This window comes from Lytechinus pictus, chromosome 7, assembly GCF_037042905.1.
Source record: "Lytechinus pictus isolate F3 Inbred chromosome 7, Lp3.0, whole genome shotgun sequence".
Classification (NCBI taxonomy): domain Eukaryota; kingdom Metazoa; phylum Echinodermata; class Echinoidea; order Temnopleuroida; family Toxopneustidae; genus Lytechinus; species Lytechinus pictus.
Genome location: NC_087251.1, coordinates 9180422 through 9321996, shown reverse-complemented (window position 1 = coordinate 9321996; position 141575 = coordinate 9180422). Strand labels below are relative to the sequence as shown.

The following is a 141575-nucleotide window of genomic DNA, read 5'->3' as shown; positions in this document are numbered from 1 at the left end:
AAAGATCACAAAATATACTTTCTTTATCAATTTCGTTTCTGTTTCATCAATTTATGTCACCTATAATATTCACTACAGTGTCAACTGGGCTGAAATTAAAATTGTGTAAAATTTTGTCATCATTGATTTGCTATTTTTTTGTTTTGTTTTTCTTTTTTTACAAATTTTCAGTCCTGAGTTAAATTATAAGTTTTCACTTCAGACTCTACACCCATTATTGTATTTAAAAGGCTAACCATTTTGCCTAAACTGGTCATTCTGTTCAATTCCAGGTAATTTTCCATTCTACATTTCCTGATTAAGTTTTACACTCGTTTCCAGTGATTAAAATACAGTGGACCTGCGACAATGAATGAACTTATATGATTTTTCCTTCTTGAGGGAAAAAAAAAAAAAAAATCATTTGATATATGGCATATATATATATGGTCCTGCCCCCCTAAATTTGATTAGGGGGGATGATCCCCCCCTAAATTTTTTGTTGATAACCTTTTTTTTTTTTTTTTTTTTTTTTTTTTTGCTTGTCAATTTTGTTTCCTGCATCCCCCTAAATTCAGGTGGACCCCCCCCTGAAATTTGTGTAGTCCCCCCCTAAAATTTTGGTTGATAATCTTTTTTTTTTTTTTTGGCTTGGCAAATTTTTTACCTGTGTCCATCCCAAAATTTCAGGTGGACCCCCCTAAATTTTTTGGCTTCCACCTCCAATGATATTATGTACACTACAAAATGCAAAACATTGTATCAGTGATATTGCCATATTTACATTTATTTTCCCATAAATTTAACTTTATGATGAAAGCTGATAAGGAGCTTTAATCACATCAAAGATGAAATGATTTGTTTTCTTTCACTTAACCTCTTGTGTATAATTCTACTATAACAATTCACAGATACAATGGAAAACTAGAATTTTAATTCGTCATGAGGACGAATTAGGTGATCTGTCTCTGATTTCATGATCAGGAAGACAATCAGCATGTTTATTGAGATCAATATGATCATCATGATGAAAACTGAACTTCTCTTACGAAAAGAATGTGTTGAATACTCTTGAAAAGAAAGAAATGAGAAACTTTGGAAAATAGGTGTAAATGATATACATGGTACATGTACATGTTATATTAAAAGGATTTTTAAAACTATTTTATTGCACAATGTTTTAACTTATATACCTTGTAACGGTCATGAAGGACCATTTGTGAAATGTTGAAAAGAAAAAAAAAAAAAAAAAAAATGTTCACCCCGAGGTTCCAACCCTCGACCTTAGGATTGCAAGTCTGATGCCTTATCAACTGAGCTACACTATTTCCCATAGACTTTTACACATAAGCACTATTTCCCATAGACTTTACACATAGCAAATTGAGAGGATCTCAAATCCAATTTTGCAAGTGAAATACGGGCATGATCTCAGCATCTGATTGGAAAATGGAGACCACACTTGCAATAGCTTACAATCTCAGCTACAACATACTCCAAGCTCAGAGAAAACTGACAAAAAGAAATGGAGATATGGCTCACGAAATAGAAGAATGTAAAATCCAGTTTTGAGAAAAAGTCATTTCCCATAGAGATTGCACACAAAATGAGCGAAAATGACATGCCTCTATAACTTGCCATTTTTCAGGATGATCCATTCCTTTAAAAGAAAATAAAGCCATCAAATTAAAAAGAGTATGTCCTCAGCTACAATATATTGAAAACTGAGCGAAAATTGGCCAATATTTGAGGAGTTAGTGTCAAATTTGCATAACTATGATGACATCATAGGTAGCAAAGTGGTAATTTTGAGTTTCGACGCCACTTTGATGACGTCATGATAAAATTAAGGGTCAAATGTGACATGAAATCATATCTCCCATCTATACAATATTGGAATATGAAAAAAAAATCGGGGGTCAACGGATTATCTAAAGAGCTATAATGAATTTTGTATAGGCATATTTTTGCACATATATTGTCTATGGTTAGTGCGCGCGCACGTGCGTGCTGTAAACTTTGATGGAGGCTTATTCCGTTATTACTTGTCGTAAAAGGTTGATCAAGGTATCAAATTACTCAGAATTATATAATCAATGCATTGATATTAAAAAAAATGCCGATCCTATGTTGTATAGTGCCGTTACGCGCGAGAACGCGCGCGTAAATGTGCGTGCGCGCAAATTATTGAAATGCTAAAAATGACCTGATTAGTACTCAACTTTGGTAAAAAAGTGACTTTGAGCATTTTAAAATTTTGACGCGCGCGTACGCGCACGTCGTGACCTTTACATGACCTTTAATGACATGGACAGTTGACCCTTGACCTGAAGTTAATGTGATGTAAATATTGTTAATTTTTTATAATTGATAATGAAGATATGATTGATAATGTGATTTTACAAAATGGCGTCTAGATGACGTCATGATGACCTTTTGACCTTGAACTTGTCTTATACACATCACATGATAGGTCCCCATATCTGATGATATTCTGAAGATAATTGATGATGTAGATTTTGAGATTTTGTGCTAACAAGAAAAGGGTGGAAAATAAAAATAAATAATAAATAAATAAATAAAAAAGAAAATTTGTACGAAATTAATAGTTGATCTGTCGATTGACAGATCACCTAATTATACTGTCTCCTGTGAATAATTGACCTTACTCAGATCATGCATATATGGAATTTTTCAATCCCAAGTTTTTCTCAGATTATTTTATGTTTTTCTGGAATTATTCACTGTATATTCAATATTCAATTTTTGATTTGATATATGTCAAGAGACTATCATATTTTCTGTTTTTATACTTATGGGTGATTCCAAGCAAAGATGGATATTTTCCGAAGTCTTTGGCTTTATTTCATACATATATGAAAATTTGAGATTGAAACTCATATGGAAGTTCATAAATGCAAGGGGAGATCATAATCAGCCTAAAAAAAATCTGTCTTACTCACCTTCTTATATGAGAATCCGAACCAGACAAAAATGGGACTTCATATACTTTTATTTACTTCTTTTCAATTTAACAGAAAACTATTGTTTGTGTTGTCAAATTTTCAGTTGGATAAGACAACATGTTTTATCATTGATTTAGAATGATAATGAGACCCAGGGGAAAGAAGTTAGTTTTCATGCCCTAGGGGAGAAAAGAGAGACCTTAAAAAACCATGAAGATATATTACATCACCTCATTTATGGGGGAGGGGTTCTCCCCTGATTTCATATTACTCCCAAGGGATAGGTAATGAGAACAATAGGAAGGAAGGATGAATAAAGAGTAGATAGGAAGATTAAAGAACAAGGAGGAGGGATAATTGGCTACAGAGAAAGGCAGTAACCATAGGGCCGTCTGCACCAGCCCGAGTTTTCAAATAAGCACGCTATTTTTGATCCGGCAAATTATCCCGATCTGAACAATCTCAAGATTATTTGTAATGGAGATGCAATCATTGGGATATTTTGCTGGAATAATCTCGAGATTGCAATCCCAAGTCAACTTAGGATTAGCATGCTATTTTGCGAATTATCCCGCTAATTCGCAGGTGCAGACGCACTCTGGATTATTTATTCATGGCGTCACACCATAATGCATCAAGCCTTTAACATTCCAAGATATAGCTAAGGTCGAAAAATCAATTAGCAAATTATCCATTTAAAACTTAATTTCAGACATCACTTGGGTGTCTTTAACATCATTTTATTTTGATTAATCAAATTTCTTAAAGGCCTAGTCAACTCCATTAGTTTAGGAGTTCATTGATGTCATGGCATATGCATGTATGTATTGCACTTGCACACATGGAAAAAAGTATTTGAAAAAAAACCCATAGTTATGATATTCCACAGTACTTATAGTCAAGGTTACCTTACCATCTGGAGCTGATGGAGAGTTACATGTACATGATGGGTTATGATATTCTGCTATGAATTCATTATTAGGTTAAATACAAACTATGTCCCCTCCCCCATCTATGAAAATCAGATATCACTTTTATATTAATTTCCTATCAGTATCAAATTATCCAAAGAATTGCACTAGTTCTGCTATTACTGACCTATATATCTCCCCTCAAATAAGACACCTGCATTTTTTTCTTTAGTTTACCATGTACAGGTGGGGAAAGTAATATTATTCCTTCTTGATATTTTTTGTGCATATGTTTCCTTTGAATTTATTTATTTTTTATTAAATTGTAAGTGGTTGAACTGACATAATTATGATTAAAACCAACTGTGTCTCCCATTACTTTCAATTTTAATGACTTTACTTTACAAGAACCTTTCAAATTGTCTTTGAACCTTTCATATTGTCTTTAGATTCATATTCGTATTACAATATGTAATACATGAGCATGAATGTCAGACTCATGAAAATGTGTCTAGTAAATTGTATTTTTTTATGATCTCAGCGAAAGCTATGGTCACATCATGTTTTTATACGCCCGTCTCTCCGTCCGTCCGTTAACTTTTCCTTGTAAACGCGATAACTTCAGTTTAACTTAACCTAGGCTCATATAATTTGGTATGTACAATACTAGCATAGATCCTGGGAGGCCTATTGAATTTGAGGTCAAAAGGTCAAAGGTCAAGGTCACAATAACCTATTTTCATCATACCCTTCTGCAGTCCTTGTAAACGCGATAACTTAAGTTGAACTTAACCTAGGCTCATATAATTTGGTGTGTATGATACTAGCATGGATCCCAGGAAGCCTATTGATTTTGAGGTCAAAAGGTCAAGGTCACAGTGACCTATTTTCATCGTACCCTTCTGCAGTTACTTGTAAACGCGATAACTTCAGTTGAACTTAAGTTAGGCTCATATAATTTGATGTGTATGATACTAGCATGGATCCCAGGAAGCCTATTGATTTTGAGGTCAAAGGTCAAGGTCACAGTGACATATTTTCATCGTAACCTTCTGCAGTCCTTGTAAACGCGATAACTTCAGTTTAACTTAACCTAGGCTCATATAATTTGGTGTGTATGATACTAGCGTGGATCCCAGGAAGCCTATTGATTTTGAGGTCAAAAGGTCAAGGTCACAGTGACATGTTTTCACCTTTCCCTGCTGCAGTCCTTGTAAACGTGATAACTTCAGTTTAACTTAACCTTTAGGCTCATATAATTTGGTTTGTATGATACTAGCATAGATCTCAGGAATTCTATTGATATTGAGGTCAGACAGTCAAAGGTGAAGTCGCCACCTTCCACTTTTGTTGCTTGAACGATGTCTCCATTTTCCGCTTTACAGGCGGGCGTATTATGTGCTCGCCTTAGCAACACTCTTGTTTTTCATACTGGCAAGGCTGCAAGTTTCTGGCCATTGTTGACTGTTGACATTACTGAACTTTTAGTGCAGTTTTAATTTTCACCACTTTTTCTCTCTGCTCAAAATACTTCCAATGCCTTTGCCGTCACCACCTGATCAGCCACTGGCATAATTGCGTGGGTACTCCTGAGTAATTTGTTTTACAAATCAAAGTAATAGAAATTGCTAATTGGTCAAAAATCTTTTTAATCGAACAGATATCAATGAAGATAATATATTTTTCTTACATATTATTACTGACTTCAAATCTTTTGGAAAAAACAGAATTTCATTCTAAGGTCTACAGAAAAGTGATATTAATGAATATAAGTCTAAATCTTAAGATAATTGAATAATTAAACTATATGAGCCATTTGAAATAGTCTACACAATGTGCATCACAAATCAAATTGGGCTTGAAGAGTATCTTGGTGTTGATCTAATACACCTTTCATATTGCGCTTTTCACCGGCGAAGGGGAAAGTGTCCAGTATGAAAGGTACACAGGAGAAATTCACCGGTGAAGTTCGCCGGCGAAACTGTTTCACCGGCGAAGGTGAAAAGGCCAGTATGAAAGCAAACCGGAGAACTTCTCCTCTTTAATGACGTCAGAGGTCAATTTTTTTCTCTCCCGAAGTCCCCTGTACCGAGATTCCGCGCGCGATAGTTGCAAGCTCAGCTGAATGCTATGGCCAAGTAGATACCATCGAACATAATTTTTTTTGTATACTAACAATATTTATTAAAAAGCACTTTTTACATGTATAAAATGCACTAAAATATGAAAACAAAGTGATATTGTTTGTTTTTCTAGTAATACTTCCAAAATATGTTGTAATTAATTTTTTTTTACCTTTTTGTAATAGGTAAGAAGTAATGTTTACAATTTTCTTTCATTTGTTCTGCACGTGCCGAGCACTGACTAAATCAAGGGAATACTGACACTGTTTACTAGATCTAGCCGTCATCTTGACAACTTTACTAACAAGTTAGATCTACACAATTAAAGGAAATAAATAATCGTTGTGCCGCGGAAATGCCAAATGAGGCCAATCGCCCGTTGACTTTTGCCGGAGAAGAAATGTCAGTGCGAAAGGTACATTTTTTTCTTCGCCGGGGAAGTGAGGAATGCGAGGCAGAGAAGTTCGCCAGCGAAGTTCGCCAGCGAAGTTCGCCGGTGAAAAATGAAGAGGGCAGTATGAAAGGGATATAATTTACTCAGAAATGTTCATACCCTCATTATAAGACCCGTGTCTTTATGAATCAGCATTAGAGCTTTACTTTTTTAAGTTCTTGTAAATAGGGCACCCAATATCAATATCCTTATTCCAATGCATTATTATATTATTTGTGTTTGTATATCCCCAAAATATTTATGATGTGGTGGTTATAAAATAAGTAAAAATGTGTTTTTTTTATTGGAAAGAGTTTGCAATTTTAAATGAAAGTTTATTTTGATGCACCCTATTTGAATAATATACCTGCTTGTTCTTTTGTGTTTTTGTGTTTGTTTTTTAAAATCTAAAGCCAGTTCTCAAATATAGCTGATAATTTTAGTATATTATTCTTGTAGCTTTTTTATATTCACTGAATAAACTTTTAAGATAAGTGTTTAAATTACCCATTTTATAAGGATTAAAAAAATCTGATTCTAATTTTCACTGAATCAATGGATGAAAAATGGCAAAAGGGTACTACACCTTTGCGAGATTGGTATGAAGGTATTTACATTATTAACCCTCTACCAAAGCTTTGCACAGGGATTTCTCATTTTAAAAAGCTAAGAGAATCTTGGCTATTATGAAATAATAAATAACTTGACATTTACTGAAAGATTGTTTTACATTATTATTGTAAATTTCAGCATCCATGATACCCACCATCTTAACCCCGCCCCTCCCAAAAAAATTGAAAAGGAAGAAAGTGGAAGCAGAAAGTATGAAAGAGAAACAGAAACGTAAAGATATTTTGTAAATGCTTTTTAAAATTTGATTGAACTGTAAGAAAGTACCTGTAGATATATTCAAAGAAGTCAGTCAAAACTGTAACTTATATAAATTTGTTTCAAATCCTGTTTGATTGACAGATTTAAGTTGCTAAAACTACTAAATCCAGGTATGAATATATAAATAAATCAAGGAATCCAGATATGAATCAATGATTGATTTGACCCATTATGAGAAATTATAACAGAAGCTTTTTTTTTTTTCATTCCAAAGGTCAAGAAGATGTTATGAAACTAACCTGGAAAATTTTTTCCCAGATTTGTTAATTGTGAAAACCAAAAGAAAATTTGAAGAATTTGGTATTTCACAGATTGGAACAATTCTGTATCCCTTCAAATGGGTGGATAAAATTGCCAGAAGTAAATAGTCCATGCCATGAAAATTAATATCATATTTTGATCGATGCCATTGGACTTTTATTCTTTACAGTTATGTTAAATGTTACATTGCCTTTTAGATGTTAGAATATCTCTGTATTCTTATTGTATATATTTGGAAAATAGTAATCTCCAAATGGAGGGACCATTTAGCAAAATGCCTCAATTTTTGCTAATGCTTTTAGTTATGTTCATAAGAAGGAGTTGATTTGTTCTTGGGTAGATGCATGTGATGAGCAGATATTCCCTTGAGAGTTGTTGAAACTCTTGGAGGGGGATATATGTAGTTTAGTATATTAGTCAAGAGAATAGTTTACTCATGACCACTTTCTTAAAGTTTGGCCATAATTATTCTCTTGAGGGGAACTTGAGATTAAGTTTAAGGAAAGGGACAGGAATATTATCAAGGGCAATTAAGCCTAAATGGGTACAAGTTCTTGCCATGCTTGATATTCCAATTCTATGCGCCAGCACACTTGAAGAGAGAAATAAATTGCAGAGATAGATAGAGGGAAAGGAAGGAGATAGAGAGGGGGAGGAGTTTTGGAGAGAGTCAAGGAGAAAGAAATTGGAGAAGGTAAGAAAAAGAGGAAGGATGCAGAAGATAGGCAAGAGAAGGGGTGGAAAATTGCTGAAGGAGTTTAATGGGCTGATAACTCAAGTGCCAATTACATCAGCCTATATTTTCATATTATCCAGCTTTCTCTGAATCAGCATACTATCCGAGTCAGAACAATCTCAAATTATTAATAATGAAGGTTAAGACACAATAATCAGACAATTTTTTTAAACTTTGTTTCATGATTATAATCTGGAGTCAAGCAGATTAGCATGTGATTTGATGAATTATCCAGCAATTGTAAAGCAATATTCACTTCGGTTAATTATCTTGGGATAATTTGATACCATACCATTGTTTGCTATGCAAATGTGAAGAAGCCCATCATGCTTGTGCTTTTATAATATAGCCCAGATCATTCCCCCAGTTATCCAGATGGAAATGAGTTTTTTTTAATTAAGCTATAGAGTCAAAATTCAGGTTAGAAACTCAAGACATCCTGTGTAAGAAAACAAATTGTACTGCTTTGTTACAGATGTTCCCTTTTTATTAGAAAATCTGATAACTTGCAGAAAGGAGGATCCATACTTAATTGTCTGTTGTCTGGTTGCAAAGGGAAAGGACTGTGACTTTGATTTTGTGACATCATGTACGAGTAGCTACGCCATAATTTAATATAAAATGCATAAATTTCTTTCCTTTTTTTGATAGTTCATGCTGACTATATTTCTTTTCTTTTCAGGAGCAGATGTTAAATAATTTGTCTGTTGATATATTGAAAGTACAATAAAAAATTTCAATCATTTGAGAAAATAACATCGTATTGGTTTTATAATTACACGATATATGGGAAAGCTGCTCACATATGACGTCACAAATCAAAAAATCAATATTCCAATAACTTTTTTTGTTATTTTTGATGAATTTTCCTCAAACCTTCACCAATATTGTTTCTGCTATTTTTACAATAATATTTTTGTCAGGATGAACTTCCCCTTTCAGTTCTGTAGACCTTGCAGCATTGAAACGTTCCCCTTTCAGTTCTGTAGACCTTGCAGCATTGAAACGTTCCCCTTTCAGTTCTGTAGACCTTGCAGCATTGAAACGTTCCCCTTTCAGTTCTGTAGACCTTGCAGCATTGAAACGTTCCCCTTTCAGTTCTGTAGACCTTGCAGCATTGAAACGTTCCCCTTTCAGTTCTGTAGACCTTGCAGCATTGAAACGTTCCCCTTTCAGTTCTGTAGACCTTGCAGCATTGAAACGTTCCCCTTTCAGTTCTGTAGACCTTGCAGCATTGAAACGTTCCCCTTTCAGTTCTGTAGACCTTGCAGCATTGAAACGTTCCCCTTTCAGTTCTGTAGACCTTGCAGCATTGAAACGTTCCCCTTTCAGTTCTGTAGACCTTGCAGCATTGAAACGTTCCCCTTTCAGTTCAGTAGACCTTGCAGCATTGAAACCTTCCCCTTTCAGTTCTGTAGACCTTGCAGCATTGAAACGTTCCCCTTTCAGTTCTGTAGACCTTGCAGCATTGAAACGTTCCCCTTTCAGTTCTGTAGACCTTGCAGCATTGAAACGTTCCCCTTTCAGTTCAGTAGACCTTGCAGCATTGAAACGTTCCCCTTTCAGTTCTGTAGACCTTGCAGCATTGAAACGTTCCCCTTTCAGTTCTGTAGACCTTGCAGCATTGAAACGTTCCCCTTTCAGTTCTGTAGACCTTGCAGCATTGAAACGTTCCCCTTTCAGTTCTGTAGACCTTGCAGCATTGAAACGTTCCCCTTTCAGTTCTGTAGACCTTGCAGCATTGAAACGTTCCCCTTTCAGTTCAGTAGACCTTGCAGCATTGAAACCTTCCCCTTTCAGTTCTGTAGACCTTGCAGCATTGAAACGTTCCCCTTTCAGTTCAGTAGACCTTGCAGCATTGAAACGTTCCCCTTTCAGTTCTGTAGACCTTGCAGCATTGAAACGTTCCCCTTTCAGTTCAGTAGACCTTGCAGCATTGAAACCTTCCCCTTTCAGTTCTGTAGACCTTGCAGCATTGAAACGTTCCCCTTTCAGTTCTGTAGACCTTGCAGCATTGAAACGTTCCCCTTTCAGTTCTGTAGACCTTGCAGCATTGAAACGTTCCCCTTTCAGTTCTGTAGACCTTGCAGCATTGAAACGTTCCCCTTTCAGTTCTGTAGACCTTGCAGCATTGAAACGTTCCCCTTTCAGTTCTGTAGACCTTGCAGCATTGAAACGTTCCCCTTTCAGTTCTGTAGACCTTGCAGCATTGAAACGTTCCCCTTTCAGTTCAGTAGACCTTGCAGCATTGAAACCTTCCCCTTTCAGTTCTGTAGACCTTGCAGCATTGAAACGTTCCCCTTTCAGTTCTGTAGACCTTGCAGCATTGAAACCTTCCCCTTTCAGTTCTGTAGACCTTGCAGCATTGAAATGTTCCCCTTTCAGTTCTGTAGACCTTGCAGCATTGAAACGTTCCCCTTTCAGTTCTGTAGACCTTGCAGCATTGAAACGTTCCCCTTTCAGTTCTGTAGACCTTGCAGCATTGAAACGTTCCCCTTTCAGTTCTGTAGACCTTGCAGCATTGAAACGTTCCCCTTTCAGTTCAGTAGACCTTGCAGCATTGAAACCTTCCCCTTTCAGTTCAGTAGACCTTGCAGCATTGAAACCTTCCCCTTTCAGTTCAGTAGACCTTGCAGCATTGAAACGTTTTAGATTTTTATGAACTTCCCCTTTCAGTTCTGTAGACCTTGCAGCATTGAAACGTTTCAGATTTTTATGAACTTCCCCTTTCAGTTCTGTAGACCTTGCAGCATTGAAACGTTTTAGATTTTTATGAACTTCCCCTTTCAGTTCTGTAGACCTTGCAGCATTGAAACGTTTTAGATTTTTATGAACTTCCCCTTTCAGTTCTGTAGACCTTGCAGCATTGAAACGTTTTAGATTTTTATGAACTTCCCCTTTCAGTTCTGTAGACCTTGCAGCATTGAAACGTTTTAGATTTTTATGAACTTCCCCTTTCAGTTCTGTAGACCTTGCAGCATTGAAACGTTTTAGATTTTTATGAACTTCCCCTTTCAGTTCTGTAGACCTTGCAGCATTGAAACGTTTTAGATTTTTATGAACTTCCCCTTTCAGTTCTGTAGACCTTGCAGCATTGAAACGTTTTAGATTTTTATGAACTTCCCCTTTCAGTTCTGTAGACCTTGCAGCATTGAAACGTTTTAGATTTTTATGAACTTCCCCTTTCAGTTCTGTAGACCTTGCAGCATTGAAACGTTCCCCTTTCAGTTCTGTAGACCTTGCAGCATTGAAACCTTCCCCTTTCAGTTCTGTAGACCTTGCAGCATTGAAACCTTCCCCTTTCAGTTCTGTAGACCTTGCAGCATTGAAACCTTCCCCTTTCAGTTCTGTAGACCTTGCAGCATTGAAACCTTCCCCTTTCAGTTCTGTAGACCTTGCAGCATTGAAACCTTCCCCTTTCAGTTCTGTAGACCTTGCAGCATTGAAACCTAAACCTTTCAGTTATGTAGACCTTGCAGCATTGAAACGTTTTAGATTTTTATTAAATTGACTTCAGCTTTAAAGTGATACTAAATTTGTTGGAACAGCCCCCTTGGTTTTAAAAATAATGAGGATTAACTTTACTAATAAAACCAAAACTTGTAGCAGCATGACCATTTTTAGCTGTCAACCTATTGACACATGACCATAACAAATATTACAAGAAAAAGATTATTTTTGTACAAAGACTTGAAAAAAGATCAGAAATTAAACATATATTAACAGTTGTGTTCATATTCTGTTATTTCTTTGTTATTTCTATATCAGATGTGTAGATACAATAGATCCTGTACCCGTCCTGATTGTAAGTTCCAACACTCCCATGTAACATCTAGGTCAGCAATGAAATGGACTAAAGATCAACATATCAGGTGAGTTAATCACTTATTTCCTTTTCTGATCATTAAGTTGATTTTTGTCTCACCTAGCAGAGTGAGACTATTATAGGCGCTGCTTTTCTGATGGCGGCGGCGTCAACACCAAATTTTAACTGAAGGTTAAGTTATAGAATCACATGACCAAGGTCAAAGGTCATTTAGGGTCAATGAACTTAGACCATGTTGGGGGAATCAACATCAAAATCTTAACCTAAGGTTAAGTTTTTGAAATGTCATGATAACTTAGAAAATATGTGGACCAAGTTCATGAAACTTGGCGATAAGGGTAATCATTACTGGTTATTATTTAGATGTAGGGTTTTAGAGGTGCAGATATTTTTTGACGTCTTACAAGGTTGTTTCAAAGAGACATAATATTAAAACTGATTTTTAACGTGTATGCCTATGAAAACCATGGACGAAATGAATTAACAACATTTTACAACAAATGCATGTACTATCAGTATCAATTTATTATTTAATTTAATTTATATCGTGATATAAGTGTATTTAAGATGTAGAATTTGTGTAAATTCAGTTGTTCTTTGTTTGATATTGATTGTATTTTTTATGTAAATGATTGTAAAGGGTAATGCAATTCGGCTTTTCAGCCGCTATAGACACCCTTGTTGAATTAAACCGTTTTAAATAAATAAATTAAAAAAAAAATATTTTGCCCCGTCCACAAGATTATCATTGGTTAATACATGATTGTGTGCATGAAGCTATTGTTACGTCACAATAAAATTGCATTCTGTATTGGTTGCCAGGAGGTGTGGCAAAGGAACGAGATTGCGTCAGTTTATTGAACTCAAATGTGCTTGCACTATACGTTAGCGCACTCTACAGAGATTTCTTTTTAGAAAAATGGCAATACTCAGTCGCCATGCTCATTACAGGATTTACATAAAATGGTAAATAAAATCTTCTTTTTTTTTGCTTTATTAATTTATGTTTAGCTTTGTGGGTATCTAAATAATGATAATGATAATCGCTAGAAGGTATTCATTTGTCTCGCAATCTACTATGGTCAACAAGGAAATTTGTGATCACTCTCGCAAAAAGTGAAACGCCCGACCAATCACACAACGGATCAGTGCCTACCTATTATTCCCGCGTTCGTGCGTACGGTCCTGGGGATTGATATAAATAGACTACGTTATCAGATAATTTTCGTCACTTGATAAAGAGTTGCAGCGGCACTTGAAAGCTCGTGAACTTGTAAGCTAGTGAACACTTTTTGCGAGAGTGATCACAAATTTCCTAGAAAGCTAGTGAACACTTTTTGCGAGATTGATCACGAATTTCCTTGTTGACCATAGTAGATTGCGAGACAAATGAATACCCTCTAGCGATTATTTCAGTCCGCAATAATGAACCTATTTAGTGTTAATGATAATAATATTGGATGACAAATTTTCGTGGGATGCGTAGAAATATTTTTACTCGCTGAAAAACAATATTGGATTTGTCTCCGACTCATCCAATATTGTTCTTCAGCTCATACAATATTTCTACGCATCCCACTCAAGGCCATCCAATATTCCCTAAACATCCTGCCTGAGTTTCAGGTCACATAATCAAGGTCACAGGTCATGTAAAGTCAATGAACTTTGGCCAAGTTGGGTGTATTTGTTGAATTACCATCATAACTTTGAATGCTTTTTTGGTCTAGTTCATAAAACTTGGACATAAGACTAATCAAGTATTACTGAATGAACGTCCTGTGCGAGTTCCAGGTCACATGACCAAGTTCAAAGGTCATTTAAGGTCAATGAACTTTGGCTATGTTAGGGGTATTTGTTGAATTACCATCATAACTCTGTAAGTGTATTGGTCAAGTTCATAAAACTTGGACATAAGAGTAATCAAGTATCACTGAACATCCTGTGCGAGGTCAGGTCACATGACAAAGGTCATTAAGGTTAATGAACTTTGGCCATGTTGGGGGTATTTGTTGAATTACCATCATGACTTTGAAAGTTTATGGATCTGATTCATAAAACTTGGACACAAAAGTAATCAAGTATCACTGAACATCCTGTGCAAGTTTCAGGTCACATGACTAAGGTCAAAGGTCAACGAACTTTGGCCATGTTGAGGGTATTTGTTGAATTACCATCATAATTCTGTAATTGTATTGGTCTAGTTCATAAAACTTGGACATAAGAGTTATCAAGTACCACATGGTGAATAACCATCATAACTCCAAAAGTGTATGGATCTTGTTCATAAATCTTGGACATTCTCATGCGAGTTTCAGGTCACATGACCAACGTCAATGGTCATATAATGTCAATGAACTTTGGCCATTTTGGAGGTAATTATTGGATTGCTGTCATAACATTCAAAGTTTATAGATATAGTTTATAAAATGTGGATAAAGGGGTAATCAAGTATCACTGACAAGTCTTGGGTCGCATGATCAAGTTCAAATGTCTTTTATTGTCAATGAACATAGTATTGTATCATTATATGAATTGTGTTTTTTGTGAATGATTATAGTAGTTTTCAAAGTCAGCACTGCTGCTAGATTGAATTGCGTGATATAGGTGAGACTGCCAGAGGCACTCCTTTTGTTTTCTTGATGCTCTGAAGTGGGATTATCTTCCAAAGTGGTCAATTTCATGGTAGTTTCATCTAATGTAGACTCATGCACTATAGTCTTAAGAAGTGTTCGGAAGAAGGAGTTGATTTGTTCTCGGGTAGATGCATGTGAGCAGTAGAAACTCCCTTGAGAGTTGTTGAAACTCTTGGAGAGGGATATATGTAGTTTAGTATATTAGTCAAGAGAATAGTATACTCTTGACCACTTTCTTGAAGTTTGGCCATAATTATACTCTGGAGGGGAACTTGAGATTATATAGTTTAAGGAAAGGCACAGGAATATTATCAAGGGCAATTAAGCCTAAATGGGTACAAGTTCTTGCCACGCTTGATATTGCAATTCTATGCACCAGCACACTTGAAGAAAGAAAGGAATTGCAGAGATAGATAGGGGGAAAGAGAGGGGGAAGAGTTTTGGAGAGAGTCAAGGAGAAAGAAATTGGAGAAGGTAAGAAAAAGAGGAAGGATGCAGAAGATAGGCAAGAGAAGGGGTGGAAAATTGCTGAAGGAGTTTAATGGGCTGATAACTCAAGTGCCAATTACATCAGCCTATATTTTCATATTATCCTGCTTTCTCTGAATCAGCATACTATCCCAGTCAGAACAATCTCAAATGATTAACAATGAAGGTTAAGACACAATAATCAGACAATTTTTTTTTTACTTTGTTTCATGATTATAATCTGGAGTCAAGCAGATTAGCATGTGATTTGATGAATTATCCAGCAATTGTAAGGCAATATTCACTTTGGTTTTATCTTGGGATAATTTGATACCATACCATTGTTTGCTATGCAAATGTGAAGCCCATCATGCTTGTGCTTTTATATTAAATATAGCCCAGATCATTCCCCCAGTTATCCAGATGGAAATGAGTTTTTTTTAATTAAGCTATAGAGTCAAGATTCAGGTTAGAAACTCAAGAGAAGTCAATATGAATAGAGCACACTTAGTTTCTATAAAAATCCCTGTCATGCTTTACAGCAATTATTACACAATTTAAATTTGTACTGTAAAAGACCAAAGTGAATGTTAAAGGCTGACATAGTTTCACAATGACACATAGGTATACAAGAAAACTGATAAATCGAAAAGTGGAAGTTGACTAATGACTATACCTTGTAAGAAAACAAATGTTACTGTTTTACTGATTTAAAGTGATATCATAGCAATTTGTGGATTAATCAGGAGAACTATATGTGAGATCCCAATAAAACATAAATATTTGGGTGGGTTTTTTTTGGTAATCAGTGCCTCCACAATTCCTACTGGAAAAGGCCTAGTGATGCCCCTGGCAATTAGCACTCATGAATTAATTTTAAAAAAAAATTGTTGATCTGAAGTAGATTTTTCTCCCATCCCATGGCTTGCAAGAAACCAGAATTTCGTATGGTGAAACTAGAAATAAATAAATAATATTTGATGCCATTTTGATTCATAGGGCGATAGTACATAAAATGTACATGTAAAAATGAAAATTGTAAAAGTGCCTTTTTTCTGATGCTCTGAAGTGGGATTGTCTTCCAAAGAAGTCAGTTTCATGGTGTTTTCATCCACATGTACATGTAATGTAGCCTCATGCACTATGAAGTTTGGTATAAATTACAAAAGCCATTTTATTTGAGCTTTATCAACATTTTGAAATGTTTGGAGCGGAGCGATATTTTTGCCTTATATTAAAATATTTGTGATATGAATGTTTCAAGAATGAATTTGTTATCTTTCTATTGAGTATTATAAGACTGCAATCTGGATAAGACATCAGAAACCTCTGATATGATATACGGTCTAGTAAAGAATAATGAATGCTAACCCCCCCCCCCCCCCGAAAAAAAAAAAGATATATATATATATATATATATATACACATGTATATATATATATATATATATATATATATATTTATAAAATTTTCTAGCATTGATTGAATAACCTTGCAACAGTGCAAATTTACTTTGAGGCAGGTGTTGAGGAATGAAGAACTTTAAAAGTCTTGTTCAAGTTCATTTATATCCATGAGTCAATACAAAGAAGATAGATAGCTGTCATTAATGATATGTAAAAGGCTTACCTTGGAATGATGAGATGCGGAAATAAGAGCAATAATCATCACCATTGCGGATTGTTATTTCCCTGATATCCATGATTGCATCAGGATGCCTAATTAATTTGAAAGTTAGACAAAAAGTCTTAATGTGTCAATTCCAAGATAGCTTCTTTTGATGAGATTTTTTTGTCTCTTTATTTTTCTGCACACATTGGAGAGTGCTGTTCATTTTGAGCAGTCATCTTCATTGCTTTGTTACAAAGGTTTTGAAGCCTGCATCAAGACTAACTTAAAAAAAAATGATAAAATATTTTTAATTTGCCATCAAACCCTCAGGAAATATCCATTGTAAGGGAAAAGAGGATGTAGAAGAGCAATTTAAAGTTCTATTAAAATCTGTTATGAAATGAGAAAATTAGGAAAGATTGAAAAATCTCAATGTACTTTCTTTGGCAATCTTCATATTTGATTTACAAATTTTTGTAAATCAGCAAAAATTTCTTCCATTATCCCTATAAATGCTGTTTGTCTTTTTGTGAACATTCTCATTCCAATTTTTACAATGAAATTACTCTGTCAATTTAATTTTCCCATAAGTAATACCCATTAATAAATACATGTAATATACTGCACAATAGAAAATCCTTGAAAAAATGAAAAAGTAATAAGCCCGTCATTGTGTGTTTATTGAGTAAATTTATGAAATCCATAGTATAAAACCAATGTTTGGGATGTTCATTTGCAAAAATCATGTCGCACATCATTTTCTGAAATTGGAGGAAAAATATCCTTTATGTTTAAAAAATCAAAAGATTGTAGGGTTGCAAATACCTACACAAAAAATATATTTGTGGGGGTGTCGTGGTCTAGTGGTTATGACTCTTGTCTTTCAATCTTAGGGACATTGGTTTGATTCCCAGCCATAGCGTATTTTCCTTCAGCAAGAAATTTACCCTCATTGTGCTGCACTCAACCCAGGTGAGGTGAATGGGTACCCGGTAGGAAGAAATTCCTTGAATGTGTGAGCGCCTATATAGACAGTGCAGCTAAAGCCGGAGTAATAATAACAGCGCTTTGTATCCTCAGACAGAAAGGGCTGTATAAATCTAGCTATTATTATTATCATTATTATATTTCATGGTGCAGGTGTGTGACCTATTTGATGATTAGGGAATGTGGCTAATGTATCATGAAGAAAAAAAATTGTTGATGTATTATGACTGTCTATTTTTATAATTGAGAATTTGTTTATCTTTTTTACCTGCAGTATGAGCATTGGATCTCACCTTTCTTAGAAACACATGCTCAGTTCAGAAATATGAATGTTTTCCACATCATTGAATGATCTTTGGCAGATCTCAAGTGGATTGATAACATGAAACTTAATCTGTGTATCCTTAAAGCCTGTATCGAGTTTTGTTTAATCTAAATTTTATTCTTTTTCAAGCATGGAATGGGAGAAAATTTAAAATTTACTATTTTATACAGCTTTTTCAAATATTCTACCTAAATGTAAAAAAAGAAGTATTCAAAAAGCCTTTATTTAGACAAAAAATTGTAACAATTCTGAGAGAGGCCACTAAATCTGAATAACAGCAAAAATCAGATTTTCAAAAAGAACCATTGAATGAAAATGTTCAGTATAATTTAACATCTAATAGGATTGGAACATTTGGAATGATTGTTTTGTCATTATTCAAAGCTTTGGACAAGCTTTTACTTCAAAGAGTATTATGGTTTGGTTTTAAATATGTGCCCTACTTGTAGTACTAACATTTTGAGTTAACAACCTCAGAAGATTGCTTTGACAGCCTCAAATCCCCTATGAATATTTAACTGTATTAATCAAGGGTCTTCAGTGAAAGGCTGATGAGATTGTGCAATGTTCAGCAAGGAATGATCTAGGGCTGCATCCAATCATGGACCCAAGTAGGATCCATGATCCAATCATCTAATCCTTTTCAAAGTGTAGGTCTCAACTGACATACCCTGTTCACATTTGCTTTTATGAACTGCTTCCTACTGAATTGATTCAGCGAACAAGTTAGATGAGGCTTTTTTTAGCATCCCCAGTCACTCCATCAGCATGCTCGATAAACACCTTCCTACCAGGCCATGATGGGTTCAGACATATGTTCATGATTAGAAAGCATATCTCTGTCATGGATATTTCCTACAAAATAATTCTTCAAGGTGAAGCTATTCTCCTTGATTAGTGCCATTCACAGTCATTTGTGCCCCAGTTTATGAAGCAATGCAATCTTGAAACTACATGACAAAGTAGTTTGGTAACCAGAGACCAAGTTTGTCTATTTGCTTGAAAACTTTGAGCATTCACAATCAAGCTGAACCGTTTCTTAAAGCTGGTTCACAAGAGTGAACAGGGTCTTAGTTGTGATAGAGAAGCCACTTCCAAAATAAAATGCTTAAGAGGGTAAGAGGACTGTTAAATGTGTAGATAGTATGAATTATTGTAAAGAGATTTCAGTCAACACCTTGTCACTTTAGAGAATGCAACTTTACAAAGTTTTTATTTTTTAAGCACTTTGTTAAAATAGAGAGTTCATGGAAATTATGATTGATAGTAATTATCTTCTATAATTTACGTAGGTCTTATGATCACTCATAGAAATAATGGATATTGATACCTGCTCACATTCACTGTTATATTGTGTTTGCAGAATTCTGTGGATTTCCTGAACATAAACATTGAACGAGGCTGTATATCGTCGCCTTCCCGCAGAAAGGCCATTAACGTATTTTGGCGCCAAAAAAAAATCGAATTTTGTTTTATTGCTGAAATGGAAAAAGCATATCATGAACTTTCTTCTGGTACCATTCTCAAACCTAAATGTGACGTCATTATGACATAATAAGCAAGAACATTCCCACATGCTTTAGCACATAGATGAGTCCTTAGTCAGGGAACAAGACGCTTCTCGTTTAACGTGCGTGTGCGCATAGACCGATTCGCGCTAGCGGTCATTGGATCAGCGGATTGCGTATTTTTCTTCCCGGAAAAGGGCGTTAGGTATTCCTTCTTAAGATTAGAAAGCATTTAGAGTGTTTAAATTAAAAAAACAAAATATCAATGAAAAAAACATCTTGCTTTGTCAGAAAGTATGAGAATTCGGACAGAAAATAATACACTAGCTGCTAAAAGCACAAAAATAAGGTCAAAACATCATTTGTGTTTTCTCAAAAATATATGTTTTGCGCATGTGCACGTTAACGGCCTTTCTGAAAGCAAGTCATGAACTTTCTTCTGGTACCATTCTCGAACCTAAATGTGATGTCATTATAATGACATAATAAGCAAAAACATTCCCACATGCTTTAGCACATAGACGCGTCCTTAGTCTGGGGTATTTCTCCTTAAGATTAGAAAGCGTTTAGAGTGTTTTGAATAAAACAAACAAAATATCAATGAAGGAAAACATCTTGCTTTCTCAGAAAGTATGAGAATTAGGACAGAAAATAATACACTAGCTGCTAAAAGCACAAAAATAAGGTCAAAAGATAATCTGCATTTTCTCGAAAATATACTTTTTGCGCATGTGCGCGTTAACAGCCTTTCTGTGGGAAGGCGACAATATAATGTAACTTTTTTACTGTCGCAAGTATGACTTGCTTGACTTGCCCCATCATTTTTTATATGTATATAGTAATTAAATTGTAATCCATACTTCAAATTACTGTATAGGCCTAAATGCCGCCTAATCCTATTAAACCTTTTAGAGTAATTGATATTTATGGTTTTATGGTTCCGTTCACTGTCAAAGTTTGCTGGAGGCATTATGATTGGGGTCATCCCAGATTTTCTTTTGTTCTTATGAGAACTTAAAAACCATGAAGTAATTCAACTTCAAACTTGGTCCAAGTATAGGAGTCATGATCCTTAATAATAAACTCATTATCAATTGTGAATACTGAGTATAACCTAATTGTGTGATATTTTGAAACTCTGGATAGAAGTTAAGATAACAACTTTGAAGTCTTTGACCTTGACAGCTTGGGTGATGTTCTGTATATCACTACATTGACCAGAAGGAGATGAGCACTATTTAGTATTCTACCAATTGAGCACTCTTAAAAATACCTAGTCAATTGACCAAAAAAAAATCGTCAAAACATGGTCTTATTTGACAAACTTTGAATTTGTCAAATAAATTTGTCATGCAAGCAGATTTCCTTGACAAATTGAATTCGTCAAGCATTTATGGAAAAAGATTTGTCATTAGACAAATTTGAATTCGTAATGAAAAGTGGTCTTATTTGACGAATTTTCATTTTGATTCGTCATGCTAAAATATCAGTTTGTCATGCATGGAAATTAATTTGTAATGTATGAAAATTAATTTGTCATGTAGCACTGCACGGAAAACCACTGCATGACGAATCGTTCATGTCGCTGACAACAGAGTTGTCATGGCATGCACAACTTATTGTCACACAAATATTGACAGTTACACTAGAGCTGTATAAACCTAACTGTTGCATATGTAAGTTAGAACTCTAGATCTAGATTACTTAATAATGTGTGTGATCCGAAATGCAAGACTAGATTCTAACTTATCTAGATCTAACCTAGAATTCTAGACTCTATCAAAAAAAAAAAAAAGATAGAGATCTAGATCTAGATCTAGGCCTACACTCCACACAGACTAGGACCTAGCCTAACTCTAGTCTTAGGTATAGACCTCTAGTTACGAATACGAGTGGGTAACTAATGAAGTGGAACTTTAAGTTTTAACTAGTAGATCTACGTTAGATTCTATTAGATCTAAGTTAGATTTTAATGTTAGGTCTAACGTTAGATCTAGTAGATCTACATCACTAAGTTAGAGTTCTAATTATGTAGACTAGTCTAACGCTAGACCTAAAGTTAGATATAGATCTAAAATGTTAGATAGGAGTCTAACGTTAGATCTAGTCTACATAGAAAAAGATGAAGCTAGACTAGGCCTAACTGTTGTTAGTCTGACGGCATCAGACCACGATAGAAAGGGGTCAGACTCAGAACATCAAACTTCCTTGCATACTAACGTTAGATCTAGAGCTAGGCCTATTTACAATTAAAAAAAAAACCTGTGTGTATTGCTATTGCATACAGTGGTTAGAGCCTAACGTTAGTGCTACCGGTACCGGTAGGCCTATGCTATGGCTATATGCCGGCCTGGCTACAGACCGTAAGCGGCCAGCGCCAGGCGATAGAGAACTTACAGCCTAGTACAGTCTACATGTGCAACAGTTAGGTCTATACAGCTCTGTATTTGTGTGACAATTAAAAATTAAGTTGTGCACACAGATGTTCTACGTCGATGTCACTGCAGGTAGGATCTGAAGTGCCGGGCCTGGAGACTGTGCAGTGAGGGAAGCGAGAGTTTGCGATCGAATGGCGATACCAAAAAAATTGCTCTCGATCTCCAGGGCGCATGCGCACGATGTGAATTTTGACAAATCTTTTAAGATAAGGAAACCCGTTTTAAATTTGTCAAAAACTTTCCTTCCAAAATTCGTATTGTATGTCTAAATTCGTCCCTCAATTTGTCAAGTCTGATAAGATTTGTCGTGTACAATCGGACTGACAATATCCATTTGTCAATTCGTGCTTGTTGGATTCGTCAGTTAAAGTAGTTTGTCAAAGCAGGATTTACATTCGTAACGTAGAGACGTAAATTAGTGTTTCCTGATTTTTTAATTTGTCAAACTATAAAATGATTTGTCAATTGGCATAAAGTGATCGTCATAATGGCGTGACGAATTTTTACTGCCAAATTACTGACAAATCTTTGCCCCCGCTTGACTAATAAAAACTAAGAGTATTTGGGATACAATATTTGAATTTGCAATTCATGCACTCTTTTGTGTTAATCCTGAGAGATTGGTCTAATTAATACAGTGTACTCAACACCATACATTAATCTCAATGTTTCACTTCCAAAGTGATTACAAACCACTTTCCTGGAATCTCACTTACAAGTAGTACTACTGATTAATCTTTCTTCCTTGCATTTAAAGTTCATCATTCAGTGAAATGTTTCTTATTTTATACAAGTCTCACTCACTGCGTTTGCTTTAGGACTAGAGGAAACGTTGGTATCACATGTATTATGAAATGCACTTATTACAAAGCCTTTGTAAAATGACTCTCTATACAAGACCTTGTCAAAATTATGATAAAACAAGGCCTGAAATACAAAGAGTGTTTTTTTTTTAATTGAATTCCCAGGGTATTTGTTACAATCAAGAATTACATACAACAAAGTTCCATGTGAGTTTTTTGGTACAATTGCTTGATGTTGATAAAGACTGTCAATTATGTTTGATATTTCTTTTTTTTTTAACAGTGAAAGAAAGTTTGCCAGCAAGTTACCAGCCTCATCAAGCCTACCTTCATGATTCAGTGATCAATGTCATCATAATCAACTTATCTCAAGGGCACAGTTCTCAATTTCTGATTGCTGTAATAGGGTAATGTTCTGAAGCAGTACATGACATATATTGCAAACTCACCTGTGACATTGCCAATCTCTAGCCAACGTCTAAAGGCCACCGCACACCTTACGACTGTTCGCGACCCGATTTTGGAACAAATCGCATTTTGCTTATTTTCTGAAAATGTGAATGGAACATATCATTTTATTTGAGGTTGAAATCAATTGAAAGAATACTAATATAACCATTTTGAAAGATTGCAAGCTTTTATTTTTTAGTAAAGGCCAAATTAGTTTCAAATCGAAGTCAATCGTACGACTTCTATGACGTAATTACGACTAGATATTGAATTCGCTTTTATTCTAAGGAGGATGATAGCATAGTCACAGATTTGAACATAGGTATTCGTACGATGATTTAGAACATTACACAGTAAGATATTCCAAGTCTCAATATTGGCATCAAATGCTACTACATTTTATTCTGAAATCGAGTCGCCGACCAGTCGTAAGGTGTGCGGTGGCCTTTAAGGATTTCTGTTTTTGTACATGAGTCAAGATGTGATGGAAGCCATGGCTTAGGCAAATACAAAGCTAGCAGTCTTATCCCTTGGCATTGGATATGTGCAACATCACATGCCTTTGCATGCAATATATTAAATAGAGGATGGGGGCTTAAGTGTCGGGATCAATTTATAAATGGAAAGATGTTGTGATGCTGCTCTTCAAACCTTAAATTGCTATTCTTAGGAGAGCACATGAGCTGTAAAAGATTCATGTCATTTTTTTCCTCTTAAAATTTATGTCTTCTCTGTCGACCAGACCTAGAATTTGTATCAAACTTCAACATTGTGTCTCCTTTCTTAAGCAACCATACCATGATCATGTAACGACCCGGATATCAAATGGAATCAGGCAATTGATCTCCACATCAAATGGGAATATATGTAATGTTCTAATAGAATTTGAACAGAAGAAATCTAGCAACCTTCAGCCATACATACCAATGATTTCTATTTTAAATCAAATTATCCTACCCTCCCACAAAGTGCACAAATCAACAGTTTTCTTCTCACCATTATTTATGGATGTACTTTTTCTTCATCTTTGATATTATTTTGGAACATCTTGGGAAGGTATTTATGATTTCTATATGAAGGAAAATTGGTTCCCATATCAATGATATTTTGATACCTGGAATATTAATGTATTTGAAGAGATAAATCTTAATACGATGTTGTTTTAAGTAGTTGAAGAATAACAAGAATTACATTTGACTGGAAAATATCAGAGATTTGAAACAATACCACGGTCCTTATGATTTCCATGCTCGCTAAAATATTCAAAGTTAGATTTACATACTGATTGATGATTTTTCTCTCCAGATTTGATAATAATAATTGGTTTCTTTAATAGAAAAAAAAAGTTTATTCTAATGTATGCAGAACTTTAAAGTACCATAATCTTTAAATTTTCAACTCAAATTTTTGTTGAAAGTAAACTGTTTGACTCACTGTGAGAAATCATTCAAATGAATAATACCTACTGTTGTAACCTGTCTGGACGATTCTTCAATTCCCTATCCTTGGGTCATATATTTTCATGAATTTGCCTGAGGGTTTTAAAGGTAAATGTATTAGAAGTTTTGATTAGCAGATAAATGTTATCAAAGATGCTACCCTGAAGTTTGCAGAGAGCACTTTTACTGCAACCTATTGAATGTTATGTTTCAATTGAAATTTAACATGTAAGTGTAAGGATTTTGGCTTGATTTTGACTTGCTGAGATGGTATGAAAGTGGAGTATAGAATTGATAAATGAAATTCTCTGCCAAGCAAAACACTTTTATATATTCTGAGCGTTGAATTCAACACTTTAATTCATTGATTGTGCCAAGGTTAGAAAATTCAGCACCTTTTTGTGCAAGGTCCTTTCACAATTTTCCCAGCTTAAATTTTTGTTTGATATTCAGCAGCTCAGGCAGAGTTAGGATGAAGGTGAATTTATATTCCAGACGTGGTGAGGAATCAATTTAGAAAGTTGTGTCTGACTTAATTACTAATTGAATAAATGCTTGTGGAGTTTACCATGCCATCAGAGTGTTGGCTCTGGCTGGTGTTTAATTTCTCTTCTGGTTCTCTCAAACATATTTTTTCCTGCTTAAAGAGCTTCTTGGAGATTTCAAATGTTGTAATATTACCTCAAATACACCAAACTCATCATTTTCACAAAAAAATGCCTCTAAATTTCTCTTTAATGTATATTGAGGCCTATGAGATGTTTCATTTCACTTTCAAAATAACCATAATGGTTCTTTTCTGTTAAATGTTTTTGAGTGACAGTGAGAAACTTACTAAGAGTCGGACATCCTCTTTTTACCACAAAAAATGAGTAAAAAAAAATCAAGTAACTGAGGTCAGTAATATTGTGGTTACATTCTTATTCAAAAAGATATAGACATGTGTCTAGCAGAAAATTGAACTCTCAATTTTATGAAGTAAATAATTAATTTGTGTTTATTGGGTCAAACTAATAGGTACAAGATGCGAAGCATGAAATATGAGGTAACAGTCTTTGTGAATTTTCCAGACTGTGCTTTAGGATTTTATAATTTCATAAAGAATAAAAAGAAGTGACCCTTCAATCTCATCAAGAAAACGCAATCCTTAGTCTGGTAGTCTTGGATGATTTACTATACTGTCTTCAATCAAGTGCTTTGAGACTCCATTTCCATACAAAATATTCTATATCCCCCTCCCCCTTAAGAGAGTCAAGTAGGTTTACAAGTACAACTTGATATAATTCATCCCTATAAAATCCAATACTTTGTCTTTCAAAGTTTTTATTATTGTATTAGAGAAGGACCCATTAAAAATTAATCACTAAAATACATTTTGATTAAAACCTAAAATTAAAAATCTTAAAGTTTAGGGGGATTGTCTGTTGTAATTGCAGTTTTTTATTTAAAAAATATCTTTGCCTTGAAAATCTTGAGATTAAGATGTTGAGTTTGTTTGTTGCACTGTTTTTTTCAACAATACTATATGTGAAGGAAAAACAGGGATTATAAAATGTTTTTTATAATAGCAAGAAGCTGCATAAAAGAGCGAAATGTGGTGGTTCATCCTATAATCAAGTCTTGTTTTATTAAATCAGCAAATACGTTCATACATTGAGAATGAAAACAAAATAAAATACACCCTTTTTTCATAAGTCTTCTCAAAAGATCAGCCTCGTTCAGACGTAGGCCGTTTTGGTCGGTGGAAAGGTCGGGGCAGTGCCCGTGTTGGAAACCTGTTCAGACGTGGGTTCGTAGTCGGAGTAAAATTCTATTGAGCATGGATTGGAATTCCAATGATATTCATCTTATCACGACCCAAGCAATCACAAGACAAACTCCGACATGTAAAAAAAATGATAATGTATATGAAATAAAATTTTACTCTGACCAAGAACCCATGTCTGAACGAGACGGTTGTCTTAATAATCATTGGATTTGCTATCATTTCTTTTACGATTGAAAAGAAAAATGAATATTGAGGTCATTAAATTAAAATCCTAGTATTATAATTTTGTTATTTTTAAATGTCTATATTTTAATTGTCAGAATATCACGTAAAAGTTATGTCAAATTGTGTGTATTCTGAAGATTTTCTCATGCACATTTAAAGACAGCTGTGGCTTAATATGTGTATACATTAAATGTTAATACAAAACTTAGTTAATTTATTATTGGTCTGTTTTTTAGTTCATTTTGGGTTGAATAATGTGTGTACAGTGTATATATTATTATCGCATGTCTTATGAACACTGCAAAAAATCCAGTGTTGATTTACCAGCCCGGAATCTATGTCCACACCAGAGAATTACTGAAACAACACCAGTTTGGAATCAAACCGATGCTATTTTAATACTAATTGGTGTTGTATAAATACCTATCTGGTGTTAGACCAAACCAAACTGGTGTTTAACACTTCTCTGGTGTGGACATAATACATTCCGGGCTAGTGGTAAATCAACACCGGAGTTTTTGCAGTGAAGTGGGAAGTGGGGATCTTGCAGTGGTTTGAATTTTGCAAATATGAGAATAATTATTTGCTGATATGTGAGGAAAGCAACCAAAAAATGTTTTAATTGTCATGCGGTAGCTTTTCTTCCGTTCACTCAGTGGTCTATATATAAATTTTCATGTCAGAAATATAGCTCTCATCGATCTAAATCCCTGGCTGCTTCCATGACAATTTTGCCTCATTGGGTCAATAAAAGAGGAAAAAATCTGTTAAAATGGAAAGGGAAAGGTTGCACATGATTGGCTACGACAGGCAAGCTGCAAGTAATTAAAGAAAATGATTAAAAGGAACAATCCGGGGGCTTTCGGGCCGTCTTTGAAAAAAGTTTGAATACACCACCCATCCCTATTTTAACACACGTTTATAAACTGTGAGTTCCGAAATTTTGACGCTCCTTTTACTTAAACAATAAAGTTTTAAACCGAAAAAATTATCCTCCTGATCTCCTTAGTCACTTCAACAGAAACTCGTTCGACAAATTGATTTTTGCCCATGTTTTACCATTTCCATAAATAATGACCATAAGGAATTTAGTAAAGAACGCGCTGTAATCATAAACGAGCTCGCCAATGGCACAATGAGATACATGCATGTCATTTTCAAGAAGATGAAATGGCGCTTAAAATATCCTGTTTTGTTGACAATATATATTTCTGCTTGACTTTTGACCTTTCAGTATTTAGTGAAAAGGGATCCTGTTCGTGACTATAAAAAGTGCTTGAAATATCTCGTTTGTAGGTCTGAATTTCAAAATCTTCCATTCTTATATAGGCTTATTTCATTAAAGATATCGTTTTCATGATTTCCTACAAATGTCCCTTTTCATGTCACTATATTGAAATTTTCGACTCGCGTTTGCATTCATTGTTAAAGGGCGAGTCCACCCCAACGAAATGTTGATTTGAATAATAAAAAAAAAATCCAATAAGCATAACACTAAAAATTTTATTATAATCGGATGTAAAATAAGACAGTTATGACATTTTAAAGTCTCACTTAATTTCACAAAACAGTTATATGCACATCCTGGTCGGTATGCAAACGAGGAGACTGATGACGTCATCCACTTACTATTTCTTTTGTATTTTATTATATGAAATATGAAACATTCTCATTTTCTCGTAATTTTCAAGTGAAACAATTAATTCCACCCTGAACATGTGGAATTAGCATTGTTTATATTGTTCACTCAACTTGGTCCTTATTGTAAAATTTGTAAAAAAAAGAAAAACGAAAAACAAAAGAAATGGTGAGTGAGGGACATCATCGTCTGTCTCATTTGCATGTTACTGAGTTGTGCATATCACTGTTTTGTGATAAATAAACGAGAATTTAAAATGTCACAACTTTCTTATTTTACATCCGATTTTGATGATTTTTCAGCACTAGGCTAGTTTGATTTTCTCTATTTTATTAAAATCAACATTGTGCTGGGGTGGACTTTACCTTTAAGTTAGATAGTAGAAAAGAGATCTTGCCGTTGAAGGACATTTGGCCACCTGCATTACCACCAAAGTCCTTCGTTGATTAAAGGACAAGTCCACCCCAACAAAAAGTTGAGTCGAATAAAAAGAGAAAAATCCAAATAGCATAACACTGAAAATTTCATCAAAACCGGATGTAAAATAAGAAAGTTATGACATTTTAAAGTTTCGCTTAATTTCACAAAACAGTTTCACATCCTTGTCGGTATGCAAATGAGGAGACTGATGACATCACTCACTATCTTTATTTTGTATTTTATTATGTGAACTATGAAATATTCCAAATTTCTTCCTGTTGTTTTATGAAACAACGATTAATTCCTCCCTGGACATGTAAATGAGTATTGTTTAATACTATATGGTTCAATCAAGTTGGTCCTCATTGTAAAATCTGTAAAAAAAATTAAATATTGTATAATTCAAACAATAAAAAACAAAAGAAATAGTGAGTGAGGGATATCATCGACTGTCTCATTTGCATGTCACTGAGTTGTGAATATCACTGTTTTGTGAAAAATAAGCGAAACTTTAAAATGTCATAACTTCCTTATTTTACATCCGATTTTGATGAAATTTTCAGCATAATGCTTGTTGGATTTTTCTCTTTTTATTCAAATCAACTCTTTGTTGGAGTGGACTTGACCTTTAAATAAAGAAACCTCAACTGCTAAGCAATATCACAAGAAAACTAATGAGAGCAAAGTAATCTTGAGAGTCATTGAAATCGTGTTTGAACTACCAATGTCTCTAGGATGATGCAAAGACATCAATTATAAAGATTTGTCAATCGGATGAAACCTTCAATTTACCATAAGCACGAATACACCCTTTCACAAACAAAAAGACTAAATCCCTATAGCTATAGATGCTGCATGCATTGATATTTATTTGAAGTATTTTTAATGATATAAATCGCAACCCCCGTCATCAAATTAATTATTTCCTTTTATTATTTTCTTGTAAATCCAATCTCCTCTATTCTATCGGTAATCCATTTTCGGTAATCCCGGCAGAAGAAGTTTCACGTCGTCATTATTACTCCACGTTAGATATTGGAATCCTTCAACACGAGAGTAAACGCCTCTCGGTGGCAAAGTTTGGCCGCGAATGGGTACACACAGTCACGCGACACAGACATACACCACTGACAACGGCCTTCATCCGGGCATTCATCAATCATGCATTATTCATCATGAATGCTTGAAAGAGAGATAAATGATAATGATACAAGGGGTGTCCTACAACTGGAAACCGTTTATCATGCTGAACCTGTCATAAATCGTGCCTTAGAACAGTTATATTTTAATAAATGCGTTAAATAAAATCAATTTTGGGGGCCGAGGTTGATTAATTCTTGAAGGACAAAATTTGAGTAAACATAATTTCTTATAAGAAAATAAAGAAGAACAAGTGGGGATATGACATCATTAATTGCTCATTGAATATCCATGGACACATGCATACATTTTTTCACCGAAATGACATAAAATTTATAAAGTAATTACTTCTTTATTCATTGTACGATTTTGATCAATTTTTTTAGATTTGTTTGTTTGATTTTTCTCAAGTCCTATTATTTTCAGCCCGAATTAACTGAATTAGCCTGAATTAGCTTGTCTTTAACTTTGGTAAAGGATGAATAATGCGAATTATAATCGATTATCTAAAATTTCAATCTGAAAAACTGTTAGTTGCCTTTTAATCCTTTTCTTTTGAACCACCGATTCTTTAAAAATAATAATATTCGAATCAAACAGAATTATTTAGTGCCCCAGGCTATCGGGGATTTTTATATTAGCGTTTGAAAAGGGCCCTTATTCCCTAGAACATTTATCCTACAATTTTAGGGATTGGATATCCAAGCTACAAACAAATATTATATCCTGAAATTTTCAGATCCCTGTATGATATCTTTCAAGAGATGAAAAAAAAAAGACAAACAGATGAGAGAGAGAGAGTGTGTTAAAAAAGGAAAAACGGGGATTATGAAAAGAGGGTGCATCATGTAATTAAAGCGTACACCATTTCGTTATTCATCCTTTTTTTTTTATATATATCTAACTTGCTTAAACTGATTTATAAACTAATCGATAAACTAATTTATGTCATCTCACCCGACAGGAGCAGGGATAGAAGTAGAAATAGCAGCAGCAGCATAGGAGTAGTATAGCAGCAGCAGCATTACAGTAGTAGCAGAAGCAGCAGCTGCAATAGTAGTAGTAGTAGTAGAAGTAGTGGTGGTAGTAGTGTTAGTAGTAGCAGTAGTAAAAGCAGTAGTAGTAGTAGTAGTAGTGGTAGTAGTGGTGGTAGTAGTGTTAGTAGTAGTAGTAGTAGTAGTAGTAGTAGTATAGTAGTAGTAGTAGTAGTGGTAGTAGTGGTGGTAGTAGTGTTAGTAGTAGTAGTAGTAGTAGTAGTAGTAGTAGTATAGTAGTAGTAGTATAGTAGTATATTAGTAGGCCTAGTCTATAATAATAGTAGTACGTGTAGTTGTAGCAGCAGTCGTGGTAATCATGATAATAGAGTGGTAGGAAAAAGAAAGGGGTGCACAGGACATACATAAAATTATGTGAAAAGTGTAGGGTAGGACGATAAAAGTGAACGATAATAAGTTTATAATTCTTGACTTCAATACGAATCGACACAATCTAGACAGACATTGAGCGGTGAGTTAGAACACCCTCATACGACAAAGCACCAACCCATGAGAAAGGTAATTCACGCAGATGTGACACGTGGATCTTGTTCTCATTTCACAATCTTAGCTTTTGAAGGGATTACGATTTCGCAAAATATTATGGTCTGTTTATATTCATAGCGATTATGAGATACACTCCTACACAGTTTTTCGATGAAGGATTTCGCTTCACCGTACATGGGTTCAACGAATCCTTGGACAACAAATACATATCCCTGAGACGACAATTGCCAAGAAGACGTCATCAAAGCGATTCACTGTGATCCTATTGAAGAAAGGGCGATGATTATAAAATAATTGTTTCACCTCCGATAATTTTAAACAAATTCGCGAAAGATAACCCCTGCTAAATAAAGTTTTTATTAATCTGTTATTTGGTAGTTGAAAGGGATAGAAAGGAGTTGTAAGGACGTAGTTCAAATTTTGCTCAGCTATTATGCTATTCCCTTTTACACAAAGATTTCTGTTTTCTTGGAGCAAGTTTAAAACGATAAAGAAACAAAAGTATTAATTAAAGAACAAGAAACTTCGATAATGGCTCATCTTTAAACACGCATGTACGTACAAACTCGCATCCTCATCTTTACAGCTATAATTTTCCTTCACTCCTCAACTGTCTCTCTCTCTCTCCCATTCTCTCTGCCCCTCTCTCTGCCTCCCCAATCTCCCTCCCTCTTTCTCTCTCCCCTACCATTTTTCTTTTGCTTTCTCATTCTGAGTATTATATTGATACTGAGTGTATTCTTTTGTTTTGTTGTGATGATTCTTCTAATAATTTTTTCTTTCTTCGTGTTATAAATCATATCTTTAATATATTGTGTATGGAGATAATAATGCAGAGCCCTGTGGAAGACCAATTATTTTTTAATCAACATTTTGATTGTACATATTTACGCAATATATCTATTTTTTGTATTGAACTGAACATGCTACTCTGGATAAAGATTTGCAATAAATGAATAAATAGATAGATAAATAAATAAATGCATAAATAAATAAATAAATAAATAAATGAATAAATAAATAAAGCTAGCTTACCACTCTCTCCTTCAAACGTGCACAGGCACCCCACACGCGTGCGTTAATTTGTTTGAAACTTAATTTTTACTCTATAATGGCGATGATTGCAGACCAGAGAAGCATTTCATCAACATTTTGTCTGACAACTTTTCTTTGTTTTGATTGGCTGAGAAGCACTGTTACTATGGTAACTGTCGGGTAAAGTCCTTTCATGAAACACTCCCCAGAGGATCCACACCCACACCTCTCATCCTGTTAAATCCACTCCCTTATAATATCTCTGAGGAACCATCTAGGCCAAGGACAGTGTAATCCAATAATAGATGCTTATTTAGGGCATAATATTCGCCAGAATCTCTATGCGCTATACCAGAGATTTAATCTTTGATCTGTCGTAGATGTGAACATTTAACCAAAACTCTCCGTTTACGATAAACAAGCGTCAATCCACTTTTGTTCCTTCTGAAAACTACGTAGTCTTAAATTTAAATTACACTCTTTAAATTATCATCACAAATATTACTCCTTGGGCGGTGATAACCCTGGTTAGAAATCTTAATTGTTTGTTCGTTCTTCACGTTTATCGATAAACAATTAGAAATTAAGAATTCTCCGAGTTGCTGCATATTTCTGTTTATTTAATTGTACAATAATAAAATATCTAATTTATTTTTAAGTAAAATTAAGAGACTCTAGACTATCCAAATACGGTTGGGGCTACGTGGGACGAGGGTGTGAAACATTTGAATACTGAGGAGGGGGGGGGGGCGGAAAGAAATCATATAATTGCAAAACATATATTTCTTGGCATTTTTCTAAACAGAAAAATGCCTTCATCTGTTCGTCATCTTGCCTCCCTCTTTCTAAATATGCTGATGCCGCCCCTGTACACAAAGTAATGGTGTGTCGTTATTCAGTGCTTCCAAGAAATCACGTGAGAAAGTCGTGAAAAAGGTTGCCTGAAATCCTTTGAATATTAAGCTTTTTTTAAAGCGATCATCATTCTGTCTCATCATTGAGTGAATGTTAATTCTAAGATTATAATTTATTTATTTCATGTTACAAGTTTATCTCTTTGGTTTGGTTGTCATCAATGTGTTTTTTCCCAAACATGGTTCCAAATAATTGAGCATGCACAATGATGTTAAACTATAATCAAATCAACATGAGCTCTATCAATACTCAAATAATTATTCCCCTTTTCACTATCTACCTTTTACTCCCATCATTTCGCTCGTAAAAATCCCTATTTGCATGTTTTAATGCTACGTCTTCAAGCCTCCTAAAAGACTTCTAATTTGAAGTATTCTTAATTAAGCATGATTATAGGGCAGTCGGTTAGAGAAGCAAACAGCCAATCACCAATACTCACCAACAATACCTGCAAAGAAGAGTGAGAAACGTGGGAAAGAGGGAGGGGCCGTATTATGGTTCCAATATCAAAGCAATGGGAGAATGGCGAACACAGAGGAAGATAGATAGAGAAAAGAAAGGGGGAGAGAAAGAACAAAAAATAGAGGCGATATTTACTGTCTTGGATATAAAAAAAAATCAATCACAAAACAGCAAACCGATAACAAGATCAGTCCCATGTGGATTTAGTTCTTGATTGAAGTGAAATGGGTGCAAAGTGATGTGACTGTCGATGCTTTGCCCCTAAGCGACAACACAGTCATTTAATATAGCAACAGATCGTCGCATCTCGCTTATCACGGCTTAGCTCACACACTCACTTACACACTCATTCTGTGCTTCGAGGGCAGTCATAATGCACATGGTTTGCTGATCGATCAGATGCTTTGACCTAAGATGTTGTTTTCTTCAAAGTAATATAAAATCCCTGAATTCTTCTTCGGAGATCATCATGATGTATTTTGGCTCTCCATTAGCCTTCGTGATTATATCTTACCATGGTTTAACACAGGCGTACTCTTTTACCATGAACTTGCACAACACAAACATCTGCCCGATATAAAGTGAAACTGAATCCAACTTGAAAGCTTTATCTACCGGTACCTTTCACCAAAGAGTCATCACTAGCCCACTTTCTTGTTATCACAATCTTCGCTAGAATACACATTCGTCATTTACTCTGGAATCAACGCTGTTCTGTTTTGGTAAGTACCTTGCTAAAAGCAAGTCAAAAGTTGTATTTTCACTTGACAGCCGGGAGTACTGTTGCTTGTGTCAAATCAAGTGCTAGTAAAAAATTAAACTCAATATCAGTTGTTTATACAAAGAATCCGAATTCGAATTAAGTTGATTCCGGAAGAGCGCGAATTCAAGAGTGTTAGAGTACCAGGCGCGGATCCAGGAGGGGGCCGAGCCGGCCCCGGCCCCCCCTATTTTTTGACAACCTGCAAAAAAAGTGTACTCTTTAACTTGATAGAAACTATGAAAAACAGAAAGAAAAGTAAGAAAGAGGTATCATACCCATGATGTGTAATTTACAGCCTCGTAACGGCCGGCCCGACCCCGAAAGGAAACCAAAAAAAAGGTGAGGGGAAGAATGGGAAAATAGACTTTATATACAAATTTTCGCTCGCGCTTCGCGCTCGCATTGCCTGTGTAATGAATCCCATTCAAGAGGATTAAATGGCACTTATATATCCAGTTCTGAAATCAATTTGCAAACAATATTTTAGCTCGCACATCAAGCTTTCATTATTTTGTTTGATTTACACAAATTGTTTATATATATCAAAATGTTCAGCTCGCGCTGCGCGCTCGCATTGTTTGATTTGTGAGCTACCTATCCTCTTTGGAAATTCTTACCAAAATTTGTCAAAATGCTTCTTTATCATGTCAGTATATCAAAAAATTAAGCTCGTGCTTCGAACTCGCATTTTTGTTTGAGACACACAGCTTGTTCTTTATTTAAATAAAAACGCGCTTAGACTGTCCAGTTTTCAGGTCGGAATATCAGAATATTGAGCTCGCGCTTCGCACTCTCATTATTTAATGGGTGATACTTGTATCCTCTTCATTAATCACTAAAAAAACAGTCCTAATTGAGTCCCTTTTCACGTTACTATAATATAATTTCGGCTCGAGCTTCGCGCTCGCATTGTTTAGTTGGATACTTATTTTTTTTTCATGATTATACAATCTCCTCAGAATTTTCAGGTCTAAGGACATAAAATATCAAAGAATTTGAGCTCGCGCTTCGCGCTCGCATTATATAAAGCCCACATGAGATACCTTATCTTGTTTATAACAATTAAAACAAATATATACTTAAAACTTCAGTCTTTAGTTAGGACTACCCCCCGAAAAACAAAAAAAATCACATTATAGCGGCCAATCGAGAAAAATGTTGATGAAAATATTTTTTCGGCCCCCCCTATTGGCGAAAGCTGGATCCGCCCCTGAGTACATCTTGATGAGTTTGCATCAACCCTTGTTTCGTTTGCCGGTGGCATTGTTTGGTTTGGCGCTAGCGTTGACATAAAATCTTTTTAAGATGAAATTGTGTACATGACATCCTTTGGATAAATATAAACATTTTTTTCCATTCATACTCGATACATAACGCAATCTATATTTTTGTCTAACGCCCCATCTTAATTGATGGTCTGATCGGGTCATTGATTGATTGATTGATTGATTTATCGATTGATTGATAATTTCACTAATATTTAGGTTATCAATATCGAAATATTTACAGATGATTATTCATTGAAATGGAAATAGTACTAATATATTAATAAGTTTATTCTAAAAAAGGCGATATAATTTGCCAGACCATTACGCTTGGCACTGGAGTATGTTTTCCCCCTTCTCCCGGGAGGTACGCAGTTCATGCCATGACACAAAGTTTAAGCATTGTGATACAAATGCCTACTATTGTTATAAAAAATACATTCTCCAAAATATATGGCAAAATACAATGTTTAATGAAAAAAGATAAGAACTTACATCAAGATTTGTTTCACTGTATTCCCTACAGTATAGTTTTAATTCGACTGACTGGTACTTCCCATTCTGAAAAAAAAGAGTGTCAAATTATAACTTGTAAAAGTGAAATTGTTCTGGAGTTATTCCCTACAATAAAGGATACTTCAATTTTGTCGCGTTTCCCATTATTTTCTGGGGTAGGGGGGTACACTATAGGGGATGGTTGATTTCCTGAAGAAATTATGATACCGCTATTTCATGTGGAATTATTTTGTTATAATAAAAGCAAAAAAATTGATCATATTTCACAATTAATTAGTACTAAGAGAATCTATATCATTATTTATGAAAATTATGATTATAAAAATAATCTCTGTTGCATTATTGATATGATAATGTAATAAAGTATATTAAAACATAAATAATTGACATTTTATTTTATGCATTACACGAGCCTGTACTTGTTTTCTGATAAAACTATACAACAACTAACTTAAGTGTTTCATGTTTGTTGCTTTCCGTTTTTGTGACAAATAAGGGCAAATAAAAATATTGCGTGCTTGTAGGAATTCAATATTTCTATGTCGATATAGCAACCCAATCACATACAAATAAATATGTGACATATCAGAAACGAAAACAGAATAAAAGAAATAGATAATACAAAGAAATATGCTTGATTAAAATACCTACAAATCATTTCAATCAATTCTGCACATGCATTGTTTTAAATCAAGCCCAACTATCCAAAGTTACATTTCATCAATTTTCCAATAAAATTGCATTTTGATGGAAGTATGAATCTTTGCGTATTAAAAGACAACTTACGTAGTTATGTCTTATTGTATGGATTTCGCTTTTCCAACTCGTCATGCATAAAAATTCATCAATATCAACATGGAATTACATTACAGCCAATCATGCCTCTGAAATGTTATCATATTCAGAGTGATTACCTGACAAAAAGCAGGACGTGAGCTCGCAAACTCTTATAGTTTTCATCTGGTTCTATTCCATCATAAATACATGTCGGATATAAAGCATATTGTTTAACATATCATATTAAGCAAAACCATTTCTTGTGTTCTTTGTCATTTATCCCCTGACCTCTGCACACTTACGTCATCATGCTAATCATGAATGTGTAAATTCGGCTTTATTTGTAAACACTAATTAAACAGGTAATATAGAAGAAAATGCTTGGACCTTATCCAAATAATAAGGCAGATTCGTTAACAATACATTGAAGTATCATTGTTGTTATAAGCTTATCAGCAGGCTCATCTATGCAAGGCTTAATGATATTGTCTCCATCATGTTTATTATATATTTGTGTGATATGTACCTAAAATGAAACATTATCTATTATCTACGAACACTTTGCTTCTAAGGGTTTCTTCCAATTTTCCATTTCATGCACTTCATGCATAGCTTATCAATTTTTAATGCTTGTTACTTATATTTCATATTTATCATGTTTGTAAATTCTGTTCAAAATTAATATCATATCAATGTTTTTCAACGTTACAGAATTTGGGAAATAAAACTTAAATGAAAAATAAAATAAATAATGTTTATTATGCTATATTAGACCTTTCGAATAATTTCGGGGAGGGGGTAATTTACAAAATTACCTTAATTAATTTGTTGGATCGTTCGTTCCTTCATTAATTTTAGAAGTACATACACATTGTTATCTTACACCTTGTGTAATGGTTAATTCTCACCTCAGGTTGTGTCTTCTTACTTTTCAATGTTCTCTACTTTTCATTAATGTTCTTGCAGGTTCTTAGTTTTCTATTAAATTAAAATACTTTTCATTTCGTAAAAGTTTCACAATAAATAAAACACAAATAACGATGATGATAAAACAACGACAGAGATCATTATTTACGATTCTAATTAATCATCATTACTTTGGGGAAAACAAAACCTAAACGAACATAGAAATTCCCTTTAAGAGTTAGGGAAAAATAAATGTAGGGGCTTTTGATAAAATAATCAAAGATTTTGTGCGAGGCATTTTGTGCGAGGCACAAAAATTATCTATTTTTCTCATTAATTATCAATTTATCTATTTATGTATTCATTATTTGTTTATATATATTTGAAATAAAATATTATTTCGAAAATTAAATTTATGAAATAATGTTTAAAAACAAATTATCTTCCAATAAAAATCCAGAAGTCAGTGTTCACAGCGAAGTGTTTTTCATGATCTAATTGCAATTTCCTTTTGGGGTAGAAATTAATGCAACCTATAATGTATAGGGAATTGATGGGGATAGATTTCATGGGATTTAAGTGATTACTTCAAGCATCATTATAGAGGAGTATCAACATGATATAGTTGCTACCTTGGTAAGATGAACTAATGTGATTTAGGAATAGTCGGTATCTCTCTAGCTACTGCTTATGTTTTCTCTGCCCCTTTTCTGGTATTTACATTTTGATACAACAACCAGACTAAGTTCAAAAATTCACATCAAGGGTAGATGTGGAATTGTCAGGAATTAAATCCATACCTCAGTTGTACATTAATAATAGGTGGCTAATGCAAGCACATTTTATAGTGTGAGTTAATCAAAACAATTTACCCGAGTTACATAAGCTGTATTTCAGATATTCCAAATCAGATATTCCAATTATTGTTAACATTGTTGTTTGTGTTCTGCGCCTTTCCCACAATCACCCATAAACTGCTGGCGCACTTGGGGTCGGACTTATCCCTAATATATTACATAAAGGTATTTTCACGGGAAATTCATTAAGTTTTCAGCTAATGTGTATGAGAATTCTTTAATTGCAAAATATATGATAAAATCTTAGCCCATTAATTATTCTTTTTTAATGATGATTAGTTTCACCTTGTACCTTTTTTTAAATTGAATACTGTCTCCAAACTCAGTCTGTTCACCAATTTAGCTCATTAATACCACGAATTTCAAAGATCCTTCGAGTAAAAAAAAGAAACTGCAGATAAAAACTGTACTACTTTGGTTAATGAATACTTAACACAGTACGGTCTTCTTTGCATGCATCATTGTGCATTGATTTCAATTGAAAAGATATTTTTCCATGGCATTCATTTTAAGTAATCTTCATGTATAATAGTTACGATTATGTTCCTATATTTTGAAAGGTAACAATTTTTCATACACAATGCAGCATACTTATTACTTGAGGTATGCATTTTTATTTTCAATGAGAAGGTAGTCAATTAATGTTTAAAAAAATCGCTCCAAATTAATTCACTCAAACCTTTCGCGCTAAATATTTAGCTATTTAGAAATGAGGATTTTATCTTATTGAGTTTACATAGTATAAGCGTGAATTGCACATAATCCTGGTATTTAAACTTGCTTCGAATTTTGAGTGAATTACAAAACGATATAAAAGAAGCAAAATACATAGTAACTGAATTGATCAATGCAGGTAAACACAATAAAACACATAAAACACCCATATGGTTACTCTTTGCCATGATCATGCTATTCCCGCTAATTCATCAATACTTCAACTATATACCCACGTTCTCGTTCTGTTATGGTCATATAGATTTTATATTTAGAAAAACAACAACATTTTTAATTATTGCTAAAGCGCTATCATTCTAGTGTATTCTACAGTCATTCTCTTCTAAAAGTGTCTTCGTCTGACGCAGCATTATGAGCCTGAGGCTTCAAACTCCTTATCCAGGGGTCCGTTGCATAAAGATTTGCGATGAAACTTAACCCCACCGAATCATACTTATCTTCATCTTCAAGCAAATCAATAGCGCCCCTTTCATAAAAACTATCCATTATTCATCCCTGTCAAGTCGGTTTGCACTTAACCATTTCAGTGCTCTTTTTGCGATCATGTTGTCTTAGTGTATTTGCGCCATGCACTTCAGATTATATTTCGCTGCTTTTACTCAAGTAATTTTTTTATTCAATTTCTTTACTCAACACTATATAGGTGCGAACAAATTGGCAGAATGATTGTGTTCCACTAATGCCATCTTGTCATTTGCATTCTATTCTAGCTATCACTTTTTTTAGATTAAAAAAGATAACTTTAATATCGTTTTTATTGTTTCTTGTATTTTTTTCGGGATGTACTTTGGATTTTTCTTAATGACGTGGTGATTGTCAAAAAGTAATGAAATAAATTGACCCTTTCATTTATATTTTTATCAATACCTAATTCTTCTTAAATCAGAAACGCTTAAAACTAATTCAGATAGGTTATTGATATTGCAGAAAAACCCTTACAAAATGTTTTAGATAGTAGAACACTGTTCCAAATCATGATTATATGGCTCATAAAAAAACCATGGAGAATGCATGAGGGCGCTGTACTACGGCGACCTGTTACATGGTATTTTGTCTCTGTTTTTGTCGCTTATTTTCCGGATTTTGTGATTTGTCTTTGAAGTTATGTTTATGTCATCATGTTCGTCAAATCCATCTCGTGCATCTGGGTATGTTTTGTGCTACTTTTCGTAATCGTTCTACCACAAAATAGTCATGTATATGCATCACCCGGACAAACTACTACTATCAAGTATTCGCGAGAATACTTATATTACCTAGCCGACTACACAACGTCCAAGTCTAGCCCATTGAATCTCCCAGAGTGGACACCGACCCGCGAGGATGATAATGGCATACCTCAGCAAAAGCGGAGAGGGAAACGCGGAGGGATCCGCAACAGAGTTCGGAAAAGGGGAAACAGACCCCCATTACCTGCAATTACACTAAGCAATGTTCGTTCACTGTACAATAAACTGGATGAGATTCAAGCTCTAACAAGGTACATTAATGATTTCCGGAATTCGAGTATAATATGTTTTACAGAGACATGGCTAAACCCTGACATTAATGACGATTGTATACGAATAGATGGTTTTAATGTAGCGAGATTGGATCGTTCATTTCAACAAACCAAGAAAAGACGCGGTGGTGGGATATGTCTCTATGTAAATGATAGATGGTGTACGAACTTTACAATTAAAAATTCTACATGCAACGAAAATCTGGAAATGCTATGTGTGTCACTTCGCCCGTTCTACTTGCCCAGAGAATTTCCCCAAGTTCATTTATTTCTGGTCTACATTGCTCCCGATGCTAATCAAAATGAAGCAGAACAGCTTATTCAAAATAAAGTTAGGGAGATGGAAGCTGAATCACCGGACTCCCCCAAAATTGTACTCGGTGATTTTAATAACTGTAGACTGGAAGCTATGTTGCCGAACTATTGTCAAGTAATTGACAAGCCGACACGAGAAGGGAATATATTGGATAGATGTTATTGTTCTGTTAAAGATTCCTATAAGACCGTAATTCGACCTGGAATAGGACTTTCGGATCATAGCGTAATACACTTGCTACCAAAATATCGGCAGAAACTTAAAACGCAAAAAGTACAGAAACGAGTGGTACAAGTGTGGAATAATGAAACAATTGACAACCTCAAAACATGCTTTCAAATAACTGATTGGAATGTGTTCTTTGAAGCTTCGGACGACATAAACGAAATTACAAGTGCAGTTAATGATTACATCGTCTTTTGTCAGGATTTACATATACAAAGTAAAACGATTAAGGTGTACCCAAATATTAAACCCTGGATTACTAAAGATATTAAAGGAATCATCAAAGCAAGAAAGGAAGCATTCGATGCCGGTGATCGACTAACCGTAAAGTCGTTTCACACAAGACTGCGTCAGGAAATAAACAGAGCGAAACGAGACTACCGAAGAAAGCTCGAAAATCACTTTCAAAATAATAATCCGCGAGCAGCGTGGCAGTGTTTGCAATCAATGACCGACTATGTTCCCAAAAGAGATCAATCACTCGCGAATGTTGATGACCCTTTTAAGATTGCAAATGAACTTAATAGGTTCTACGGACGGTTTGATACCCATGACTTCAGTGATATAATAGACGGACAGATAGCTGAATTAACTGACTCTCGAGATGATACTATTAAGATTAAAGAAAGAGATGTATTAGCCCAATTCAATAGAATCAATCCAAGGAAGGCATCCGGGCCCGATCTAATTACCGGAAAGGTACTACGTAATTGCTCGAGAGAACTGGCATTGCCGTTTTGCGTTTTGTTCCAAATGTCGTTAGATAAACAAGTGATACCCCTTTGCTGGAAGTCTTCTATTGTTATCCCTGTAGCCAAAAAGCCCCGCCCCTCTGAACATAACGACTATCGTCCAGTAGCATTGACTTCAATAGCGATGAAGTGCCTAGAACGAATTATACTGAAGTATATTCTCCAACCCATAAAGCACCTGGTTGACCCCCATCAGTACGCCTATCAGCCAAAGAAGTCCGTTCAAGATGCGATCCTTTATTTGACACATCTTCTCTGCAAGCACACAGATGAAAAGAAATCGTACGCTCGCACTTTGTTTGTTGACTTTTCGTCCGCATTTAACACTATTCAACCCCATCGACTTGTCGAGAAGCTGAAATGTCTGGATGTGAAACCGTCCCTAATTTTATGGCTAACTGACTTTCTTCGGAATAGAATCCAGCGCGTGCGCGTCCAAGATGCTTTGAGCAATCCCATGGTAACAAATACAGGTTCACCCCAGGGCTGTGTGCTCTCTGCAATCCTATTTGTTCTATATACCAATGACTGTCGTTACCTTTCTCAAAATGTCTCTATTCTCAAATACGCAGATGACACAGTTATAGTTGGTCTAATTAAGGAATGTGAACTTGAGTATCTAAACTGTGTAAAATGGTTTACCGACTGGTGTAATGACAATTTCTTAGATCTCAATGCAACAAAAACCAAAGAAATGATATTTGACTTTAGAAATAATAAACAAGTAGAACCAAGTGATTGTCGTGTTAGAATCAATGAAGAGGAAATTGAAATAGTTCATAAGTTCAAATACTTAGGTACCATTATTGACGATGGATTAAAATGGGGAGATCAATGCAATTCAATTTACAAGAAGGCAATACAACGGATGTATTTCATAAGAAAATTGAAGTCATTCCATGTTGACCGCACCATAATGGTTTTATTCTATAGATCACTTATTGAAAGCATCATCATGTTTGATTGTGTGGTTTGGTTCACAAGCTGTCGCAAAAAAGATCTGAATATACTAAGTAGAATGGTCAGACAAGCAGAAAAAATAACAGGACACGACCTAAACCTCACTGATGTATGTCGAAACAGAATACTTGAAAAGGCAAAAGAGATACTATACAATAATGATCACCCATTGAATGTAAACTACGAAAGGATGAGATCTGGTAATAGACTACGGTCAGCACGTTGTCGAACAAATAGGTTCTTAAACTCATTCGTGCCAAGCTCAATCCGAATGCTGAATGAGGAAGGGATTGTATAAGAATAATGATATGCCTAATAATGTAAATTTACCTTGTCGGGTAGTTGATGTTAATTCTTTAAAACAACAATATTGAAAATAAAAATAATATGTAAATACTGATAACAATAACAATTACAAGTGGACAATGCTGTGAAGATTTATAGTACTGATTTATTACAATTCTAAAGTAATTTCAATTCAATATCCGATATCTAACTTTCAGTTCAGATTTCCATTTCAATCTTAATTTTAATGTCAATAACAGTATTTTTTTCAAATGCTACCCAGTGGGTAGCATTTGCACGTGTATATCATAATTGACTATATGTGATTGTTTGATTTTCTGTAAATATGTTCATTTTCTATGCTATGTTATGTATGTTCAATACCATGTAAAAATGCAAATTTCCACTTATTTATTTATCTGGACAATAAATACTACCTTATTTTTGTCCAGTGAGAACAGCCATTCCTAAGATATCAGAGATGACTCGTCAATTGTTCTTAATCATGGAATGCACAGGTCTTTATTCCATTTAGGTATACTCCTGCTATACGAGTCCCAGATGACTTGAATAAGAAGAGCTATTCCATTTGCCCATTTTACGTCATCGATTAGGCACAGAATCATGTGTGTCTTCATCTACAAAATGCGCATTGACCACATTCAAGTAGATTCGGTGCCCGTGATTACTTGCGACACTGAAAACGTTAGGACGGATAAAACATTAACAGAATACTTTTATGATCGTGTTATACTATTAGCAATATGATAGAGATACAGAGATACTGCGATATGATATCAGAACCCATCTTCATCACCTGAAACTGACGTTTCCTTACATCATTTTTCTACATAATACCGTTAAATTATTAATCCATCTTAAGGTGATATGTCCCACAATGCCATGTGAATTCTTGTCACTTAATATCTTGGGATAACATCGATCAATAATTGGCAGATCTTGCAAGGACATTTATATAAACTAAACGGAGCAGAAGTCCCTTTATATAGGAAGAGAGAGAGAGAGAGAGAAAGAGATGGGGAGTAAACATGGGATGAAAATCAGAACATGGACAGTCATAACTCAAAATACAAACAAATAAAATAAATAGAAGGGGAAAAACAGCTGGGACAAAGACCATGAAGACCGCCGGCTTATCATTGAAGAGCAAAAGAAAATTGAGATGCCCCAAACACGATTTTGAATGTCGTCATGAAATGACATTAAATATGTATCGAAAATAATATTGCAAGGATGAATTAACGGAAAGCAAAAAACAAAACTCAGAAATTAATTATAATGACTTATCGTAAATGTCTACAAGAAATTGTTTTCATAAAGCCTTAAATTTCTTGAATCTTGAAAACCCCACCCCTTAATAAAGGACTATTTTGGCGCCTGAAAAGATTGGCGTTGATCACAGATTTTGCAAATATCTTGCAAAACGGATGTATCAAATCATCCTTCCTTATCAATACACTCACTGGTAATCAAGGTAACCGTAATAATATAATAATGATATTCCGTTGATATATAGCGCTTAATACATCAGAACGACGTGTCTAAGCGCTAAATGATATAAGAAATGTAAAGCGATCTTTATTTCTTTTATTAAACAAAAATCATGTTGAACGTATATAACGATGCATCGAAAATGGACACCGTACAATCTGAGGGAAAGAAAATGCTTCGAAAGTAACGGGTAGTCATATATTGGGAATAGGATTATGTTTTTTTTTAGTTTTAACGAATTTGGAATTCTGACTGAATTAATTTTATTCAAATCACACCAATATTTAACTTACGAAGTAAACAGGACCGTCTTTTAAACAATCGCATCTTAAAAACAAAGTTACTCTTTGCCAGTCTTTGTGATTGTGCTTTAGTACAGTGGTGCAGCTCAAACACTATCTGAATATAGGATTTAATTGCCTGACGAACTGACAAAGGTTGCATTTTTCACGAGCGATATTATGGGAGCTTAGTTGCATTATATCGCAGTCGAGTAAGACTCTCTGTATCATTACCATTGAGAAAAAAATTAAATCATTATTAGTAATCATCATGTAAAAGCGGGAAACTGCTAAAAGCGCCTTTTAATTTCCTGTGAATAGACAGTGTCAGCAACGAAGAGGAGAAATGGGGGTATTTTGACCAACCGATTCCTCTTATTTTCACCCTACTCTGATCTAGTCTCAAGAGTGGAATGGATCTCCCATACAAATACCCCAACTGCTAATAAATCCTTAACGTTGTTTTGTTTATGTTACCCTCGTTGGCGCCGCAATCGGAGAGATGGTGTAACTTTACTCAAACTTTCGTTGAGGGAACACTCACATCTCATTGCATTCTCATAAACTGACTGTGTCATTATGCATTAATCGCAGTTGTTTCTTGGAAAGAAGCTCTCAATCTGTATTGGGTATCCTTCTTAACTTGCTACTTTCATTGCTATTAGCAGTGGTGTAATGACACCCCCCCAAAAAAAAAAAAAATAATAATAAAATAAAAAAATGAGGGGCAGATATGGCGCATCGGGCAAAATTTTTTTAAAAAGTTGCGAGCGAGCGAAGCGAGCAGGAAAATTGTCAACAATATCCAGTTTTGTTATAGATTATGACATAATATTCAGAAAATGATATATTTTGTCACCCTTATCTCTCTTTCCTCTTCTCTTTTATTTTCTTGGTCTTGAAAAATTCGGGGGGGGGGGGGCAAGCGCCCCAAGCCCTCTATCTTACACCACTGATTGATATACTCTACTAAGCCATGATGATACAATGTCCTTGGATTAATCAAACCATTAATCATCTGAAAACATTCTAGTCAGGTTGAATCAATGACTTCTATTCAGACTACCTCTATTACTACACTGCAAAAACTCTGGTGTTGATTTAACACCAGCCCGGAATCTACATATGTCCACACCAGTTTGTTTCCTTTTGGTCTAACACCAGATAGGTATTTATACAACACCAATTAGTATTAAAACAGCATCGGTTTGATTCCAAACTGGTGTTATTTCAATACTTCTCTGGTGTGGACATATATAAATTCCGAGCTGGTGTTAAATCAACACCAAAGTTTTGCAGTATACTGCTACTACTACTATTACTACTTCTTCTTCTTCTACTTCTACTACTACTACTACTACTACTACTACTACTACTACTACTACTACTACTACTGCTACTACTACTACTACTATACTACTACTTCTACTTTTTCTCATTTTGTTGCTGCTCTACAATACTCGCTTGGTCTATTTTCCATGTATTCTCATCCCACATGGTCCAATCCTAGTATACGTCTATGGCAGATTCGTCTCGTAACCGTTTATCCTAATGGCTATTTAGACAATTTACCGTATCGTCTAATATCCAGTTAGACTATACCTATTTTATTTAATATCCATTTGGTCTTACACCATTTAGATTACATGAATGAATCAAAGTTTAATATGTCAAAGTCTCATTTAGTAGACGAAGTGGAAACCAAACGGAAATTAGAGCAAATTAATAGTAGACCAAATATGTTTAGCCCATGTGGCATTATCAATCAGACAATTTACCGCATCGTCTAATATCCAGTTAGACTATACCTATTTTATTTAATATCCATTTGGTCTTACACCATTTAGATTACATGAATGAATCAAAGTTTAATATATCAAAGTCTCATTTAGTAGACGAAGTGGAAACCCAACGGCAATTAGAGCAAATTAATAGTAGACCAAATATGTTTAGCCCATGTGGCATTATCTGAACAGTTATAGACCAAGACCAAGTAATTAAAACCTCAGGAACGTTCCTGTCCTGTAATATAATAACTCTCTATTATGCACGACCATGCATAATGGCAAACGGAAAGCACAAGATGCCCCACAAGACGTCTGATAGATTTCATTATTGGTAGAAAGATGACACTGGGGTAAAAGAGTTTGAATGCAAAACAGTTCTGCCTGAATAATTCAAATGATTTATCAGTATTGAGTATCATTATGGTTCATTAGGAAAATAGTTTAAGGAGTCACTTTCTTTATAGGATTTACGATGGTAATAGTACTTCGAATAATTATCAATAGTTCATCCGCTCAAATGACGAAGGTCGACCGTTCAGTAATATATATTTGTCACTAAACAGATTGTATTGCCACGAGATACAATGGCGCCTCAAATATTGCCTCAAATAAATAATGTCATAATAACTTGCATTTTATCCAAAGTTTGAAGACAGAGTCACGCTTATTTTTGTCGTTTAGTTCAAACATTGCCAATATATATATAATACACGAAGATGCGATATATAAAAAATAATGATATAACGCACGTATCCACCTTGTTAGGTGCTATATATATACATGTATATATGTGTATATGTATGTATGTATTATATATGTATCATTTATTGTCGTTGTTACTTTGTATAATTTATGAAAAGCTGCAGAAACAATCAATTAAAATGAAAATAATGATGATAATAAATGTGATATATAACAAGGTTTAAGAGATTGAGAAAGAAAGGGTGTTATGATAATAAATTAATTTGTAAGTTTGATTTAGACTTAGAAAAATTGTGTTTATGGACAGGAAAATACAGTGACGGAATATGATTAACTTGTCTGGAAAGATAAATTAAGAACCCTATGGGAGGCGGATAATATAGTAAAAAAAAGTACATGTACTATAAATTGCATAGTAGATAATATAGTATAACCATAAGAGGCTACACGCTTTCGGCATTAAGCAAAGGTCATTATGATTGGCCGAAAATACAAGGAAACTATACCAACCCTCGCATCATAGTTCAGTAACATGTAAACAATTACATTTCACATTTGACAAGAAAATAATCTAAATCAAAATTGAAATCAATTTTTATCACACCGATATGAAAGATGAGAACACATCTTGCTGATTACATAGAGAAATTGCTCTTATTGTGTGGATATAGATATAGACTTAGCGCTGAGAGGCAGCTTGCACAACCTTCTCTGAATTCATCTGAATTTTACTATATTTCTTTTTATCGGATGAAGCTGCAAAGTCTTCTATTGTTGGTTATTTTGTCATTCAGTGTCTGTCCACCAGATCCTAATTCTAAAGAGATAAGGTTCAGTCTTTGTGGGAGGACTGAATGGTTGTCAGGAGGGCATGTGGAGTGCAAGTATATTGGAAAGTTTATTATCTACTATAGTTATTCTTGTGCTACTTTGAGAATATCCCTATTGCTCCTTGCAGGTGATATTCACCCTAACCCAGGCCCAGATCCTCTTTCCAGTAGTCACAAGGGTGGTGAAAATAACACAGAAATAAATATAAATTTGATTCCTAATAAGTGTCAGTATGTGTATTCTAGGGACAATCTTTTAGAGTTGAATTGTGCACATCAACTCCCCAATGATGTCTGGGCAAACATTCGTTCCCTTGGTTTGGGGTGCTCTTAACTTTACAAGGCGTTAAAGAAAAGGTGGATGGAACCAAGGCAAAAAAGAAAAGAGAAGCTTCAACCTTAGGGGTTGTAGACACTGGTTTCTTTAAAGATCAGTGTGTAACAAGACAGATATTGTTATTGATCACCTAACTAAACATATATCGACTTTATATGTTTAACAGAAACGTGGTTATCAGAATTGGTGAATTAACACCACTGACCTGGATTTAATCTAATTCATGTACCTCGCTCCATTGGTAGCGGTGGAGGAGTTGCCATTATACACCATTCTTCAATCAAGAGTACATATATTCAAATGGAAGATACTGCATCCAGTTTTGAGAGTATGAGTGTTTCTATGAAGTTTGATGGAACAAAATTTCATATTATGCTTGTAGTTATCTATACACCACCGTATAGTCAAAAGAATAGAGTAGGTTTTAATGTCTTATTTGATGAATTTTCTAATTTTCTAATATCCTTAATGTCAACTTCAAGTAAGTTGATTGCTGTTTGTGATTTTAATATTCACTGGGATAATCCTGCTAATCAAGAGAACACAAAATTATTTGATTACTTGAGTCTTTCAACCTAAAACAGCACGTAAATGAATCTACTCATAAAACTGGTCACATTATAGATTTTGGGATTACGCGTACCGATGATGAGCTCTGGAGGTGTCATCTTTTCTCACTGACCATGCTGCAATACACTGTAATTTGAAATTAATTAAACCTTAACTTAACTAAACAGAAAGGTTATTTCATACACGAAGCTCAAGGCCATTAATCATGAAAAGTTGGCTCTTGATATTCTTGCATCATCTTCTCTTACATCCTACTTCTGATGTTAATACTCTTGTCCATCAATATGATGCTAGTCTTCAGTCTATCTTGGACAAACATGCTCCATTAACAAAAAGTAAAGTAACAATCCGACCGAGGAATGTCTGGTATTCATCTGACATAGCGGAAGCATAACGCTTGCGCAAACGACTTGAGAGGCGTTGGCGAGCTGAGAGAAGAGACATAAGTAGAGAAAATTTTACTAAACAGCGCCTCTTAGTTTGGCATATGATAAAAGATGCCAAAGCAAAGTACTTGAAGGAACAGCTGTCAAATTGTAAAGATAGTGGACAGTTTTTCAGAGTTATTGATAGTGCTCTCCATCAAAAGAACAACCCAAAATTGCCGGAAAATATATCACAATTAGACATAGCAGAACGTTTCAGTCATTTCTTTGTATAAAAAATATCCACTATCCGGGATAATTTAGACTCAATGCAGGGTACCCCATCTCATAGTGTTGAAGAAAGTGACTCCTCACATACAGCCACTCCTATAATGAAAACATTTGAAATGACAACTGATAAAGAAGTTAAGACAATTATGTCCTCTTACCCTGCAAAATCATGCTCATTAGATCCAATTCCAATCTGGGTCTTTAAGAAACATATGAATCTGTTGCTTCCAGTTATCACAAAAATTGTCAACATTTCTCTTGAGACTGGTAATTTTCCTCATGATTTCAAGCAGACACTTGTCACTCCTCTCTTGAAAAACCATCGTTTGACTCGGAGAAATTAAAAAACGATAGACCTGTCTCTAATTTAAAGTTTGTGTCAAAGATATTGGAAAGGTTGTGGCTGTGCGTTTTACTGACCATTTTTTGACAATGAATAATTGTTTGAACCTTTTCAATCTGCATATAGGAAATGTCATGGGGTAGAAACTGCTTTGGTTCGTGTATCAAATGATATTTTTCGTGCTGTTGATGACAAGGAGGCTGTTTTCATCCTGCTTGATCTGCCGTCAGCATTAATACTGTTGACAATGCATGACTTGCTATTGGATCGTTTGAAATGTTGTGGCAAAGGAGGAGCTGTACTTGATTGGTTTTCATCTTATCTTCATGAAAGGTCACAGGTTGTCAAGATCGGTGAAAATGTGTCATTTCCTATTAAACATCTTTTCCGAGTGCCCCAAGGTTCAGTCCTCGGGCCGTTGTTTTTTGCCATTATTCTAGTCCTCTGGCAAAAATTGCACATATAAACATGGCGTAAACATTCATGTATGCGGACGATACACAATTGTATGTTTCGTTTGATCCAACCAGGGACGTCCCTGATCCAACTGACCCTGCTAGTGAGTTGTCTGCCAGGTTTCATTTACAAAATACGATAGATGATATGCGGTCATGGATGTTAAATAGTAAGTTGAAATTAAATGAAAGTAAAACAGATTTATTGATTATTAGTTCTAAATCACAAAGTCATTTGATTAAGGACCGCACTATACAGGTCGGGGACTCCTTGAGTAAAGCTTTGTCATCAGTTCGAAATCGGTGTTGTATATGATGAAAATATGTCCATGGATGAACATGAAAAGAAAATAATGTCAATCAGTATACTACAGTATAATATTCATATAATGTTAACAGCATTAGGAAAGTTCTTGACCATAAGTCTGCTGCTATTCTTATACACTCATTTGTACTAACTCCATTAGATGTTGGAAACGCTCTTCTTTCTAATATAACCTCACACAATGTCAATAAACTTCAGTATGATCAGAATACAGCTGCCAGGGTTTTCAAAATATCAAAACATTTCACCAATTCTAAAAAAGTTACATTGGTTGCCAATCCGGAAGCGAATAGAATTTAGAATACTTCTTATCACTTGGAAAGTGTTAAATGGTATGGCACCAAAATATCTACAAGACCTTGTCATGCCTTATACACCAGCTCATTGCCTATAAGATCATCACACCAGCAACTTCTTAAGACTCCCAAGACAAGTGTAGCATAATGTGCGAGCTTTCTTTCCCTCAGCACCTTCTCTGGAATAATTTGCCGTTGAATTTAAGAATTATACCATCACTAGATAGCTTCAAATCTAAACTGAAGTCTTATCTTTTCTAACCGTATTAGTTATTGGCACTTTGACACTCTTCCGAACTCTCTTATACTTTTTTGTATTATGCGCCTCGGAATTGAATACTTCTAGATAGATGGCGCTATATAAATGCCTATTATTATTATTATTATGTAGATTTTATCGTTTTTGAAATGTCATCATCTTCAAAAGTATATGGGCCTAGTTCATGAAACTTAACCATAAGGGTAATCAAGTATTACTGAACACCCTACCTGAGTTTTAGGTCACATGACCGAGGTCAAAGGTCATATAGGTTCAATGAACTTTGGCCATGTTGGGGGTATCCGTTAATTTCCATCAAAACTTTTAAAGTTTTTTAATCTGGTTCAGTGTACTTGGACATAATAGTAATCAGGTATTACTGAACTCCCTGCCTGAGTTTCAGGTTACATGACCAAGGTCAAATGTCATTTAGGGTCAATGAACTTAGATATTAAGTTTTTTAATATACTTGTATATAACTCTAAAAGTATATAGATATAACTTTCATGAAACCTAGAGTAATCAAGCATCCGTGACCATCCTGAGTGAGTTCCAGGTCACATGACCAAGGTCAACGAACTTTGGCCGTGTTGGGGTATTTGTTGAATTTCCATCATAACTTTGAAAGTTTATGGATGTAGTTCATGAAATGTGAATTGATCGTTTTGCACAAGTCTTTGGTCACATGCTCAAGGTCAAATGTCATTTAGGATCAGTGAACATAGTCTATTTTTTCATCATGAATGGTGTTTTTGTGAATTATTATTCTGTAGTCATTTCAATGTCAGCACTGCTGCTATATTGAATTGCGTAATGCAGGCGAGACTGCCAGAGTCGCTCCACTTATGGTAATTTCTAACTGGGGTAATTCAAGTATACCTTACGAAAGATAATGACATGCACTGACATAGCAACGCTCCTGGTTCATTGCGTAATACATTGAAAGTGCTTTTATTCTCCTCCTCCCTCCCCCACCCCCACCCCGTTATGGCCGCCATAATCTGAAGTCGAACTCATCTATAGGCAAATAAAAGAAAGTAGAACGATTTTCTGTCCCGTTTCCTCTATAAAGTAGATACCAGCATTAAAATACCTCTCTGCTGTCAATAAACGAGAGATGTATAGTATTCATTCAATAAAATTTATTAATTTCATAATATGTAAAGCAGATATGGATGGATAATGACAATAAAAGCCCTTAAGTATTGCAAAACAGTGATATTTATTAATTAATTTGTTCATTCAAATGAACATTTATTTTGGATATGATGGATACCAACTCGAGTGTTACTTGATATAAGAGGTAACGCAGATAAGCATCTCTTCGGGCAAAATTCTGGCCGAAGCCAAATGCTCAAGACGTTGAAACTATCGTGTCCCAGAAATTGAATGGCAATCTCTCATATTCCACCTATCTCTCTTCCGTTCGTCTGCATAATAACGTTAGTGTATTCCATCGTCAAAATAATGCTTTTTCATAAAAAGCAGAATGAAGGGAAACCATAATCTATGAATAACATTTGCTAAAAATATATCACGAGTTAAGAGATATGATCCGTTCAGGATGTTGAACAGATGCTAGATAACACGTTTCAATTTGAATGAAAGGCAAAATCGATCGCGCTAAACTGTTCAGATGTCAGAATCAAATTAAATGATTGATAATTTCGCTCATATAACTATGAGAAAGTTCTTAACTGCTTATAAGAATGTGTTTTTTAAGTATTTGCAAAAACAAAAATCAAAAGATTTTTTCATATTGTTCATAACAAAAACGTTGTTTGAAATGTTTATGCAATGCTCTTTACTATGAACCTTACAGTAGTTTAAACAGTTAAAACTATTGTGTAGAAAATCATAAACAACAATGATTTTAATTCTCAATGAATTAGGCATGGTTGTTTGAACTTTTGAACAACTTCTGAAAGGTGCAGAGAGTAAACAACGTTGTATAAAAATTTGAATAGCGTTTTACTGTGTAAAAATGACCTTCTATGACCATTTTAGCAATAAGATCGCAGACTGGTCATTGTATTCGGTAGGCTCTCCTGGAAGATGCAAGTTTGCCAATCACATATTGTAGCATGAAAGTAACCATTGTATTTTAGTAATGATTTTTAGTATAGTTAAAATACTCTGTGAACCCCTCTTAGTGGGACTCTAAGATTATCAGGATGATTACTTATTTGGGGTCCATTTTGATAGTCCTTGTACGAGCATTGTGCGTTGTGGTTGGGGGTTAAGAGCCAATGGGGACAGTTTTGACAACCAATATAGCGTTTCTCTTAATTCCAAAGACTTTTACATTGTTGCAACCCTGCTTTTTTTTGCAGTCTAATATCATTGGATCTATTGTGATGAATCATTCAACCCCAAATATGAACTCGACACCATCCTTTCCTGGATCATCACCGTGGACTTCAACGCTTAAATCGACTTCAATGTCGAATTTTATGACAGATGTATTGACAACCGTCAACGCTTTCAGCGGCATAGGAAACGCGACGCCGCCCTCTACGTTTGGTCCAAGCAGCCTGGTGGTGCCTGTTTCAAGGTCAACGTATAACTACCTCACAGTCTACACAGGTTTTCTAACCATCTTCGGGATACTCAACAACGGCTTGGTGATGGTTCTCTTTGCTAGATATCCATCATTACGGCATCCTATCAATAGCTTTCTCTTTAATGTCAGTTTAAGTGATCTCATAATCTCGTGCCTGGCCTCACCCTTCACTTTCGCCTCAAACTTTGCAGGTCGATGGCTCTTTGGAGATTTGGGATGTACCCTTTATGCATTCTTAGTTTTTGTTGCTGGTAAGTTCAGTCCAGTTATTCCTATTAAAGGACAAGTCCACTCCAACAAAAAGTTTATTTGAATAAAAAGAAAAAAACTCAACAAGCATAACAATGAAAATTTAATCAAAATTGGATGTAAACTAAGAAAATTATGACATTTTTAAGTTTCGCTCAATTTCACAAAATAGTTATGTACATCCCGGTCGGTATGCAAGTGAGGGAACTGATGACATCACTCACTCACTTTTTTGTACTTTATTATATGAAGAATGAAAATTCTTATTTTCTCCTCATTTTCCTGTGAAACAAAGTTTTATTTCTCCCTGAACATGTGGAATTACTATTGTTTACATTTATGGTTCTGTCAAGTTGATCCTTACTGTCAAATCTGTGAAAATTGAAATACCAAGTATCCTATAATTCAAACAATAAAAAACAAAAGAAAAATTGAGTGAGGGACATCATCGATTCTTTCATTTGCATGTGACTAAATTGTGCGTATGACTATTTTGTTAAAAATAAGCAAAACTATAAAATGTCATAACTTTTTTTTATTTTACATCCGATTTTGATGAAATTTTCAGCATTATGCTTGTCTGAATTTTTTCTATTGATTTAAATTAAAAGTTTTTGAGGTGGACCTGACTTTTAAATAGGAATATTCCTATTCATTTTGGAGAAAGAAAAATATTATCATTTTGAAACGTGTGTTCCTATTTCTGATAATTTTTAAGTATTGAATATGAAATATCAGAATTTCATAATTCTGAAAATTTCGTAGTATCGTATCCCTATTCCATTACTGTCAGGGTTGAAAGATAAAAAATTCCTTTATCTTATAATACAAAAGTTCCCTTATTTTATACTGGCAGCTTTTCTTTAAAAAACTTGCATTATCAGTGACAGATTTTTTTTAAATTTATTTTCTATACGCGAGATTTATAAATATCGTCGATGCAAATCAAGACATAATAATCTGATATACTCTCAGAAAGCTTATATCTTTGTATTAATTTTCCATGAAAACGTGAAATAACAAGTAAATCTATCAAGTTACGTTTTTTTCCCCTGGTATGTTTCTTTTATTATGTTTATTTTAGAACAGGCTTGAAACAACTTATTGATATTCCATTATGGGATTACTTTTAAAGCTTGTATGATTTTGTGTCTATTTGGAGACTTTTATACAAATGAAATTTCACAGCATGTATTCTTGAATTTGGAACTTTGGGTTATATTGTTCGAAATTAAGAACTTTGAGAATAATATTTTTTAAAGAGTCATTAAAATCAATTTCTTCAACGCAGTCACCGAGTGAGTGCCTTGGAGACGTAAATTGAATCGTTATTCCCCCGTTTTAGTCTTTACCATGGCAACTAACAGTTTACTCCCATATCAGTTTGAGATATGTAAAGTCGTTATCCATTAAAAAAGGTCGATATGCCTCCTATTGCCAATAACCAGATAACAAATATTCATTATAATCCTAATTTCCACGTAGGGACGGAGCAGATTGTTATTCTGGCAGCCCTTTCAATTCAACGATGTATGCTGGTTGTAAGACCATTCACTGCTCAGAAGATGACCCATAACTGGGCTGTATTTTTTATTGCTCTCACATGGATCTACTCACTTATCATCTGTTTACCACCTCTTTTCGGATGGAATAGCTACACTTATGAAGGACCAGGAACGGGTAATCTATTTAAGGCTCAAGTCCATCCTGTCAAAAACGATCATCAGAATACCATTAGAGATAAAGGAAATAATATATGTACAGTACAACACTGAACATTTCATCGAAATGGGATATGAAATAAAAAAAGATACTTCATTCTTTAATATTGCTTATAATTTCACAACACATAATGCACACACAGATGGTATATGCAAAATTAATGAGAGAGCCAATAATGTCACACTTTCATTGTTACGTTTGTATTTTCAGAAAATATTATTATATTTTAGAATTGATAATAAAGAAAGTTTTTATTGAGTCAAATCATGATTTAGAATTATATGAGTATTTTTTCATATTTCAATTATGATTAAAAGAATCAATACTTTTGTTCATAACTGTTTGGTAAAAATATGCAAACAACAATGAAACAACTTTATTTTACATCTGATTATAAAGAAATTTTCAGGGTTATGTTTTTTTTAATGTAAATCAACTTGTCGTGGTGGTGGACGTGGCATTTAGGTCATTCGTATATTGTTCTTTAAAACATATTGTAGCCGTTTATGCACTTCTCATTTTCCTTCAACAACCTGAACCACACACATATCACTGCCACTCTAAGACCTGAAGTGCTAAAACAACACGTCAAGTGCATCTAGCTCATGATAAAGTGTAAAACTTAAAACTGTCCTGTTTGTTTTGCTTACCGAAGGTGAAGCCAAGAACAAGGGATCAAAGTAACGTCAAGTCTAAAAGTAATGTCTATAAGCAAGTACTGCCTCAATTTAGCTGATGTTTCATTTTCCATGTACACATGCACTAACGTGTGCTAAATCAAAATTTTGAAGATAACACTTATTTAGAAGGTAAAACATTGACTTTACTTGATCGGCTGTTCTAGGTTTCTAGCACATAAAATTCGAGCGTGGAATTGATTGAGTGATTTATTTCTCACGATAAAACAAAAATCCAAAATATTTGCATTCAAACAATGAAAACTTAATAACTGAATTAATGACATAGTGAAGAGGTATATGAATTTGAAGTTACAACATTCATCGAATTGATCGATGTTTAAGATATTTTTTCCTTAAATATGATTAAACGTTGGATCTATAATGTTGAGAATCAATCAGTAAATATTGGAGACATCGGGATAAATTCTATAGTCTTTAAGAAATCCAATATCTTTGGTATGATATTGACATAATTCTTCATGCTGTTTGGCATTCAGACCTCTTTGAAATTTTCATCTGCATCGATCTGTTGCTGCATTGATTTGAGCGAAAATTACCAGTAATTTGATTTATCAATGCAATAAATTCAGGTATTTTACAGAGCCCCATCTACGACAGTATACTTCTATTTGCTTGAAGAGACTTTCACAATATTTCGGTTAGCGATACATTGTAAACAAAATTAGGTTGCAATGGGTTGCATGATCAATATTTCCATCCATATATTGTCGTTCGTTAGATTTGCTATAACCGCCGATCACGTCTTTCAACTTCTTATCTATTTATTCTTTGTCTTTTGCATTCTCATCCTATTCCCTCTCCATCATCCACTTCTTTACCATCATGCACATTCTCCTATCATCTTCCCTGCTCCCTTTCAAAATAATTGTCTTTGATGTTTTTAGTTTTCCCTCTTTAAACTCCTGACCTGCGAACCTCGCATCCTTCTCTTATCTTCCATGTTGTCACATACCATGCCATTAACTTTAGTGAACTTATCTCTATGTTTATTCTTTCATCTCATCTAGCTTGCTCTATTGCTTGGAACTCCAACTTACCCGGTGATTCTAGTTACATCATCTTCATCTTTGTCATGGTTCTCGTTATCCCATTTACCATCATCATCTTCTCTTATGGACTCCTTGTCTACGCAGTCAAAAAAGTAATTTATTCATTTTGCCGTCGTTGCATTGCTACTATGTTAATAAAGAAATGATTTTGATGAATGGTTAAAATTGAATTGATAGATGTACAGAGATACTGTGTTATATCACGCTTAATGCATTGGGTTACATGAATTGATCACATTCCTGTGTGAGAATATGATAGGTCTCTCCTAGCCCCCCCCCCAAAAAAAGGTGAAAATTATAAGAAACTTTGTGAATGGCTACTAAACAAAGTTACGTAGCCCTTTCAAAATGCAATATAATATTATTAAGTGTAGAATGAATTAACAATGTGAAAATTACATCATTTATTTAAAAAATCAAACCCACCATTAAACAAAAATATCTCGTTACCCAGGTTATCAATCTCTCTCACCATTTTCATTAACGGATTCGTCCTTTTCATTGCGATATAGATATCACAGACTCAAGCTGCTATGTCGTCAGAAGCTAAGGCAGACCGTAAAGTTACTAAGATGATCTTCATCATGATCACCTTCTTCCTCATTACATGGGCACCCTATTCTGGTTTCTCTCTTTACGTTGCCTTTGGGGAAAATGTTGTTATTACTCCCCTGGCCGGTACCTTTCCGCCTTTTTTCGCCAAGCTGTGTACCATTCATAATCCAATCATCTATTTCCTCCTAAATAAACAGGTGAGATTTTGAAAATGATTACCATGCTCTGTGATTGTCTTTGGGAGTTCTTTTTTATTTAGTTAAATAATTGATACCGGTGCTTTATTAAATCATTGTAATAAAATATAATTAATCATTTTGGTCATTGGATTCATCTTTAATGACAAAAATTATATTAATGGCAAAAAGAAACAGAATGATGTGAGGGAATGTGTTAAAATATACTTGATGACATAAATTGATCAGTCGGAGATTAATCAACTGTCATGTTTAGTCCACGTGACCTAACAATGCATTATCGACCAATCGACTAAATTTCTATTCCTTTTGTTTTCATTTACTACAGTTCAAGGATGCTCTCATACAATTCCTTTGTTGTGGTGAAAACCCATTTGATCGTGATGAGTCTGACCAAGGAGAACGTCGACATCGACCACTTGGTGGTCGAACTGGAGCTTCGGGAACGAATCCTCAAGGTGGACGAGGTCGAGCGTCAAGCTTACCGACTGCTACATCCATGCTTGACATCCCACAGGCGGCCTCAACCTCTGCGTTACAGAACAAACATAACCTAGAACAGGGTGGCGCCTCGACGACCAAGGACGATAGGGTTTTCGAAATTTCGTCTAAAATTCAAAAGTTTGAAATATCCGAGAAAATGAATGCATCGTGTTCCCAAGATGCGTCAGGGGCACCATCATCGTCGGGCGTAATGAAGCCTACAAGGAGAGCTATGAAGAACCAAGTTGGGTATTTACCGCCTGTTGATAACTGAAAGATATATGCCTTAAAATGACTTCATTCAAAATCACACAAAGCTGGTTAGTTTTTTCTTGATTGAATAACATAAACGATGGTTCTGAATCTTGATTTCTGAATATAGACATGCATTTCAGAACTACAGAGGGGTACATTTGCCTTGACAATGGTTTGTTTCAACACCAAGCCTCCCACCACGCAAGACCAACCACATGCCATGGCCAATAATTCACGATACATTGTGGTTCACATTGATACAAGTAGGTCCATCGACGTATTGAAAAAACACATTGAATGACGAAATCATTATTGTTCGCCATGTTGTAAACATTAACTTGTTTCCTTTTATGATGTCTTGTTTTTTGTACATACATTATTATCTAATATTACACAAACAGGATCAGAAGTGGATAAAGTATGAAAAAAAAAACATATAGTCGGATATAACTCAAACATGAACAATTTATCAAAATTGGTGTTGTTTGAAAAAATAATAATATTTAATTTTTGAAAGAAAAACGTGCACTTCATTTCTGGGGTTATTGCGCAGTGGAAAAGAGAGATCTTACAGAGAGTACAATGTTGAAAATGACATCATGATGTCCAACCTTGGTTAAAAGATCGTAACATAGCTGAATACAAAATTATCTTGTCCCCTTCATTACCATCATGAGTCATCTCAGTCCGTCATTCATCCGTCACGCGTCCGTCATCCTGCATAAATGTTAACATTCATTTACAATTTTCTTGTGACAACTAACCTCTCAATTATTGATCAGATGACAACCAAACTTGAAATGAAAAGGACTCTGCATGGATGTACATTTTTGAAGATGGGTGAGATCACACAATTCGGTCAAAGTCTTTGGCATTTATAAGTTATAACTTGTACATAACCCCCTAAAAAAGACTTTCACTGTCTTGTTCTTGACGGAATTTCACCATTTAAAGAATTAAAAAAAAAACGTTCGTTCTTGAATTATTTACTCTGAATTTATTCTAATTTGAGTGATTCTTGACATCACTACTGTGGAGTGAAAAGTGAGTGAAAATACACGCATTCTTTTTAAGAAAAATACATCAGATTCATACCATGAAATGGGTGGCTCCAAATCTTTTACTGTTCCTCGGGCAATTTCTAAACATTATCTGGTAGAATAGAGAATTTTTTATAGATCTTATATATTCATTGCAAACCATCGTAGCAGGGCGAAAACTCTATGAGAAGTTATGGGCAACTTGGGTTAGCTACTGTACCCTATATACGTGTAAGTAAGTGGCGCAATGAGCCAATATTTTTAAGGGGCCAGGTATGGAGTATGAGGAAAAAATTACAACAAGCAGCAAGTGAGCAAAATTTTCGACCTATTAAAACCTAATTGTGTGATAGATTTTCACATAATATTCAGAGGATAATACCATATTTCGCCTTTCCTTTTCTGTTCTTTTCTCTCTTTTTATTTGCTTGGTGTTGAAAATCTTAGGGGGTTCATGTCCATGTCCCTAAGCCCCCCCCCCCCCATATGTACGCCTTGTGCCCGACATACGGAACCTTTTTACATGTATTTTTCGGAGATGATAATTTGTCTGCCTTTTTATGGCGCTTGGGTGAGCCCGCCATTCTACCAGAGGACAGTTAAAAATTTGTGGCGCTTTACAGTCATGTAGGCCTATAGGTGTATGAACGATGAAAGGAAACAGAACTGTGCATGACATGGTGGTGTACAACATTACGCTCCCGGATTATGCTGTCACTATTCTTTAAAAAGTACCCATCAATCCCATTTGTTGGCAGGTCCAAGACTTACTACTGTAGTTCACGTTGTTGTAATCTTATAATGTAAATTCAAGCCAAATTGAGATCACTTTCATGATATCTGGTCTTTTCGTGAAAATGTATTGTTACATTAATGTTAATAATAATTTTCATATAACTCTGAATTAATTGGGTTTATACTTGAGACAAAATGAAGTTAGTATCTCATAATAGTGTTATAGATAAGATTGTGTAAAACAGAATATAGAAATGAAGAGCCTTTTTATGCATTGTTGATATACGTTGCTGAAAAACAAAAATGCTATGATGATTAAAAAAACGTATCATCTCTTTGATTGTGGAATAACGGGGAAAGTGCTTTAAATGGGTTTTTGGTGCTCACAACAGTGAATGAAACATCCAAACTAATCACCAAGAGTTCTCAAAGGCGACACTTTTAAAAAGGTTAACCCCTGTTCTCTGGCGCGTTATTTCACAAAACCTAACGATCCTAAGCGAATCAGTGATGGAGCTTTTGTTAATGTTTATTACCCTGATTTAGAAAGGGGTGTTTATTTGTTCCATCTAGTATCAGAACTAAGCAACAGAATGGTGCGCAAACGTGATGCATTCATGTGAAGGATTTTTAGGAGGGTTAAAATGAAAAGAAAAGAAAAGAAAAGAAAAGAAGAAGATGCAGAAGAAGAAGACGAGAAAGAGGAAGACGAGGAAGAAGAAGAATAGGAAGACGAGGAAGAACAATAAGACGACGACGACGACGACGAAGAAGAGTTTAGCCATGCTTCATAGTACTGGTCTGTATAACTCAGTAACTGAGGATAAAACAAAATGAATCGGAGAATTGAATGTTTTTAAAGATGCATTAGGATTATTTAAAACAGAAGACGAGGGAGACGAGGAAGAAGAAGAAGAAGAAGAAATAGGAGGAGGGGGAGAAGAAGAAGAAGAAGACAAGTACGACGACGACGAAGAAGAAAAGTTTAGCCAGGCTTCATAGTACTGGTCTTTATAACTCAGTAACTGAGGATAAAACAAAATGAATCGGAGAATTGAATGTTTTTAAAGATGCATTAGGATTATTTAAAACAGAAGACGAGGGAGACGAGGAAGAAGAAGAAGAAGAAGAAATAGGAGGAGGGGGAGAAGAAGAAGAAGAAGACAAGTACGACGACGACGAAGAAGAAAAGTTTAGCCAGGCTTCATAGTACTGGTCTTTATAACTCAGTAACTGAGGATAAAACAAAATGAATCGGAGAATTGAATGTTTTTAAAGATGCATTAGGATTATTTAAAACAGAAGACGAGGGAGACGAGGAAGAAGAAGAAGAAGAAAAAATAGGAGGAGGGGGAGAAGAAGAAGAAGAAGACAAGTACGACGACGACGAAGAAGAAAAGTTTAGCCAGGCTTCATAGTACTGGTCTTTATAACTCAGTAACTGAGGATAAAACAAAATGAATCGGAGAATTGAATGTTTTTAAAGATGCATTAGGATTATTTAAAACAGAAGACGAGGGAGACGAGGAAGAAGAAGAAGAAGAAGAAATAGGAGGAGGGGGAGAAGAAGAAGAAGAAGACAAGTACGACGACGACGAAGAAGAAAAGTTTAGCCAGGCTTCATAGTACTGGTCTTTATAACTCAGTAACTGAGGATAAAACAAAATGAATCGGAGAATTGAATGTTTTTAAAGATGCATTAGGATTATTTAAAACAGAAGACGAGGGAGACGAGGAAGAAGAAGAAGAAGAAGAAATAGGAGGAGGGGGAGAAGAAGAAGAAGAAGACAAGTACGACGACGACGAAGAAGAAAAGTTTAGCCAGGCTTCATAGTACTGGTCTTTATAACTCAGTAACTGAGGATAAAACAAAATGAATCGGAGAATTGAATGTTTTTAAAGATGCATTAGGATTATTTAAAACAGAAGACGAGGGAGACGAGGAAGAAGAAGAAGAAGAAGAAATAGGAGGAGGGGGAGAAGAAGAAGAAGAAGACAAGTACGACGACGACGAAGAAGAAAAGTTTAGCCAGGCTTCATAGTACTGGTCTTTATAACTCAGTAACTGAGGATAAAACAAAATGAATCGGAGAATTGAATGTTTTTAAAGATGCATTAGGATTATTTAAATCAGAAGACGAGGAAGACGAGGAAGAAGAAGAAGAAGAAGGAAAAGAAGAAGAAGAAGAAGAAATAGAGGTGTCATTTTATTGTCGACACATAAATAGCCCATGTCAACATGATCAACTGCGAGACTCGGGTGGCATTGATAATGCCATCCTACTGACATAGCCGATACCAAGGGGAGTCATACCAACATGAGACCAGTGCCTATCCTGAGGTGGGTATTGGCATGATATCAAAATCCAACTTCTCCATTAATGCTTGCCCCCCTCGTTGTTATTTTTCACCCCCATTAAAAAGCAAAAGCAAAAAAAAAACACATACAAACACACCCACCAACAACAGAATTCTGGTTTGAAGAACAACACCCACAATGTACATACATTAATGTTACACACAAAATGTTTTAAAATTTGAAGGTAAGTAAATGGTCAATTACTGCCAATTGTTGTGATTGTAGGATAGGCTTGATTAACGGAGTCAATGTGGATTATCTAAGCTTGATTATTGGGACAAAAGTCACAGAGAGATAGAAACCAACGAACTGTGCTATCTAGTAACAATAAATGAAGAGGGATTAACGGTTATTTGTATTACTGTGTATATGGTGGATCTGGTTGCTTTGAAATTGTCATGATTAGAGGTATATAAATAGATTTATTTGAGTGGATAATATTTCTCCCGGGGTTCCATTCATTCGTTTTAAGCAAATATTTGTTTTGGTGCCCCCTGCCTTCGTGATGATCTGTTGATACATTTAAAAGCAGAACATAAAAATTTGAGCATCATCATCATTCAGGATTATCATTCGTTATAATGTGATGTACTCGAGTAGTTTGTCTCTAGAGTGTTATGGGTCTATCAAGAACGTATACTGTAGTGCCAATGCATGGAGTCCAATTCCTTGTCAGTTGAAACTAATTAACAAACGCTTGTAATAATTATATAAACTATACTTGTAATGATTGCTCATCCTATTAATATAAACCCGACTGAACTGCACTTGGATGGCAGATATACTTGCCTGAAGATATTCTAAAATCATAATTGGGGTTCGCCCAAAATGAGTACACCCACAGAAAGTACAAAATACAAATGGCAAGATTTGATCTAAGCTTCTCTGCATCCCACAGAATTACAAATAAATTGCCTTTTTATTAGGAATGGGGATGTATGAAAAATGTTGTCATGTTACAATTATTGATACCTTATTTTATTGTGCGTATCTCTATCTTATTAAGTGTATAGGATGTACACAATAGTTTTAACTAGAATTCAAATTATTTGACTTGTGCAATGATGTTTCAGTATATAGGCTATGTAATACAAATTAATTTGAAATCATATTTTGTATGTATCATATAAAGTTATTTTGATTAGAGAAAACGTGTAAATAAATAATGTGTAGTGGGTTGTGGCCTTTTTATATGAATTATATATTTATCACTACATCGCACATCACCAATGACACAAAATGTAATCATTGCATTCTTTAGTCAATAAATGTCGGAATAATTTGAAATTTTATATATATTCTTATCGTATTTTTATGTACATGGATTAAGTTGAACTATTTCACACCCAAAAAGCAAGCGAATTAAAATCCATCGTTTTATGGTAAAGCTGAAAACCCGTTCTACGATCTTCCTCTCTCTCTCTCTCTCTCCTCTACAGCCATACATCACGTGATATTGTTTGATGATGATTCTTTACTCACAATGAATCCTCCCTCTCTCGGACTCACACGCACACACACCCTACACAAGTTATACATCATTCTGTTTTACTATGAGCCTATGGTAAAGTAGACAAAGTAATAGTTTAACATTTTATTTTTAATCATGAACACACATTGATTTTTTTTTTGAATAATATTTTATTTTCTTCCTCTTTCAAATCAATAAGTTTACAATCACAATTCATATAAATAAAGATTCTTTGCATGTATACAATAAATAAACAAACAATTGAATATATCAATATCAATGAGATTACAAATATTTTTTAAATGATTACAAATGAAGTTAAACTGCCAAATTTCTCTTCTATAACAATGTGAAAGCAAAGGGGGAAAACCCATATCAATCGGCAAAAAAAGAAAAAAATTGTAAAAGATGACTTTTTTCCCTGAATAGAATAGAAATAATCTTTTTTGCACACATTAATTGTACAAGAATAAAAAAAGGATAAAAGATTATTTTAAAGGTTAATTAGAGGAAGGTTATTATCCTAAAACGTCCCTACCTTACCCCCATACCCCCTCATCTCTCTCCCCAGACACTCCCACAAGCTCACTTCAACTCACCACCACCCACAGCTCCACCCACAGCTCCCCCTTCTTCCCCGTCACAAAACTCACACATCCATCTACACACGTACACCCACACACGATGCATCCTGCTCTGGTACAACTATCTGTATTTGAACAAATAAACAAAAACAAAACAAACAAAATGAAGCAACCAATACATCCATAGTATTAAGAAAGGTATGCATTGATTTGTTCCCATTTCCTTAAGTGCACCCCAGCTTCCCCTTTTTAAACGCTATTTGATATTTCGTATCTCTATATCTCCAAATGTGTCACTTTCTGTACGGTTGTCAATATTCCCTGTTTTCTTGAACTAAAAATAATATATTTAATTAAGAATATGATACAGTTTATTAAAGTTACTATTGTCGTATTTCCAGATATCCCCATGAAAATTGTTTTCCAACTGTCACTGCCAAGTTCATTCAGTTGAAATATTTTACTCATCTCTTCCCATAATCGCTTAACTTCAGGACAATAAAAAAATAAATGTTGGTAAGACTCAACTTCTTTTTTACAAAAGGAACACAAATTATATGTCTCAAAACCAAATTTAAAAAGTTCCATTTTCGTGTACACAGCCCCTTGTAATTGTTTGTATTGACATTCTCTGTTTATTGCATAGCATTGCACATTTCAGTCTCAGAAATACTTCTTTCAGTTCCCACATTCCCAAATCATATTCGGATTGCCCATCTGTAACATGAAATACATAATCAATTTGAAAATTTTCAATGATTAAGTGGTCATACATTCGTCTAGATTTTAAATCACATAGTTTCTGAACATGCCCACATATCATCAATTGAATTTCAAAATTGTCGGTATCCATTTCCATAAAATCACCTTGTATCCACTCTTCTGTTATTACTGAAAATATCTTTTGAATTTTGAGCAAGTTTTCAGATGAAAATTTCAGATTATACCAGTATGAAACTGGTCTTAATTGACCTCCAACTATTATATCCGAGACCTTAACTATACCTTTATGAAATAATTCAATATAAAAAAAGGTCTTATTATTGAGGCATATACGCTTGTTATTTCAAAAATGTCTCCCTCCAAAATGTCTACACTTATCCAATTCGTGCCATGCCTTCAGCATATCTATGTAAAATAATGGTATACCTTTCAAATTCATTTTACTCGTATCATAATCACACAGAAATATGATTCGACCACCTAAAGAGCTAAAAAATATTCGAAGGTTGCTTTCCAACCCGAACTTTTCCCTCCGTCTAGCAAACGTTTAATCCACATTATTCGTTGGGTCTTAACAAAGACCTCAAAATTTGGAGCTCTCAGTCCTCCAACAGAATAGTCTTGATATAGAACCTTGTGTTTTATTCTATCTCTTCATCCCCAAATAAAATTAAAAGAAATTTTTTCTATTTCCTTAAAAACGTCTTTTGGGACTGTCATCAGGGAAGAAACATAATTTGATTATGATGATAATTCGCACACACGTGCACACGCCCTCACACCACTCCATTTCGCGTTTTCTCTTTCTTTTCTTCTCTCTTTGCACCTTTTTTTTTTCATTCCCTCTCTCCTTTAATTCCACAGAACCCCCATTCTCTTATCTCCTTTCTATCCTTCTTCTCTCATATCTTTCCATTGTTTTATAAATTATTGATGCTACATTTTATATTTCACTATATTCTGTATATTTCCCTTTTACATAAGATGATAATTTTATGCATTAATTATTGTTGCGCTTAATAAGAGAATGGGTTGGATACGCATCCAAATATTATTCAAATTAAACGATTGGCCAAAAAATTCTTGAAATCGCGAAACATTGTTTAATTCACAAGTATTGAAATACATTTGGGAATAAGTGAGGAAATCTTTCCTTGCAAACAATAAGATAATTTAAGACTTGGTTATTACTAGAAATAAAAACAATCAATACAAAGCGATATTATTGAATAATTTAATTCACACTATTGAATGATTCAATCAGAACAACATAATGTGCGTACATAGAATAGTTCTTTTTAAAACCCATATACTTCCATAAGCATAAACATAAGAACTCATTTATTTAAAAAAAAGTCACTGCAGCGTGTATAGCTTCTTTGATTTTTCTCGGGATTAAAATTTCGGTTTTTTTTTTTCATTTTGTCATTTGCCCTTTATTCCCTAGGTACGCAATGAAAAAATAAAAACAACGAAATTTAATCCCGAGAAAAATCAAAGAAGCTATACCAATATGAAAAGTTAGAAGCGGAACCATCCAACGCTAACCCCGGCATAAATGTTACAATGTTTCGCATCTTGCAGTTTATTCTTATGCCACTGAGTGTGTGCCAATGTCAAATGTCAAATTACAACAGTAATATCTTTAAAAACAGAAAGAGTAAAATCAAAACCATTTCAGTAATATCTTGACCAAATAATTATTGCACATTAAAACAAAGGATATCATAATATAACAAGTTAAGAGGTGGATGTACAATTTATACACAAAATATTGCTTGCTAGCTACTTGGGTGAATAAGCGAATATAAAACGTAAATGAGTGAATTAAATAGTCGTGATGCAATTGAAAGGACAGAGAGAGATAGAAAGAGAGAGAGAGAGGGTACGATACAGATAATTATATGGCCCGTATTCTGAAGTCGGGTTTAACTTAAACTCAGGTTTGAAGTTGTGGTTTAAGTATGGATAGCCAATTGTTACATAAATCACTAACAGTAGAGATATCATATTTTCAGCTCATTTGGCTCTCAAATCGTTCATAATTGTCTAAGTAACAAATAGATGATTGTCTTCACCGTCGATGAATCAGAAAAGAGCACAGTAAACATAAGAAACATACAACTTGATAAAAATGTTGACACTTTTGGCTTCCCATAATTTTAGCACAGAGTTAGACCATGGTCTAAAGTTAAACCTGACTTCAGGATATGGGCCATATAGAGGGTACGTGTGTGGGGGCGTGGGTGTGTGTGTGTAGTCTCGAGAGAGAGGGGTGGGAAGGGAGAGGGAGGGAAGGGGAATGAAAAGTGGCAATGGTAATAAGGGATAAGGTACAGGAACTGCTCTAAATAAAAGATGAGGGACGATTTTCATTCCATCACTGTTTTTCTTGGGTATCATGTATAACAAACCATTATCGGAGTTACATTGTGAAAGAAAGTCAAATGGAAAACATGACATAGGTACATCGTATTTACATGTTTGCGACAAAACTTCGTAAAATATTCAGAATGCAATATTCCTTGAATCACTTCAGCTCACAGTGGATTTTGTTTATGATACATATACGTTTGTTGCTCACGACTAATTACATGATTGTATCTCATCAGTCAAACTCAATCCATTATGATAATAATTTTTTACTTTGATAATAACCAGTTTTCACAATTTGCATTGAGCAAATATTTACAAATTTTGCAAGAACATAAAAGTGTCCACTCTTTTTTCTGTTTGTGCAATTGATTGGGGTCTACGTTTTTCGTCCTGTTACTCTCGATTTAATAAGATCAGCAACGATTGAAATTTATTTTTTATTATATTTTATAATTTATCACATAATCTATCATTATCAGAGTCGATAAACATACTCTATTCATATTTTTGTTTCTTTGTGTTTAATCACTGCTGTCTAATGATTTTGATTTTTTGCTATTATCAAACTGCATTCTCTTTGCTGCGGCGTTCATGGCTGCTTTCATGCTCAATAGTTCAGATGTTGTTCTTTCTAATGTTAGATTACCCATGATTTTCTTCAATCTTCCGTTGGTTGTCTTTGAGATAGCCCGAGCTTCAAGCCTTGACACGGCGGATGATACTGTCACGCTCCCTGGTGCAGCCTGCATCACCAACTGACTCTTTCTCTGTAAGATCCTCTTCTGAATCTCATCTTCGACTTCCTCTTCGATTTCATCATTTGATCGCTGGCTCGAGGTCGTTTGGGAAGGACATGGACTGGATGATGATGAACGTCTTGATTCTAAGTCTACCAACGCACTCAACGACCCCATGCAAATAGTGCCCCGACGATTACGTAATCGAGACATCCTTGGTAACTCATCCTCAGCTGGGTTGGTGGTCGATGTCGTCGACTCCCGTTCGGACGCGACAGACGCTGTGTCGCTGAATGAAATTCCCGAATCTAATGAGCTGAAGCCCCGTCGTTTAAAGATAGGGCGTCCGCCAGCCAATCGATGAGGGGATTGTGTCAGATTTCTTGGAGGAAGAGGGGACGCTGTCAAATTTCTTGGAGAGAAAGAGGCGGGTGAATCGTTCTTCCTTGACGTGACGTCAGTGGGTGGCGACGATCCCATGTCGATGACATCTGCCATCATATCATCCAGGTTGGCTGCTTCACCACCGTCTAATAAACTTATTGTCTGGATTAAAAAAAAATCAAAACCAAACGAAAACAGTTATTGTCAGTATTGTTCAACACACCTTTGAATTTTTCGGACCTCGTTGGAGCTCCATTATCGACACAACAGTCCAGTTGATCTATTGTTGTATACCAAGAAGGGTAAGGATTGCAATTATTGATTTTTGTTTTCTACGGATGGATTGAATGACCCCATCACAATAAATGACTGAAGTAATCAATTTTCTTCTCTAATCAATGAGAGATATTTCCATCGCGTTAACCAAGATTAATCAAACATTGAGAAAGACATGGTATCATTATATAATTACCATGCCTACAAAGTCAACACCAGATTACCATTAAAGAATATAGCAATGAAATTAATGAAACTACTCAATTTGAATTATAATTTCATGGTTCGTCTTTTTTTATGGCACACATCTTTATACCTCTGGAATAAAGCGAAAGAAGTCCTGGCTTTCAGACATGCTCGTTAATTTTATGGACCTTAATTCTTCATCAGCCCTTCTGCATAGATGACTGAACATTATGATGTTTATGATTATTATGAATTAATGTTATTCTGTACAAGTGATAACGTCATTAGCCAAGCGTTTTACGAGCAGAGTGCGTTTTAACATTGAAACCCACCCACGAGGTCCGTCTTATTCCCTTACAAACAACACTTCACAATAGCTGAAGGTCCCTAATTGTTGTAGTCATTGCCAATGTACTTTCATGGAAAATGTGATTGTTCGATCATCGCTGTCATTTCAGAACTATAATCCTCTTCCCTTCCAACGTGCGAGTGAGTTAAACGTTTTCTTTATTGAGGATACTAGACAATGAAAGGTAACCGATTTAAAGACCGAAGAAAATAAGTTTTATTGTACTTTTTAATGCTTGTTAAGTCGCCAACGAAACCAAACCCGTAAGGGGGGGGGGGGGGGATGGCTAGTGTAGTTAGGCAAAACAGATGTGATATAAGTGATATAAGTTTATTCAAACCAATCAAGTGATATAAAAAAATATTTAGTACAAAGGTTGGCAAAGAGAATATAACATGAAAGGTTTGGGACCCCATAGAAGCAGAGCTTGTGAAAGGGGCCCCTTTATGAAATTGATATAAGAACATAAAAAAACAGAGGAAGATATATAAAAAATATTATAGCAAAATATTGATGATAAAACAAACATACAGACAAAAGAAAAAATATAAGATAAGATATAAAATGATAAAACATTGTAGCGAAAATATTGATGATAAAAACAAACATACAAAAAAAAATAATACAAATATATTTACAATGATAAACTAGAAAGTAAACAAAAGATTAATTTAAGACATTTTGCAAGCTCTCAAATAAGAATTGTCGACATGCTTTTTTGAATATTGGCAGTGTTGGACTGGATCTTATGCTTTGCGGTAATCTATTCCATTCTTTGACACAAGCTATCAGAAATGAATTCAAAGCAGTTTTTGTTCTTGCAAATGGTTGATGGATAAGATTTCTCTGACGTGTATATTGTACGAATGCATGTTGGAGTTAACAACAAAAGCATATGTTAAAAATGAACAGTCGTTAGTTTAGGGCGTGAAATACCAATGTGATTAACTTCGGATAGAAACTTGAAAATATGAACTCGTTGTCCACTAAACACTATAAAACGAATGCACGAAAATCTCTATTTATTTCAAAGTGGCACAGACTATCACTATAAGTACATCCTTTATGCAATAAGAATAAAAAAATGACTGTGATATTTTATATTCATCATTATAAATTTACTAAAGAACTTTCCTGCGCAGGATATTAAAGCAGCTAACCTTGCAATTTAAATCAACTTTTTCTACATCTTTCAAAAATAATATCCAAGTTTCATGACGTAGAAATTTCAAAACCTTCTTAAAAGATGTCTCAGTTTTCACTTTTGGAATTACAATGAACATTTTAGCCTAATATATCATTACATAATTCTAATCTTACTCATATTTCTGTTCTACCCGGCAATCATTTACATTTAATAGTCTATATTTTATTGATAGAGTTATCCTGGATAATCTACTTTGTCACTGTCTTTATGTCATTTTGTATTATTGCGTACAGTCTAATATAATCTATGTAATTTAGATAAAAACAAATGTTTATTTTAAAACATTAGCAAAAACGAATTTCCACATTGTGTATAATTGAACAGAATTGGATTGAATTTGAATTAATCATGTTAAGGAACTTATGAACAAATGTCTTATACTTTTCTTCAAAGTAAAATTAAATTGAATTCAATTAATTCGATTTGATTTTTCATCCACACTGTAGAAATTCATTCTGCTCACATTTAAACTTACTTTTCAGTCACATGGACTTTATAATTACATACAGATTACATGAGTGTTGTATGTAATCATGCATAATGAATGATGAGAGAGCCGCACAAAACACATTAAACAGAATAATTTTATCAATGAAATAGAGACGTGTAAATGTTGCAGTGAAGAAGATTGCCGGGAAGAAAACAAAGTATATTGGCAATTTAAAAATTCTCTCATATTTTGTTTTGATCTGAACGAAATTTTCTAAAATCAATCAGAATCATAACTCATAGCAAAGCTAAACATTAAATATGAATATTAACCTAGACGGTAGAATGATTATTTGACTGACTTAAAATCGGAATATTTAGCACTATATTCTCCAGAGCAGATTATTTATTTATTTATTTATCTATTTATTTATTTTATTGCCGATGGTAAACTACAGGGCCTAACAAGTTAGAAAATTCCTTTTCCAAGAATTTAAATTTTCACTTTTAGGAAGTTTAATTCCACTGCGTCTATTATTCGCATGAATATGAATGAATACATATTTACATACATGTATACCCTACAATTAACAAATTGTTTTTAAAAATATATGTAAATGTTTCTTGCATAAAAAAAACCGTGTAAAGTATTTTTACGTAAACAATGTACTGATCATGTGATTCTTTTTATGCTCACTGTTATACGTTATAAAAGACCCCTTTAATACTTTATGACATTCATAATTCTGATCACATGTAGTTAAAGTGTAAAATTAATAGAAAATCTAATAATTTTCTTCTTCTTCCTCCTCCTCCTCCTCTTCTTCTTCCTCTTCTTCTCCTCCTCATTTTTTTTCTTCTTCCTCCTCCGCCTCTTCTTCTTCCTCCTCCTCCCCCTCTTTTTTTTCTTCTTCCTCCTCCTCCTCCTCTTCTTTTTCTCCTTCTTCTTCTGGAGGTAACAGGTTTTTAGAATAATTTTGCACAGCATATATACATGTACCTGTGAGACCAATCTTAACTCTACTTTCACATAAATAGATGTATTCATATTTACCTCAAATGAATCTGTGTGTGATGCATCTGACTCTGTTTCTGACGTAATCGATGATCTTCTAGATAGCGATGGCCGAAGCAATTTATGATTCGCTCTGATAGGTGCAGGGGACATCACCGGGCTATCTTGCTTTGACTTTACTGATGATGGTGATGGGATGCTTTCTCTGCTCCCACCGATTGTTAAGTTGGCGATGGCCCTTGATCGTTCTTTCATCAGAGCTTCAAGTTTATGTCGATTGGCTTGTAGAGTATTTGTCACTGATGTTTTCCTGTTGCCTCTACTCGGCGTAGGTGAAGATGGGTCAGATGAATTGGGTGGAGGAAAGCTTCTTCGTGGAGATGGCGATGGAGGATGGGGAATCATAGATTGTGAACTGGGAGTTATTGGTAAAGAAAAACGACGTCTAGATATAGCACGGGCAATTGCCGGGTTTCCACCAGTTACATCGGGCTTATCCCTAGGTGGAGAGGTCTCCGATTCAATTTTTATTTCTTGGGATGATGTTCTATTTGTCATCTCTAAGTTGGAATCTGAAGAAGTCTTTCCAATATTGGCCAGAGGAGTAGGGGAGATGGGTCTGTTAGGAAGGAGTGGATGGCGGCTTGGGGAGAGTGACATTCTCCGTGATCGGTTAAACTTTGGTGGTGTGGGACTTAAACATCGGTGATCTGGAGCAAGGCTTGCTCTCCTTCCCATTCTTGGAGCAACCTCTTCCGCTGTTTTCACAGATCTACAAGGACTTGTCGATTTCTTGTTTGTATTTGGTTGTGTCTTTGTACCGGCTCGAGGACAAGCAGAAACAGTTCTTGCAACCACTCTCCATCTGTACGTGCTCTTTATGCCCTCTTCACCCTCTTTCGATTTTGTTTCAACTTCCTTCGCATTCTCAACCTCTTTTTCACTACTGTCATCTTCATTTCTGTTCTCTTCTTCGTTTTCCTCGCCATTAACGAACTTGAGGGCCTTCTGCGCTTCGGGACTGGCGAACAAGCTAAAAGAAATTTCAGGCACGGCCGCCGGTTTCACCACCGTAGGTTTGACGAGAGTTATCTCTCCAGATTTATCACCTTTCAAAAAGTCTTCTCCGTTATTCTTGATCATTTTCCCAAAGAAAGGTAATTCCTTGTTCTGCACGACTCTCATTGTCCTCAACCTGTCAGTAAACTTGACAGAGACTAATAGGAATAAAAGTATATAATTTGGATTTTACGAGTAGATTTTATTGACGTGTTCACTCGACAAGACTCAGTATTGAAATGAGCAGTACAGTGTCTTCTTCCACATGTTGTCTATGCCTGGATCACCGAGGCGTAAAATCAGAAGAGGGTCGAACACGTTTTTGGCATGGTGCCGAAAAAAATTGACAACCACAAATATCATGTGATTGCGTTTGACATTCACTAATACGCAAATGACCTATGACTTAGAAGTCGAAATTAAACATTTTATATCACATGCCAAAAAGTGACACCGTTTGGTAAGATTGCCTGCCATCCGAACCCATTTTGTTTAAACGAGCGAAGTGAATGACAAAGACAAACTTCATTTCATATATATTGTAGGCCTATGTAGTTCGTGAAGAAATAAATGATATCATGGAGGTAAAAAGAATGGAGAGACAACGACATGCAAATAGCTTCCAATTTCTAAAGAAATACAAAAGAATACACATGTGCACTGTAGCCTTTGGTGGCGACTTATGATGCCGCCAGTTTCATGGTCAAACTGAAAAGTGATTTGTATTGAAAATAGGCAATTGTGATATACCCATTTTTATTTGAGCACAAAACAGATATTGAACACAATATGAGTCGAAATATGCATAATGTGTCATAAAATTGGGCGAAATATTTAATGATAATCAGTTTTTAAATGTGATAAAACCTAATAATATGACATTTTTTAAATCAACATTTTACAAAATCCTACAAACTTCCAAACTATAAAGATATTATGATTAGTTTGTTAGAATACATAAATTTCTGATGCTATGTGTCAGAAATGCGGTCAGTCGAGTAATTTCAAATCATATTTCAAGAAATATTGCACTATGCTGTCCCCTGTAAAAGTGAGCAATGTGTCTGCTCATTATGATCTAACCAGAGGCATCGTAAAGTATGATTATCATTACAAAAGCATGCTTCCTCTTGTAATTCGCCTGTATGTAGTTAGGCAAGAATCTGTTGTTTACAATCTGCAAGAAATATGCAATTAAACAGGGGCCGCGGAACGGATTTCAAAGTGGGGGGGGGGGGGGGGGCTGACCATGCAAAAAATCACAATCATATGGTCATTTTTACGTTTTTGTACACGGTTTTGGAAAAAAGTAGGGGGGCTGAAGCCCCCCCCCCCCCCCCCCCCAGCCCCCCCCCGCTTCCGCGGCCCCTGTTAAACACATTAGTAACTTATATCATTGCGGCATCAAAGTGGCTATAAAGAAAAAGTGTTTGATGGTTCTCCATATCTTAAAACTCCTTGATGTTATTCAAAGACACTGCATGATTAAAAAGAAAAAGGATATTTAGGCATCTCGCTCATAGAATAAATAAGTTTGAAGAAAGGTAGTAATCAATAATATCGGCAATGGTTAACATGGTTTGGAAACGATGCCAGCTAGCGCTGCGAGTGCATTCTTTGTAAATCATTTTTTTTTAAGATTACACCACCGTTGGGATAAACGTACATGGAAAACAGAGAGAGAAGAAAGATCAACCCCCAAAAACAACTAATGGGATGAGAGAAGAAAGAAGAGAGAAAACAGAAATGTAGAAAGAGAAAATAAATACATTCTCCTCTTATTTTCTTTCCTGCTTCTCTTCTTTCCTGGTCGTCACCCGTCTTTTCTTGTAAATCATGGGGTCATTTTTCGAATATCTATGTGTGCGTGTTTGTTCGTGGGGGGGGGGGGGGTTGGGGGCGTGTCCCAGATAACCCGCCAAATGATGATGATGTTTGAGTGGGCCCATGTGCCCCCTTCCCCGAAAACTTAATAATATTAAGATGATGAAAGAATTGAAAAAAAATGAAACCATTAAATATGATCCAAACATCTACTATAGATATTAAAAAAATAAATAAATACTAAACAGGTTCCTCGACCAAGCAAAAGGGGAGAAGAGCAAGCGAAAACGATGAAATATGATGTTACTTCGAAAATCTAAATACTATGCCAAAATCTGTATCACAAAATTTGATTTTCACGTTTATAAGGGTCAACACTTTCGCTCAAAAGCAACTTCATAGAAAGTTTTCCAATATGTTCTGTACCTCACAGATTTAAGTAGCAGTAGTAGAAGTAGTAGAAGTAGTAGTAGCAGCAGCAGCAGTAGTAGTAGTAGTAGTAGTCACAGTAGTATTAGTAGTAGTAGCAGCAGCAGCAGTAGTAGTAGCAGTAGTAGTAGTAACAGCAGCAGCAGTAGTAGTGGTAGTAGTATTAGTAGTAGTATTAGTAGTAGTAGTAGTAGTAGAAGAAGGTCCTAACGTTACAAGCATTGTTGGTATTCAGTTGATTTGCTGTGAGCATATTTTTCATAAAATCTAATGGTTTGTTCGATTCAATTTAATTTAACAATATTGTTGATAACAAGCATCCATATCAAACAAAGCCCGGGCTGACGCTCGTATGCGGTTTCAATGAATTTCTATACAACACTATATCCACTGGTGCAGCCTTGCATAACTCGAACCTATAAAGATCGAAGATTCACAAAAATCTCATAAATAGATTTATGTAACAATTGAATTTGAATAGATATGTGCGTTAATTCTATAATGAGTTTGTATTCATGATATCCTTTGTAATTTTGTTTTATACCAAGCAAACAGCTCTTAAAAATCCAACCACTACCGGTGAAAATGCAATTACAGTTCGGTTCAGTCATCAATGGAATTAATGATCCATTTCGTTCATTCATTCATTTAATTTTGAATATCTGAAAGATTTCCAATTCGGTAACAAAAATTGTATATGTATAAATCTACAAGCAAATTATACAATTCAGAAAATTTGATGCATGTGAGCAGACAACATTGGCCTTTCAATAATCTTCTATCCTAGGAAAGTAGGGAAGGATAATTGTGGGAATTCTATATTAATACATGTTTAAAAACAAATACTGAATTATTCATTTTCGAACATGTAAAATTAAAGAATTTTAATTTTCTCGATCGGAAAAGCATCGAAAAGAAATTTAAAAATGTTGTTGTTGATTGGTTGTTAACGGCGCTCGCATTAAAAATATCATATCGGGAACATAAATATTGATTCTTGTACAACACACATATTTCTTAATTAATTAATAAATAAATAAATCAATCAATAAATCAACCAGTTCATTAATTTTCTATACTCCAATATATATATATATATTCAATGGAACTTTAAGTTCAGGAAGGACCAGCTTACATAAGGTTGTGATGTTTTACTCGAAACTTCAAAAGCAATAATAACGAAAATAGATAGGGCAATAGATACTTTTGAAAATGACGTAATAAGTTCAGATGGCGAATTATAAAACGAGATGTCAGAGAGGAACATTTTATGAAATCTTTACGTAAAATTATCGGAAAAGACGATGCTGGGTACTAATCGGCCACACAATAGACCCCCTATCAGGGCTATTATTACATCTCATGACATCAGACAATAGGGATCGATTAACGACTTCTCGAAATCGGGGATTATCACTTTAAGGAGTCGTTCTATAGGATGGATGTATTCACTTCAACAATTGGACCTCTTGATGGTGATCATGACAATCATGTTGATGATGGCGTACAGCACGTGTTGCCGATCCATGCACGTGGCCAACCACGAGCAAATTATATAAGAGAGTGAGAGAGAGAGAGGGGGGGGGGGGATAAAGAGAAATGAAAAGAGGGGGAGGGGGTGGGGGTGGAGAGAAAATAAAAAATCCAAGAAGCAATTCTGAATGGCCTTACAAACGAATTCTGTAACAGAAATCGCAATTCATTAAAGCAATACGTTTTCAGATGAACAAATAAAGCTTCTTAAAAACTTGAATGATAAATATTAATCAATGATGCTGTTGGGAAGGGTGTGTGGAGTAATATAGGCAATTAATGAATCGACGCTTTAATACTCACGTTCAACATTCCTTCATTTACAAATTGTCAAAAATATGTCTTTGACATATAATTAGTATATATGGTCTGAAAGAGTATGTTCTCTCAAATAATTTGATACCATATTATTTATGGGGTATCAGGAGGTATTTTTTGCAGTGATATAAATTTTGATTTGCGCCAAAGTAAAGCATGACTGCAATGAATGAATCCAGCTATCAATATATAATCCTACAAGGGTTGCATTAAAATCCATTTCAAAACACATTTTTGATAAGTTACATTTTAATATTGTTTAATAAACACTTTTTAGTATCAATTTTCGAGTAAATTTAATTGAAAACGGATTCGCAAATGTGTTTACTAACTCGTGTAGGATTATGGCATCACTGACATCTGGATTCATTCATTGCAGTCACTTACTTTGGCGCAAATCAAAACTTACATCACTGCAAAGAAAACCTATTGATTATCCATGCAAGCGTGAATACATACTACATTTATAAAATATGGTATCAAATTATTTGGGAGGAGATACTCTTTACAGCCATATATGATCATGCGTTCATGACGTGTTATTTCCTTAAATTAGGGATTTGTAAGGTGTCTATTTTTTTACTCACATAATTTGCTCTTAGACGCTATGCAACACTTCCAATCATGTTATTGATCCATATTCTACTTTGTTGATTTTTGGTAAGACGCGCGTTTTGATTTTATTGTCATTTATTATATTTCGTGAGAAGGTACGTTAAAAGAAGAGATTATTCATGGATGATGAGATAGTCATATTACCTCATATCTTCATATGGTCACCCTTCCCTGGCTTGCTCTATCCCCTGTGTGACAAGTGAGTCCGAGCTAAATTTGAGGGTTATTTGCAAATGGTTATTGAAGGATTCGAAGACCCTATAGTAGGCCTGTTACAAACCGATAATGTCGCAGCAACGCATAATGTCACACCAACGCATAATGTCGCAGATGCGACATTATGCCAAGAGCGTCCAACGCATAATGTCGTAACTTTTCTAACGCATAACGTCACATGTCGCAACGCATAATGTCGCAGCAAATTTCTAACGCATAACGTCACACGTCGCAACGCATATTGTCGCAGCGGTATATTCTTCAGGACTCGAGTTAAAGATAAGATGTAACATATGCTTTCACTAAGTATTTTGAGACACGAGAAAGTGATATGGAAATCAGGATTACTCTTTGAATGTATATTTATCAGTTTATTGCCATTTCGTCTACTGCCATTTTGCCCACTATCACATGGCCTAATATCATTTCGTCTACCATTAGTTAGTCAACTATCAACATAGTCCAATAACCATTTTGTCCAATTTCATTACGTCTATTACCTTTTGGTCTAATAGCCAATTGGTCTACTTTCATTTCGTCCATGTTCCATTTGGTCTAACTGCAGTTGGTCCACTACACTTTGTCTAAACCCATTTCGGCTAATAATCATTATGTTGGTATATATCATTGCCATTATTTTGTCCAATCACCAATAGGTCCAATCATCATCTCGTCCAGTCATCATTTCGTCCAATATAGGCATATTCATTTCATCTTATAACCATAATGGTCTACTGGCACGAGGCCCCGACAGTGACTCTATGTATCATTACCGACTTGTTGTAGTATACTACTCCTGATTTGTGGTTCATATCAGCTCGCGTGAAAAAAACCCTCTTCCATCCGCCGACAGGGCATAGGCGGATCCAGGGAAAGGCCCGTCCCCCTCTCCTTACTGGCGCATGAAAAAAGGGGGAGAAAGAAAGAAAAAGGAAAAGAAGGGGAAAGAGAGGAGGAAAAAAGAATTAAGAGGAAGAATAAGAGGAGACAGACGAGTGAATGAAATAAGACTTGAAAAATATTTTTTGTAAATGTTTCATGTCACAAGGAGGCGCGATAGCTCAGTCAGTAGAGCGGGGGTTTCTGATTCCGGTGACCCGGGGTGCGTTAGTGCCCTTTGGTAAGGCATTTAAATAGTCATTACACCTACCAGGTCCCTCGGAGAGGACCTTAAGCAGTGGTTCCTCTTGTTGCTTGCTTACAAGCATTCATGCTTTCTTAGCAATCGGGTAAAAAATCACCATGTACCATGTACTATATTGGCTAGAATTTTCGCTCGCGCTTCGCGCTCGCATCCACATCTACTTCACAATTTTCATACATAGTGCTTGAAAAAGTGCTTAAATTTACCCCTTTTCTGACTGGAATATCAAGTATTTTTAGCTCGCGCTTCCCTCTCGCTTTATATTTTCAGTTATGATTGTTTTGCAAAGTGTACATCGATAATTATTACTATTCCTATTATCATTATTGTTACGAAGTTATATTTATGCATGTGTGTGAAATAAGGTAATGAAACTAAGCTTAGGTGCTGGACTCTCATTCAAGCTTTGTTTTTTTTCGGCAAGCTCCCTCCGTTTTACTCTAAAAAAAACTCATTTAAGGCAGCTTAATGTTATTAACTGTGTTTATCAAATATATAGGCCTAATTATGTTTCATATGATTTTTTGTTTTGTTATATTCTTTATTTTTATGCTATGTTTATTATATCATATACAACATTGTGAAACGGAAAACAGTACATAAATGAAATGATCAAAACATGTATTTAAAATGCCTAAAATCTAATAATGATAATAATATAATATATATAATAATATAGGGTATTTATATTGCGCACATGTCCACCTTGTTAGGTGCTCAAGGCGCTCCTATATTACCCGGCAAAGCTAGGCGTTCATAGCGCACACAGCTTTTTAAGGAATTACTTCCTACCGGTACCCATTTACCTCACCTGGGTTGAGTGCAGCACATTGTGGATCAGTTTCTTGCCGAAGGAAATTACGCCATGGCTGGGATTCGAACCCACGACCCTCTGTTTCAAATCTAGGTCTAAATCTAAAAAAAAAACGCGCACGCAAGTTTATTGAGATACGCAGCTTATTCTATATTCATAACGTGCTTGAATTTTGCAGTTTCAGATCAGGATATCAAAAAACTTCTGCTCGCATTATTAACATTAATGGAGGAAGATACCCAGTTACCCATCCTTTTCATGATTTACAAAACATTAATAGAGTGTCCTGTCCTTAGAAATCTATTTTTTCGCCGTCAAATTGTTTAGTTATATACCTATTCCGGTGGTTCATGATTACCGTACAAAAAGTGCTTAGAATGTCAATTTTTCAGGTCTAAATATAATTTTTTAAATTTAATTGTTGAAATATTTATCTTCCTCATGGTTAACTGCAGTTTAAAGGTCCCTTTTCAATCAGGCCAGAACTTATATTAAACATTTCTACTCCAGCTTCGAGCTCGCAGTAATTATCTAGTTACATACGCATCTTGTACATGATAAAAAACATTGCTCAGAATATTCCATTTTCTGTACAAAATACATGAAATAAAAAAAAAAATTATAGCTCGCACATCTCGCTCGCAATATTTAAATAGGGGTATTGAGATTACTACATATTGATGTTAAAAGAATAAAGCTAAGAAGTGACTGTTAGAACTACCCTTTCAAAGAAGATCACCTTTGAGCTGCCGATCTGGGAAAATATGGGTAAAAAAAATTGCGCCCCCCTATTGACGTTAAAATACACATAATACATCATTATCAATAATAGTCCCCAGTTGAGAAAAAGAATTATATTGGAATTACAGACAATTATTCCACCACTTGAAGCATGGAACAGAGAATGAAATATGTATTAGGTACAATCGGCCGTCCGATGCACAGGAGGGGTGAAACTATAGAGTACTCACTTTTTGTCAATTGAATAAAAAAAAAAATGTTTTGAAATATGTTGAAGTAAAATATATCGTCACACACACACACACACACACACACACACCCTCACATGCTGTGGCATTTTATATATATATATATATATATATATATATATATATATATATATATATATATATATATGTGATATCTCCCGACTCTAAATACACACAATCGCACATTTCAACACACACTCACACACACTTTAAAATCGTTCTGATGACTGAGAGAACTTGAACACAAAATACTGATTGTAGATATATTTTATTTTATATTTATCTTAACTCGAGTCTTGAAGAAAATACCGCTGCGACATTATGCGTTGCGACGTGTGACGTTATGCGTTAGAAATTTGCAGCGACATTATGCGTAGCGACATGAGTGCGTTAGAAAAGTTACGACATTATGCGTTGGACGCTCTTGGCATAATGTCGCAATATGCGACATTATGCGTTGGTGTGACATTATGCGTTGCTGCGACATTATCGGTTGTAACACGGCCTATGTATATTTATGTATCTTTAACCATCTATAATGAATGTTTATTAGGAGATATATCGAGCTGGAGCCACTTAAGTTGAGTTAATACTCGCCCTATACCATGCTATACCACACTACACAGAGAGAAAATCCATGATATCCCCCATATTCTTTAGAGTGTTACATTACTTTTGTGTCCCTTGCTGAGTAATAGTCAATGGAGGTTGGGTCGAGATGAGTCTCTGCTCTATCATGCCAAAATTTCATTGCCTCGAGAAATTTATGCTCACATCAATAACGCGCATTATAGATTATGACAGTCATGCATGTCCAAATAATTTTTCATTTAACAAAGAATAATGACAGCCGATGATGACAATAATTGCAATTCACTTGATTCGTGGGTCCATCCAAAAATAGGCTGAAAGATTGTGAGATCTTATTCATTGTCATGACAGACACTCTAGCCACACAATACGTATGATGTCAAGTCAAGCCATTCAAGCATCTAATCGTTCAAGATTGTCGATTCAGGAGAGAAACAGGTTCAGGAAGATAAAAGACTCGACTCGACTTGTGTGTGTGTGTATTTGAGTTTTGTCAGACGTGTATCAATCAGATATGATTATTTACGTCTGGACCGACCTTTAACGTCACCATCCGAAAGACGTGACCAGGGCTCGAACCTCGATCCACTGCATCAATTTGTAACTTCCCCACTTGGATTACAGGCGCACGCCACAACGCCCAGACTCGATGGATGGCAGAGATCTGATTTGAACTGGCGATGAGTTGATTGGGGCAGAGTTTACCTCCCAACTCCCTGATTGCAGATACCCGCAATTCAAAGTTTCATCCTGGTTTAGCATTAGGGCCTACTTTTTGTGATGACTGATCATGAAAGAGTCGATCAAAATATAACCAAATTTATCTCAATTTATATACCAGCTACTTAGTGCAAATAACTCCCCCATTTAGACAGACAGTTAACACAAACAAATTAGTCAATCGATACACTAAATGAATTATGATTTTTTAATGATAGGTAATAACAACCAATAGCCAGGCTAAAATTTGTCGTTGATATCTCACCCCAATAAAACCCAAGTACGAATCGGCTGGTGGTTAACTGAAGTTAAAACATTAACAATAACGATTTCATGAAATATAAAACCCATATAGGCCTACTACAGGCCAACATTGGAAATAATGATATATAAATTAGTACCTCAAATGCTATCTTATCCTCTTCAGGTATTATCTTCAATCCACAATAATGTTCACTAGACCCCTCATTTTCAAGTCTTTTTTTCTCTCTCGAGAAACTTCGCACCGAAAATATGTATTTTTGTTCAGAAAAAAAGGTATTTACACATTTTACATGACTGTATAGAGACCCGAATACGGTCCTAAAGTAGTTTGAGTTGGAGGGGGGGGGGGGGGTAAAAATACCGTCCTCACCCGTATTGTGTCTAAAAATATGACCTAGATTGTGTTGTAATTGTGTAACCCATTTCAAATGGGATGCTACTGATTGTGAGCAAGTGCGATGTTACTATTTTTGTCGAGCAAAAAAACATTTTCAATTCAGGATTTATTTCAAAGGCACGCGATGTCTTTATTCAATGCTTTCAATCAGCGTCGTGTGTGTTTTTTTATTGACGATACAAAGGCCTTTTTTTCTTTTCCGCTCTGTTCTCTTTACTTGTGATACAATTTAGTTTCGGTGTATTTAAAGATTATTCATCGCCAAAGTTTGAATTCATTTTCCTAAAATATATTATAAGTCTAAGAAAAAAAAAAAAATTTCCACTAAGTACCAATTAGCACGATTGAACATGTAGAACGGTCACTACAAAATTGTAAAACTTGAATTTTATTGCCAGATTTTCTTCACATTATTGATATACTCTCGTGAACGATATCTGGGGAAGATTATTATTGTTTTTACTCAAATTGATATTAAAAAAATATCAAATCATTTAGTTTTCTCGGCCTCAGTTTATGTTCAAAAGTGTTGGTGATCTTTCTAAAGTGTAGTAGCAACAAAAAATAAAAAATTGAGGATTCTCATTTTAATTTACAATAATTGATTAAACACTTTTATGGGACACGATTATTCCGCTTAGATATCATCATGTTTTATAAAATAAATGTCAATGACCTCTTACTCTCCTCCTACCTGTCACAATAGACTTTTCACCATCTCAAAAATCACATCGTATTCAATTATTTTACTTTCATGATTATACTTGGTCATCATAATATTGGATCCTTCTTCCTTCCCAATTACTTCCACTTACAATAATTTATTTATGATTATGCCCCTATGCATCATATTTTGTAGTGGTGATAACGGTTTTATTGTATTGGCAAATGTTGAATGTGAGCCAGCTTACTTACAAGAAAATGAGTTCCATGGAATCCCTGGAATCATGAACGTTCGATCTGCTTGCTAATCCTTTCCAATTAAAAGTAATCCCTTAATAGGATTACTGACATGAAATCGATAATCAGTTATCATATGACACCACATTCGATATAGTCTTCGTCCGTCAATTCGATCATTCTTATTGTTGAAAACATTGATAGATTAAGTCAGATAAGAAAATAATGATTGTTCTGATCGTAGGCAAAAGCATGCCAAATTAACCACCCAATTCGAAAAATGTATATTTTCCTGCACTTTTAATTTGGTTAAATTCGAATACGAAAGAAAATGGGTTTTTAATCTTAGAAACGTAAAAAGCGATGTGTTTCAATAAGATAGTAAGCATTCGCGCAGGTTGTTCAGTGTGGTTACCGTTCCTGTTGCATTACGCAACAATACACCATTCATGTTCCATAAGAGATAACCGTTTTTTTAGAACAAATGACAATGAACAACCTTCAGAACACACCATAACTGGGAAGCTTCTAAGGAAGAATAAAAGCTTTTTTTTCAAAACGTTATGCAATAGCCTGGGGCTGTTTCATAAAGTTGTTCGTAACTAAGTTAAGAGCGACTTTATAAGAACGACCGGTGAACCTTTCTTAACCATCGCCATTGAACATTTTGCTGTACCAGTCGCTCTTCAAGTCGCTCTTCAAGTCGCTCTTAACTTACTAACAGCATGGAGGTATAGAATACCTCTATGCTAACAGATATGAATCACCCACCGGGTGCGTTGCTATGTCATCATACATTTTCTTTTCTTTGTTATAGGTATACTCTGTAATATAATGTAATGAAATGTAATGTAATGTAATGCAATGTTAGTGTTTTAAGCAACGTGTATAGCACTTACTCCATCCTCTTCGGGATCCTCTCATATTATTTACCAAAAATTGTTGAATTCATGTTAGGTTTTGTCACCTTTTGTATCTTAATACTTTTTAGTTCCACCTTATAGGATTATTCAATCTTTGTGATACCAAGTAACTTTGGCCGATTTGTAAGATTATTTTCCTCATGTAGATATTTACTACAAATGGGTGCTATTAATGATTAATTTCAGACTATTACATTTGAATACTCCGAATTGAGCCTACTAATTTTATTCTCGAACACGAGGAAGGAGACATCATCTACATGGCTCTGTCGCGGTGATTTTTCTTTCATGTGGTTTGAAATTTTTACCTCGCTCTCCTCCGATCGAGGTGAAGTCTTTGAAACTGCAAGTTTTACGACTTAGTGGTAACATCGATCGTAATAAAACCCAGGTACATGCTTTGATTAGATCATTAATAGAAGATATAAGCACAGGGTAACACCCTTGAAGAGAAAGCAATTATACATTGATTTAGTAAATAAACTTCACCATGATTGACAAAATGACTTAGGGTAGCTGGCTTCGGTCCATCTCTATAGGCTTTTCATCATCCCATTCCATTCCTCGAAGTTCAGCCCATGGTAGACTGGCAGGATACCATTCTTATTTCAGCTTCTTTTATAAACATCCCCTTTCTTAATAATCCCGTTTCATGTCAATTCATAAATTTTCATTCTTCCTTTCACATTTAAAACACAAATATCCCATTAAAATTGTGCATGAATTTTTCACCTCGAGCAAATATAATTTTCCCCACCTCTGCCAGTCAGGTACAAATGAGTTGATCATTGTAAAATGAATCTATGATAAATAATATTTTCACGTCTGGAAGTATACCGGACATCGTGGCTAATGGTAGAGATCTCGTTTCATGAAATGGGAGGTCACGAGTTCGATCTTTGGCTGAGTCATATAACATTCCGCCTTCTTGTCAGGCGCTACACTTATTACAATTGAGAAGGGTATTAATAAAGTAATGTTTATGCAAGAAATGGGAAACAATTTATAGGAGCTGAAGTGACTACCCTGGGTAAATAAGAATTATCATTATTATAAAGTTATTGTTTGTAGTAGTTTCACCCTTTTCCAGTCAAAATCAAACTGTCTCATAATTTACAGGCGGCTATATTCATATACTTATATAACTGGAGCGATAGCCGCATTGATTGGGTCTGTCTGATGGGAAGTTGATCATGAACTCAATAAAATCTATAACCAAAATACAGTTAGACGCCGAGCTGAAAAGAATATTGTCTTGACCACGTATTGATTAACATTATTGACTCCCCATCCTTTATAAGGGAAACAAACCTATAAAGGCTGGTTATCGAGCTTTAAGTGGTGCATTGAATTTAAAGTCGGAATTTGGAAAAAGAAAATCCGTTATCTATTAACAATTCAGTTGACATGGTTGATTATTCTTAAATTATATTCGCCTTCCCATACATCCCACACACACACACTTTCTTCACCCCCCCCACTCTCTCTTAATCTGATCCCATTTCACTTCCTAATACTGAAATCGTCAGTGATTTTACGAACCGGCTCAAAACTAATTTTCAGTCAAATTTTAGTTTTTTTTTTGGAATATTCTGAAAGCCCGTGATTCACTCTACTGATTTGCCAAATTTCAGATCAAAATTCGTTTTATTTGAAGAATAAGAGCGTATTTAGATTTCTTACGAACCGGCTCAACTAAAATCCAAATTTAGAGGGCTAATATTCAAAGATAATTACCGAAATTATACCAAAATATGGAAGAGAAACTCAACTCTCACTACACATATGTCAAAACAGGAATGAAATTTCAAAACAAGTTTGACCAAGGCAGAACTGAAAGATTCACCACCTCAGCAGTTTTATTTTGTCACAATAAATGATCACTATGGAAGAATGAAACCTGTATTTAAGGGATGGTCCGGGCTGAAAATACTTATATCTAAATAAATAGAGTAAAATGCTGGAAATTTCATCAAAATCAGATAACAAATAACGAAGTTATTGAATTGTAAAGTTTATCAATATTTTGTGAAAAGTTATATGCACATCATCATGAACATTCATTAGGTGGGCTGATGATGTCACATCTCCACTTTCCTTTTTTAAATATTATTACATGAAATCATAAATGTTTCATTTTTTCATACATGTGTAAATGATGTGTCTCCATTATGATGAAATAATTTGCGGCAATAAATAACTAATGCACTTAATCAGTTGTCAATCCAATTGTTTAAGTTCTTGGTAGAATTTTTTTTTAATAGACCTAATTTCATATAATAAATAAGATTTAACTGCCAAAAAATGATATAATAAGAATATGCAAAAGAAAACAATTACCTGTGTTTTACATTGACCTTTTTAGATCGTGGTCTGAAATAAAGTATATTCACATGTTTAATGTTTTCGATATAAACCAAGAAATTATCTGGTATAATAGCAATATAAAACATGAGAAAGAAACGTTATTTTTTCAAAACTGGATCAAAGAGGGGATTTATAAAGTGGGACAGATTATAAAAGATGGGAATTGGAAAGATTTTTCATGTATTAGCAACTATTTTAAACGCAGACAATTGCTTACTTCTTTCGAATTGTCAAAACTCAAAAAGGCATTCCCACACTTCTGGTTAGAGAAATTACGTAATACAAGAACCCCACAACGGCTACAAACAGAAGAACCAAATGTGATTGAGTTAGCAACAGGTGACTCAATAAATGTCGAGAAAATGTCAGCTAAACACTATTATAGTTTGTTCGTGGATAAATATAAAGAAGAACCCGTTTGTTTACATTTTTGGCAAGATCGTTTAGACTTATCAAACGAATTTAATTGGAGTGAAGTATTTAAATTCAAATTTCAGCAAATTAATGACAATAAAATAAAACAATTCAATTTTAAACTTTTTCACAGAATATTGCCCAGTAAAGACAATTTATGCAAATGGGGAATTTCGAATGATAATTTATGTCGTACTTGCAATTGCAAGGAAACTATATGTCATTTTTTATTGACATGCAAAAAAGTCAGGATATTTTGGAAAATAGTTTCGTGTCTTATTCGGAATATTTTTGACCTTGCTATTGACATTATTGAAAAAACGATTATTATAGGATATGATATAGGCAACCGAAAAACAAAACTCGTCAATTTCATCCTTAATTATGCCCAATATACTGTATATAAGAATTATGTCAAAGAATGTAATGATAAAAAGAAACATGTGTTACATGGAAACTATCTATTGAAAGATTTGAAAGCAGAAATAAGATTTCACATAAGTTTGAAGTATAATCAGAAAAGATTTAATGAAAATGAGTTGCAAAAGATACGTTTTTACTTTGAGTGAATACACTACCAGTACCAGTCACGGTTTTTTGGGGTTCGCTGTTGGCTGGCCTGTTGGAGCCGGAGAACAATGGATTCAGTCCACTGTGAATCTATTGTTCTCTGGTTCTCAACGCGTGACGGCGGGCCGAGGAATTGTGACTGGTGGTGTAAGTAACATATTTTACTGTATTTGTTGTACTTTTTGTAAAATATTGTTGTGTGATACGATATGAATTTTGTTGATGTAAAAACTTGTATCTTTTGATATTTTTATGGACAATAAAGTACCTCAATTGAGGATAAATAGAAAAAAAATATAATAAATAAAATACAAAAGAACAAGTGGGGATATGACATCATTAGCGCATTTAATGAATATTCGATTTTGATCAAATTTTGAGCATTTTGCTCTGTGAATTCTATTCTATTTATTGAGATATAAATATTTCCAGCCTGGACCATCCCTTTAATTCCTCTTGGATTATCATATTGAATAATACATTGCATCAGTCCATAGTAAGCTATTAATTAAAAGATTAATTGCTCTTTCATATTCTGGTATTAAATTTATATTCTAATATTGTGGGGTTTTTAGTATTAAGCTTCCTAAGATTGTATTACCTTTATTTGTATGTGCACCGACACCAGTTCATTGAGACATTATTTTAACACTTGATAAGAATAAAATACTGGTAGATGTAGCCAAGAATTACACACTACTTCACACAAACATACTTTTTTTTAGCTGTACAGAGAAAATAACACATTGTCCATGCTTGGTACTGTCACCATTTCATGAAGTTGTCAGAACTGACAAATTGCAATTACCCAATAGTTGCCATAGAAACAGTTAGGCACATGGTTCTGAACCAATCACAACTCAGAATGAAATGTTCCCCTGGAGTGATTAAAAATCAGTCAGATTAAGTTGAATGTTCCCAAAAGCAAGCAAACTTTTCACTTATAATTAAAGGACATGCTAAACCTGGCATTGCATTTTAAACTGTTTGAAAAGTTGAAGATTATGTTCGGATGGATTTATCAAATGAATTAAATTTCCTTTTTGCACTACACTTAACCCTATCTTAACTGGGCTATTTCGGACCAGTATATACGGGGGGGGGGGGACCCCCCCCCCCTCATATCTCGGCCGCTGATTGCGCGATCGCCGCGAAAATTTGCACACACGTAGAGCCGGATGTAAACTACAAGACTGTATAGAAAAAAATTCAAAATATTAATTGTTTATATATTTTTATTAATTATGAAAATAAGCGTATAAAATTTGCCCTAAATTTGGGCTTTTTTGTGTATATTTTTGCCTTTAACTCAATTTATATAGCTAGAAGAAGGCTAATTTTTGGTGGGAGTATCAATCATAACATTTCTTACAAATATCTACAAAAAATTGCAAAAATATGATTAATTTCTTATGTATTTTATTGGTTTTTTTAATTCTTTGTATTTCTTTGTTTTTTCCGATGAACTTTGTCAGGGACTCTTTTGCGATCATAAATAGCATAAAATAAATCCATTAAAACCAACAAAAGTGAAAATAATCATACATATATGATTTTTGGTTGAAAAACACAATTTGCATTGACTTTGTACACGGAATCAAGTTTTTGAGCAATTTCGGGTCTGACATGCTCTTACAAAATGTTGCGTAATTTCGGAACCACGTACCCGGGCGTCGCAAATTTGGTCTCAAAAGATGCGCAAGACTTGAAAGTAAAAAGTCAGAGAGCGGTGCGGTAAAAAAAATTGGCGCGATGGCGTAGTGACGAAATTTGTCGAGGGGGGGGGGTCAATTTGACCCCCCCCCCCCAGTTTAATAAGGGTTAAGGGGCCTTTCAGACAGATTTTGGTTACAATAATGCATACATGAATATAAATAAAAGAGAAATGCATGTCAGTGATGTTCTTTACAAAATTTATTTATTTTTTCATGATCACAAAGTGAGCAAACAATAACGATCAACATCAAGTGCTAACTACCAAAGGCTGCTGAGCAAAGTGATGTACTTCAAATGTAAAACAATGATTTACAAATGACAAGAATATTTACAATGATTTTATAACTGAAATGAAAGGGTAAGTACAAGAATTCATGAACAATGAGCATGTACATTTATTGACCAATAGTATTTGCAAAATGTGACAATCTAAATGAAAAGTGTACATTTTTTTAAATATTTGTTTTTGTATTTGCAGAATTCACGATATTCAAACTCTATGAACTTCCATATTTTAGTGCATGATGGGCATGGATAATAATCGCACATTTACTCTTGAGATAGCCGTTAAGAATCTTTAACTGGACAATGTGGCATGTGCCTGCAGTCTAAGTGGAAAATTCAAATTGATTCAGATATCAATAAATCATGCCATGTTCTGGGTCACATTTTTTAAATGGTCATATTGAAGGTTGGCTGACTTTAATAATCATATTTGACCAATACATCTGCAAAAACTTACAAGTGGACAATTAAAATGCTGAAATGCCAAGCTAAACCAATAATTACTATTAGTTTGGTAAAAATGCCATTTTGTACTGTTCTATGCTTTTTAGAAGGCTATTTGCCAGATAGTGTGCATATTTACATTTAGAGGGTATTTTTACAGGGCTTTCATCATAATAAGAGACATTAATAAACACACCAAATTTTCAAAACAACATTTTTCCAGCAGAAAATAAAGTAATGTAATAAAGCTCCAAAGATTAAAAAAAAAAAGGAAATGCATCCGTTAACCTAAATCATTCTAAATTAAAATGCCAACAAGTGATTCAACTACAGGATCATCAAAATCACAGAGCGATTTCTAAAATATTCCTTCAGTTAGTTCAATATAACAAACAACCCCTAAAAAATTCAAATCTTTATGACATATGTGAACTTTGAATAGCTTACTGTATATCTAAATTTTGCTATCTTGGGATCTTATAAGTTATATGATCCCAAGAAAAAAAAAAAAAATCAATTTAGGAGCCAGATTAGTCGAACAGTAAGTACCTGAAGATATTCAGAAGTTGGACTTGATATTAGATAAGCATTACTATTCTCAAGGTTCATGATCATTTCACAATGATCAAGATAACCTCAGTATTGTTTATTATGATGGTCTAGTTTTTCACCTTGCTTAGCGACAATTGAATCTCCTGCCTTGAAATGGGACTTGGTTGATTGATGCTTTGATAATAGCACTGTACCTGTGAGAGATAGCCTTGCATAGAAAGTAATTGCTGTGTTTATCTTGATTCAATCAATAAAGATGACATTGGGCCAAAAAGAGTGTCCATCTGTATGGAAGACCACCTGTCTATAAAGACCAAAAATTGAGTTCCTATTGAAAAAAAAGTCACAATTCTTATCAACACGTATTAGTGGAAGTTGCCCACCAACATCACCTGTTTGTAAGGACTGCTTGTCTTGTAGGTTGGTCTTAATTTATATCACTTCATAGTTTGCACTGTCCTTCTCTTGTAGGTTCCCTGCCCATGACACATTTTCCTTACAGTATTTGGACCAACATCTCTCGTTAACTTTTTTGTTTCATTTAAAAAGAATGAATACAAATATGTCAAGGTTTGAGTTTATGAAAAGATTTTTAAAACTGAAACATCAAGAATCTTACATGAATTCAATTTTAGGAGGTTTATGAGAATGATACACATATGTAAAAATACATAGGATTCATTGATTTAAACCCAATTCAGAAATGCAGTTCAATGATATAGATATTACAAGAACAAAAAAAAAAAAAAACTACTTCACAATCAGCTCCTAATTTCAAAACATGAATGATAAAGTTAAAAAAGATCCACCTTCAATAAGAATGCAATAATTCATCTGAAATGCATCAATGAACAATTAGAAAACAGTGACACTTATAACAATTACCAAATCAAATACATTTTTAAGCTTGGGATTATGCAGCTTTGATTATCTATGATCTTCTGAAGGATAAAAAACAAAACACAAAGAAATGGTAACTTTCCACCAATGTTCTGTTTCTTCTACATCTCATGAAGAGTTCCAGTACTAAGATGTTGTCCTGATGAAACTGACATTGTATAATGTCATTATCAATGCTGTGTTGAGAATACAATCTGAAACCTGTTGTTGATTATTGTTGGGCAGCACCCCAGGCACCCCAGCTATCCCAGCTCATTTCAGCTCCCTGTGGAAGAAAGGGCAAAATGTTTCATAAAGAACATTTAATCCCATAGTAAATGTAAAAAGATATTTTTGAAGACAGTGCCAGTGATGATTTCTACTTTGTTGTGAAGCCAAAAACAAAACATGCAATCGTAATGGTGTTTAGTGTAAAACACACCCTTTTATTTTACTTTACTTTATTTTATTCTATTTATTTACTTTTTATTTTTCGAGGGGGGGGGGGGGAATTCAAAACATAATACAGAGATGCATTTGGAAAAGTACATCTTGGTCCTGTTACATACAATAAATATTTACAGCAAATTTCAACTTGTTATTCTTTGATTGCCATAGACATATAATTGGGCAAAATTGTACGATCAATACTCTGAAGCTTTGTCATAAGTATATGTTCTGCATTATGTTTTGCGTGTTGTGACAATACTCTGTTTCTACATTTCATGTATATCTGTTGTTTTGGGGTTTTTTAAAAGAAAAAAATGAAAATAAAGTGAAAATTTGATTTATTCACTATGTTATATTTATCATGACTAAACCTTCAGTGGATTATTAAGACAAAGAATGTGATAAAGTGATTGGTATGGTCCCTTACCCCCATTCCTGTGTTAGCTGCTGCTGCTGATGTTGTTGTTGTTGCTGTTCCTCCAGACTGCTGGTTATAGTTATATCCACTGTTGTAGTTATACCCTGAACCACTTGAATTGTTATCATTCTGGTTGTTGGTTGTCTTAGCTTTCTTCTTCTCCGGTGCCTTGGTATCATTCGACGTCTGGCTGGTGGTGTTTGGTGTAGAAGGGGCATCCCCACTTAAATATAAAATAAACAGAATTGAAATTCTCCATTAATTTCCATTGTCTAAATTTATTTGAATTTGAAACCCAATGATTATGATGCGATGTTATATGTGTATTACAACAGATTTTGTTTGGGACAAGATAAGATACATTGGAGGTCCAGGGTTGAGGGAAAACAAAATTCCCCGATTTTTCCCTGATGAAGTTTAAAAATTTAAACCCATTCCCAGTTTCTCATGTTTTCTAAGTTGTTACAGTGAATTACATGTATTTTTAGTATAAAAACAATTATGTATTAGTACCACCATAACCAGTCATTCAATGGATGTTATATTTGATACGCAACAAAATATAACAGTCTGACTACAATGCTTTCGACTTTTCGGCTGATCAAAATTTCCTGATTTTTCCCTCATTTGAGGTATTTAAAAAAAATCAAATTCCCTGATTTTCCCTGACTGGAAAAAAAGTAAAATAACCCTGATGGGCTGGGAACCCTGTAGTCTAATATATTTATACCCATGCAAGAAGTTTTGTTGCAGCTCAGCAACAATAGATTCAACTTGTGCAAAGCTGACTAGATGAATCACATAAAAGAATCATGACAGTTAAGTGTTCAGTTTAATGCAGACTGATAATATTAACAAGATGAATGCCTCTGGCCGTCTCACCTGCATCACGCGATTCAATATAGCAGCAGTGCTGATTTTGAAAACTACTATAACTCGCACAAGATGTTCAGTGATACTTGGTTACTCTTATTTCTACGTTTTATGAACTAGACCCATACACTTATAGAGATATGATGGTAATTCAACAAATACCCCCAACGTGGCCAAAGTTCATTGACCTTACATGACCTTTGACCTTGATCATGTGACCTGAAACTCGTACAGGATGTTCAGTGATACTTGATTACTCTTATGTCCAAGTTTCAAGAGAAAGATCCATCAACTTTCCAAGTTATGATGGTAATTCAACAGATACCCCCATTAAGCCAAAGTTCATTGACCTTTGACCTTGGTCATGTGACCTAAAATGCGCAAAGGATGTTCAGTGATACTTGATTACTCTTATGTCCAAGTTTTATGAACTAGACCAACACACTTTCAAAGTTATGGCGGTAATTCAACAAATACCCCAATTTGACCAAAGTTCATTGACCCTAAATGACCTTTGACCTTGATCATGTGACCTGAAACTTGCACAGGATGTTCAGTAATACTTGATTACTATTATGTCCAAGTTTCATGAATCAGATCCATAAACTTTTAAAGTTATGATGGTAAATCTACAGATACCCCCAATTCGGCCAAAGTTCATTGACCCTAAATGACCATTGACCTTGGTCATGTGACGTGAAACTCATGCAGGATGTTCAGTGATACTTGATTAACCTTATGTATAAGTTTCATGAACTAGGTCCATATATTTTCTAAGTTATGATGACATTTCAAAAACTTAACCTTAGGTTAAGATTTTGATGTTGATTCCCCCAACATGGTCTAAGTTCATTGACCCTAAATGACCATTGACCTTGGTCATGTGACGTGAAACTCATGCAGGATGTTCAGTAATACTTGATTAACCTTATGGCCAAGTTTCATGAACTAGGTCCATATACATATTAAGTTATGCTGTCATTTCAAAAACTTAACCTCAGGTTAAGATTTGGTGTTGACGCCGCCGCCGTCGCCGCCGCCGCCGCCGTCGGAAAAGCGGCGCCTATAGTCTCACTCTGCTATGCAGGTGAGACAAAAACAAACATCACTTATGCTAAGAAAGATTTCTTTGCATTTCTTCCATTAGGGTGTTTTTGGTTGACATTAGATGCCCAGGATAAAGCTGACCCTCAGCCGGATAGGCTGCAAGTGGCTGCTAACCAACTAGCCTACATCTGTTTGCACGGCAGCTGCTTGCAGGCTTCACTCATTTTGTTCACAAACTTTGCTGAATGAAACCGTGCAACCCATAACTCTTGATAATCAGATGATGGCAATCAATTTTATTTTCACCATTAAGATTTATCATAAGCAAGCAAGAAGCAATTTCACAATTATCTTTGTTTTCAGTAAGTTTATGATTCAGATCAAATTGCATTTCATTGTGCTGATTACTACTGACCTGTTGTGAAAAGAAAACTGCAATCAGCATAAATAATATTCGCGCTGTCCTATCACTAGAACACCTGCTGTTCTGTGTGTCTGAGTGATTGCATGGTTTGGGTAAACAGGCAATCGGACGCAAAATAATAAAAATCCAATTCTACTCTGATATCATGAAATTCATTTTTCTGATAATTATGAAAAGTCTCATGACTCAGTCCCAGACAAAGCACACCAATTTTCATAAAGTGATATAAAAAAAAAAACTGATAAGATAACTTTTCTACTTTTGGTCATTCCCAAACTAGTGTTAATAGAGGGGCGTAAAGCTTGCACCTACCTGGAATCTGCTGAACGTTTCTTGCTAGATGAGATGTTCTTGACCAACTTCTGATGTTCATCTACAGCATCATGGGTTCTACGATGAAAGATATAAATCAACATTGAAGTTATACCAAAAAAAATACTTGAACCAATGCTAGTCAACAGAATGCATATCAATCCATCCAACTCCTACTTGCCTATATAATATTGTGTCTTATATTGTTCAGATCGAATATACAATCTAATTTCCTGGTTGCAAGCCAGAAATGTACTGACTTGATTAAACTTCCCCAGCAATCCTTTTACTTTCCAAATATAGTGTTATTCTGAAGGAGGAAATTTATGTAAAAAACAATATCTCTTATACAAACAGCACATCGCTACTGATGTTTTCACTTTAATTGAAACTTTGCATATTAAAAAGGAAGTCACACCAACTTACGCTGCAGGGTTGTTACCAAAGTCCTGTAGAAACTGTATCTTGCGCTGTGCAAACTGTATCTTGACATCTTGAGGTACGTTGCTTGAGATGACCGTATCAAAGATGGCAGTCATTTTCTCTTCATTGAGTGGTGACCGTTGATATTCCACATCCATCATCAGTGTATAGATCTGCTCTTTCAGTACAGGACTCACCTGAAGTGTACAAGAATATTCATTGGTAATGAGAGTGACCTCAGCCTTACCTGGGTGGTGTTTATAAAGCTGTTCATAAAGTTAAGCCAACTTAATGCATGAATGGAACATGTTCTTAGGTGCTATGTAGTGATAAATCATTTAGCACAATTACATTAAATTCAATTCAGTAACAAGGTCGTTAGCGGTGCGTAAAATTATTCACACAGCTTTATGAAATGCCCTACAGGGGATGTTTCATTATATATGAAAATCCAAATAGGTTTCTCAATCACTTTCAATTACATCAGCTGAAATCTTAAATATTGTATGCACATAATCATGTTCATTATTATAATTACTTTGAAACATACATTTTTAGTGAGCAGCATATTATCTTGATAGTATAAATCAAATTACTTGACATAGCTTCATACTTCGTGAAATGCTAGGATGTAAAAAGAATCTTTGGCCTGGCATCTCTGCACTTCATATTCCTGCCATTTTGTAAGGTAGCAGAACTTTAGGAACATCTTTATGAAGGCATTAAATCTTTGAAAACTGTAAAATATATTGTTTCAAAACAATGAACTCTAAATGTTTCCATTATCACACAAGAACTTGAACTAGAAAGTAATATATATTAAATTAAGCGATTTGGTTCTGATTCAAGTAATTTACAAACTGTAAGTTACCCCTCCCCCCCAAAAAAAAATAACACTCAGACACTTCTTATCAAAGGCTTGAATATTTATTACGATACATAAACCGCAATGGATTGTTTTTCAATCAAACACACTTCTACTTTTATATGCATTCTGATTCCTCTTTTCCATATATTTACCCCAAATACCATCAGGGGAAGGTAATGAAATACTTCACCTGTTTTTGAACTAAGACTTTCTCCAGCACCTTGATGGCAGTATCAGTATCTCCTAGAATCTACAAAAAATACACAATCAAACAAACCCACTTTAAACATTTAATGTATAATCAACACACATTCAGTGCATTGAAGTATGATTAAGGTGATATTCTGATCATACTTAGTAAAGCCTATGACAGTAGTTAATTGGTAAATTACACACAAGCAAATCACAATAATAGAACAGTGATGCATGTAATTTGTTTGATAGTTAATATCAACAATTCTTTTGTGTATTACCTAATAATGATGCATGTGATATTTGATAGAGTTGATCAGAGATTCTTTTGTGTATTACCTAGTGTTCTGTAAATCATTTCAATATCATTTGTTGATACAAAAAATTTGGACAGTAAAAGCACAAATGGCCCTACATAAACACAAGATAAAATTGTTAGAATCAATTGACCAAACAGTAAATATGAAATCTCTCAACATATTTTTGGCATTCAAAATAATAAAGGTGAACACTAGAATGTTTACCTATTCAATAAGACACCAGAGTCTTTGGGTGACTCTAGAAAAGATTATAACCCCAAAGCATTCAATTTTGGGAATTCTAGGGACGATTTGGCCCATGACCAGTGCAAAATTATCCATCACACTGATGGATTGTCTTCAGTGGCAAAGTTTGGTTTGATGCTAAATCTAAAGTGAATACTGTCTCCATGGTTCTTATCTAGTTTTCTTTTGGATTGGGTAAAACCAATAAAATAATCCAATACTAACCTTTTGATAAAACCTTGCTAGCTTTCCTGCAAAGAAAGACTGTCCGGTGGCTGTTTTAGCATCATCAATGCAACCCTCGTAGAGCTTAATGACCTCATCATTATTGCCAGCTCTACGTTCAAAGTTGATGCGTTCTAAACGGATCATGACAGAGTCTTGCTGCTTGGTTTGAAGCTGCTCAAGGATCTCTCTAGCGCGATCAATGTTTCCTGTAATGATGGAGAATATTATGCAGAAGGAACACGATGAACATTGTCTACTCCCTACCCCCTCTTCCTAAAACCATGTAAATCAAGGTCTATCGCCCTGAAATTCTCTCTGAATATACTGAACATGACAAAAAATAATATCTTGTTTCCCCAAGCAGTTCTCATTGTACTCGCTGATTGATATGCATGAAAAGATGTAATAAACTTACATTATTAGGCCCGTATTCTGAACTCAGGTTTACATTAAACCCTGCTTTAAAGTTGTAGTTGAACTATGGAGAGCAAATTGGGGCACGATTCCCTAACAGTACATTCAATTTATTAACTCATACGACACCCAATTGTTCATAATTGTCTGGGAATGATAACCGTTTTTCTTTGTTATGAAAGCAAAATGAAACCAAATAGTAAACATAAGAAATATACAATAAAAACAGAATATTTTGATTTTTGGCTCCCAATAATTTTAGCACAGAGTTAGAGCGTGGTCTAAGTTAAACCTAACTTCAGAATACGGGCCTTAGAATCTAACAGTCCGTGGCAGAATTCAGGTAGGGGAAAACAGAGGATACCCAGCCTATTATATTTTTTTATCAACTGAAATTCTGTTTTGTGTTGTATTAGGAAGAAAATTCACAAGCAATATGTATAGCCTCACCATATTTTTCTTCAAATGCTGCCCATTGAATGTTAATAGCTGGTTTAGATGGTAGATGGGTCCCACATGCTCTCTTGAATACTTCTGATGCAGCTTCCTGACCTGTCTTCTCCATATAACGAGCATACTACAATCAAAAGTAGATTAATAACATAACAAGTGGAATGCCTCTGGCCGTCTCACCTGCATCACGCGATTCAATATAGCAGCAGTGCTGATTTTGAAAACTACTATAACTCGCACAAGATGTTCAGTGATACTTGGTTACTCTTATTTCCACGTTTTATGAACTAGACCAATACACTTATAGAGATATGATGGCAATTCAACAAATACCCCCAACGTGGCCAAAGTTCTTTGACCTTACATGACCTTTGACCTCAACCGCGTAGCCAGGATTTCATTTTGGAGGGGGCGGTAAATGCACGCGAAGCGTGCCAACACTTACAGAGCGCGCGAAGCGCGCTCCCTAGGGGGTGGGTGCAGGGAGGGGGAGTTTTCCCCTCCCGCGCGAAGCGCGGAGCTTTCGGTGTTTCATAAATTAAAATGAAAAGGAGCCGTCTCTCTTGTCGTCAGCTCTAATTCAGTTGACTATATTCTGATTTTGAACATTGATTTCAAAAGTGATTGTGATATGTTCGAACGCACTAAAAGGGATAAATGGAGGAAATTAAAATAACAATTACCCCGCGCGAAGCGCGGAAGCTAAAGCGTTTTATCAATTGTTTTTTAAGAAAAGGGTCCCGGGAAAAGGGTATCAAGTTAGTTATATCATGTATATTGAATTCCCGTGGAAAGTTTGATTACAAACAATTTAGCGACAGTGCATATTTTTAACTCGCAAAACAGAGAAGAAGAAGGGTGCCGGGAGGAAGACATTCCTCCACGCGCAGAGCAATGAAACTCTGAAATTTCTAAGGGCGGACGTTACGTCAAATGCAGATATCTCCAATACCCCCATCGGCTCTATTGATTTTCTAAGATTATTGAACTTCATTACAAGGAAAATAGAGCGCAAAAAGTTGAAGCTTCTGTGATTTATTGAAATTATATTATAAAAATAATAATTTCTTTGACTCATCCTGAAGCGCTCGCATTTGAACAATTAAGAAACTTAAGTGTCTTTCAAAATTTCAAACTGAGGGCGCAAAACAAGACAGGAGATGAAATGTGCAGGGAAATGACATGAAGTTTCATCGAATTTGATAAAAATATTGTACTTTTTTATTTAATACGACACAAATTTTATACCTTCCTCTTTTTCAATTAGGAACCTGTTTACCCCAAAATTATGAATGTTTATTAACAAGCTAAAGCGGGAGAAGTTGCCTATATGGGGGTGACGGCAACATTTGATATAAAGATTTTACCCGCCCGGAGCCGACCCGACCAGAAGTGCGGAATGTTGCGTGATCAATTTGAAGAAAAAAAAGACAACCTCATATAATTCGGCCTAATCTTACTCTAATTCCATGCCCTAATGTATACATTTTAACTTTAAGTAGCAAGGAACGCACTAGCCCTATAACCGAGGTGGAAAGACAGGGTTAAAGAAAGGGTGAGGGAAAGGAGAACTGCAATATTGTCATTTGACCGCGCAAAGCGCGGAAGCAAAATTCATATATATATAAATTTAGAGCGAGAGTGAAGGAGTTTCGTTAAGGTACTAATTCTTTTGAGAGAAAAATAAAGAATGAAAAGAAAAACCCACAAAGCTACCTTTCTTCCCCTTCCTCCCTTTGCTTTCCTTTTCTCCTCTCTTTTTCCCCTTCCTTTTTTTCTTTTTTGGGACGTTTTTTTTGGGGGGCGACCGCCCCCACCGCCCCCCCCTGGCTACGCGCCTGTTTGACCTTGATCATGTGACCTGAAACTCGCACAGGATGTTCAGTGATACTTGATTACTATTATGTCCAAGTTTTATGAACTAGACCAACACACTTTCAAATTTATGGCTGTAATTCAACAAATACCCCAATTTGGCCAAAGTTCATTGACCCTAAATGACCTTTGACCTTGATCATGTGACCTGAAACTTGCACAGGATGTTCAGTAATACTTGATTACTATTATGTCCAAGTTTCATGAATCAGATCCATAAACTTTCAAAGTTATGATGGTAATTCAACAGATACCCCCAATTCGGCCAAAGTTCATTGACCCTAAATGACCTTTGACCTTGGTCATGTGATGTGAAACTCATGCAGGATGTTCAGTGATACTTGATTAACCTTATGTATAAGTTTCATGAACTAGGTCCATATATTTTCTAAGTTATGATGACATTTCAAAAACTTAACCTTAGGTTAAGATTTTGATGTTGATTCCCCCAACATGGTCTAAGTTCATTGACCCTAAATGACCTTTGACCTTGGTCATGTGACATGAAACTCAGGCAGGATGTTCAGTAATACTTGATTAACCTTATGGCCAAGTTTCATGAACTAGGTCCATATACTTTCTAAGTTATGCTGTCATTTCAAAAACTTAACCTCAGGTTAAGATTTGGTGTTGACGCCGCCGCCGCCGGAAAAGCGGCGCCTATAGTCTCACTCTGCTATGCAGGTGAGACAAAAACACCAATATGGCAAGAATTTCAGATATTCAATCAGTTCTTATGAACCTGTACGCCAAATTGATTACAAAAATTAATTTGCAGCAAATCAGCAAGCTTACCAATTTAAAATGGGTGAAATTTTCTCCACAAAAAATGAAAATCTTACTAGGGACACAGCCTCATTTTGTATGCTATCAATATATTTTTTTCTTCAGAACATGACTTCATAAAAACATACTTGCACTTTGAAAGCAGAAGATAAGGGATATTTATTCAAAGCTAGAGGTAATTAGCAATGTCACTTTAAACATGCAGATAAGAGAATTGCTTAGTATTCAATGGGTTTGGAATAGATTATCTTAATAATTAAAGATAATCTACAGTGCGTATATAAAAAAAACGGGACAGTTTTGAAAAGTCTATACAAAATTTGTTTCAAATTATGATATCTATATTTTGATGTTAATAGATGCTCTGAAATCTTATCTTCGAAATGCAATTTAAAAAAATAAATTTTTTTCATGCTTGAGCGAACACGGAACGTTTTTGTCGGGGGACCAAAAAGAGGCTTGCGCCAGAATGGCAGAATATGAGCAATATGATGATCAGACTTCTTGCTAATCAGCAAACTTCCTCATAACCTTTTCATTATCTGTGCCATCATTTTCGAATTATGCTGTCAAATTTATTTACAAATTTATTTATTTACTCGAATTATTTTGTTTTTCCCATTTAAACTTCTTTTACCTTTGAATTTTCCTTAATAAGAAAAGAAGACTTTTTTTGTCAACCCAAGCAAGAAGATTTGCATTATTAATTATTAAGATACAAAAACTTCGAAATAAATATGCCAAAATAAATATGCCAGAATGCTTTTGAAAAAAGATTATAATACATCACAAATTTCTTTGCTGCAGTCACTGAAGTGGCAATCAGTAGATCAGCATATAAAATATCAGTATTGTGTTCTTGTATATAAAATAATGAATGATTTAGTTCCAAATTATTTAAAACCTTTAGTATGTAAACGGCCCGTGAAATACAGGACACGGTTTTCTTTACGATGCCCCCTTCAGCTTCCCAAAGCTAGAATTGAACATAAAAGAAAATCTTTCGCATATGCAGGGCTCGATTTTAGCGGGAGCCCGGTGGCAAATGGCTCCCTACAAAACCTCTGCGGGCTCCTTAGAAAGTAATTGAAAAAGCCCGGCGGGCTCCCTAACTTTTTTCTAGTACCAGCCACAAAAACGGTTCCATTATCATTACCGCCGTGTGTAATTTCTAATGCACACATTTTCCCTATGGATAACACGATTCTGTGATATAGGAGTTTGAATTGGACATGAGATAAATCCCAGAATTCTAATTATAACCTCGCATTGGTGAGTCTGTCGCTGTGTAGACTTCTGCTCTGCTCGCAAAACGGAGCCTATTATTAACATCCAAAATAACTTACCTCGGTTGTGAATTATAACTGAAAAATCATTTGTTTCATTGTGTTCTAAGGGAGGGGTAAATATCAGACAGTAAATCATCAAACAATTAAGGCACCATCTGATTTAAGGGCCGCCGGATTTAATTACGCACGCACTGACACTTGAGCAAGTCTGAGCTCTCTCTCTCTCTGCCAGAGCTCTGGGGGACGATTAGGTCAGTAAAGGCCTCAATGATGGTGATTTTCTGTTTCAGATAGAGTGTACATTTCAGGTCAATTTTTTTAAAACAACCGATAAAGTTGGATGATTTCTTCATTGTGATGTATATTTAAGTTATTAATAAATACTTTTTCACCAAATTTAGACTCCCTCATAGAGAAATGCAATTTCCGTGGAGATCTGCATTTTCAAAGAACTGCAGGAAAAGTTAGGGTACACGTACATGTACATAAACATGTGCCTACATGTGACATACTTAGCCTGTGTGGTTTTGGACTGATATAAAAAGGACATTATGGAGTAGAAATTACATAATTATTAATTTCCTTTACTTATACATACTTGTATATCCAAGTCCACCTCACAGTCACACCCACACAAACACACACTAACCCACACCCATGATTCTGAGCATGAAAAAAATATTTTTTAACAAATAATTTAGAGTTCTAGATCTTTCATAATTTATTATTAGTAGATCAGACTCTCTCCCTATATTTTTATATATATTTATTCATCTTGTTTATTTATTTTATTCATTTTTGTTTATTTATTTATCTATTTTGGAGGGGGGGGGTCATTAAAAAAAAAAGCCAGTGTGTTTGTGAAGTTGTATACTGGTGTGTAAGGGTGATGGGGTATCAAAATACACTTAAACACTTAAAATCTGACCTGGTGTTAATGATTATTAAAAAAAAAACATATCGTGATAGTGCGTTTTAATTTTTGAAATAGTTAAATGACCAGTATTATACAAAAATAAATGTGATAAACTTGGGCTCCTTAAAACCCTTGAGGGCTCCCTATAAAAAAGTGCTTGAGGAGCCCGGCAGGCTCCCTAAGAAAAAAGTTAAGGTCAGGCCCTGATATGTCGGACCCAAATTATTTAATGCACTTCCTTCAAATTTACAAGTTTGTACCTCCTTGTTAGTTTTTAAAAAATTATGCAAAGCCTTTCATACGAATTGATAAAGAGCGAAATGATATTCCATTGATTTACAATGCTATGTATGTTTAAATTGTCACTTCCCACTCTATATTTTGGTGTTAATTGTTTCTGATGTTAGATATTTTGTATTTTTGATGTTGTTTGTTGTTGTTGTTCATAGTTATCTTGACATGTATTTTAAACTGTAGGGCGCCTTTGTAAAGCAGTTTTAAGAACTGAACAGGCCTACCCTGCAGTATAAAATAAATAAAACAAAATAAATAAATAAATAATAATTGGGAAAACTTGTAATTATTCAAATCCTTTTATTGTGAAACAAATTATGTTATGGTACCTTTAAAAGACATAAATCCAATTTTCAAGGGGTTATTGATTCCTTGACCAAGTTTTATAATATGCTTGACAAGACAAAAAGGAAGGGATTCATGTCTTTCAATGGCAATGGTGTATTGAGTCAATTTTGAAGGAGCTAGATACCGCAGATCGGGTAAAATGTATTTTAAAAATTGTGAGCGAACGAAGCGAGCACGCAAATATTCCCACTTTTTTATTACAATATCAAATTTTGTGATAGATTTTGACATAATATTCAGAAAATAATATCATATTTTACTTTCTATCTTTCCTTTTATTTCCTTTCCACTTTTTTCTTGGTCATGATTTTTTTTTTATTGAGGGGGGGGGGGGGAGCATCCCCGAGCCCCCGCCCATCTGTATGGCACTGTCCAAAAGGCACCATAACATTTGTAGCACACAATGAAAGGATTTGAAAAAAAATATACACGCTCTCCCATACTTCGGTTGAAAAAAAAATTGTTTTGCCTGAAGAAGGAATATTCAAAGCTAAAAGAGAACACATTAAAAAGAAACAACAGAACAATTTAAGCAAATAAATAGATTTAAAATTGAATTTTGACCGCATAATTTGAAAATTATGGCAAAGATAATGAAAAGGTTAAGAGGAAGTCTGCTGATTAGCAAGAAGTCGATCATCATATTTATCATTTTATGCCATTTTGGCGCAAGCCTTCTTTTTAACCCCAGACAAAAACATTCCGTCTTCGCTCAAGCATGAACGAAACTAAATTTTTTAAATGGCATTTGAAAGATAAGACTTCAGAGCACCTATTAACACCAAAATATAGACATCATAATTTGATTTTTTTTTTTATAGACTTCAAAATCTGTCCCGTTTTTATTGATACGCACTGTAAATTTCATTACTTTCAATCAACATGCAGATTATCATAAAACTAAACAAACTCACTTTGCAACTAATGCAATATCATTTTCTGTTATGAAGGGATAATTTACTTACTTTGATCCAGAACTCTTCATAGAGTGCACATGCAATCAGGCATCTCTCATAAAGCAGTACTGTCCTATCATGAATACCAATGCTTTCTTCAAATTCCAAGTATTCCCTCCATGTCTTCAGCTGTCCCTTCTCCAGCGGCTTGGCATGGAAGTAAGGACGACGGATCTAACAACGACAATTCAGCAATACAACTTTAGCTTTATTTTGAAGCAAATTGCTTCAATTTGAGATGATTCTGCAGCTTTCTGTGAGCTACATGTAATAAATCGGCAATGTTTCTATTTCTTTCCATTCTCATATAATTTATTTCAAAAGCTCAAATGAAATTGACAATTTCACATCATTTCTTTCTATTTCACTGTGCAACTATGTTAACAACCATGTGAGATAGACATGAAAAAGATAAAAAAAAGTTAGCTTGCAAATAACAGAGCGAAGATTGTTTGTTCAGGTGATTCTTAAAAATAATTGAGCTGGCTCGTCAAACAAATTGTTTAAAAATCATCCCAACATGATGTTATCTAAAGCTGAACAATCACCAGGAAGTCACAGAGTAGAATGTAAAGCAGAATATCTGGTAATCAAGCCTAAGACAAATAAAGCTGCCAATATAACTATCAACTCACTGCTTCTTCATAGGCCCAACGCTTGCTGACCTCTTGTTCAGTCTTCCTGAAAATGGCTCGGCGAGATTCTACTACTTTCTCTTGAATAAGCTTGTTTTCTCCCTCTATGACCTGCAAAATTAAGCACATTAGAACATAATTAAAACATTAGCCAATGAGATGAAGTGAACTACAATCTCAAAAGAAAATGTAATAATACAAGGACTATGACAACAAGTTATTCAATATCTACTATCATGAAAATAAATTGTAAAGATGAAGGTATAAAGCCAAATACCTTACTGTTTTTTTTTCTACCACCATCATTAAGCTTAACATTAATCAGCTTCATGTTGTTATATCTGATTTTAATTAATAAATATTAAAGATCATATTGTTTTTATTGCAATACTTACACCAAAAATGTCACATATCTTCATCAACTAAAATCCATTAGCATTACCTGAAGCATTGGATGGTAATGAAGTTTTATAATCTAATGAAAGAAAAATAGTTAAAACTAGCTTGCATTTTTCAAAATGTAGGCTCTCCTTCTCATTTTAACCTATATTTGTTTCAACCTTCCTCATTCTCCCCCTTTTTTCTTTTTTTTTTTGGGGGGGGAGTTAAGCATCCTTTGGTAAATATAAAGAACTTTATATATACCTTTGTAGATGGTGGACCAACACCCGGAGGTCCTTCTTCACCAGGGGGTGCTTCCTCTCCAGGAGGAGCATCTTCACCAGGTATATCATCATCCATATCTCCTGTACAAGCCTCTGCTACCACCTGTTCACGAAAGTTCAGGAACTCATCAAAGTCCAGGTACTGCTTGGGAAGATGGGCTTGGATAAACTCTTTCAGTCTATTGGAAGTGGACAAAAAAAAAAAAAAAAACTTAAGTACTTCTTGCTTAAGATAAGAGGGCTGAAATGTTATTTTTCAAATCCTAGCTTTGAGTGTTAGAGATAGAGGAGAGAGACTTAAGAATTGGTTTCAGGGATAAAGAGAGACAGCATATCTAAGTACAGATATGGTAACCTACTACTGCTACTGCAGTAAACATAGCTGCTGTCGCTACTAAAATCAAATTAAATATTACTTTTTTTAATAACTTACCCAATTCTTAAGTGAGAATAGATCGATCAATTAAATCTGGTTGATTAGCAGACATTCTTACAACAAATAATCTTACAGCATATTATTAATAGGGCTATGCAATTTACAGAAAAATCAAACAATGTAAGATTAGAGGAGTTTGCAGATGAAATTGAAGAACCAGAGAATGCAAAAACAAATGAATAACAAGAAATTCCCCCCAAAATATTGAAATAAATTTGACTGTGAACATACTTGTCAAAGTGATGTCTGTATAGTTGGGTTGGTATCTTGAGGATTCTATCATAAAGCTGCATGACTCTCTTCCAATCCTTCTGTTCTTTCTTCTCAAAGTTGATATACTGATCCCAAAGTTTATCTGATCTGAAGTCCATTCCAGCAACTGCAAGTGCCCTTTCATACAAACTACAAAGACAAGAATATAACACTTAGCCTATGTGCACAAATCCAGTGCAGGCTCAATACGATTTAATTGTGAAAAGACTTGGCAGCATTGTGATCCCACTCTTAATTAGTGTTAAGCAACAAATTTGTATTAACATTAATTAACAATGTTAAGGAGATTTAAAAGAAATAACAACATTAGCACAGCTATTCTCCATTATTTCAATCAAGTAATTCATACAGGAAGTTGCTATCTTACATGCGTTAACTCAGTGCAATACTTTATCTGTAATTAATAGATAATCTTTCATATAGATTTAATCAACAGTCACTGATTGAATATTCAAGATTACTTTATTCAGATTCCATCTATCATATACAAAAATAACAAAACACTAAAATCATATATATATACATTAGATGCAATTCTATACATTGCATTGTACATATGACAAATTTAACAGTACAATATGTTCTTTAGAATATAAACCAATGATAGAACTTGATTGGGTACAGCTTTAAAAACAAACACAAAAAAAGCTTTGTCAGGACAGCTTCCAATGATTGTGCAGAGGAAAGTATTACTTACGCTCTAAGCTTGTCAGCCCTGGTTTCATCCGACCGAGGAATATGTTGACCCATTACACTGATGTAATGTAGCCAGAGATCAGAGCTCAGAGGAATAGCCTTCAATCCACGCTCAAAGACCTAACCAAATACAACATTCCAAAGAACTAGTATTACAACATGTACAAGATGTGTAGGAATGGCACTGCCTCCTCATACATCCACATTCATATCAACAAATACAACACATCCAATTCAACACCTACAAGCCATCAATATGTAGGCTCACTTGTGACATTGCAGTGCCAGTTCCAAACAAAGAATTCACTTAAGATCAATTATAATAATAATAGCAATAAGAAAACAAATAATATCACATTCACGGTAGTTAATAATCAATAATGGGCTCAAAACCGAATATTTAATATAATTTCATAAACTGATTAGGCAACCTTCTTGATGTGAAGAAGTGGATCAGCTGACAAGATGAGGACTTCTCCTGTTCCTTGTGATTTTCCAATCCTTTGATGCTCAGCTCTTCTTTATTTACTCTTTCTTAAATTTTACTAGGCCCAAAGACTTTTTTTTCTTCAAAAGTTTGACTCAGAATCTCAAATGAACTTTTCCACAAAACAATCGGTGCTCATTTTATGCATGCGAGTTTTCAATTCATACAAAACAATTTTCAAGACTCATAATACAAACCAAATTAGTACATAGTGTTTTAACAGACATTAATGATCTGTTCTCATGGTATTCAACATCTCCATGAGAAAGAGTTGCAAATAAATTGATACTTTGTAAATAATAACGCAAATATAAGCAACACATTGTTATCTCTGAAGCCATTAATTGCAATAAATAGGTCTACACATTGCAATTTTAATGAGTAAAACAAAAGTGACCGCACTTACCTTCTTATATTAAAGTAGGATTCAAACAATCCTACTTTGAAGTTTGAAATACCTTCGAAAAGTCATAAACACGAAACCATATTACACATATACTCGGTGACAATTCCAATTGCCAGGAAGAGCGCGCTATTATATCGCACACAATATCAATACTTCATGAACACTGAATGTTTGTGGAAAAAAGTCAGCATTTGAGATATAATGAAAGTCCTTTTATTTTATTTTCCTTTTTTTGTTTAAATTGTTTAAAAAAAAATCTACCTTCCTTTCAGTTGTAGACCTGTGAAACAAAAGTGACAGCACGTCGGTAACACAAGCACAATGTCCATGATGACATTGGTGTAGCAAGGTTCAACAAAATAATGTAGTGCATTATCAGACAAGGCCAGTAAGCATTGACAAACACACATTTTTAATATTGTTCCATCATTCAATAACCTTGATGGAATATGTGACTACAGAAAAAAAAGCAGTTTTTTGTTGTTGTATCAATTGGTAAGAGGTACTAAAAACTTCAGACACATTGTTAATATACCTACTATTCAAACAGATAAATCAATGAAATATGAGCAAAGTTCGAGGTATTACTATTACAACTTTCCATTTGAAAGGACACACACTGGTACATTTATCTTTATCAATATGAAGTGTTTTTTTCAATACCATGCATGCAACATCCTCTCTTTGTGTGGATATAAAATAAATAACAAAAACTAATAAATAAAATAGGTCCAGAATAACAACATTTTCATGTCAGAAAGCTGAGAGGTTTTTTAAAAATATTTTTTCAATGCAAGAGGGGTTCCCTTAACCCTAAATAGACTGGGCTATTTTGATGCCTATGAAGACTGGGGAAGGGGGGGGGGGGGCTGATTCAGCCCCCCCTATGATCTCGGCCGTCGACCGCACGATCGCGACGAAAATTGGCACGTGCGTTACCCATGGCATAATCTCCAAGACTGTAGGATCAAATTTTCCGAAAAATCTCATAATTCATTTATTATGCTAATTTATGTGTAAAATCAAAGATTTGCTCTAATTAACTAAATAAGGCCTCTAAACTGCTAATTTTTTATTCAGAGACTCTTTGTAGGATTCTGATCAAATGTATATTTAAAAAAAATTCAATATCACAATTCTTTTCTTATGTATTTTATTGTTTTTAAAATTTCTTATGTATTTCTATGTTTTTCGACTTCTTGTTTCATATTGTTTTTTCAATGGAAATTGTCCGGGACTTTATTCTGACCATAAACAAGATGAAATTAATTGAGTTTGATCAGTAAAATTGAAAATAATGATACATTTATGAATTTTGGCTAAAAACACAATTTGCATTGGATTTGTACACAAATTCGCGTTTTTGAGCAATTTTGGGTCAACATGCACTTACGAAATGTTGCGTAATTTCGGAACCACGTACTCGGGCGTCGCAAATTTGGTCTCAAAAGTTGCACAAGATTTGAAAGAAAAAAGTCATGGAACAGCGCGGCGCCAGCTTTTCACGTTACAGATTTATCGCGAAAAATGTCGAGGGGGGCTGAATCAGCCCCCCCCCCCAGTCTTTTTAGGGTTAAGATCTGCTTTCTAAAAATTAATTTGTAAAAAACTAACAAACATTATCCATATACAGGAAGTAGATAGATACAGGATGGTTTAGAATAGAATATTTCATTTATTCTTTACTTCCAACAAATTATATTGAAAACATAAAATAGGGACTTTACCTCCCAGCACTTCTCGATGGTACCCTTCTTTCTCTCGGAGTCTGCATACTTCTTCCAGTAACCATAACAATATGGATAGCACTTGAAGAAAGCATCAAAAGCTTCGCGGTAAAATGGCATGTAATCCTGCAGGAAAAAAAATATACATTTTCAAACATTTTAATGCTTTAAGAAAAACTAGATGGACGTTACAGGCAGTCAAAATTTACACAGGTCTCTACATTATCAGAAATATATAACACATGAATGTACAACCCCATAACACAATGCCTCTGGCAATCATGAATTCAAGTATATAACTGATAACTAGAGTACAAATATGGAGTTGCATTTTGACAGTGCCAGGTTGATGACTATTCTAATAGACACTTTTTTAGTTTGTTTTTTCAATCAAAAGACCAGTGGCGGCCACACAGGAGCGTTGTTAGCGTAACAGAACGCTAACAGTAGGGCCAGTCACATCCTACAGGCGACCACTGCCTAGACGCATTGTTTTCACTAACAGAGCACTAACAGGAGGCCTATCGGTATCGATAAACTCACAGAAGCGTAGCCGAATTCCTAATAATCTAACAATAAATAGCCCAGCAGAAGCTAACAGTGGCGCTAATGTTAATACAAATCGCTAACAGTGCCAAGGGCACCAATAGTGGCGATGTTAGTGAATAATTTCTCCCTTAAAACTTGTCTCCCTTTCTTATACCAAGTAATCTAAAATAGACCTCGACCGAATTAAAGGGGTATTCCGGGCCCACACAACAAATATATGAATAAATGGAGTAAAATTAGATGAGCGCATTGCTGAAAATTTCATCAAAATCTGATAAAAAATAACAAAATTCTTGAATATTAAAAATTTAACTCTGTATTTTGCAAATGATATTACTGAGCAGCATGTGGCCATGAATATTCAATAGATGGAACGATGATGCCATATCCTCTAGCTCTTTCCCCCTTTTCTGATTTTATTGATATGAACTCGTAATTGTGTCAAATGTGTGTATGTCACCCGAGTAACAAAATGATCATCTTTGAAGCAATATTCTGGGGAGACAAAATTTAAATAAACCTAATTTTGTATGATACAACAGACCCTCATTGCACATTCCTGAAGACATGAATATAAATTTCACCGAAATAGGGCCTAATGCAAAATTTTAAGATAGCATAATTTTTTGTATTCATTTTCAATTCTTATCAATTTGTCAGTGTTTTGTTTGTCTCACTGCCCTGTTCAAACTGTATTATTTTCTTCAGCCTGGAGTACCCCTCTTTGTGTAAATAGCTTTGCATTTGTTCAGTAATTATGTTTACATCAATATGATTTAGACCTTTTAGTTCCTTCTCTTTTTTCTTTCCTTTATATATACGCATTAAAGTCGACTATATTTTCTTCATTTCAAAGGGGGATCCACACTTCACAAGCTTTGCTTTTTAGTGGACCCCCTCATTTCCATTTATGCTCAATATAATATTGTTTTTTGTTTTACGAAGTAAGAATGCTCGTCTGTAAAATTGTACTTGATTTGTATTACTTTACATTACTTTGTATTTTGTTTTGATTGGAAATGGAATAAAGAATTGAATTGAAAGAATGGGTATATAGCGGGGGATGTTGATTAGTGCCAAGATATGATCCTTTTCATCAAGATTTTTGTTTCTATCAAGATATATCATTTTTTAAAGTGTTTGAAGACATTTTTAAGAATAGACCCTACATTAGAAAGAATAGCTGATGAAATTTATCGCATGATAATCATCATTGGCAAATACCCATCATGAGCATGAGTGAAGTCTGTGAACAGCATTTTCAAACAAAAGAAACTGATGAAACGTGGGACTGCATTTTCTGTTGGTACAGAATCTCCAACGTAATATGATAGGCTAATTTTCTTGATCTTTTTAAAGCTTAAATTAGTAAATATATATTTACTACTTGCTGTCATTTCATGTTTAAAATGTAATAAGGAAATTTTGGTATGCCTATATAATTACATTCTTAACCCTTTCCTCGACAAGATTTTAAACTTGTAGGGTGTGCAAATAATCATAACTCAATCTTAAGTTAAATCTAGATCACTACGCACAAATTATAGATTTTGCCTAACTCAAATCCCCTAACAACACTCACGCCTAACGGCGCCCTAACAGTGCTTTCTGTGCCTTCTGTGCGATCATTCTACCCATGTTGTTAGTAGCTGATTTGTTAATGAATAATGTCAAGCGTTGATTCCAGATGTAAGTAATGCATTACTTTGACATTAGGTATCGCGGAGAGATTACCGGTTGTAACAGGGTCCTTTGTTAGCGCAATGTTATGCTAACAGCGTTTCTGTGCGGCCGATACAGGCTGACAAACTTACTCCCAATGCCATAGTCAAAACAGCGAAACAGAGCCAAATCCAAAAAATATTATATCATTACCAATGATATACCATCATTTGGTTTGGAGTTGATTTCAATGGTGTGTAAAACTGTGAATGTAGCATTATGATTTATTGAAATTAGTCTGTACATAGGACGCTATAAACTCATAGCGCCCTCCTTCAGATGACATAGAAATATGCATAAATGGAGTTTTCAGAGATGGGCCAATTGCAGATCTAGATGGCTGTGCGATGATGTAAATACACAAGGTCTATTCACAGAAGATATTACTACCAACCTCTTGCTCCACATATTGCAGCAGGTACGTCCAACCAGTGAAGTCTGCAGGATTCGTCTTCACTGCCTTCCAGTATTTCTCAAGCTCATATGGTCTGGTACGTTCCTTCTTCTTCCTCTTCCTTGATCCGCCTTCCTTCTTAGATTCTTCACTTGCAGATGATTTCTCTTTCGTGTCTTCCATAGCCTCTTCTTGGATAGCTTCCCTTTCCTCTTCAGCAGGCTTTTCTGCTGCTTTTTCAGATGCCTGTTCTGCTGGTTTATCCTCTGTTTTCTCTTCTACTTCGGATTCCTTTGTGGCTTCTTGTATTTCCATTGGCATTTCTTCTGACGGTTGGACATCATCACCTTTGGCTTCCTTTGCTTCAGATTTGTCAGCTCCGTCATCTATCGCTCCTCCTTCTACTTCCTCTTCTTCTAGTATAGAATCATCTGCAGTAAACAGGATACATGTTAAAAGGGCGTAACATTACTGATTATCAATCAACAGCTCATCTGAAGTCACATTGCATTCTGTTATGTTTCAATGAGAATTACATTTAAATACATTTAAGTATGAAATACTTATTTAATTTCAATAAATTCAAATTAATATTTATATACATTTATTTATATCATTTACATTTATATACATGTCGTAATAAATCCTACTTTTAATAATCATTGAAACATGCAAGACAGCAAGAGCAATAGATTATGCTAAAATCAATTACAATCAGCTTACAGGATGAAAGCAAGAAAAGATTAAAGATTGAGCACCACACAGTGGCAAATTGTCCATAGACTGTGTACAACGGATAGACCGTCTCGGCTCAGCGAATCGGAGACCGCTGATTGGCCAATCGGGCAGATCACGTCATGACTACGTGGTCGCCAAAATAATTCCTTCGAACTGCGTGCGAAAGTATCGATAGCGATAACCGGTCACATTGTCTACGCGGGGAAATGGTCTTGGTTCGTGATCGGATCGCTCCAGCTCCAGTATCAATCGAAAATTATCGAGACTCGGCAATTTCATGCATATTCACGCGACGCTCCAAAACCCGAAAATCAATTGACTTTGTACACGTTGCGATAGACTCTACAAACTCCAACGAACACGATGCCAATTCGCTTACCTGTGCGGTATCGGTGAGAAAATAGATCCTCCGAAAATACCTTTCATAATTCATACAAAATATAGGAAAGTGAAATTCTAGGTCGATTTTGGTACGAGGTGATAGATTAGAGAATTGCACACTTGTTTTGGTGCATGGAATACTGTGTGGGGCAATGGAAGGCTTGCACTGCGTATGCTTACTACATTTTCATTCATAAATTGGCTCTCGGCAGTGGCTGGATGACGTCATGTATACTAATAAGCAAAATGTACACGCCCGCTAGCGTTGAACGCACCGCTATCCGTTCCATACAATTTGCCACTGTGCACCACACTAATAAAAATTATGGGCATGTAGTTAAAGAATTCCACATGTTCTATACATACCGATTTTACCATCATCATCTTCACCATTTTCGTCAACTTCGAACTCGTCAATGACAATGTCTTCAACCTGTTCTTGTTCTGCATTGCCAGCTTCATCAGCCACACCCACATTCTCATCAACTTTGGCTTTCCCACCACGGCCTCTGCCTCTTCTTCCCCTTGCCATCTCTGTATCTGTTATCCTAAAAAGTAGGGCCAAATGATAATCATACCCAATATTGATTGATGTACATGTAATATATACATGTACTAGACACTTGTTCACTGCAACCATCCTGCCTGTGGGGAATCTACAGCAGGTAGGACTATGGAGTATGGTATGCCAATGTTGTACAGAGCACACACTTTAAAAAATCATTAAAATATCACTTTTGTGACCAATATTACTAATTTCCATACAGTTGCAATTTATTTTTCATTAGGCCAAGTAAAAAAAGATAGTTGATCGTCCTCGCGCGCATCTATTTTGGCCGCCGCATGAAAATTTTTACTATTTACTATTTTCAAAAATTGGCTTAAAGTATACATCCAAAGAATCAAAAGTATTTTATAATGACTTTATGTGGTCATCATTGTAAAGGGGAAGTATACTAATCAGATATATAACTTCACTTTTCAAAATAGTGATCAGAGTTTGCAGAAATCAGCTCTCAAAAATGATTTATTTTCATGCCATATTTCTGCCTTCCACCGGTCCTCTTGCGAGCTCCAGCTGAGTGACGTCACACAATGAGCAGTGAGCAGCTGAGCTGACAGCAGCCCATTGGAGACAATCTTTCCAATCAGCGTTTTTTGCTCTTAGAATTGTTTATTGCTCTTAATATTGGTCTTGTTATATAGATAAAAGTTTGAATTTACTGAACAGTGAAAAAAAGTGCACATTTAACGTATTTTGGTAACCGATATTTAGCTTAGAATTTTTTTTTTTCAAGAAATATATGTGAATAAACAAAGCATATTTTCACGTAGAAATCACACTTGCGTCACATTAATATTATAATCAATATAAAGCATAGACATTCTTCTTTATGACTGAACAAAAATTATGAAATTTCATTAAGTAGCAAAGTCAGGAACCACAAAAAAAACACGGCAATATCCATCGCGAAATGACTGAAATTGCAGTTGAATTGCCGAAGCATTACATATATTTTAAAAATGCCTTTCCGGTAGGGCAATGGTCTGTGGCCAAATGCGTTGGCCATTGTTTTGTCATGTGCGAGGACCCTGGTTCGAAACTCGGATTTTTTTTCTGGGCATTTTTTTTATATTCCTTCCCCGTCCCTACCCATCTTTTTTTCTCTTTTTATTTTCTTGTGAAATTCTATTCAGACCTGTATTTATCAAATCTTGCTTATTAATTGCTGCTTTTGATTTTCAAGTTCTTGATTAGATTATTTCTACTCTTATTTGGGATGGGAGGGGTAGAGTTAAAAGTCAAGTCCACATCAACTAAAAATTATTTGAATAGAGTAATTTCCCTTGTTGTTTTTACTCAAAACAGTCATATACACAAAACAATGATATGCAAATTAGAGTTGTCACTCACATCACATTCGTTTCTATTTTTGTGGCATTTTGTTTTTTATTCTTTGCAGATTTGACGATAGGAAACTCTTCATCTGATCACAATAGGTTATATTTACGGAACTGTTAAAATAGTAATTATATAAATTTGAATCAAAGTTTTAATGAAATTTCCTGCAATATCTTGTTATTTTTCTTTAAATTCAAATGAATTTTTGATTGCGTGGACTTCTCCTTTACTCTTAATGTAGGGAATGCATAGCAAAATTTATCCAGAAACAAAATTGTCTTAGAATATGCAAATCAGTAATTGGACACATGTTCACTTTTCTTTCATCCAGGCCACTTCCTCACATCCACCAGGCTTTCAGTCTTATAACAAAAATGATGAACATCACACAACAGCACACAACATTCACAGTGCTTCACAATAAATATTTCACTTCTGTTCATACATGCAATAAATATTGTGGAAAACAAATAAAAGGCGTACCCATATTCAAATACCGTTTAAAAGGACAAATATATTATACCTTTCGAGAAAAATCAGCACGTTAAATATCTGATAACAAAACATAATTATGGGGCACTGCAAGAAACTTATGTTCAATTGCAAATCAAGCGTAAGTCTTAAATTCAAATTCAAGCGTAATAAGGTCGAGTTGCAATCGCAATTCAACTACATGTTTAATCAAAGGACTTACCCTTGATTTGGGACGTGTGATTGAGTATTACATTTCTCGCAAAATGCCCTAGTAACATTAAAATTGTTCTTTCGTTTTAAATTGTGTGTTATTATTTTTGACAAGCTGTATTTCTGTCCAAGTCAAATTTCTTAGTTCTCTCCAAAACTGTGCTCAAAATTGTTTCCAAGATTGATAAAGAAAATTTTTCTTTTGTATCATTATCAGTCGACAACTTGCAAACCGTAGGTCCTGGAAAGAGTGAAGAAAAAAATGGCTATATCCAAATCATAGTAAAAGGACATGATGGAATCTCCCAGATTGAGGTAGCAAGCAGAGACCAGAAGTCACCAGAGTCAGCAAGTGTGCAGATCTGTGTGTAGAAGAGAGAAAAAAAGAAATAGTTTAAATAATCAAATCAAAGTATGAATTTAATTATCGTGATGATTGATGACGTGCGGTGGCATGTAATTCCCGGTCAACAACAAATGATAGTAGGTTAAGACACCTGAAAAGTTCCACTCAGAACACTGGTGCTCTACCTCAAGTGATGTTTGTGTAGGCCCCACTCCACTTCACTACCGCTACACTACCGTACATGTACGCCACACCTACCCGGGTAGGTGTGTAGCGTAGTGTAGGCTGTAGCAGTAGTGAAGTGGAGACTACACGAACATCACTTGAGGTACGGTGCTCTCTGAGTCTCTGTTTCATTACAAAGATTGCATTTATCTTCATTGTTGAAGGCATTACGCATGCATATATGCAGCAACACTCTAATCAGAAAGAAACACCAGACTCTAATTTTGGCCCACCCAAGGGTTCATTACATGCCGCCGCGCACAGAAAATTCAAGCCATAGAAGTCGTGTGTTGTGGACCCAAGAAGTGAGATCCCAGCACGCGCGACCCACTAGTTAGAAATCCACTGCCAAACGCGGTTCGTGGTGCGAGGTTAGTATACTAATACTAACCTCGCAATACGTGTGAGTGATTTTGGCCAGGAATCAGGGTAATCACTGCTGAAAATTTGTCTGGCTTCATGACATCGGCATCATGGTGATATAATTCTGTGTATAATAAAAACTTAAACATTCCTCTGAAACAGCAGATTTTCAGCCATGGTCCATACCAGTGCTCCTAAATAATTTAATCGCCTGCCTGAGTCCTGACCAGTTTTAGAAATCTGAAGAAAAAATCTGCTGGAATTGTGCAAAAACATTATTTATAAAATAAAGACTTTTTAATTTTAATAGTATACGCCAAAATGCATGATTCTAAACTTATATCAGATCTGTATCTGTCATCTGACCTGAATGCATCGTCAGAACAAGTAGAGTTTCCAAACATGCTTACCTTGACTTTTGACTGGATCAAACAGCGTAACCTGCAACATGCATCGGGAGCAAGTGAATGGGACCGTGCAGCTTGGAGTTTTTCAATAGTTAGTAGAGCAACACAACGAAGACTGTCGAGTGGACAAAATCGATCTTTCCAGTTCACAATTCAATAAAAACCGGGCAAAATAACACAGTTCTGGTTCCCTTATAGTCTGAAGTTGTCGAAAACAGAATTCGGATATCACAATACATGAAGAAAACGGTAAATTCGAAGAAAAATAGAGACCAGGAAGGTGAATCAGCTATCAGTGTACTGCTGGCTTGCACAGAGCTAGAGAGCGGCTGAGTGAGTCGATCATCATGTGACGTCATTATTCTCGACTGTATTTGATCGCGTTATTGTCTGTCTGGGGGCGGCTGGGGGGGCTGAGAAGGGTCTCTAATAATTTCATTTCTTGCATTTCCACGACATCAATAAGACTTTTTAGTGACATATTTGTGTATAAAAATACAAGACCTTTCCATTCATATATAATTTGTCTATAATCATCACTTTCGTGAATTTTCTTTGGATGTATACTTTAAAAAAAAAAAAAAGTGATGTTTCTCCTCCGTGCCTGCTTTCCTTTTTGATTGCAGCATCAATTTTCTTGATATTTACTATTTTTATGGCTGCTGAATAGCGAAAAAAAATTACAAGATTCGAGCTTGACATGGCCTGACAATCATTTGAATAAAAAATAGCAAAAAAAATAGTAAATAGTAAGGACCTCCCTCATCACTGATGTCAAAAAACGGGCCGAGAAAATGCCTCCTTGTTTTTAAAAAAAAATAGCAAGATAGCAAATAGTAAGGCCCTCCCTCATCATTGCTCTCGGAAAACCCGGACGATCAACTACTATCTTTTTTTACTTGGCCTTAGTAACTTGGGAATAATTTTTGTATTCACCAGAGCGCTCAAAACCTTGATTTTTGGGCATATTTTTGTGTACGCCCTCTATTGGTGGAAAGTAATATGGCAAGAAAATTTTCATTTTTTGATCTCTATTTTTAATTAAGAAAAAATAATTTAAAGAATCAAATTTACTTAAAGAGCCAAGTTGTATGATGAATAGGTGTAATGGAAACTTTCAGTGTAAAAAAATCAAGCATTTGTCCCAAAGAAAAAGAGAAAATAAGCCTAACATTGCCACCCTTATTTTGCCACACATGGAGATATAACTGAGAACAAGGTTATATCATAACCTTGTTCATTGAATGAGTGGTACTAACCCAGGGAAATCTCGCCCGCTGTGCGGGCGGAAGCCCAGGAGCTTACCGTGTATTTGATCGGCCATTTTTGTTATGAATTGTAACAAAATGGCCGATCGAGACTGGGGTAGGAGAGAGCTTACCGTGTATTTGACCATAGTCACCGGACTAGGGTGATTTATGGTCTAAATATTTCTCCAAATGAATTGTGACAACAGAAAGTATACAATTACCACGATTTTGTGGATGAAGGTCTAACGAGTGGCAGTTTCCTGAGATCTGGGCACAGACTAGCCTGGAGGCGTCTGGGGAGTGAAAATCATAGTACTAACGTACGCTCACTACCCACTGACGCCTGGCTTCCTTGAGCATTGGTCTACACACACACTTGATTTTCCCAGTCAGAGTGGACCTAAATTATAACTTAGGGTTAGGATTTTTACCCCAAACTACTGTACATGGGCCAAAACTAAGTTTTCCCCCCAAATTTACTATATTTTTATTTATATTCCTTCATAGATATTATAAATATGAAAAATAATTAAGAGCACGAGCGTTGACTTACCAAGTCTGTTTTGGTCGCCATCTTGATATCTTTGTTATCGATACCTAGATACCACACGTGTGTATAGCTGCCAATTAAAATTTAAAAATACTTGCATCGGCCGATAAATATTTTTGAACGTAAAATACTTGTCTCGGTTGATAAATATTTTAAAATTGCTTCATGATATTTATCAAGCGAGGCAGGTATTTTGCGATCAAAAATATTTATCGGCCGATGAAAGTATTTTTTAAATTTAAATTGGCAGCTATACACACGTGTGGTATCTAGGTATCGATAACAAAGAGATCAAGATGGCGACCAAAATATAGGAAAGTGAAATTCTAAGTTGATTTTGGTACGAGGTGATAGATTAGAGAATTGCACACTTGTTTTGGTGTATGGAATACTGTGTGGGGCAATGGAAGGCTTGCACTGCGTATGCTTACTACATTTTCATTCATATTTTGGCTCTCGGCAGTGGCTGGATGACGTCATGTATACTAATACTAATAGTAATAAGCAAAATGTACACGCCCGCTAGCGTTGAACGCACCGGTATCCGTTCCATACAATTTGCCACTGTGCACCATGCTTCATGATATTTATCAAGCGAGGCAAGTATTTTGCGATCAAAAATATTTATCGGCCGATGCAAGTATTTTTTAAATTTAAATTGGCAGCTATACACAAGTGTGGTATCTAGGTATCGATAACAAAGAGATCAAGATGGCGACCAAAACAGACTTGGTAAGTCAACGCTCCGTGCTCTTAATTATTTTTCATATTTATAATATCTATGAAGGAATATAAATAAAAATATAGTAAATTTGGGGGGAAAACTTAGTTTTGGCCCATGTACAGTAGTTTGGGGTAAAAATCCTAACCCTAAGGGCCTAAGTTATAATTTAGGTCCACTCTGACCGTGGGAAAATCAAGTGTGTGTGTAGACCAATGCTCAAGGAAGCCAGGCGTCAGTGGGGAGTGAGCGTACGTTAGTACTATGATTTTCACTCCCCAGACGCCTCCAGGCTAGCACAGACTGGAACCTCAAAAAAACGAAAAGTTCTCTCCTTATACCCCCGTTTCGATCGGCCATTTTTGTTAAAAATCGTAACAAAATGGCCGATCGAGACTGGGGTAGAGGAGAGAACTTTTTGTTTTTTTGAGGTTCCAGTCTGTGCCCAGATCTCAGGAAACTGCCACTCGTTAGACCTTCATCCATATAATCGTGGTAATTGTATACTTTCTGTTTTCACAATTCATTTGGAGAAATAATTAGACCATAAATCACCCTAATAGTTAGTCCGGTGACTATGGTCAAACACACGGTAAGCCCCTGCGCGGGCGGGAGCTCCCTGGGTTAGAGTGGTACTAGATTCAAACTGTCACGTAACGCGTAATGTAGTCTTATGCCATTGACACTTCACATGCATACCGTATGGGTACTAGTATTCAACCCGGCATAATTCAAAGATTTTGACATATTCCCCAAAATATCTAGAAATAAGCTTGTAACCGATTTTGCAATCGGCAACCGATTCCATTCGATTTCACCACAATCGGCAATCACTTGCCGATCTTCGATCATGCCCCTTGAAGGAAAAAATCGAAAATAAAAAATCGGCGTAGATCTGGTTACAGTGCGTGATCGCTCAGAACATATTTCAAGATTGTTTTTGAGGTGCTAGCTATTTAGAGGTCGCATTATTCAGGGAGAAAGTCGCGGTATTATCTATGGCAATGTTTAAGGGGATAGATATCTTCTCTTCCAACTCATGGTGATAGCGGATGCCGCCGTGAACTTTGAAAGGTCGTATTACCGACGGAGCTCGCTGCGTTACTCTCTTACATCGTTTATGATTATATACATTTTATTTTCAACCTCGTGGTGATAGCGGATGCCGCCGTGAACTTTGAAAGGTCGTATTACCGACGGAGCTCACTGCGCTACTCTCTTACCCCCTTTATAATGATATAAATCTTCTCTTCAACCTCGTGGTGATAGCGGACCCCGCCATTAACTTTTAAAGACTGTACTATTGACGGAGCTTATTGCGTTGCTCTCTTACATCGTTTATGATGATATTCATTTTATTTTCAACCTCGTGGTGATAGCGGAAGCCGCCGTGAACTTTGAAATGTCGTATTACCGACGGAGCTCACTGCGCTACTCTCTTACATCGTTTATAATGATATAAATCTTCTCTTCAACCTCGTGGTGATAGCGGACCCCGCCAGAAACTTTTAAAGACTGTACTATTGACGGAGCTTATTGCGTTACTCTCTTACATCGTTTATGATGATATACATTTTATTTTCAACCTCGTGGTGATAGCGGATGCCGCCGTGAACTTTGAAAGGTCGTATTACCGACGGAGCTCACTGCGCTACTCTCTTACATCGTTTATAATGATATAAATCTTCTCTTCAACCTCGTGGTGATAGCGGACCCCGCCAGAAACTTTTAAAGACTGTACTATTGACGGAGCTAATTGCGTTACTCTCTTACATCATTTATGATGATATTCATTTTATTTTCAACCTCGTGGTGATAGCGGAAGCCGCCGTGAACTTTGAAAGGTCGTATTACCGACGGAGCTCACTGCGCTACTCTCTTACATCGTTTATAATGATATAAATCTTCTCTTCAACCTCGTGGTGATAGCGGACCCCGCCAGAAACTTTTAAAGACTGTACTATTAACGGAGCTTATTGCGTTACTCTCTTACATCGTTTATGATGATATACATTTTATTTTCAACCTCGTGGTGAAAGCGGATGCCGCCGTGAACTTTGAAAGGTCTTACTATTGACGGAGCTCATTGCGTTACTCTCTTACATCGTTTATGATGATTTACATTTTATTTTCAACCTCGTGGTGATAGCGGACCCCGCCGTGAACTTTTAAAGATCGTGCTACTGACGGAGCTTATTGCGTTACTCTCTTACATCGTTTATGATGATATACATTTTATTTTCAACCTCGTGGTGATAGCGGATGCCGCCGTGAACTTTGAAAGGTCGTACTATTGACGGAGCTCATTGCGTTACTCTCTTACATCGTTTATGATGATATACATTTTATTTTCAACCTCGTGGTGATAGCGGATGCCGCCGTGAACTTTGAAAGGTCGTACTATTGACGGAGCTCATTGCGTTACTCTCTTACATCGTTTATGATGATTTACATTTTATTTTCAACCTCGTGGTGATAGCGGACCCCGCCGTGAACTTTTAAAGATCGTGCTACTGACGGAGCTTATTGCGTTACTCTCTTACATCGTTTATGATGATATTCATTTTATTTTCAACCTCGTGGTGATGGCGGAAGCCGCCGTGAACTTTGAAAGGTCGTATTACCGACGGAGCTCACTGCGCTACTCTCTTACATCGTTTATAATGATATAAATCTTCTCTTCAACCTCGTGGTGATAGCGGACCCCGCCAGAAACTTTTAAAGACTGTACTATTAACGGAGCTTATTGCGTTACTCTCTTACATCGTTTATGATGATATACATTTTATTTTCAACCTCGTGGTGATAGCGGATGCCGCCGTGAACTTTGAAAGGTCGTACTATTGACGGAGCTCATTGCGTTACTCTCTTACATCGTTTATGATGATTTACATTTTATTTTCAACCTCGTGGTGATAGCGGACCCCGCCGTGAACTTTTAAAGATCGTGCTACTGACGGAGCTTATTGCGTTACTCTCTTACATCGTTTATGATGATATACATTTTATTTTCAACCTCGTGGTGATAGCGGATGCCGCCGTGAACTTTGAAAGGTCGTACTATTGACGGAGCTCATTGCGTTACTCTCTTACATCGTTTATGATGATATACATTTTATTTTCAACCTCGTGGTGATAGCGGATGCCGCCGTGAACTTTGAAAGGTCGTACTATTGACGGAGCTCATTGCGTTACTCTCTTACATAGTTTATGATGATTTACATTTTATTTTCAACCTCGTGGTGATAGCGGACCCCGCCGTGAACTTTTAAAGATCGTGCTACTGACGGAGCTTATTGCGTTACTCTCTTACATCGTTTATGATGATATTCATTTTATTTTCAACCTCGTGGTGATGGCGGAAGCCGCCGTGAACTTTGAAAGGTCGTATTACCGACGGAGCTCACTGCGCTACTCTCTTACATCGTTTATAATGATATAAATCTTCTCTTCAACCTCGTGGTGATAGCGGACCCCGCCAGAAACTTTTAAAGACTGTACTATTAACGGAGCTTATTGCGTTACTCTCTTACATCGTTTATGATGATATACATTTTATTTTCAACCTCGTGGTGATAGCGGACCCCGCCGTGAACTTTTAAAGATCGTGCTACTGACGGAGCTTATTGCGTTACTCTCTTACATCGTTTATGATGATATACATTTTATTTTCAACCTCGTGGTGATAGCGGATGCCGCCGTGAACTTTGAAAGGTCGTACTATTGACGGAGCTCATTGCGTTACTCTCTTACATCGTTTATGATGATTTACATTTTATTTTCAACCTCGTGGTGATAGCGGACCCCGCCGTGAACTTTTAAAGATCGTGCTACTGACGGAGCTTATTGCGTTACTCTCTTACATCGTTTATGATGATATTCATTTTATTTTCAACCTCGTGGTGATGGCGGAAGCCGCGGGAACTTTGAAAGGTCGTATTACCGACGGAGCTCACTGCGCTACTCTCTTACATCGTTTATAATGATATAAATCTTCTCTTCAACCTCGTGGTGATAGCGGACCCCGCCAGAAACTTTTAAAGACTGTACTATTGACGGAGCTTATTGCGTTACTCTCTTACATCATTTATGATGATATTCATTTTATTTTCAACCTCGTGGTGATAGCGGAAGCCGCCGTGAACTTTGAAAGGTCGTATTACCGACGGAGCTCACTGCGCTACTCTCTTACATCGTTTATAATGATATACATTTTATTTTCAACCTCGTGGTGATAGCGGATGCCGCCGTGAACTTTGAAAGGTCGTACTATTGACGGAGCTCATTGCGTTACTCTCTTACATCGTTTATGATGATTTACATTTTATTTTCAACCTCGTGGTGATAGCGGACCCCGCCGTGAACTTTTAAAGATCGTGCTACTGACGGAGCTTATTGCGTTACTCTCTTACATCGTTTATGATGATATTCATTTTATTTTCAACCTCGTGGTGATGGCGGAAGCCGCCGTGAACTTTGAAAGGTCGTATTACCGACGGAGCTCACTGCGCTACTCTCTTACCCCCTTTATGATGATAGACATCTTCTCTTCAACCTCGTGGTGATAGCGGACCCCGCCGTGAACTTCAAATTGATTTGAAAACGCTAGCTACCCAAAACATTTTAATAACATATTTCAAATCATCGTGCGTGCTTGCGTCGTCTACTTCATTTTAATTGCACTTGCGACTTTAAGATGATGCGTCGTAAGAGATCATTCCAATAATTCTAAATCGCTAGCACCTAAAAATACTTCTAAAAGATGTCCCGCCGATCGTTCATTAACCTGTGATCTATGAGAAATATTTTCATTTTATTTTCCTTTGCGCCTTTGCTCGGAAGATGCGTCTTTCGTTTATCATTCTAATAAAAATCACTCGGTTTATTTTAAAGCAATAACACCTCAAAACCCCTGGCTTTAAAACATGTTCCAAACGATCGCGCATGTTGGCGACTTCCATTCCAATGCATTCGTCTTTGTGACTTTGTAAGGAAGATGCGCACGACCGCGAACAACATTTTGATGTATTCCTTTGTTTTTAAACATCGCCGATTCGATTTTCGATTCGATTTCGATTTTAGAAGCTTAACTGCCGATCCGATTTTCGATCTGATTTTTGATCCGATTTACAACATTATCTAGAAATAGGGAATTTATCTTAATTTCATACCTTTGTTATTTCCAGGGTAATCTGTTGTCAGTATTTTCTTTATCAATCTGTCGACTGTGTGCGCAGAGGATCGAATTATGCGGCGATGGCCTTTTGCACTGAATGGTACTAGTATTCAACCTAGTGAGGATTGATAGCAAATCTTAAAAAGGTCTAGATTGCTAAATTAGATCTAGATCTATGTAAGTCTCTGGCTTTGATTAATTCCCTGTTTGCCACTTTTTTGGTCTCATCTCAAATGGTCTAGTCCATAGTCGGATGGGACAAGGGCAGATTGAGAGACAGGACCATCTTTCATCACTAGGTTGAATACTAGTACCGACGGATTGAATACTAGTACCAAAAACCGTCGCCGTAAAATTCGATCGCCCGCGCACGCAGTTGACGGGTTGAAGAAAAAAATAACGGGAAAAGAATAACCAGCATTTGCTCTTTGAAATAAGACTAGGGTGTCTGAAGCCACACTGAAAAGTGTCAGCATAAAACAGGCTGATTTAGGGAAAAATATGGCACATTTTTTCGGGGAAGTTCAGGCTACTAGAAAAATGTGATCTGAATTGATTATTAACTTGTGTTTGACATGTATGGAAAGAGAACATTCAGGGGCTTCTTTTGACAGTAAGGACAAGTTTATAGGATCATTTTAAATAAGGATTTAGAGATAAATTGCAAACCCTTATTTTTGTGTGTGTTGAGATTGCCATTTCTCCATGCGTTTTCTATGGGAAAATGAAATTTCTGTTTTGCACAATTTTTTTCACTTTGTCGCAAGTTTTCATTGTGATCTGGTTTCCAAATCTTTATAAAAATCATACTATCAGATAGAGCATAAAAAATCCTATTGGACTCTTTATGGACAAGTTTTTGGCATTAATAATAAATTTATAACAGCTCTCGGAAGCTAAAAATTTGGATTTGTGTGTGTCCATTTCTTAACTACACAGTCTATGGCAGAGAAATGCTGAAAATTTACCTAATTTCATTCTTCTTTTTTGCAGCCAATAATTGGATTTTTTTCAAAAATGTTACATTTCTGTCAGTCTGAAGGTCATTTCTCTTCAAATTCACAAAGAAAATGTGATATTTTCGTGAAATAAGAAAAATAATTTTTTTCTCCAGACACCCTAATAAGACAGGTCTGAAATTCAGGTAAATTCCATATTTCTGTATATTTGAAGAAACTCTCCAAACAGGTTGAATACTAGTACCATTACGGTACGTACCTAAAATAAATTAGCTCCTGTACAAATCGAATTACTGTGTCACAGAATCGTGATTTCCAACATGGAACATACGTGCACAAGAATTGCTTGTGTCGGCAATGGGAACGATGACCGATATGGCTTGCGTGCCCACTCAACGTCACGTCCGCGCCACGCCACGGAGAACCGAGCTGACTGACGACTAAAACCAGGGTAATATCCACAAAGAATCAACGTGACCAATAATTAATAATGTTGTAGGTAATAAAAGGAAATGATTCTGATACCTTAAATTAATAGCAATAATGTAAAATTCGTACTTTTCACCTGTGAAACTTCTTTCCTAATTGAGTCTCCTGACCTGAGGCTTGTCTCTGCGCATATATACCGTATATACCGTATATACTGTACCGATCGTATACCACGTGCGATTAATAGCGCGCGCGCGATATTTTTTATGCACAAAATATGACAAGCACAAAGCTAGCTAGCTGTCGATGTGTGAGAATCATCTCGGCACACCTTACGACTGACTGACTGTTCGATCGTTCGCGACCCGATTTTTGGAACAAATTTTGCTCAATTTTGAAAGCGGTCAGTGGCGTAACAGGCGGGGGGGGGGGGGGGCAGGGGGGCAAGCTGCCCCCTGGCGGATTTCACCGGGAAAATAAAAAAAACGGGAAAAAGAAAAAAGGGAGGGAGAAAGAAAGAAAGAAAGAAAGAAAGAAAGGGAAAGGGGAAGAAAAGTGGGAAAGGAATTAAGGAGGAAAAGGAAAGGGAAAAGTGAAAAGAAAACTAAGAAAAATATTTTTTTATGGAAAAGGAAGGAAAGCGGGAAAATGTACTGTAGAACATTTCAAAAGAACAAATCATTCCGAAATAGGACTGTAATGCAATAGCATGATGGGAAATAAATTTAATTCATTATACGCAACTGGGGTTGAATAAATGTGTTGTGTAAAAGCTATATTCTGTATATACCCGCGATTTGATTAAAATAGCGGCAATCTGCGAGGTTTAAATGGCTTTGCTTTCAAGAAGTTCCGGGGGCTCCGCCCCGGACCGCACAACACTGCCGTATATGAGTATGGAACGGTTGGGCCATGGCCCCCAAAAGTTCTACAAACAAGAACAACAAAAAGGAGGAAAGAAAAGCAAAGGAAAAGTGTAGGATACGATTTTATTTACTGAATATAATGTCAAAAAATATCTCAAAGTTAGATAATGAAAAGGTGATTTTTTTTCTCGCTCGCTTCGCTCGCTCGGGGCTTCTATTAAGCAGCATTTTTGCACATGTGCCATACTGCACCCCTCGTTTTTTTTTGCTCTTCACGCTACTGCCGCAAAAAATCCTGTCCACAGTGGCGTACAGACCACAAAAAAGGAATGGAAAGAGAGAAAAGTGAAATATATCATTCTCTGGATATCATGTCAAAATCTATCACATAATCGGATTTTTGTATTAAAAAGGTCAAAAATTTTGCTAGCTCGCTTCGCTCGCTCGCAATTAAAAAAAAAATAAATCCTGCCCGAAAGGCAATATCTGGCCCTCTCAAAATAGTCGCAAAATTACACCATTACGCCTGTTCATACCATGATATTTATGACCGGGAAATTTCTGGCTCTTGCCCCCCCCCCCCCCTGGCCACCGACCCCTGTTACACCGCTGTTGAAGATGTGAATGGAACATGTCAAAATCAATTTAAAGAATATCTCATTTTTGAAAGATTGCAAGCCAGAGTAAAGGCCAAATTAGTTTCAAATCGTAGCCAATCATACGACACACTCACAAGTCTGTATAATATTCCTGGTTTTAGTTTAGTTACTAATAACAGGGATAAGAAAAGAGGTGGTGGTTTGGCTGTCTATGTCCCATCCAGATTTGATTTTAACATTTGTCCAGATATCACTATTATGAATGAAAGTTTAGAAACTTTATTTGTTGAGCTATTACTTCCAGGCAGGAAAAATGTTATTATAGGAGATAGCCTTAGGCCTCCTCATAGTAATCTGAAGTCATTTTCCGAACAGATACAGACAATAATTACTAACAATTTACTGAACAACAAACGTGTGTTTTTAATGGGTGATTTTGATATTAATTTGCTTAATTGTGATTCAGATGATAAGGCTAATGAAATTGTGAATATGTTTATTTCATCTTCTTTTGTTCCACTGATTACTAAACCAACAAGAATAACAAACACGTCTGCTACCCTTATCGATAACATTTTCTGCAATGTTCATCCTTTACCAGAATCTGGTATAGTCATTTCCGATCTTTCAGATCATTTTCCTGTATATTGCAGAATGACTTTGCTCAGGCGTCCATTTATTGATACTACAAATAAACGGTCTCGGGTAAATAGCCCTGAAAACATTGCCAAGTTTAAGAATGCTTTAATGGCAACTACATGGGATGATGTCCTCTCAGATCATGATGTAGATAGTTCATTTAATACTTTTTTTTGATAAATTCATGCTATTGTTTAATGATAATGTCCCATTTCGATCTGTGGACTGTCCTAGTCATAAGAAATTGCCTAAAATGCCATGGATTACGCATTCTTCACTGAGATCAATTAATAAGAAAAATAGACTTTTTATAAATGAGTTGGAGGTTGATGGCAACTTGATCAATGATCGAAAGATTATTGTGGAGAAATTTAATACTTATTTTTGTAATATTGGCCTTAATTTGTCAAGGGAAATACCAGACTTTCAACAACAATTTCGTCATTATCTTAAGTCACCAAACGAGCAAAGTATTTTCCTCTCGCCCATAAAAGAGAAGCAACTTCTTGATTTAATAGGTGCCTTAAAGAAAAGGAAAATCCAAGTGTGTGATAGTATTGGAAATGGTTTAGTTAAGTGTTGATGGCATATTGAAACCTCTTGCTCACATCTTTAACCTGTCTTTGTTAAATGGGGCTGTGCCTTTGAGGATGAAAATTGCTAAATTAGTGCAAGGGAATGCAAAATTATTAACAAATTATCGTCCAATTTCTCTATTAATAACCTTTTCTAAGCTTTTAGAAAAGCTAGTAAGTATATACGTACGACATGTAAAGTTTTTGAATGAGAGTAATGTGTTCTCTCAATTCCAATTCGGTTTCAGAGAAAAACAAGCCATGCTGTTTTGCATTTTGTTAAAGTTGAATTAAGAAGACGATTCCAAATATTGAGATATTTACATTAATAGCAACCTTACAACCCCCCAAACACTAATAGGTGATTCGACCCCCCATTTTCTTTTTTCAAAATAGTGAATTTGAACGATTTATCCCTCCCCATTTCCCCTGAGTTCGCTCCTGCAATGCCTACCGAGACGGGTGTTCTTTGAGTGTGACGTCACCGGGGGGTATTCGGTCCCGGTGTAGAAAACAAGGCAGTGCCGTTTTGTGTACTATGCACGTACTCCTTCATATGGAATAACTGCAGTTGAAGTTGTATCTGCGAGCCATAGAACTTGCAAAGAGGAAATGATTAAAATATTTGTGGCCGTACTATTATTCCAAATATGTGAATTCCCTCAGAATGATACCATAGACCCTAAAGGAATAATTTCAAGGTGAATAATATGAAATTTGATCGAGATCTTCTCACCAGTCGATAACGTAGCAGACGTGTTATTATGACATATTTATCCGCGTGTGACGCGGCTCTTGCAAAAAAACACAGTTGGTTGCGGAATTGCTTTGTGCCGACCGGCCGCCCGCTCCGGCGCAGCTAGCTGTCGAGCTACCGTACCGTTCTTGTTGTCTTCAACCATAGAGATGTATACTAATTACTATATATCTTTCTGTCTTCAACTCACTTCCGAATTGCGTTTGTATGTGTGACGGTGACCCCTAGCGTAATTAAATATAGAAAACAACTCAGAAGGCCGAGAAAGAATACTATACGTTTGGTTCAAGATTGTTCTGTGGAATGAGCTATGAGTGGAAATGATCCAGAGGATATAAAAGTGGAGTCAAAGACAAAAGAAAAGAAGAAAAAACGCCAGGGGATCGCTGCACGGCCATGAACTAAGTCGACTTACCAGACCATAACAGTACACTCAATGCCTGGGTGTTGTGTGTACTAGTATTATGCGTTCAGCGCGCGCTGAGCTAGCCGCCGGAATTACTTTCCAGCTACTCACTTGATTGAACATCGTGATAAAATAAATGAGAAATAGTGAAAATATCATTCAATAACTCACTGTTTGCTATCTTACATCATGATTGAAGAGTTCATGGTGGTTATTCATACTGTTTTTTATACAGGGAAAGTAAAGATTTGTATACATATCAGTCCCATTTGTTTGATTTGAGTTGCTTTGAAAAAAAATTGTAAAATATCTTTCTCTCTCTGCATAGCATTTCTGTATGACATTCAGGCACCTCTTATACTAAATTCCCCCCGGTGACGTCACACTCCGAGTGACTTTTCTGTACACTCGTCTCTCGGGCTCTGACAGGTGGCTAATTTCATAGACTTTCAAAGCAAAATATCGAGAAGGCAGAGGATTATTGTGACATGCTATGTGTTTGAACATCTTATATATACTATATATTGTATGTAGAACCTATATTCATTGTTATGGAAACTCACCCCCTTCTTAATTCAACTTTAATAAAATTGCAAATGCCCTTTATAACCACACCCACACGATTGGAATTCTTCTGGACTACTCTAAGACATTTGATACTGTAGATCATAATATTCTGTTGAGTAAACTGGAATATTATGGAATGAGAGGCACAGCCCTTCACTGGTTCAGAAGTTATTTGGCAGAGAGGAAACACTTTTGTTTCTTTAAATGGTGTGGATTCGGAATTACTAGTGTAACATGTGGTGTCCCACAGGGATCACTTTTAGGACCCCTCTTGTTTATATTGTACATTAATGACTTCCAGTATTCATCTAAACTGTTATCTTTTTTACTTTTTGCAGATGATTCCAATATATTTTTTCCCATAAAGATCCTCAATATCTCCTGAATACCGTCAATATTGAGTTGCAAAAAATAACAACCTGGATTCATGCAAACAAATTGTCCCTCAATCTCAAGAAGACTATACATGTTATTTAGCAAAACAATCAAAACTCTGCCTGGTGATATCTCTTTCGATGGTGTTTTAATTGACAGAGTGGTTACAACTAAATTTCTGGGTCTTCATATTGATGAGAATCTAAATTGGAAAACTCATATCAACATATTATGTAAGCTGTTGTCAAAGAATGTAGGTGTTCTAAACAGGCTTAAATTGTATCTCCCAACACATATTCTGAAAATTCTATATTCAACTTTGATTCTTCCTTACATAAATTATGGGATCCTTGCATGGGGTAACTCTCTTAAGACACAGCTGAATAAATTATTTCTGGTCCAAAAGAGAGCTATACGAGCGGTTAGTAATGCTGACTTTCTAGCTCACACTTCTCCTTTGTTTTATGAACATCATGTTTTGAAGTTGGAAGATGTTTATCTTCTGCAATTGGGGTCGCTCATGTATAATTTTCATAGAGGTAATTTGCCATTGACGTTAGCATGCATATTTATTTCATAGGAACAACCAATTTCATAATTACCCAACAAGAAATGCTACTGCACTGCGTATTCCTCATGCAAGGACAATATTTGCTCAGAAAACACTGATCTGTACAAAGCCAAAGTTATGGAATTCTTTGAACTCCAACATTACCGGGTCTGTTAGTATTTTTGTTTTTAAAAGGAAATTGAAACATTCATTTTTGAATAAGTACATTTATGATGTATAATTGTTTTTATTTTAAATACATGCAGAACTATGTGATTAGCAATATAAATTAATATGTAAAATGTCTCGATGACCAACTGGTACATGTACATGTACTCCTGTCATTAGGTACAAGTAGTTATTTCAATTATAGTTTTTGTTACAAATCTCTTATCTCTTGCCATTTTCTATCTTGTAACTTCGTGCTCCCCCCGTTATTCTATCTATCTATTTGTCTATCTATCTATTTTATTTATACCTACTTTTTTTTCCTTCAACATATCCATTATTCTTCTGTAAATAGTTTTTAACCACATATGTATCCTTGTATAACCTTAGTACAACCGATTTCTTTCTTTTTTAGTATTATCAACCAGTTTAGCTAGAATCAAGTTTTGCTTTAAACAAACAAATAACGTATTGTTTCAATACTGAGGGACCGTATAACAAGCCTGGCTTCCAAAGGTCTCCTCGTCTTCCTTGTCTTTATATTACTTTCCTTTGATTATCGATATTCGTTGCTTTTAAACGTTTTCAACATATGCATTAGCATATAATTGTACATGTATCTTGTTATATGTTACTTTTTCAAGGAGGATCAATAAAGTTCATTCATTCATTCATTCATTCATGCTATGACGTCATTACGACTAGATATTAAATTTGCTTTTATTCTGATAAGGATGATAGGATAGTCACATATTTGAACATAGGTATTCGTACGTTGATTTCAAACATTACACAGTAAGATATTCCAAGTCTCAATATTAGCATCAAATTCTACTACGTTATTCCAAAATCGGTTCGCAGAATAATCGTAATGAGCTAGGGGCCGCAGAAGCGGGGGGGGGGGGGGGGGGGGGCTTCAGCCCCCAGCCCCCCACCCACTTTTTTCCAAAACTGTGTATAAAAACGTAAAAATTACCATAGGATTGTAATTTTTTGCATGGTCAGCCCCCCCCCCCCCCACTTTAAAAACCGTTCCGCGGCTCCTGCGTAAGGTGTGCGGTCGCCTTAACGTTACCCGGGACATCTGTAGGTAAAAGGATAACATGACGAGATCTCGGATCTCGTCATGTCTACATCCATATGGGAGAGACCCGGGGGGGGGGCACTTACATTGACGAGTGGATACCATGCACGACCCCCCCCCCCCCAAAAAAAAAAAAAAAAAAACACGTAAAAAGGATGCCTTTCAAGATATGGCACGTTACATACGTAACGTAATAAGGGTGTCAAAAACACTAAAATATTGAAAAAAGGGTATCTATTTTCGCTAGGAAAGCTACGTGTTTAGGGTCAAATTTGCGAGGGTCTAAAAATCTAAGACTAAAATGTTCGATGCACTTTTTGCCCCAAGAGTCAACGCTACGTGTTTAGAGTACGATTTGCGCGAGGTGTGGGAGGTGGGGTCGTATTTAATCCAATGTAGGTAAAGGTAAAACCGACGACCGACGTCTGTCGTGACATAACAATAAAAATATCGCTGTATATACTTGTTTAGGGGTTCAATTCAGGGAATACTTGCCAAGAGTATCGTTTCGTTGCACACGCCAATACTTGTTAAGGGGTGCATTTTCAGAATATGGAAAGTACGTGTTTAGGGTGCTCTTCGAGACCCCATGGTCCCGCATGCATGGTATTTGATTTGATTTATTCGTTTACCAACAATATTCACATGTTTACAGGTTATAAAACAAATTACAGTTACACATGTATAAAAATACGATGGTAAATAAGACCAAAAAACAAGTGCTAATCGAGCCTGGCCCCACAACTATTACAAAATGCACATTTAAGAAGGAAAAACAAAACAAAACTAAAATTGAGATTACAATATATTCGTTGTAAAGGGTTATCATCAACATTTTTAAAGTATATTAATTGTATTAATTATCTACTGTAGACTTACACGTTGATGGTGTGAATTTAAGAAGACAAATAACTTTTTAGAGAATTCCTAAAACCTTTTCTTGATTTCTTCAATTTGATTTCAACTGGTACTTTATTCCAGAAATTGCTACCTAGAAAAGAAAGTGAAAATTGGCCTTGAGTTGTTTTTAGTTTTGGAAGATTTACTTGTTGGCATTTCTTCTGTCTAGTAGGATAATTGTGCTCAATTAGGTTACAATAATCTGCTGTAAAGGAGTGAGGTAGGTTATTATTACGCAGATCATACATGAAGGTATACATACTGATAGATTATGCAAATCATAAACATTAAGAATCTTTAAATCATTAAATAAAGGGCGAGAATGAGCTTACCAGTGACTAAAGGTAATTGCTCGCACTGCCATTTTTGGGGAAAGATATATACAATTCAGGCTGCTCTTGTATCCCCCACACCTCAATGTCATAAGTGAGATGTGGCTCTATAGAAGCTTTGTATAACAATATCAAAGTAAATGTGGGTACAAAATGTCGTAACCGAAACAAAATTCATATTTTCTTACGTATATTTGAGTTAATAGTCCGTATATGACCTTTCCATGACAGATGCTTATCAATTGTTACAGCTACAAAAGTTGCTTCATCAACTTCTTCCAATTCCTCTCCATCTAGTGTAATATTACCACGCAACTTAATATTCCTTCTTTACTGCTAATTAACATAAATTTTGTTTTCAGAGAGTTGATAGTATATTGCAACACACCACTTTTGCACTTTATTTATATTAGTATTTATCTCATTGGTATCGATCTCATCCTTTCCAGTGGAAAGGTGTGAAAAAGATTAGAGTCGTCAGCAAATAATCTTTAAAAAAAAATTGAAACGGATGGAAGATCATTTATGCATAATAAAAATAATGTAGGCCCTAATACTGAGCCTTGAGGGACGTACACCGCATCTTATTTTCATTTTCTTTGAATATATTTCCCCATGTTGAACAAACTGATATCTGCAAGCAAGATAGTCTTTAAACCAGTTTAAAGGAAGCCCTCTCACACCATAGTGGAAAAGCTTCTATATCAAAATATAGCAAATAATCTTTAAAAAAAAATTGAAACGGATGGAAGATCATTTATGCATAATAAAAATAATGTAGGCCCTAATACTGAAATTTGTCATTTTGCCTCCGACGAAGATTCTGCTAGGATCGAAAGCTTAGGCCCCTTTTTGACTTTATAATATCAAAATATTGTAATCGATTGTGTCAAAAGCTTTTTTAAAATCAATGAATATTCCAAGGGTAGTTCTACTCGTCAATGAAAGTGCTCCCCCCCCCCGAGGCTTTTGAGAAACGCAGCTTGTTCTTTATTTACAGCTTAAATTATCCAGTTTCAGATCAGAATATATATATATATAAAAAAGCTGTCGCATGAATAGTGTAGGAAAAACCCCAATTTCTCATCCCCCGGGGGCCAGTCAATGTACAGTATTTGCTGTACACACGCGCGCCTGGCCAAATTATTTCCAAACCATTTATTAACCATAATTATGGTTAGACGCGCGCATTTGAGTGTCCGAAAGTCCACACACACACATCTTCATGCAGGGAACATTGGCGGCGGAAGCCAAAAATTTTAGGGGGGGACCACAAAAAAAAAAAAAAAAGGTTATCAACCAAATATTTTAGGGGGGACGCCGGAAAAAAGCAAAAAAAGCAAAAAAAAAAAAAGGTTATCAACAAAAAATGTTAGGGGGGACGCCGGAAAAAAAATTGACAAGCAAAAAAAAAAAAAAAAAAAAAAAAGTTATCAACAAAAAATTTAGGGGGGGGACCGTCCCCCCACCTAAAATTTAGGGGGGACACGTGCCCCCCCCCCCGCTTCCGCCGCCTATGGCAGGGAACAGTCGTTTTCACGAGCATAATATTGCAAAAATCAGGGTATTTCTTTATAATTATTAATAATCTTACACCAGATTGGTAGGAATATGAAAATTTCATTCACTTTCATTAATTTGATGTAAATATTATTACAATTCATTCAGTATTCACTTGTCAGGTTCCTGAGACAATAGAACATTTTTTACTACAATGTAAGAAATATGAAAGAGAAAGAAGAATTATGCAAAGAAGCTTGAAATTAACAAGCCAATATCAGATCTAGCAACATTATTGGGAAGAAATGCAGATTATAAAGTCATCCTGAATTATGTGAAAAAACAAAGAGATTCGAATAAGAATATTCCACTGATCCATTATGCAGTTAAACACAGCCAGGAATGCACTGATCTCTCTCCATCTCTTTCTCTCTCTCTCTTTCTTTTGTTCTGATGATTAGTGATAATTTTTAGACTACTAAAATTGACCTTCGACCTAGCTTATTATATAAGTTTGCATACTATGGTTACAAAGTGCTTAGAATGTTCAGTTTTCAGGTCCATTTTCGATATGGCCAGAACGTATGATAAAAATTAATCATTTGTTAATACGCATTTTGTTCAAGATCACAAACATAAAAAAAAGGTGCACACAGTCATAGTTCAATTGTTATGAGAATGGGGTCAATTTTTGGAATTGCCCCATTGGAAAAAAAACGATATTTTTCATCTTTTCTTAAGGACGGGAAGTTTTTGACGTACTATTCCAAATGGAGCTAAATCGATAAATAAAATAGTAAAATTCTGTTATTTTCATCATAATTTGCACTGAGGGTGTAAACCTTTATTTACAACATGTTTCTAAAAATTTGAATGCATTACTTTATGTAAAGTAGTAAAATTAATCAATTTCAAATTATATACCCTAAAGTGGATCCCCTTTTGGAATAAAACTGTTTTTGATTTAGCTCCTTTAGGAATAAAACTCGAATTTGCAATTATTTTTTACCAACCTTCCTAACTTATACGTCGAAGATACATAGGCCTATTTTGGTCAAAAGTGGATTTAGCCCTTTTGGAATCAAGCTCTTCTTTATTTTACACCCAATTTAAGGCCTTATAACAATTAGACTTACTTATGAATTAAAAACGTCACACCGTGTGCATTTATGCCTACTAAATGTAATAATTTTACTTTTTGCTATCAAAATGTAGGCCTATGTATTCTTTTGCTGTGCAGAATAAAATTTAATTTCTCTCATTGCAAGTTATGAAACTGGGAAAGTAATATTTAGAAATGAAAGTTGACCTTATGATTGTACTTTCTTTTGTTATGGTCATGATATAAAGTCATATTGAAAGTGTTATTTTAATATGCACCCATTATGCAGTTAAACACAGCCAGGAATGCAATATTGTATGGTATAATAGGTTTTTTTTTAAGACATTAACATAGTAATGTAGAGAATGTGAATGATCTTTTGTTCAGAATTTGAATGTTGCATCATCTGTGAATATATAAAAATTCTCAAAGATTAACCAACATATCTTTTATAAACTTCTTCACGAATCTTCTCCTTGCTATTTGCCCCTCTATTTGCATCAATATGTGCAAGTTCTTTTAGGAAAGCTCATTAGGCCTAAGCCTTGCCTATAAAGTCATATCTATTGCACTCGATAAAGCGTCAGTCTTTCGGTAATCCCCTTATTAATATTTACAAAAATCTGTTTATCTGGTTGGTTGGTTGATATTTTGGGATACTTGCGGTTATATACAAAACTTAATCCAATTTTCTTGTTACAAAATGAGCAGTTCGTATTTTTACAGGATCGCAATATCTTGCTAAATCCAGTCCTTTATTGTTTAAATTAAGAACATTAAAAAGTTCAGATATAAATACATTTCAAGCTGCCATCTTTATGTTCAAATACAAAAAGGGGATACTTCCCCCTTCCTTTCAAAATATGTTCACAATCAACAACACCATCCACTCTTATCCCACACGAAATTCTGCAAAATTTCATTTGACAAATCCAAAACTAATAATAGCACACAAATCAATTAGACACAATATATACAGTGCAGATTTATGGAATAATTTATCACCTGACATTAAGTTACGCTTTACACTTTATTCATTCAAAGGCTGCACACTTGCACTTTCACTTTTATCAACATGATTATAACTTTCTCATTTGAATTTTTCTTTATCTATCTACTTTTTTGGTAATATTCCTAATATTTTGTGCAATAAAAGATAAGTCTCTTTTATTGCACTGTTTGTCTGGTTTTCCTTCCCCTTTCCTTTCGAGGCCTTTATCAATTTCAAGCTCTAAGCTTAAGATGGAGGTCTCCCACATTTCAAAATGTATTATGTCGATATATGTATATATATTTTTTTTCTGCTATTTGTTTTAATAATTAAAAAAAAAAATCATCAGGTATAAATATATTTCATTCAGATTGTTAGAATATATGTATGCATATGTTATTCATTATGTAATTTGCTTATTATGTTATGCTAAGAAAAAATGATTACACTTGTATATAATTGTGTTATTGGAATGTGGAAATAAATAAATCAAATCAAATCAAATATTTGTATTTTTTAAAGTTTTTTTATTCAGAGAAAATGATAGGCCCTACCTGCCTACCATATTTTATCCTTTTCACTTTCCTTTTCTGAGTTTTCTTTCCCTATTAAGTGGAAACTCGGGGGTTAAGGACCCGCTAGCTCCCCCTTTGTCCCCGGTTGCCAAGGAGACATAGCCCTTGGTTTTGATGTAGGGTGCCCTCAAAATAATTTTATTCCCCTTTGGCTCTTCCCCTTTGGCTCTTAAACGACAAGTTCACCCTACCAAAAAGTTGATTTGAATTAGAGAAAAATCCAACAAGCATAACACTAAAAAAATCATCAAAAAAACGGGATGTTAAATAAGAAAGTTATGACACTTTTAAGTTTCGCTTAATTTCACAAAACAGTTATATGCACATCCCGGTTGGTATGCAATTGAGAGAACTGATGACATCACTCACTCAATATTTCTTTATATTTTATTAGGGCCTATATGAAATTCTAATTTTCTCTTCATTCAAAGTGTCCTGTGAAACAAAGTTTTATTTATCCCTGAACACAGTAGAATCCCATTGTGTAACATTTTATAGTTCAGACAAGTTGGTCCTTAATGTCTATATTGTAAGAATTGAAGTATTGTACAATTCAAACATTAATAAACAAAAGAAATTAATGAGTGAGGGACATCATCATCAT

At 35.3% G+C, this 141575-nt stretch overlaps 3 protein-coding genes and 1 long non-coding RNA gene across 4 annotated transcripts; 2 read left to right on the top strand and 2 right to left on the bottom strand.

Annotated features, from left to right (window-relative positions):
- Positions 1–23025: 23025 nt before the first annotated feature.
- LOC135154697 (uncharacterized) lies at positions 23026–27488 on the top strand. Its single transcript, XR_010294065.1, has 2 exons — positions 23026–23383; positions 23802–27488. It is a non-coding gene; the product is annotated as an uncharacterized LOC135154697 (long non-coding RNA).
- A 26994-nt stretch (positions 27489–54482) lies between these two features.
- LOC129266038 (pinopsin-like) lies at positions 54483–62334 on the top strand. The gene is made up of 5 exons (XM_054903920.2): positions 54483–54958; positions 56442–56636; positions 58387–58520; positions 58941–59180; positions 59509–62334. The coding sequence occupies exons 1-5, from the start codon at positions 54502–54504 to the stop codon at positions 59935–59937; spliced, it is 1455 nt and encodes a 484-aa protein (XP_054759895.2). The 5' UTR covers positions 54483–54501; the 3' UTR covers positions 59938–62334.
- A 5716-nt stretch (positions 62335–68050) lies between these two features.
- On the bottom strand, positions 68051–75091 carry LOC129265015 (probable replication factor C subunit 1). The gene is made up of 2 exons (XM_054902992.2): positions 73829–75091; positions 68051–70489 (listed from the first exon to the last, which is right to left on the bottom strand). Exons 1-2 carry the CDS (start codon positions 74972–74974, stop codon positions 69728–69730), a joined length of 1908 nt encoding a protein of 635 aa, XP_054758967.2. The 5' UTR covers positions 74975–75091; the 3' UTR covers positions 68051–69727.
- A 16686-nt stretch (positions 75092–91777) lies between these two features.
- On the bottom strand, positions 91778–120520 carry LOC129265016 (pre-mRNA-processing factor 39-like). The gene is made up of 16 exons (XM_064101871.1): positions 120468–120520; positions 116339–116852; positions 114854–115284; positions 112189–112314; positions 109570–109688; positions 108831–109001; positions 108144–108342; positions 107499–107609; positions 106873–107037; positions 100397–100523; positions 99530–99738; positions 98758–98817; positions 97703–97896; positions 97277–97354; positions 94630–94843; positions 91778–94038 (listed from the first exon to the last, which is right to left on the bottom strand). Exons 2-16 carry the CDS (start codon positions 116610–116612, stop codon positions 93985–93987), a joined length of 2532 nt encoding a protein of 843 aa, XP_063957941.1. The 5' UTR covers positions 116613–116852; positions 120468–120520; the 3' UTR covers positions 91778–93984.
- Between the last annotated feature and the right edge of the window lie 21055 nt (positions 120521–141575).

Coding starts and splice junctions, on each gene's coding strand:
- LOC129265015 (XM_054902992.2), bottom strand. CDS start 74,974: ATGAGAGTCGTGCAGAACAAGGAATTACCTTTCTTTGGGAAAATGATC. Junction 70,490..73,828: donor CACACACAGATTCATTTGAG/GTAAATATGAAT, acceptor TTTTTAATCCAG/ACAATAAGTTTATTAGACGG.
- LOC129265016 (XM_064101871.1), bottom strand. CDS start 116,612: ATGGTTGCAGTGAACAAGTGTCTAGTACATGTATATATTACATGTACA. Junction 107,038..107,498: donor GTTGGGCCTATGAAGAAGCA/GTGAGTTGATAG, acceptor TGTCGTTGTTAG/ATCCGTCGTCCTTACTTCCA. Junction 97,897..98,757: donor AAGTCTTAGTTCAAAAACAG/GTGAAGTATTTC, acceptor TGTACACTTCAG/GTGAGTCCTGTACTGAAAGA.
- LOC129266038 (XM_054903920.2), top strand. CDS start 54,502: ATGAATCATTCAACCCCAAATATGAACTCGACACCATCCTTTCCTGGA. Junction 56,637..58,386: donor TTATGAAGGACCAGGAACGG/GTAATCTATTTA, acceptor CATCTCATCTAG/CTTGCTCTATTGCTTGGAAC. Junction 58,521..58,940: donor TTGTCTACGCAGTCAAAAAA/GTAATTTATTCA, acceptor ATTGCGATATAG/ATATCACAGACTCAAGCTGC.